Here is a 144,179-nt window from a genome sequence, read left to right on the forward strand (position 1 = left end):
TAGATTCAATCGTCTTTCTTGAATAAATTGTTTAAATCAGATTATTATAAACCTTTGGTTAATTTCCAGAGGTTAAAAAAAAAAAGCTTTTGAAAAATTTTGCCAATTCTCTCATTGCTTTATCAAAGAGCAGATTTTGGAGGTCCCTACTCCATGATTCCGAAAGTGACTCTCTATGATCACTATTTTATTATTAAAATGTGGACCCCAACAGGACTCCTGCCCAGACATCAGCTCCCACATCTCACATTTAATCCAGACTCTCTATTTAACATTACCCAGAAGAACAAAGAGATTAAAAATACACTTCAGAGAGTTCTTTTTTTCTTTTCCACTCTAAAAATGGATGTCATTTTGACAGACTGAACAAGCAAGTTTTTAGAATTACCAAGGCATTATGAGACAGATATTTCAGGTAGAACATTGCAGCCCACCCAAATCAGGAGTGCCTGCTTAAAAGCATTTAAAATTTTTTTGATATCTCCATTCTTTTTAAGAAGAGTAATACAGTCACATTAAAAAAATTTTTTTAATTAAAAAGTCGGGACGTCCCTGATGGTCCAGCAGTTAATACTCCATGCTCCCAAGGCAAGGGGCCTGGGTTCGATTCCTGGACAGGGAACTAGATCCTCCATGCTGTAACTAAGAGCCTGCATATCGTGACTAAATATTTCACATGCCACAATGAAGACGAGATGCAGCCAAATAAATAAATAAATAAATATTATTTTAAAAATATAAATAAATAAATAAATAAAAATTTACAGAGTCTTCAGGAGTGGAATTGCTGAATCACATGGTAGTTCTATTTTTAATTTTTTGAGGAACCTCCATAATGTTTTCCATAGTGGCTGCACCAATTTACATTCCCATCAACAGTGCAGTAGGGTTCCCTTTTCTCCACATCCTCACCAACACTTTTATTTCTTGACTTTTTGATAATAGCCACACTGACAGGTGTGAGATGATATCTCACTGTGGCTTTGCTTTGCATTGCCCTGATGATTAGTGATGTTGAGTATCTTTTCATGTGTCTGTTGGCCATCTGTATGTCTTTGGAAAATTGTCTATTTAGGTCCTTTGCCTAGTTTTTAATCAGATTATTTGTTTTCTTTATGTTGAGTTGTATGAGCTCTTCGTATATTTTGGATATTAACCCCTTATCGGACATACCTTTGACAAAAATTTTCTCCCATCTAGTAGGTTGCCTTTTCATTTTGTTGATGGTTTCCTTTGCTGTGCAAATGCTTTTTAGTTTGATGTAGTCTCATTTGTTTACATGTGCTTTTGTTGTCCTTGCCTGAGGGGACAGATCCAGCAATTCCAGTTCTGTGTATTTATCCAAAGAAAACAAAAACACTAATTCAAAATATATATATACACTCCAATGTTCATTGCAACTTTATAATAGACAAGATATGGAAGAAACCTAAGTGTCCACTCATAGATGAATTGATAAACTCAGACATAAAAAAGAATGAAATATTGTCATCTGTGGCAATATGTATGACTTAGAGGGTATTATGCTAAGTGAAATAAGTCATACAGAAAAAGACAAATATTTTATGCGGAATCTAAAAAACAAAGAAAGCAAACAAATATAAAACAAAAGCAGACTCAAAAATACAGAGAGCAAACTGGTGATTGCCAGAGGAGAGAAGACTGGGGAGACACACAAAATAGTGGAAGGAGGGTTAAGAGGTACAAACTTCTAGTTATAAAATAAATATCGTGGGGATGTAATGTACAACATAGAGAATATAGTCAATAATATTGTAATAACTTTGTATGGTAACAGATGGTAACTAGACGTATTGTGGTGATCATTTAGTAAGGTATAGAAATATTGAATCACTATGTCATATACCTGAAACTAATATAATACTCTAAGTCAATTATGCTTCAATAAATTTTTAAATAAAATAAGATCATGCATTTTAGTGTTTATCCTTCTCCAAAGTAACCATCTTTAAATATTTCAGTTGTAAGTTCTTCTTAGTGTTTATAAACTTGATTTTAAATGATATAATCCTAGTTCTTGATTTATCAACTTTAAATAATATTTATTAACTCTCTCTTATTAAAGATTAGAACATGATCTAATTGGCCCTTTTTCCCTATTCCAACACCTCAACTTTGTTACTTCTAATAATTTTTGGTTTTCTTTTGGTTAATTTTGTATATAAATGTATGTTTAATCATATAATATGATTAAACTTTATTTTTTCTTCTATCAACTTTACACCCATTCTCTTAACCCTTTACCATATAAAAATGGATAAATTGGGGCTTGTACATTAAATAAAACCTCTCCACCTTGTCCCTTCCCAAGCCACTCCTTTAACGATCACATTCTGAAAGTTCTATCATCACTTTTCTATAACATTTAGATTCTGTTAGATAAACTTAATTAAAACTTCTGTGCTTGATCTACAACTTGATTATAAACTTTGAAAATTAATAAATAGCATTTACAGCATTATGATTATATAAATATTATTCACTGCAGAACCAGGTAGAATAGTATGTTTTTAAACATACCTATGGCACTAAATCTTCACTATAATAACAAGAAAACAATCAAAGAGAAAGAACAGATGGAAAATCTTTCCTTAAGCTCCATCAAAAATTTCTCAAAATTGTGTCATATTTGAAACAAAAATTTATAGCATAGCTTTGTTTTTCCTGGCATTTTTTTTAAGTTTATTTATTTATTTTTTAAATTAGTTTCTGCTTTATAACAAAGTGAATCAGTCATACATATACATCTGTTCCCACATCCCTTCCCTCATGCATCTCCCTCCCTCCCACCCTCCCCATCCCACCCCTCCAGGCGGTCACAAAGCACCGAGCTGATCTCCCTGTGCTCTGCGGCTGCTTCCCACTATCTATCTACCTTACGTTTGGTAGTGTATACACGTCCATGCCTCTCTTTCGCCTTGTCACAGCCCACCCTTCCCCCTCCCCATATCCTCAAGTCCATTCTCAAGTAGGTCTGCGTCTTCATTCCCGTTTTGCCCCTAGGTTCTTCATGACATTTTTTTTTTTTAAATTCCGTATATATGTGTTAGCATACGGTATTTGTCTTTCTCTTTCTGACTAACTTCACTCTGTATGACAGACTCTAGGTCTATCCACCTCATTACAAATAGCTCAGTTTCGTTTCTTTTTATGGCTGAGTAATATTCCATTGTATATATGTGCCACATCTTCTTTATCCATTCATCCGATGATGGACACTTAGGTTGTTTCCAGCTCCGGGCTATTGTGAATAGAGCTGCAATGAACATTTTGGTACATGTCTCTTTTTGAATTATGGTTTTCTCAGGGTATATGCCCAGTAGTGGGATTGCTGGGTCATATGGTAGTTCTATTTGTAGTTTTTTAAGGAACCTCCATACCGTTCTCCATAGTGGCTGTACCAATTCACATTCCCACCAGCAGTGCAAGAGTGTTCCCTTTTCTCCACACCCTCTCCAGCATTTATTGTTTCTAGATTCCTTGATGATGGCCATTCTGACTGGTGTGAGATGATATCTCATTGTAGTTTTGATTTGCATTTCTCTAATGATTAATGATGTTGAGCATTCTTTCATGTGTTTGTTGGCAGTCTGTATATCTTCTTTGGAGAAATGCCTATTTAAGTCTTCTGCCCATTTTTGGATTGGGTTGTCTGTTTTTTTGCTATTGAGCTGCATGAGCTGTTTATAAATTTTGGAGATTAATCCTTTGTCAGTTGCTTCATTTGCAAATATTTTCTCCCATTCTGAGGGTTGTCTTTTGGTCTTCTTTATGGTTTCCTTTGCTGTGCAAAAGCTTTGAAGTTTCATTAGGTCCCATTTGTTTATCTTTGTTTTTATTTCCATTTCTCTAGGAGGTGGGTCCAAAAGGATCTTGCTGTGATTTATGTCATAGAGTGTTCTACCTATGTTTTCCTCTAAGAGTTTGATAGTTTCTGGCCTTACATTTAAGTCTTTAATCCATTTTGAGCTTATTTTTGTGTATGGTGCTAGGGAATGATCTAATCTCAAACTTTTACTTTCCTGGCATTTTTAAATAGGTGCTTTTTATTTTTATTGTCATTAGAAGAGATCTATGCCATTGTCAGACCAATACTAGGATCATCCACCTGTTCAATCACACTATTTGTTAGATTATCTAATTTGCACTGATTTATTTCTATACTTGCTTCCTAGCTTCGATACTAGGAAAGAAATTCTATATTAGTTCTTATATTTCCTAAATTTTTAGTCTTCTTGCCTTTGGTGGATTCCTTTGTGAGTTTTTGTTTTGCTAGTGTACAATGCTCAGAAATTGTTCTGATTTGCAGACAATGTACTTCCTGATTCTGTGTATATTTGGAAATGTCTTTATTTTGCCCTTCATTCTTTATTAACATTTGGCTTAGTATAGACTTATAGACTAAAATTTATTTTTCTTGCAACATATGAAGACTTATTCCATTGACCCTACCATCTGGATTCACTGATGAGGAGTCTGATGTTGATGTGATTCATGTTTCTTTATAAGCAACCATCCTTTTCTCCTCTACAGAAACTCTTAAAATCTTCCCCAAGGAAAGTGGAAAATTATTCAAAAGAAGCATATTCATTGTGTGGTGCTAACTTGTCAGTGAGCAATACTTACATACTCGTGTTAATGGCTGAGTGATTATGTAAAGAAAACTCATGATATTGAAAGGATAGGGAGAGGAAAGGGGGTGATCTAAGAGAGCTTGTTTATCATTGATCATAAGAGGAAGTCAAGTGATAGTCTATTTTATAAATCAAGAATTAACAATGTCTGGGCTTCCTTGGTGGTGCAATGGTTAAGAAGCCACCTGCCAATGCAGGGAGATGGGTTCGAGTCCTGGTCTGGGAAGATCCCACATGCCGCAGCGCAACTAAGCTCTTGCTCCACAACTACTGAGCCTGCACTCTAGAGCACTCTAGAGCCCGTGAGCCACAACTACTGAGCCCACGCGCCACAACTACTGAAGCCCATGTGCCTAGAGCCCGTGCTCTGCAACAAGAGAAGCCACTGCAATGAGAAGTCCGCACACCACAACAAAGAGTAGCCCCCGGCGCCAAGCCTGTGCGCAGCAATGAAGACCCAGTGCAGCCAAAAATAAAATAAATAAAAATTTTTAAAAAGCATTAACAATGTCTTCATATTATTTAGAAACAAAAAAGAATTTACCCAAAGGAAAAGATAATGTCATTGACAATTTTTACCTCTTCAAAATAGGATATAGATAAATACATAAACAGATAACGTCAAGAGGAGAAAAGTGCTATAAAGAAAAATAATTCAGAGTAAAAGGATACAGAATGGTAGTGAATTGGATATTAGCCAAGTTTAGCTAGTTTGGATTGTCAGAGAAGGTTCCTTTGAAAAAGTAGCATTTGAGGAAATGAGACATGAGAAGACCTGGGGAAGAGTGTTTTGGATAAAGTTAACAGCAAATGCAAAGGTCTTGAGGTGGGAGTGAGTTTGATTGTACAGTGAACAACAAGAAGGCCCATGCGATTGTAATGAAGATAAATGGAGAGAGAGCACTGGGAAATAAATTTGAAGAGGTGGCCAGGAGCCTGATCTTACAGGTTAAGGGAAGAATTTCTAAGTGTGATAGGAGCCATTAAACATTTTTGAGAAAGATTTGTCTTTTAAAAGTATCATTGCGGCAGCTATGTGGAGAAATAGGGACTAGGAGACAAATTAGGATACTACTGTTAATAGTTCGGTGAGAGATGAGGATGATTTAAACTAATATAGGATCTATGGACGGTTGAGAAATGGTTACATTTTAAAAATGTATTGAAAGGGCTTCCCTGGTGGCACAGTGATTGAGAATCTGCCTGCCAATGCAGGGGACACGGGTTCGAGCCCTGGTCTGGGAAGATCCCACATGCCGTGGAGCAACTGGGCCCGTGAGCCACAATTACTGAGCACGTCTGGAGCCTGTGCTCCACAACAAGAGAGGCCGCGATAGTGAGAGGCCCACGCACCGCGATGAAGAGTGGCCCCCACTTGCCACAACTAGAAACGCACAGAAACAAAGACCCAACACAGCCATAAATTAATTAAACAGCTCCTTGTATGGTCCAGCCCTGCCTCCCAGGCTCCCAGCTCCCAGGTCTGTGGGGGTGAGTGGGGAGATAACTGGCCAGACATCATGAAAAAAAAAATGTATTGAAAGTAGAACAACATTTGCTTGTGGGTTAGACGTACATGTGACAGAGATGAGTGAAATAAGATTTTTATCCTGAGAAAGTAGGTGAATGTAGTTTCTATTCATAACATAGGGAACACTGGGAGGGAAGCCATTTTGGAGTTAAAAATCACAAATTCTACTTCATCCATGCTAGGTTATATATCCATATTTGCTTTATATTTAACTGCAAGTATTGTGTAGGAAGTTAAATATACAAGCTGAGGTTCAAGAGATAAATAGGACTAAACCTGTAAATACAAGAGCATTAATAGATATATGCTCCTTGATGTTCTAGAATTGGATAAAATCACCAAGAAATGAGTGTACAGAGAGGAGAAAAGGTCCTTGACCTGAGTCCATAGAGTAGGGAAGATGAAGAAAAGCCAGAAAAGGAGAATGCTAAGATGCTTCTGAGTGTTAGGTTAGTAAACAGGACATCTTGTGATATTGTTAATTAAGAATGTAAGAATGCTCTTTGACATTGGTTTCAGCAATATTTTTGAAGGTATGTCTCCTCATGTAAGGGTTACAAAAGCAGTAATAAACAAATGGGACTACATCAAACTAAAAAGCTTTTGCACAGCAAAGGAAACTATCACTAAAATGAACAGGCAGTCTCCTGAGTGGGAGAAGATATTTGTAAATGGTATATCTGTTAAGCGGTTAATATTCAAAATACATAAAAAATGTTCACACAACTCAGCATCAAAAAAACAAACAATGCAACTACAAACTGGGCAGAATAAACAATTTTTTCATAGAAGACATGCCGATGGCCAACAGACACATGAAAAAATGCTCAACATCACTAATCATCGGGGAAAACACATCAAAACCACAATGAGATATCATCTCACACCTGTTAGAGTGGCTATTATCAGAAAGTCAAGAAATAACAAGTGCTGGCAAGGATGTGGAGAAAAGGGAACCCTACTGAACTGTGGATGGGAGTATAAATTGGTGCAGCCACTATGGAAAACAGTATGGAGGTTCCTCAAAAAATTAAAAATAGAACTACCATATGATCCAGCAATTCCACTCCTGGAGTTCAAAAAGTTATATGCACCCCTATGTTCAGAGCAGCATTATTTACAATAACCTAGATATGGAAGCAACCAAAGTGTGTCCATTGATGGATTAATAAATAAAGAAGAGGTGGTGTGTGTGTGTGTGTGTGTGTATACACGTGCATATATATATATTACATATTTTATACATATATAATGGAATATTACTCAGCCATTAAAAAAATAAAATCTTGTCATTTGTGCCAACATAGCTGGATCTAGAGGACATTATGCTAAGTGAAATAAGTCAGACAAAGACAAATACTGTATGATTTCACTTATATGTGGAATCTAAAAACAAAACAAATGAACAAACATAACAAAACAGAAACAGACTCATAGATAGACAACAAACAGGAGGTTGTCAGAGGGGAGGGGGTAAAGGAGATTAAAAGGTACAAAGTTCCAATTTCAAAATAAATTAGTCACAGGGATGAAATGTACAGCATGGGGAATATAGTCAATAATATTGTAATAACTGTGTATGGTGGCAGATGATAACTAGACTTGTCATGATGATCATTTTATAATGTACAGAAATATTGAATCACCATGTTGTATGCCTGGAACTAGCATAGTGGTGTAGGTCAATTATACTTCAAGTTAAAAATGAGGAAACTGAGAAAACAGAGTTGAATAACTTGTCCAAAGTCACACAGTTAAGAGTAGAACCAGGATATAAACACAGGCGGTTTGGTTCTTGAGTCTGTGCTGTGCTGTCTCAAGAGAGCCAGATTTTGGCCGCTCTGAGAAATATAATGCAAAAAAGAGAAATTTTATAGTGAGTAGAGCCATCTGTGTATGAAAAGACTTGCCTTTCTGAGGTGGTAGCTAGTCCCATATAACTGCAGGTGTTCAAGTACAAGTTGTACTACCACTTGGCCAAATTAATCAGTCTTAATATTCAAAGTGTTATCCATGGATCAGCAGCAGTGACACCACCTGGGAGCTTGATAGAACTTCAAGCTCCTCCTCAAAACACTGACTATCAAAGTTTAGGAGTCACTGTAGCACAGGGTCTTTGTGAACCAGAGTAATAATAAAAGGGTGAAGAACATGGCTGTATTGCCAGACAGGCCTCAGGATGAATCTCAGCTAGGCCAATTCCTAGCCATGTCATTTATTCACCTAAGCTTCAGTTTCTACATCCGAAATGGGCTGCTAATTGTATTCCCATGGGGTTGCTGTGAGGACTTAATGAGTTTATACATGTAGAGCACACATCACAATGCCTAATATCTTATAAGTACTCAATAATTGTAAACCACTAATAGGAATATGCATCAGATGTAAGGCTGGACCAGATAGATAACCTCTGAAGATCCCCTTCAAAGAAAAGATTAAAAAAATAAAGAATATAAGAGGAGGAGAGTGGAAGAAACCAACTGATGCATAAATATGTTGAGTTTAAGACACCTTGATTCCTCAGGTAAGAGTATTCAGTAAGAAGCTAGGAAGATGCTTCTGAAGCTCATGAGAGAAGGTGGGACTGAGAATATAAAATGAAGAGTCATATATAAATAACGGCTAAACTAAGGGCATGGATCAGATTTTTTTTTTTTTTTTTTTTTTTTTTTTTTTTGCAGTACGTGGGCCTCTCACTGTTGTGGCCTCTCCCGTTGCAGAGCACAGGCTCCGGATGTGCAGGCTCAGCAGCCATGGCTCACGGGCCCAGCCACTCCACGGCATGTGGGATCCTCCCGGACCGGGGCATGAACCCGTGTCCCCTACCTCGACAGGCAGACTCTCAACCACTGCACCACCAGGGAAGCCCATGGATCAGATATTTTTAAGACAACATGTGAAGGAAGGAATAAGACATTGGGTTCTCTTGATGTACTGTGGTCAGCTCAGGAGTCCGGAAAATCAATCAGAATTCTCATGTATTAACTGGGATTAAAATAATAATTACTTTTACACATACCTCAGAGAATGGTGAGAATATAATGAGATCACGTGTGTGACAGTGCTTTACAATTTGTACAAACGTGAGCTGTTCGATATTCTTCTCTTTGACTTAGAGTACAAAAGTTTTCATGGTAGAGAGTCAGGACATGATCCATGGACATATGGAGCTCCCAGAGGGTTTGTGTGGGGCCCAGGGAAACGTCCAGCTTAACCTGCTGGGCACAGCAATTTTATTGCTTCAACCCATCTGCTATGGAAAACGAGAAGCCAACAAAAAAGGGAGAAACAGGTGAGAGCGCCCGATAGAGCACTTTAAGAAATGAATGAGTGGTACAGATTGTCAAGTGAAGTCAGAGGTTAAAAAGATGGGAAGTCCATTGGTTATGACCAAGAGATCATTGATGCTATCTGCTGAGATATTAGAGTGCCTTGCCCAGCCTGGTACCTGTTGGCTGGCAAAACTGCACTGCTCTTCACGGTCAACACTAATAGAATTGTGCCAGATAGTCTTGCTCCATCCCAGCCATATCCTGAATTATTCACATCAACCCATCTCAACCTGATTTTCACTGCCAGAGTTCCTGGCTCTTGGGATCAATTCTGATTTAAGACCTCATATCATCCCCTCAGAACGAGTCATTGACATTGATGTTCTGTTCTGACTTCTGGCTGACTCTCTCAGGTATATTTTGAGTGCATCTTCTGACCCAATTCTTATTTATGCTCCTTATTAAGTATTGATCTCTAAATTCCTTTCTTGACTGTACTTGGCACTCTTTTATTTGGAATATGTTTCTTCTGTTTACTCCAGGTTATCATCTTGCCAGCCTAGATCCTCCCTTGAAATTCACCCCAACCACACTTTGTGGCCAGTGATCCATAGACCCATCTCATTAACAAGTGGAACCCTAAAGCTGCTAACGAAAATAGCCATTCACAAGCCATAACGTGTTGAGGTTAGCTGTAAAGGGAGAGTGTGATGGTTAATTTTATCTGTCCACTTGACTGAGCCTCAGGGTGCCCAGATATTTGGTCAAACATTTCTATGAGAGTGTCTTTGGATGAGATTAACACTTAAATCAATAGGCAGATGAAGCAGATTGCCTTCCCTAATGTGGTGGGCCTCATCCAATCAGCTAAAGCCCTGAGTAAAACAGAAAGGCTGATTCTCCCCTGAGTAAGAGAGAATTCCTCTTGCCTGGCTTCCTTTAAACTGGGACACTGGCTTTTTCCTGACTTCAGATTCGAACTGAAACAATGGGTCTTGAGTCTGCTGGCCTTTGGTCTAGAGCTATACCACCATTGGCTTGGTGTCTTGGGTCTCCAGCTTGACTCACCCTGCAGGTCTTGAGACTTGTCAGCCTCCATAATCTCATAAGGCAATTCCTTATAAGAAATCCCTTTGCATATATATGTATAGGGAGAGGGGTAGGGTAGTACGGGGGAGAGAGAATGTGTGTGTCTAGATATATATACATATTCTATTGGTTCTGTTTCTCTGGAGAGATACAGATGGGCTAAGTCCAATGAGCCTGGCAGAGTCTGTACTAAAGCACAATGTTTATGAGCTTGGGCCCTGGGGTTCAAATTCCAGCTGTACCATTTATTAGCTGTGCCCTTGGTCAGGTTATTTAACCTCTCTAATCCTTAGTTCCCTCCTCTGTTTTACTTAAATCCCAATATATTCCATTGCCAAGCATACGGCAGGTAAATGTTGAGTAAATGAATGAACTAATACAGATGAAGAAACCAAGGCCCAGAGCCATTCATTGATACATATTTCATTAGTAGCTAATGAAAAAAATCAACCCTTCATATTAAAGCAGAGTTACATTTCATTACTTAGAGGAAAAGTTAAAAGTCTCATCAAATTGAGAGATTTATTTAACCAAGACTTCACAATTTCTTTGTGGGTTGGTTATAATTACTGTCCCCATTTTACCTATGAGACGACTGAGGTACAGAGAGCTTAGAGAGCTAATAAGATTCTTGAAAGACTTACTAAAGGAATACTGTGATCCCTTTCAAATAGCCTTTTAGAAGTTTGCTTATTTCAACCACTATTTTCTCCTTCCCTCTGTCCCTGACATAGGGCTCCTCCTCCCTACTTGACCACCTGCATATCTTGGTATTGGAGAGGGTCCTGGGATGCATTCACTACAAAAGAGACCTTGTAATTTTGATGCATTAAGGAACAGGAGTTTGAAAGCACTCAGCATCTGGCTGCTGAGCCCCCTTTCCTTCCATCCTGCAATGCTGTTCTTAGTAAGGAACGAGGTGTTATTTAAAATTCTGGTGTGCAGTCTTATTTTTTCTCAACATGGCAAGCCAGAAACAGCAACCAATATCCCTAGTTCTGCTTTTACCTCTTACAGGATATGTCTCTGCCTCAGAGGCTTCAGGGGAAAAGTAGTTTAGATCTACAGCATTTAAGTTTTCCCCAGGTACTCTTAGGTCACTATTTATAAATGGGTTGGGAGATGGGGTAAGGGCTAGAAGAACATATAAAGAGAAAGTGGCAAGCAAACCATGTGGGAAAAAAACCCAAGGAATTAAAACAGTTGATCTGTCAAATTATGTATTCTTGTGCCCTCACAATGTTTCGAAATATCGTCACAGGGTGCCTGGCATGACCCAAAAGAGGACCTTGGAGAAGGGGGTTCTGAGCTGGGCTAGTTCTAAACTACTTGCAAACTGACTTTGGAAAGATCTTACAACATTTTATAAAAACTTTTATAATTATTCTTCATGAAGTTGTAATTATTGAGTCAACTATCTTAGATCTGGAGTTGCTGCAAACCAGAGTACTTTGGGGCATGGTGTACCAGAAAAAGCTTTCAGAGACTACATTAGCATAGTGTAAATATCCTTCCAGCAGAGCAGGTAATTTTCTCATTACTCATCAAATGAGTTCCTAAGCATTCGTTACTCTACACGTTGGATCTTTGTAGAAATAACTCACAAGAGCTGAATCATTTCAGAGTGAATTTTCCATCACCTTTCTTCTCTGTATGGCTTAGGCCTTTATAGAACCTGAATAACATAAATCTGCTGGTTCCCTACTGGCAAAGATGACTATGGATTTTTTTTTAAATCAAGCAATGAGAAAACACTAGGGGGAAAATATCTCGTTATCAGGGATTTCCCTGGTGGCGCAGTGGTTGGGAGTCCGCCTGCTGGTGCAGGGGACACAGGTTCGATCCCTGGTCTGGGAAGATCCCACATGACACGGAGCAACTGGGCCCGTGTGCCACAACTACTGAAGCCCGCATGCTCTAGGGCTCACATGCTGCAACTACTGAGCCAGCGTGCTGCAACTACTGAAGCCTGTACACCTAGATCCCATGGTCTGCAGTGGGAGAGTCCCACACACAGCAACCAAGAGTGGCCCCTGTTCTCTGCAACTAGAGAAAGCCTGCACACAGAAACGAAGACCCAACATAGCCAAAAGAAAAAAAAAAGAAAAAGGAAAAAAATCTCATTATCCTATTAAAATATATTTAAGGATGTCTGGTTTTCCTGAGTAGACTTACATTTATCCAATGTTTATGTTTTCTAAATTAGACTCTGCTACCTTTCCCAGAGCAAGATGAAGAACCTCTCAAACAGCATCTTTTTAACATAAGCACAGGAGAATGAGAAATGCTACAGCCACCACAGCATAATCCTGTAGAGCCTGTGGTATTTTCTGTAATGCTTTGAATCAGTCTGACTCTCTCCCCTACTATGTAGTTTTTAAAGATGTCAGTGTGGGGCATCAGCAGCTGAAAATTCAGAATACCAAGCCAGTCCTCCCCTGTGACTGCCACAGAGCTGTTGCCTACAGTTGAGCCTACATCACTGACGTAGTTACTTTTTTAGTTTTATTATTATTTTTAATCTGGAAAATCCCCCACCTCCTCTAATTCCTGCACAAAACTTTCTGCCTGAATGACTTTCAGACTGAGGGCCAAACACATATTTCGTTTCTCTCCACTTCAGGCTTCCCCCCCAAGACTTCTACATGCTGAAAAATGGTCACATTTTGGGGGAAAAAATCCTGACTATAAAGGATTTTGTAGTGACATCACCGCATTCACTGTCACTTCTCCCAGCCCATTCCAGCTTGCTCTATAATGAAAGTGAGAACCATAACTAAGTTTTATTGTCAAGTATCGGAGGACCAGGCAGATTTTCTTCTTCTTTACTGTATATGAATCTTAAATGTTTAATGAAGTAAACAAATTTCAGCAACATGCCATGTTTTAAGAATCCAGCTTTAATAAAAATCCAAACACTATTCATTAATTATTATTGAAAACATTAATATTTCAAAATACCCTTTGGGTCAAGGAATCTTTAAAGAAACAGTGACTTCTACTTATTTAAATTAAAGGCATTGTTTATTAAATTCTTACAGCTCTGCTCGCTATAAATGCCCCCATTAAAACTCTGTTTTCCTCCTTTCTTTCCTGGGATTCATTCTCCATTCCCTTCTCTCTCTCTCTCTCTCTCTCTCTCTCTCTCTCATCGCGTGCAGTTAAAAACCTAAGCTTGCTCTCAGCCCACAGAGCAGGGGTGTGTGTTGGGGTCGGGGAGGTGATGTTCGTTTCCCCCGCCCCAGGCAAGGATTTTCCATTGCCTAAAAGAAGCCATCAAGTTTTAACATTGAGAGGCACGACTCGAGAGGCATCCTTCCCGGAAAAGTACAAACAGCTCCTCAGCCGAGGTCCCCCACGTCCCACGCGCTCCCAGCCCGCCCTCCCCGCGGAGTGCCCCGCAACAGCCTCCCCAACACCTGTGAATCATCCGAGAGGCTGCTACCATTTGCATATGACCCCCCTTCCTTGGCGCCTAACGCACACAGCAAAGGAGGACAGGATTATTGCTTTATGATTATTCTTTTTAATCTCTCCTATGACCGGCACTAGTAGCTTCTCGCCCACGTCCTGTTTTGAGCATCAGAGGGCCCCCAAGCCAGCCTCGACTGGTACCCAGGGTGTGTGCACTGAATGAAGCACCAGAATTTTGTAGCGTCCCAGCAATCCTTGAAGCCGCAGACGCCCACATTATCCCACCCCCACCCCCACCCCCACCCCCGAAGTCTGGTCAGTCCTAGGAGGCGTGTACGCGCCTCTGTGAACTACTCCTAAGAAACCCAACATAAAAGCCCAGGCTCCGATTGCAGATTCAACCCAAACAGCGTCAGCTATTTCGCCCTCCGCAAACAACTCTCAACCCCAAGCTCTGAACTCCAGCAAACCCACGCTGGTTGGGTTAACTACCCTTCCCTCCCCTTTCCCCCAATTCCTTTGAAATCGCTCAGCGATAATTGCTCTGACGTACTTTAAAATAACGTGTACTAATCTCTCTCCCCAACTGACCGCATTAAGGCGAACGCCAAGCCTCGATGCTACTTTGATAAAATGAAGAAATCACTCATAAAAATAGCAACCCACGTAGCTTGGCCATATATGGAGCTGGTGAGAGTTGACAGGGATGCCCCTTTGGACTATCTTTTTTAGAAAAAGCAAATCGTAGCTGAAATCTCCCCCCACCCCCTTACCGTCTACTCCTCCTCTGCCTTCCCTTCCCCTTCTATGACTCAACCAAAGACGAACTCAGCAGAGGAAAATTTTTGTATATATAATCGCAAATATATTGCATATATATCACTACACACACACACACACACACACACACATATACACATACATACACACGTACACACAAAAAAACAGAATATCAGATGACCAGTCGCGAGATAAATGAGTTTGCCCGTGACCGGGTATTAAAATGGAGTCATAAGAATCGTCCCGTTCTGGTGTTTATAAAAGACTAAAATACAAAGGTTCGCAGTACAGCGAACTGGGAGCTGAGTCAAGCGCTCGGCCCCTCGCGGCTCCTCCCCTCCCACTGCCCGCCCCCATCCTCCCTCCGCCCTCCCCTCAACACACTTCCTCCCCGCCTCTCCAGGAGAGGGCTATTAAAAGCTGCTGACGTCAAAAGGGACGGCCATCTTTGATGAGGGCAGAGCTCACGTTGCATTGAAGACGAAACCTCGAGGAGGTCAGGCGCTGTCTTTCCTTCCCTCCCTGCTCGGCGGCTCCTCCACACTTGGAACCTGCACGGACCGGGCGAACACCACCCTCTGGAGAAGCCAAGGTAAGGAGCCCCCCTCCCCAGGTCGTGGTTCTGGCTCTAGATGGCTACATACCCAGAGGGGACCACAGCTGGGCAGACCAAGTGAGCTTGGGCAAATACAAGAATTTGTGCACCTAGGGTGCGGTATTCCGTGTGTGCGCGTCTGGCTAGACTCCCGCCCGGGGCTTTATAAAGTATTTTCGAGGTGAGCTGCTTGGGGAAGGGATGAATGGAAACAGTGCAGGTGGAGCGATGGGGAGGAAGCGCAAGAATACGTGCGGAATAATAACTTACTCTCTTGAAACAGTAGTGGGACCGTCTGTCTCTTCCATTTTGCGATGCAGTTTTAAGAGATGTTTAGGCTGCTGGGCGTTTGGTTTTGTTTTTTTGTTTTGTTTAGTTTTGTTTCTGTAGATCAAGACAAACAAACCCTGTGGTTCTGACCCGAGTATGACTTGTCGTTAGGGTGCTATTATCTAGGGAAGAATTAGGGAGAAGGCAGGGTGTGGGCGCTGGGGAGGCGAAAGAAGGGGGAGTTCCCGCCCCAGGCAAGCTGAGCTGCAGCCGCCACAGCAGCCTCCATGCCCCACGGACTTGATTTATGCCGCCTGCTCCACGTCAACTGCAGGCTGGCGGGAGGCGGGCGGGTAGTGCTGGGTGGGAGGGCTCTGCGGAAGGCTGGGGGTGGGGGGCGGGGGCTCGGGCTCGCCTCCGTACTGCGGCGGCCAGCGCTCAGCACCCTGGACAGCAATGCCAAGGGACTGCGCTGGCGCCCGCGACCTTTCAGCACCGCGGATAGCGGTCCGGCCGCGCCGGCGCACCTACCTGCTGCAGAGATGCCTGGCCGGGGCTAGATGTTCCAGGGCTGCAGGCCAAATTGCTTCTCTGAGACTTAGGTCTCACGGAGACCCCTAATAGAGCAGGTGTAGTAGGTTAAAAGAAAAAAAGAAAGAAAACAAAATCCTGCCTACAGGACTCCTTTGGAAGCAATTACCAGCTCCCATCCTTAGCTCCTGCATAGCCTAGAAAAAAAAAAAAGTCTACTTGTGGAAATTTTCTGTGTTGCCCTCTCCCCTCCCCGCCCCCCCCCTTTAGGTAAAAAACAAACACATTTTTAAAAATCTGCATTTATCCTCCAGTCAGAAATCAAGGGTTTTGTTTATTTATTTTTATTTATTTATTTATTTTAACACAGAACAGATCTGTCTACAGATCCAGGGTGGTCATGAATGAGGTATATATGAAGATGCCAACACAATCTCTTTATAGGAGCGATATACCTTTCTACATGTTTCTATTTGATAAAAAATGTAGGGGTAGTTGAACTAAGCAGAACCAACTTTAACAATGAATCCTTCTTCCTCTCTCCCATCCTTGTAATTAGGCATTGACACAAGCACATACCCATAAAAATACATCTCTAAGAAATATTACAGATCTTACAGGGTATAGATTTAACCTCTTTGGCCATAGTTTCACAGTGAGGGGAAATATTTCCTATGGACATTTGTTATCTCAGGATAGTTTCTGATTTTGACAACATTAAGACTGGCTTTCCTCAGGGGAATCTAACTGTGTCCTTCAGGGTGATGCAGATGAAAGGACCATGGTGTTAGACTGAAACTGGACTCTGACCTAAAGATCTACTGCAATTTCCATTACAGCATTGTGGGATTTTGCTGAGGCAGTGATAAGTACTTTAACCATTTTCTACTCTGACGTTTGGAGCCTCTGAGTGAACAAAAATTATCACAAGGATATTTCCAGCTGTTTGATATAGATAAAATCAATATAAAATGACCAGGAACAAAACTGTGCTATTTGAGTAGTTGTTAAATAAGAGTAATAGCATCATATGTAAGAATGTTTATATAGCACATTAAAGAAACGCTGTCATGATCCCCTGAAAAGCCTTAAAGTAAGATCTTGGATTGGGTTTAGTTAGTCATTAACTCCAATCATTTATATATTAGAGGTGCTCCAATGCCCTGTCCACATACAGAAGGTACTTTCATTCCCAGCTATTTATTTCCTAGTGTTTTTTTACGGATAACCATGTGGTTCCATATAAGTATATACAGATCTGTTGCTGAATATGGAGGTAAAATTATTATTCAAGAGTATGTAGCTGCATGGAAGAATTTTACAACTGTGCAATCGGCAGATGAAATAAATAACTGTGTTTCAGTGATAGGAGGAGGGGAGACAAGATGGGTAGGAGTCTTGAAAAATGCTTTGACTTCATGCTGCATGTCCAGACAGCTCTCTGCGTAGTTGCGACAAATGAAAAAGCCTAACACTGCCGGAATTATGTGCTTGGACATTAGTAATTACTGCTGGGTTTGTTTGCTAGTGGAAGACTGGGGTAGTGGGGGCAGAGGTAGAGGACTGCAGTGAAGCTGGCAAAGGGTACAAATCTGGGAGGAAGTGGTGATGTGCACAATTATGGAGCTAATAGCTTACTGAAAAGTTTTTTTAAAAATGTAATTGAAACATGAATTTAACATTTACATTATTGATAAGCTTCAGGAAAAAAATCAAGAGATTTCCTATTTTAAGTTTCAAATTTTAACAATCCAGGGCAATATGGTGAGCAGAGGCAGGAGCAGATGGACATAGAGATGTGCCAGGAAACACTCACACAGACCCTCCAATGGTACCTGCTTGTTTGCTCATTGACATTTTCTGCTTTACCACCTTGGCATTCAGAATATGAAACAATTTGTAATCTTATTAACCTCTCCATGGTAAATCTCCCAAGAATTCACAATTTTATTTTTACTTCGTTAAACATGCACGGCCACACATGCACAAACACAATACAAACTGCCTCTGAATTAGCTTATATAAAGACATTTCTAAACTCTAGGTGTTGAGTCCAGAGTGATGGTTATCAACCAGAAGATTGATGTGTCTGCCAGTAGCACCTCTTCTCATAGCAGCCAGCCTTCAGCAGAGCGTGTGGGTTTTGACGATTAGGAGAAATGAGAGATAATTTGAGAAAGAGGTTGACAAAGGAGACATGAAGGATAAAAATAGATAAATCTGCTTTTTATATGATGCACTATGAATAAACTATTTTTCTCACATCATGGAACTACTTTACAATTCTATAAAGACAAGGCAATTGGTGTTTTCAACCTCAGTGCTAAATATATTTCTGCAGTGTCATCCCTTGTCAGCAGGGACCAACCTGATTGGAAGATATTGCTCAATCAGTGAGCACTAGATACATAAATGAGCCTCACTGAGGATGTAAAACCTCATGCTTATATAGTCTTTGACCTCAATAAGTTTAACATCTAGTACTCTTTTTTTTTTTTTTTTTTTGCGGTACGCGGGCCTCTCACTGTTGTGGCCTCTCCCGTTGCGGAGCACAGGCTCAGCGGCCATGGCTCACGTGCCCAGCCGCTCTACGGCATGTGGGATCTTCCCGGACCGGGGCACGAACCCGTGTCCCCTGCATCGGCAGGCGGACTCTCAACCACTGCACCACCAGGGAAGCCCTAACATCTAGTACTCTTAATGAAAACAACAAACAATAAAAATTAATAATACCAGAAGGAAAGTGCAATAAAACAGTAGAAGAAGAATCATGAGGGAGTGTGTAATTCCTGCCAAGTCAATGCGACCAAAGATAAGGAATGCAAATTCTGAGGACAATAGTTCAGTGGACTAGAATGATCCGAGACAGGAAGCAGGACCTGAGCTGGTTTTGGAGGTTGGAGAGAGGTGAGGGGACTCTGCTAAGTAAAAGTTATAGCATAGGCAGAACTGCACGTTAGGCAAGCCCAAGGTATGGTCAGCAAACCGTAAAACTGCCCATCCATTTGGGTGAAGTGGGACGCTTATAAAGGGGAGTATGCTGCAACTGTGAGTTGGAGCCGTCTATGAAAGGCCTTGAATGCCACACTGAGGACTTAGTGCTTTATCCTCTAAAGTTAATTTCTGAGCAGAAGCTGATATAACAAAGTAACCATGTCTTTTTTAGTATCTTGGAATTGCTGTTGACTGAGTGGAATTAAATTTACATTCTTCCAGAAATAGAGGGGAGCAGACTGTTATCAGAAAGGATGATTAATTTAAAAACTAGTAACCAGTCTTCATTTAATCATCTATTAAGACCACCTTTCAGTATGTACATGGGCTTCTAAGTCCTACCCAGAAGTTAATTGTAAGTTTCAAATTTGCATTATTTTTTTTTTTTTTTAAGTTTATTTATTCATTTTTTTAATTAGTTTCTGCTTTATAACAAAGTGAATCAGTCATACATATACATCTGTTCCCACATCCCTTCCCTCATGCATCTCCCTCCCTCCCACCCTCCCCATCCCACCCCTCCAGGCGGTCACAAAGCACCGAGCTGATCTCCCTGTGCTCTGCGGCTGCTTCCCACTATCTATCTACCTTACGTTTGGTAGTGTATACACGTCCATGCCTCTCTTTCGCCTTGTCACAGCCCACCCTTCCCCCTCCCCATATCCTCAAGTCCATTCTCAAGTAGGTCTGCGTCTTCATTCCCGTTTTGCCCCTAGGTTCTTCATGACATTTTTTTTTTAAATTCCGTATATATGTGTTAGCATACGGTATTTGTCTTTCTCTTTCTGACTAACTTCACTCTGTATGACAGACTCTAGGTCTATCCACCTCATTACAAATAGCTCAGTTTCGTTTCTTTTTATGGCTGAGTAATATTCCATTGTATATATGTGCCACATCTTCTTTATCCATTCATCCGATGATGGACACTTAGGTTGTTTCCAGCTCCGGGCTATTGTGAATAGAGCTGCAATGAACATTTTGGTACATGTCTCTTTTGGAATTATGGTTTTCTCAGGGTATATGCCCAGTAGTGGGATTGCTGGGTCATATGGTAGTTCTATTTGTAGTTTTTTAAGGAACCTCCATACCGTTCTCCATAGTGGCTGTACCAATTCACATTCCCACCAGCAGTGCAAGAGTGTTCCCTTTTCTCCACACCCTCTCCAGCATTTATTGTTTCTAGATTTCTCTTTTTTTTTTTTTAATTAGTTTCTGCTTTATAACAAAGTGAATCAGTCATACATATACATCTGTTCCCACATCCCTTCCCTCATGCATCTCCCTCCCTCCCACCCTTCCCATCCCACCCCTCCAGGCGGTCACAAAGCACCGAGCTGATCTCCCTGTGCTCTGCGGCTGCTTCCCACTATCTATCTACCTTACGTTTGGTAGTGTATATATGTCCATGCCTCTCTTTCGCTTTGTCACAGCTTACCCTTCCCCCTCCCCATATCCTCAAGTCCATTCTCAAGTAGGTCTGTGTCTTTATTCTCGTTTTGCCCCTAGGTTCTTCATGACATTTTTTTTTTAAATTCCGTATATATGTGTTAGCATACGGTATTTGTCTTTCTCTTTCTGACTAACTTCACTCTGTATGACAGACTCTAGGTCTATCCACCTCATTACAAATAGCTCAGTTTCGTTTCTTTTTATGGCTGAGTAATATTCCATTGTATATATGTGCCACATCTTCTTTATCCATTCATCCGATGATGGACACTTAGGTTGTTTCCAGCTCCGGGCTATTGTGAATAGAGCTGCAATGAACATTTTGGTACATGTCTCTTTTGGAATTATGGTTTTCTCAGGGTATATGCCCAGTAGTGGGATTGCTGGGTAAACTACAAAAAAAAAAAACTTCAAATTTGCATTATTGACTAGAACAAATTATTCAAGATGAGTGCCTACCAAGAAGATTGAAAATCGGATCAGGCATCTGGGGATGAGAGGTGTCCTGCAGGTACACTTGAACAATAAACATGCAGAACACTCTCTTGGACCCGCTGAGTATTCTGCACTGTCAAACACACTGACTAGATAGATGAAAAAAGATGCCAGGTTTTCTGTTCATGTTTCAGGCAGCATGATACATAGAACCAGCTTCAAGTGGCTAAAACTGGAAAAAAAAAAAGGAAGGAAGGAAGGAAGAAAAAAGAAAGAGAGAGAAAAAGAAAGAAAGAAAGAAAGAAAGAAAGAAAGAAAGAAAGAAAGAAAGAAAGAAAGAAAGAGAAAGAAAGAAAGAAAAAGATACTATGGTAAAATTTTGAAAAACTGAGGTGAGGTGGGCAGTATATCATATTTCTTTCCCTACCATCCTAGCATCCTAGCTGACTTTTGCTGATTACCGTCACTCCAGGGTTTGCTTGAGGTCTGAACTATACCCATTTCATTTTTAATCTTGTGGTTACTACTCTCACAGCAGAGCTTCACAATTCCAAATCCTGACAGAACTGCTGAACTGAAAGAGTCAATGGCTTCATGTGGAGGACTAAATGGCAGTTGCAGACATAGATCTTGTTGCTATTTCAATTCTCACTCTGAAGTGTCAAGGGACTATTCTCATCTGTTCTTCACCAAAACAGTGGCAGGAGAGACATCCTTAGGATAACTTGTTGATTTCTAAGCTGACTCCCTGGGGCAAAATTGGAGGTAGTGACGTTTGATGCTTTAGGAGGTCAGACTGGTGGTTATTAAACCAAGTGCAGAAGGCCTTCCAAGTTATTAAGTAGGAAGGAGGAGATATGACAGAGCATTGAGGAAGCAGGACATGATGAGTAGAGAAAGAGGTTTTAAACAATTATTCTTTCAAGAGGAAGGAAGCTTCAGAGAAATTTCCAGAGAACCCTGTCTGCACTATGAACTCTTCAGAATTACTGTCATTGCTGTAATAATAGCTACTTGTTTCTACATAATTTTCTTCACAAGGATCTCAAAGCACTTCACCCAATATAAAAGTGCAAGCAGTTTCTGATTTCCAAGTGAATGATACAAACCATAGTCATATATGATATTAGATAACATTTCATATATGATATTTAGGTAACATTTAGTAAGCCATAAATCTGATTTAGAGCAGAGATACCCAAAGCAGTGAGTAATCAGAATAGGTCTGTGGGAGAGAAGAGAGAACCACTAATTCTAAAAGTTTTTACCTGTACTAGCTCACTGAATCCTCATAACAATCCTATAATCAGGGTGCTATTATTATTTCCATTTTACAGATGAGGAAACTGAGGCAAAGAAAGCCTAAATAACTTGACTTACATCACAGAACAGAGCCAGGATTTAAATGCAATCAGTCTGACTCCAGGGTCTAAGCTCTTAATTATATACTCTGCTACCTCTTGCATCATCCACATTTTTCATACTGGCTAAATAAGGCACAGAGAATGTATATGATTTTTTTCTTTTTTTTTGTGCAATCTCTTTTCCCTTTCAGTTGGACAGCTGAGCATGATGGCAAGGATGCTGATCAGGAGCCAGGAGACCTGGATCTAGCCCTGAAGCAATTGCTTGTCAGTTTCTTTAAATAAGTCATTCAACCACTATTGAACTCAGTTTCTTCATCTGTAGAATGACAGCAGAATTGAACTAATGTTTTCCAATATGCCATTCAGAAGTCAATGATATCGGTGGTGAAAACTCTAGGTAGTAAGTCTGAGGCCAGTGACCTGGTGGTCTCAGATGGCACTGCCTTAATACTGCTTCAGTAACTGACCTGACTCCCTCCCTCATTGTAAGATTAATTATATCCACAGCACCCTCTGCAATCTCTCTCTTTTTTTCCCTCAGTAATTTCTTTGACATCATCTTTCTGAAGTCTTTCTGGTCAGACTTAAGAAATCCTGACTTTTTCCTCAAAGCCCTGATCTGAGTCATCACTGCTATGGGGATCTCCCCTCCTTCTCAATCAGATTTATTACTGTCTGGAACAGACTATTTTCTACAACCTGCCTAAACTTTTTATAATTCTTTTTTCAACCTAATTAACTGTTACAAAAAATTTCTTTCTAGACCCCCTTTTGATCATGTCTTTATGTCTGACTTAAAGCAATTTATTAGATATTTCCTCATTCCTCTTTTTTCCTCTGCCTCTTAGAAAAGGGGAAACAGGAGCTTTTAAAGAGTCTGTGAGCTCTTAAGTACTTAAAAAGTAACATTTCCATATGACCTGAGTTACATGATTTAAGTAGCCAGCTCAAAAACTAATAAAATCTGGAGGATGGAGAGGTGGTGGTAAAATAACATTACAAAAAATCTTCAAGGACAAGGGACTAGGAGAGGAGGAAGCTTTAAAGCCTATGAGATATAAAGTTCAGAGGCTAGCAGTTGGCAGTACAATATTTATTAATTAAATACACAAGTTCCAGAAAAGCCATGTTCTCCTTGTTGCTATAAATTCATTCTTGCTGCAGATTTCAGCATCGTTCCATCACAGTAAAGCACTGACAAGAGGAGTTGCTAACTGATTTTCTTATTGCTGACTCACAGAGGTTAGCTTCAGTAGTGATGAACTGATGAGAACAAATCTGCATTCCCAAAAAGAGATGGGGAAAATCCTGCTTAAGGGTTAGTACTTCCTTTTAAATGCCTAACAACCATTCTGGAGAAACTCAAAGTGAACTAACAATGCTCACACCGGATTGGTACTGAATGACAGCTGTGCTAGGTTTATGAACTGCTTTCTGTGGTCATGGAAAAATAAATTTGATCCTCTTAGCTTGTAAAAGAAGCTGAATTATGATCCCTGTGAAGGGAAAATGAAAAGATCTTACTTATCTTTTATTCTATTTTGAGGTTTTTGTTGTTGATTTGATTTGGTTCCTATTACCCAAAGATGGCTAATTCTCATGTCTTAAATTGAGACTGTTTGCACTTTCTGCTGACCCACCTCATTTTATACTTGAAGATGGTCCATTTTATACTTGAAGAGCAATGTTATTTTCCTGCTAGAGTGGTAGGTCTGACAAAATGACCATCTGGTCCCGGCTTCCCCATCACTTCCTATATCCAAATGACCCTAGTTGTAGATTTTGAACTTAGGAGCTGACTTTTCATGCCTGCAGGCTTGAATGAGTGGTTTCTGTCCTTTACTGATGACAACATGTAAGAAAGTGGAAGCCTCTTAGGTGCCCCCCGAGGCTAGAGTCGCCCTGTACTCCTGCCTCATTCCTATTCTAGAGAAATCTCTCATTTCAGCTCATAGAGTCCTGCAAGTTGAACAGAATTCCCTTCCATGGAAAATCTCAGACCAAATTGCTAATCACCTTTATTCGTGTTTTGTACAATTTCATAGAATAGTGACTGACAAATTGCAAAACAGTATATTTCTTAAATTTCCCTGAAGTCAGTCTGACGTTGGACTGACAGCTAGTTACAGGTAAATCACACTGCAGCTTTTCCATTGATAAACAGAAAGTAGAAGGAAATAAATGCCAGTTAAGTCTGCTAGAAAGAACACTGGCAAAAGATTTCAATATGCAGTAGTCCTGTAGAGTGATTTTTTTTTAATTTTGATAGGAAAGTCCATTATAACTTCATTATAACACTAGAAATCAAGATAGTGTTCCTAATTTATGCCTGAGAAATTGCTGAATATATCTACTTTTTCCAGTTTCAAGATGACTATTTCTGTATTCCTCAAACATAAATCAGCTGTCATTAAGGCACTCTTCACTAATTAATTAATTCAACAAATATTTATTGAGCATCTGTCTTGTACCAGGAAAACATAGTACTGGTTACTGAAGATAGAGCAGTGAATAAAACATGAATGATTCTGCCCTCAGTGCATTTTGATGGGCATCCCTTCTTGAGGTATTATTTTAGAAGACATGTTTCACATAGAATCCCTTTTAGACTCTAAGACATTAACCCAACTTAGAAAAGAACTTGGCTGTCTATCCAAAATATGCAATTGACTAAAGGTTTCTACTGACTGATCAGTGTCCATGGAAAGGTTGCTGTCATAAACAGAATGTAAATTAAGAACCAGCCTCAGCCATCAAGGAACTTAGTGAATATCTACGATATGCCCCTGTATAAATTTGCCTCTATTTATGTGGCAGTATTGCTAAAATTTCCTTTCAGTACATGTTATATTCCAGTATCCCAGTCTCTCCCTATATAGACCATTCCCCACCACTCATGGGGAGAACAGGTCAAGCTTCAAGAAACATGGTACCTCCTAGTCTAGAAAACCTAGTCCCAACTATAACATTCGTGAAGCAATGCAAGAATAGAATGACAGAGAAACGGCAGCATCTTTTGGATGACAGTACCTCCCGAGCCAATCCACGTTCCTCCTCTGAAAACTCCTTATCATTAAACAAGTTTACAGATTCAGGATCAGATAGAAGAATGTATTAGTCTCCCAACTCCTGCTTTTCAAAATTTACCTCTTCTTACCAATGAGCAATGCTCCCATCTATCACATTGCTTTGTAATTTTGTACTTATGCATTTCTCTTCCTTAACAGAATATAAAAGTCTTTGAGAGCAAGGGCAATATCTTAACCATCTTTGAATCCTCAGTACCTATAACAGTTCCTGTCACACACCAGCTATACAGGAAAAGAATGAGTGAGTGGGGATACCAGCTACCCCTTTGCAGAGAAAAGAATTCTACCACTGTAAGTAATTCCTTCTTTGGTCAGATGTTATGATCAGAACAACTTGGGAATACAGATTCACCCTAAATGTTGGAATAAAATTATGTCCCAAGGAAGCACTTTTGTTCATCCCAACTAGCTGCCAAACTTTGGCAAATAATTTGTTTTTCTGACCTGCTGTTTTATCACCTATGCATCAGGGGCTAAAATGCTAATGAAGAATCTGAAGAGTCTCATGAAAAGCATTCCTAAAAGCAGGTTTATATAAAGAAATGAAGAACCATTGACTATGACCTATTTAGGTCAATTTCACACACAAAACAAAGCTGTTTAATGTATATAAAATAATGCAGTTAAAATTCTTTACTTTTCATTAATATGGAAAGAATATTTTTGATGCCCCTCTTCACACGTTCACTGAGACATATAGTCACCAGGAAGTAGATTGGTGGCTTCAGCCATCTCTTGTCATTGAGGCCACATATTTGCTGCTTCTCTGTTAGAATTGGTGGCATGGTGTATACAAGCTCTCCATGTTCATTTGGCTTCCTAGAAAATGTCCTCCAAACACATCAATTTCTAACCTATCCTTTCAAACATCCAGTGTCCTCTTGCCTAGGAGAGAAAAGTAAACTGAGGCATGATGTGGTAAATCAGTCCCATTTATCACTGAGGAAAAGCCATTACCAATGGAGCATTGAATGTTGCACTTTTCCCCCCAGTCTTTCTTATGAAACAACTTTAAAACCACTGGTCAGTTACTCTGTTCCCTACATTCTCCAGCTGAGAATGAAGGTACCACTTGTTGACCATAAGAAAAAAGTAACTAACTTATTGAATGCCCATAGTATGCTGAGCTAGACCCTTGGCATACATTATCTCATTTAATTTCCATGGCAACCTTAAAAGCATTTGGAATTCTTGTCTCTCTGACTGCAAAGCCCATGTTTTTCCCCACCACCTCATGAATTTTCCCATGAGTCGCACACAATCCGTTGAGATCCTCTAATAGAAAGTATGCTCCTGATATGTAGAACATGAGTCAGCAAAATCCAAAGAACTCAGTCCTGTGGACTAAAAAGTCAGGTGAGATGTGGTGGTATGAGCTACCTGGAGAAACTAAATATCCAGACAAACTCATGGAGCACTGGATTAAGAGTCAGAAGGCTGCATACTTGGCCCATCTCTGCCACTTCAGTTGTATCACCCTGACCAACTTACCTAACTTGAACTGAGCTTCAGTTTTCATATCTGTACAAAGAAAGCAATAGCTGCCATGCATACATCCTGTAGTTGTTATGTGACTCTGAGCTAATACTTGTGAAGTATTGTTACCTCCACTTGGGAGAGAAGAATGAACTGTTGTTATCATGTTCCATTGTCTGCTGTTTGCTGTGCCAGATTTCCAGTGTTCTTATTGCAGGCCATATGCTTCTTTTCCTCTTTAAAATGTGGATTTTGCTTAAAGAAGTAACAGGTCCTGCCATCACACTATTTTTTAGCTTGAGCAGCATGATGATAAAATGGGAAAATGTGTCAACAGTCTTGGATTTTTCTATTTGTGGGAGGGTTTTTAAAATGCCTTTGAATTGCAGCTCTGCTTTGGCTTTGTGACTTTCAGGATAACTTTTGGAAATGAAGAAGCTCAGGTTATGCTTTAATGAAACACTGGTCCCCTCTTGCTTAATGCATTGGGTGTTAAGGCCCTTAAGGAGTTAAAAAGAAATGATATGCAAAATAACTTGCCCTTCTTTAGCTTAAGAAAAATAATTTTGCTCTGAGCTATTTAGTGAACCCTTATTGAAGCTGCATCTGTTGGCTTCATTTTGTATTGAGTGTAATGGTTTTTGTCGGGGAGTGTTGGGTTCCTTAGTAAATATTGCATGTGTGTTTTTGTATGTGCACACAACATATAGGCAGAGAGGTGCAAACACAGACTCTTGCTTGCAGCCAGCTTTAGGTACAAGATTCCTACATGCATCACCTCATTGTCAAAACCTTTAGCTATATTCATATAAACCAATAAATATAAAATATTTATAACAGAGCAAGTTATGTGAACTGCAAAATGTATGATCCTAGGCTGCATTCACAGAATGATTCCCCTCCAAAGTTGGAAAATGCCCCCAAAACAATTCTCTATGCAGCACTGACCTCAAATTTTGGGAGAATTCCTGCAAATCTAGGCTTACAGGACAAGAGAGCTTGCTGGGAAAGATTTTTGAAATCCACACTGTCTTTTGAGCACCTACTATCTTCTACTTGTTATATTACTGTCCATTGTAGCTAGTAGTATTATATTTAATTTCTACACAACCTCCTAAATGGTGAACATAATTTTCCACACTTGACTCAGAGAGGATACTGTTTCGTCAAGGTCCTACCAAGGTGCTAATTGCTGCCTCTCTCCACCTCCATGAACCAACTGATATATATGTTAGTGATGAAAATATCAGGATTTTTGTCAAAGCTTGATTGGGAGAAAATGGTTAGAACCAGCAGCCAGAATCAGACTAGTTCTACTCCTAGTCCTTCTCCAAGTCTAGACATGGAGAGCCACCAAAGGAGGAAGAACTATGGAGATAAGTGTAGTCAGGCACAGCTAGAATACCTTAGGTCCTGCCCCTACTCCCCCACGCACCCCTCCCAAGGCACAGAACATGCCTCAGAAGATTTGCAGCTTGGAGGAGAAGAAAATGCAACCTTGCTATGAGTAAGAAAAAGAAAAAGCCAAGTGGAGGACTGAGGTATGCTTGCTCACTGCCCACTTCCCATCTCACAGAGCACTTAAGCTGGGGGTTAGAAGGGCAAATAAAGGAAGGGGTGGAAGGGATGGTGGAAACTATCTTCCTAATACTAATCTTCCCAGAGAGTGAAGGTTCCTCTTTTAAGGGACAAGGGAGGAATTAATGAGTCTGAGAGGCAGAGAATGGATCCTCCTTCCACACAGCGAATAAAAGACGGAACTTGAGTTTGAATTTAAGATCCCAAGTGCAATATTACCTTCCCTTCAGAATCAGTGGCTCCTTACTCTAGGACACTGGTTCTCAAACTGTGATCTTTGGACCAGCAACATCGGCATCACCCAAAAGTTTGTTAGAAATGCAATTCTCAGACCCCACGCCATCCTACTGTCTGAAACTCTAGGGATGGGGGAAGAGTTTTCTGTTTTCATCACCTCCAGGTGATTCTGATGCATGCTCAAGTTTGAGAACCAATATCCTAGAGATCTTTAGTAGCTCCTTCAAGTGTTCACATTGATCTTGAACTGGGTCTGATGAGGATGAGGCGTTTCCCCTCTTCTCTGCCTTACAAAGGCTGTGACTAGGTATTTGGAGAGAGAAGTGTGGTCCTGGGGCACTGGATAGAAGTCTCCACTCACTCTTCTGACCTAGTTATAAGGATGTTATTGTCCATCAGAATGAGTTTGAAGGATGAGGAAGACTAGTGTCCACAGAATGAAGACGGGGGTTGTGTGGGGGGGACATAGGGCTCCTTTGTTATCTTTTTTCCCCTGCAACAATGACTCAATCTCTGGCTCCCAGAATCTTGCTCCCAAAACTTAACAAAGTATAAAAATCTCACCAAATGACAGGAGAGTCCCTTCTTTCTTCAGTCCGAGCCTGCAACCTCTGAAGGACACCAGAGAGGAAATGGTGCCCACTGTGCAAAGGATAAAGCAGTTCCCGTTGCTTTTGCTTTGGGCTCCTCAGTAAACTGCCACAGGTGCAAGAAGGGGCCTGACCCTTTCCCACTCATCCTGCAATTTTTGTTTTCTGCTCTGGATCAGAGCACCAATTGCCCTTGGGAAAAATATCCTGATGGCTCACATCACCTTTCTTTTTTGCCCTCATCTTACCTAGAATTATAGATTTGGGTTGCTAGGGCAGAACATACAAATTAGCACTTTTTAGAAAATGACAAATGACTAGGCCCAGAGATAAATTACTTACCAAAGTCACAGTGTGAGCATTACAGCCAGGGCTCCTGACTCACAGTTCAGTGCTCTTTTACTGCATTGTGCTTTCTTGCCACTTCTGCCTCATCTTTTCCAAATTTTCTTTCCAGCACAGGCCCACACCCTGCTCAGGAAATCTCTCAGTCTGCTGTTCCCCTCAGAGGTCTCCAGCCTCAAATGGTAACCCAACATTTATAAAAGCATTTTAGGAACATTCCCATGATTCTGAGCTGCCAGGTAGAGCGGCCTGAAATGATTGGCTATATTGCTTATGTCTATTTGGGTTTTGCACATGACAGAAAAACCCAACTATAAGTGATTTAGGCAAAAATGAAGATGTTTGATTGCTCAAAGAATCTGAGTAAATGTTAAACAGTCAAACCATGGGAAGGGCAGAGAGGTTGCTGGAATTCAGGAACAACCCAGGGTTGAGTTGAGTTGAGTCAAGCACCACCAAGGCTCTTGTGTTGCCTCCTCCCTGTGCTTCTTTCTATACACTGACTTCATTTTCTCTTGTTAAAAAGTCATTTCCTCCCTCTATATATCAGAAACATGGACACCTAATTTGTACCCCTTGCACATCCACTATAGAAAAGGGACTGCCATTTTCTGTACCCCATGTTAAAAAATTTCAGGGAAAGGCTCTGATTGGTCCAGCTTGGGCCAGGTGCCAAGCTTACACCAATGAATTGAATGAATGCCAATCTCCACACCAATGGTGTGGAGCATCACGGAACAGTATGTGTTATGTGCTGGAGCCACAATTCAGTTTGGGGAAGAACCAAGTTCAAGGTTGACATAATAAGCCATATTATGTGTCCTATATACACAGACAATTTTTATCAGGTCATTTACCAAACACTTGTATTTGTTTAAAGATATTTTTTTGGTTTTTTTTTACAAGTTTTTCCCCAATATGATCTAATTTTTTAACTTCATGACAGCTCTGGAAAGGAAGATGATATTTTTTAAAGTAACCATTTTGTGGATATATAAACTGAGGCCTAAGAAATTTGATTGCCCTGGAAAACATCACCTACCTACTTAAGTTGATGGCAGAGCCAGCTCAAAGGATGAAGATTGAACAGATGTTCAGTTTTGCTCCTAATCCATGGATGACAAGCTAATGACCCCTAGGCTTAATACGATCCACAAATTTGTTTCATTTGGCCAATGCTGAGTTTGCAAACATCTTAAAATCTGAATGCCTTAAGGCAGAGTATTTCTTCTCCAATTTGCCACAGAGTCTAACACTACATGTCTTCATATACCTGCTTCAGTCCATACATCCTCCCAACACCTGTAGGCATTTGAGTTTGTTTCCACTGCTTACCAAAGTTGTGGCATTCTTGGTGGTTGTGTGATCCTGCCAGAATCAGATACAGCTAGAAGTTTCCTGGGTTATTTTGTCACAACTTTTCCTAGTCTTCTTAAGTTATGTCAGTATTTGGAGACAAGATTGGTTGCCTTAAATAGATCAACCAAGTTTCGGGTTTTTTTTCTTTTTTTAATCTGAATAGAGTTTTTTGTTCTTCCCACTGACCCTCCTGGCAGTCTGAGGAAGCCTTTGGATCCCTTTGCAGAGTGGTACTTTTTAATGTATAAAATAAAATACAAAGGATTTCATAGGAAACCAATTATATTAAAGTATAGTTATAAAAATATTTAAATTGTGGTTAGCAATATATAATCTTTTAAAAATTAAGCATTAAATAATAATATTTGGTCCAATAACTACCATAATTTCAAAGTGGTGCTGAGAATATGATATTCTGAGATATTTGCAACAGCTATAAAGTGATATGAAAACATCCTGAGATTTCTACTGGTGGCTCATCAGGGTTTGAGCTCTCTTCCCGCCCCCTCGGTGGTGGCGTGGTGGGGTGAAGTCGATGGAGTGGAGGGAGGGGTGTGTCTTCATGTCATTCAGGCACCAGTGACAGCTAGGAGACCCTGAAACAGTTGGTCTTTGTTAGGTAACAATTTACCCTAAAACTTAGCGGCTTGAAACAACTACCTCTTATGGCTTATGGGTCTGTGGGTGACCTAGGCGGTTCTTTATTCAGCTGGTCGATTGGCTGGAGTCTTGTTGGTCCACGACATTCTCACTTCCATGAGTGACAGTTGGTGCTGGCTCTTGGCTAGGGCAATAGGGGTGACTAGACCACATACCATTCAAAAACAGCACAAGAGGGCAAGCCACCAGGTGTAGGCACTTCTCAAGTCTGGTGAGGCCATATTTGCTATTGTCCCATTGGCCAAAGTAAGTCACATGGCCAAGTACAGAATCAGTGTGGGAGGGGCCACCCAAGATTATGGATACTGAGAGGGGAATTATTACAGCCATTTTTGTAAAAATATCTACCACAACCCCCCAATCTTGGGAGCGTAAGTCACAGAAAGCCCCTCCATCTGCCCGAGGCTGGCTCTAGGCTCTACCTGTCCATCCTGGGGCTGCATAACTTCCACTAAATTCCACAAAGCACGAAACCTGGGCAGGCGTTATTATAACCCTGCCACTGTCAGCCTTCCAATTCCTTCCTCAGCCAGATTTGGAGCCCTTGGGCTTAAGTTTTGGATATCCTTGGGTCAAGAGGGCACCTGGAACACCTTGCTGCATCTCTCCAAGGCAACTAAGCAATCACAGACCCAGATGTCTGGTAAATTCAGGAGAAAGTCAAAGGGTAAATTTTCTGCTCTGAACTTTGAGGATGAGTAAGGCTTTCTGGGCTCAAACTGGAAAAAAAAAATCAGTTTCCTACTGTTTTGTGATGATGTTTCTTTATCTGAAATTTCACTTGAGCTTGTCTTGGTAAAAGCAGTTGTATTTGAAGTTTTTTCTCTGTCCTTCCAGAAGTCCCTCCTGTTTAAGAAAACCCTGATTTCACCTATAATTGCAAGATCTCCCCATAATGGTAGAAACAATCCTCAGCCAACCCTTTATCCAATGAGTGCTTTGGAAATGGGAACCCAAGGGATGAGACAGTGGAAAAAACCCTGAAGCCTTTTCAGCTGCACTGCTGCGTCACGGAAACAAACCAGGCACCTGCATCGGGGCCTCGCAGCAGACCCACTAGAGCCTTCGTCTTAGCTCTTCCATAGATTAGCAGAGAATGCCCGGCTCACCCAGGTATCTAGTCAGGCACTCTCAAAGAGCATTCTGAGACCTGGCTGTTCATTTTCTCAAATCACTTCAGATATCAGATGGCAGACTCCTAGCATCACACCCTAGGCAGAAGAGCTGTCCACTTGTTCAATCCTCTACCGGCTTCAGGTTACTGAACCCCCAAAGCAAAAAAACAAAAGAAACTAAAAATGTAAAGGCTTCTAAATTCTTTAATCAGAATGCTCTCTTAAGTTGGGTCCTCCCAGAAGCAGACCCTGAGAGAAGGATGTAGTGCACATACTTTATTTGGGAGATGATCCTAGGAAGCGGTGATCAGTGAGCAGGGAAGCTAGATGGGATGGGAAAGAAGCAAACACAGGGGGCATCAGAGTGTAGGGTACCACCTGCTGGGGTTCAGTCCTGCTAGGACCTCTCTCAGAGGGAGTGCACAATATGCCTGAATTACCCCACCTGAAGGGCAAGGAATTTAGGGTATTTATGTACCAACTCCCATCCTTCAGTGGCTAAGGGCTCTTCCCAGGAGTGTAAACTTGCACCCAGCCCTGTAAGAGGCTAAGCCTACTCCTGAGACTGGAGAAATCCCTAAGGCACCGAGTCATAGATGCTTGTCATAGAGGCTCTCAGAATATGCAGGAGAGGTGAGTACCACGGTGATACAGGTGGAGCATCAAGAATGGCTGCTACAATTTTGCAGCTTGTCATCTCCAGACACCCCAAGCATCAAAAAAGCTGTCTCCAGCTTTGGCACATTGATATTTCAGCCCTTCATTTATTCAATATGTATTCACTGGGCTCCAACTGGGTACCATTTATTCAGCACCCGTCTGCTAGGCATTAAGCTAAGGTTTTTGCATACATCATCTCATTTGATTCCCATGACAACCTACAAGGTATTATTTGTTTCATTTTACAGCTGAGAAAACTGAGATTCAGTGAGTAATTTAAGGTAAGTAAAATTACCTTAGTCCCTCAGCTTGAAAATGACAGAGCTAAGATTCTCATCCAGGTCCATTTTCAAGTCTAAGCTCCATTCAATTCACTGTAACCCCAGCCCAGTTCTCAAGTTGGCTCTAGTGAGTTAACTCCTGTCCCTTCAGTGTTGCAAACCCTCTCTAAGGATAGTGGACTGTCCCTCACATCCTCCAGGCCCCCCTTACCCTGGGCCCTGTGACCACTTTTTCCAAGCTCACTACATCCTTGAATCTCCAGACCCTTAAACACCTTCAACTCACACCCACCCATGATCTGTGCTCCTCCAACCAGTGTCTGTCAGGGGTTTTGGCAGGTCCTGCTACTTCTGGTTTCCTACTAAAGGAATCGGAGAATCATCTCTTTGTGGCATCTTGTGATTTTAAGGCTGATTTCACCCATGAGCCCCAAGCAAACAGGATCAAATGGTTTGTTTTTAAGCATCAGACAAAAATGTAAGTCCCACTTTACCGTTGTTGGTATTTTAAAAATAAAATGGCGTGGGGTGAGGAACAAGGAGGGAATCATTAATTCCAGCCTGCCAGCAGGGGAGTGGGAAGGAGTCTGCAGCTCCTGCGGTCCCAGAGAGGATACCACAGCAGTCAACACAGAACTTCAGCCTCCAGATGGCAAAAAAATATAAAGGGGAGCATGTGGGGTGCAAAGTGATGCTGCACAGCTCCATTTTAGAGCCATTATATCGTACTTCATGGGAACCCTGCTATTACTTTGAAAAACATTATCGATAGAGCATCAGTGCCAGTATGAACTCTGCTGCTCTGAAGTCAGTATTGGTGAGTGGCAGAAACTCTACACCTCTCATGGGACAAAAACAAATTAAAGTTGGACTTGAAAGAACCAAAACAAGGGGTCTTTGATGGAAAATGCCCTGGTATAGATCAGTGAGTGTAAGTTTCATGCCATGGGTCCAAAGAGACCATTTACATGGTACAATCCAAAGTGCTTTAATGGAGAATGAAGGTTAGAGCGCCTTGGGTCATTCACACCTAGTTTTGAATCCCATCTTAGATCCCAGCTCTGGGGCCTTTTGAACCACTCAATGTGCCATGCCACCCCTGTGCCCCCAGGGGTGGGGTTACATTGTAGAATCATGGAATGTTGAGCTGTAAGAAATGTTGAGAAACCTTCAGCTCAACCCCCTCACTCACAGGTTAGGACACTGTTGTGACTTTGTTATAATGCTTGCTAAGTGGAGCCTCCACACTACACTGCAACACCCGTGAGCCTTCCTTAAGCAGAGGAGTGGAGGGAGACAAGAGGGGTTAGAAGCCCTCTGACTTGGGGGAGGCAGCACTGGGAACCCACAGGGGCCTCTCTGGAACCCAGGTGTATTCCTTATCTATTGCTGTGAAACAATATTACCTCAAACTTAGTGGCTTAAAATATCTCACACATTCCATGGGTCAAGGGTCTGGGCTCCATGTGGCCGGGCTCTCTGCTCAGGGTCTCACAGCTGCCGTCCAGGGGTCAGCTGGGCCACATCCTCATCTGGAGCCTGAGGTCCTCTTCCAAGCTCATTTAGGTTGTTGACAGATTCAGTTCTTGTGTTGTAGGGCCGATTCCTGGCTCGCTGGTTGTCAGGAGCCATTCTCAGGTCCTTTTGCCACACGGCCCCCTTGCAGACCCTCTCACAGCATTGCAGGTTACTTCTTTGAGGCCAGCAGGAGAATTTCTTCAGGGAGGGCCAGCTCCCTGGTTTAAGGGCTTCTGCCTAATTAGGTCAGGCCCACCCCAGAAAATCTCCCTTTTGATGATCTTAAAATCAACTGATTGGGGACCTTAATTACACCTGCAGAATCCCTTTACCCTTTTCCATTGAACATAAGCTAGTCACAGAGTGACACCCTGTCCTATTCACAAATGCCCACACTCAATGAGAGGAGATTACACACAGAGCTATGTGGGAATCTTGAGAACTGTCTTAGAGTTCTGACCGCCACCCCCCCACTGGGGTAAAGGCCAGTTCTGCTTCCTGCAGCCGTCTACAGGCTCCTACCCTAGAGGACACCTAGATCCACATCGCAGTCAGCGGCCTCCCAAATGACCCTTTCTCAGCAGCCAGCTCTCACTCTGAACTGGATAATTTGGTTGTTTGCAGACCTGCCTGCCAGCCTGAGTTGGGGCCCGCATACACTTTTCTGACCTTGATTGCCTCAATCCACAATCATTGTTCCAGAAGAGGCAAGGCCGGCAGAGCCCTGGAAGAGTAGGCAGGGGCCTCTAGAGAAGTCGACTTGAAGAGTTTGCCATTAGCAACCCTGGAGACTGATGCAAATGACTTCATTCGCTCTGTGGAGCCAGCAGTCACTGTGGGCACTGGGGGTCCTTGACATGAGCTACGGATACGCCTCTGTGAAGCAGCTGCTGGGGGTAATGGGGATGCCCTGTGGCCTGTCTGAGCTTCCATGGAGCTGAGCAAGAGACCTAGGGCAGTCCACCCTGCTCAAGAGAGGCCACTGTGGACTGTAGGGCCCTCAGCATGCTCAGTCCTGCCAAAGCTGGGCTGCCCTGAGCCAGAAAGAGCAGTGAGGACTTGGCCAGAAAGACAGGGATTGGGACAGACCTCGAGGGGGCATGCTGGCAGAGGGGGTGCCATCGTGGGGCAAGGGTGGTCTCTTTGTTCTATGATTTATAGGCAGCCAGGCAAAGCCTCCTGGGCCTCCGAGGTCATCAGTGGGTTCAGATCCTCGTGTTGTGGCATTGCAGTACAAAGCACCGTCGACTCTCCCTCCCTCCCTCCTGTCGCCACCATGTATTTACTGAGCATCTATTACATGCCTAGTGCTGCTCTAGGCACTGGGGAAACAGGGTGAACAAGTCAGGCAAGATCTCACGTGGAGATAACGTTTTAGTGGGAGGAGACAGACATCCAACAAACAAGCAGACAGACAAGAACCACATCAGATGGAACAGGGGCTACACAGGAGATTAAAATAGTGTGAGGTGGAAATGTGAGACGAGGTGAGGGCGGGCCTCTCTGAGGGAATGGCAGTCAAGCTCCGGAGAAGGAGACACCATCTTGGTGGGGGCTAGTATTTCAGGAAGGATGGTGTGTTTTCAACAGCAAGTGGCCAAAGCTGTTGGAGAAGATGGGGTGTGAAATGAGGCTGGGAGTTAGGAAGCACCAGATCAGCGAGGACCGCAAAGCCTGGTGAGGGGGTCTGGCTTTTGGTGGAGGAGCACTGGAAGCCTCTGGAGGGTTCTATGAAGGGGATTGACATGATGTGCCTTATCTTTTTCCAACATCACCCTGGATTGGGGTGAAACAAGATCGGAAACAGGGAGCCCAATAGGAGGTAGCTGTGGTTGGAGAAATTGAGACCCAGTGAGAGGACATGACTTACTAGGGGCTCCCAGCTAGACAGGGATGGCCAGCTGGTGAGCATCCTCAGAGTGGGAGGCCACTGGAGGACCCTATCTGTTGTCCCCTCAGTCACTGCCTGGAACAGGATGCGGGCTGATGTAAGTGATTCCCTGGTTGTAGTGGAATTTGAGTGCAAGTGATTCAGTGAGAAAGGATTTTCAGCTCAGCCTGTAATAACACGAGGGGAGCAGGATGGGGCAAGGGAAAGAGCCCGGCAAGGATGCCATCTCTGCTGTGGACTAGTCTCAGCCCAATCCTCAGCTCTGGAGTGTGAGTTGCATCACAGTTCATTCTGCCTTGAGGCAAGGAGGTAGCTCTGTATCAGTCAGTCACTGGGCAGCCTGGAAACTGCCAGTCATCTCAGGGGAGGTGGGCCCTGTCAGTCAAGAGCAGGGCTCAGGAGAAATCACAGGTGTAACCTGTGAGCCACAGCAAGCTCAGCATCTGGGAAACTGGTACACCTGCCAGTAAAGAGTAACTGGGATCTGGGCAGGGCACCTCCAGCATCCATTATGGTAGCCATTACGCTTCTGGGTGAGGGAGGGAGATTGCTAGTCTGTGAAGCGCCCTGCTGCCAGAAAACACTAAACCCAAATGTAAAGAAATTAAATGAGCTAGCCTGGGAGGTCTGTTACAGGAGAAACCTCTCATTGCCCACAGGTCCTCTTCAAAAAACCTTTAAATAGTCAGCTCCCACTAGGCACTTAACTGATATACGGCTGTTTCATTCACCCAGCTCCTCAGGAATAAATTCCTTGCATGCTAGAAGGTGTCAAAAACCAAACTCTGCCCACTGAATAAAACAAAGCAGAAGGATGGGTTTATTGCAAGGCTTTTGACCTGCATGCAAACTGGGAAACTCAAGACTCTGGGAGCAATGAGTTCTGAGTTGCTCACAGACTAAGGGATTTTTATGGGATCATAGGGAAGTTATTTGTCTTTTTCAGCTGATTGGTTACCCAGTGGTCTTCTTTCTCATTTGGATCAGGAGAGCTGAGTGAGGGGAACAAGGAAATCCAGAGCTGGCATGAACAGACCTGGAGTTTGAGGATTGGCTAGTGTCCTCTGCTGATTTCTGAGAAGAGCTGTAAATTCCTGTAAGGCTAGTTTATGTTTCCTTTATATGCCTGTATTGACCATCTACATTTTGTCCCTGACAATAGTGACTCCATTTAGTTTGGTTCTCCAAAGGTAGGTCTGAATACCCACTTAGCCAGCATAATAGGAGATGAGGATTAATCTAACCAGTACATTAGAGTGTCCCACCAAAGAGATAAGATTCTGTTTCTGAGGATAAATGTGAGAGTAAATTTGCAAGGAGTGCTGTTCCAGAAAGAACCACTGTACTGTGATCACAGAGAAGGAACCAGTAGCTCAGGGGTAGAGCCACCTTAAAGCAGCTGCCCCTTGTGACTTTACCTAAAGGAAACTGGCTTTACCACTCAACTCAGTAGCTCTTAAGAATGTAGATCAATGGTTTCCTAAACTTGTCTGCACATCAGAATCCCCATGGATCTTACAAAAATTCCAAAGCTCAGGCCATATCTTAGACCAATCAAATCACAATTTCTGAAGGCATTTTTAATTTAGGAATAAAAAATAAACTTTTTATTTAGGAATAATTTTAGATTTGCAGAAAAGTTGCAAAGATAGTACACCTCCCACCCAATCTCCTCCATTGTTAACACCTTACATTTTCACATTTGTACGTTTGAACACATGGTACATTAATTTTCCATTAATGTTCTCTTCCTGGTCCAGGATCTAGTCCAGGTACCACATTGCATTTAGTTGTTATTTCTCCCTGTCTCCTATGATCTGTGACAGTTTCTCCATCTTTCTTTGTTTTTTATGACCTTGACCGTCTCGAGGAGCAGTGCCCTGCACCCTGTAGAATGTCCCACAATCTGGGTTTGTGTGCTGTTGTTCTTACCATTAGACTCGAGTTATGGGTTTTTGGAAAGAATATGGCAGAAGTGAAGTGTCCTATTCATCACCTTATGTCAGGGGGGACAGCAAATCCATATTACATCACTGGTGATATTATACTACTTGCCAGAGGTAGTGCTTGCCAAGTCTTTCCCCTGTAGAGTTACTATTTTTCCCTTTCCATACTCTTATCTTTGGAAATGTGTCACTGAGTCTAGCCCACCCTCAAGGGGTATGTGTGTGTGTGTGTGTGTGTGTGTGTTTGTGGGTGGAGGTGGTACTCAAACCCCACCTATAGGCAAAAATCTGAGAGACACATTTCCATGGCCATCATAGTATCCCCATCTCTTTGCCTTAGTTCCCAGTCACTATCGTGCGAACTCCTCAAATGATCCAGAACTTGGAATGCTCCTCAAATCTCCTGGGATTGAATCAGCACTTCCTGGCTATGTTACCTTGGGCAGATTGTTTAGTCCCTTCTGAGCCTCCTTTTCCTCATCTGAGGAATGAGTATCAATAGAGTATCTATTTCTAAGACTTGCTGTAAAGATTACATTAGACAATGCCTATAAAGTTTTGACTACAGTGCCAGACACAGAGCAAATAGTCCATAAATGTTAGGTACCAACAGTAGTAATAACAGTAGGATAGTAACACCTTCCTTACTCCAGTCTTGTGCATCAGACATCTAGTGCCACAATAATTAACCTCAGTGACATAAAACAATAAGTTGGAACTTACATTTGAAAGGAACATATTAAACAACTCATTCCACTATGTTTATTTATTAAATGAACACTTATTTAGCACTTACTATATGCCAGGCACTGTTCTCATCATTTTCATAAATACTAACTCATTTAGTCTTCATAAAAAGCCTATGAGGTAGGAACTACTCTTAGCCCCATTTTACAGATAAGAAAACTGAGGCACAGTGAGGTTAAGCAGCTTGCCTAAAGGCACAGAGCCAGAAAGCGGCAGAAGCAGGATCTGAACTGAAGAAATCCCATTTTGGAGTCCATGCTTGCAACCGCTACACTACGCTAAATAGTACAAACAAAATTATAGAGTGTTGGGAGACTGTTTAAAATGGGGCATAGCCTGGTCAAGGGAGGGGAACCCCATCAGGGAAAGCATCTGTGAAATCTTGGGTAAATTTATACCAGGCAAGAAAAGGGTGTTGGGGGGTAGGTTAGAGGAAGGAGGTCAGGGATGTATGGAAAGATTTGGCTCCCCCCAAAGCCATCCGACATTAAGTATCCTTTACACAGGAAGTCTCCTTCCCTCTTGCTTTCTTACCTTCTCCCTTGCTTTCTCAATTCTTGAATGTGCCCTTGGGAAAACTCAGCAGGTCTTTTTTTTTTTTTTTTTTTTCAAAGTTTATTTATTTATTTTTTTAATTAGTTTCTGCTTTATAACAAAGTGAATCAGTCATACATATACATCTGTTCCCACATCCCTTCCCTCATGCATCTCCCTCCCTCCCACCCTCCCCATCCCACCCCTCCAGGCGGTCACAAAGCACCGAGCTGATCTCCCTGTGCTCTGCGGCTGCTTCCCACTATCTATCTACCTTACGTTTGGTAGTGTATACACGTCCATGCCTCTCTTTCGCCTTGTCACAGCCCACCCTTCCCCCTCCCCATATCCTCAAGTCCATTCTCAAGTAGGTCTGCGTCTTCATTCCCGTTTTGCCCCTAGGTTCTTCATGACATTTTTTTTTTTTAAATTCCGTATATATGTGTTAGCATACGGTATTTGTCTTTCTCTTTCTGACTAACTTCACTCTGTATGACAGACTCTAGGTCTATCCACCTCATTACAAATAGCTCAGTTTCGTTTCTTTTTATGGCTGAGTAATATTCCATTGTATATATGTGCCACATCTTCTTTATCCATTCATCCGATGATGGACACTTAGAAGACTTAAATAGGCATTTCTCCAAAGAAGATATACAGACTGCCAACAAACACATGAAAGAATGCTCAACATCATTAATCATTAGAGAAATGCAAATCAAAACTACAATGAGATATCATCTCACACCAGTCAGAATGGCCATCATCAAGAAATCTAGAAACAATAAATGCTGGAGAGGGTGTGGAGAAAAGGGAACACTCTTGCACTCAGTAGGTCTTTGATTTTAGGGAGAAAGGAGTGGGGAGGACGACGCTTTCAATAACTCAAATTGATGGTCAGTATAAAAGAATCTGGACCATTCAAAACAGATCCTTGTGCTTTGTCTTCCACACTTAAGAGAATCAATCTGTCCTTCATTTTTATGTCAGGAGTTTGGTAACGCAAAGGAAGTTTCTGGTTGTGAAGACTTAGATTAGCTATTAAATTATGTTTCAGGAGAATGAATATTAATTTAAATTTGGGAGTCAAAAATAAGTACTATTTTCTGGTCAGTGTGGGTTTCAAAGTATTGCCAGGTCCACGGCCTGGGTATGTCTCTAGATCCATATTCCTGCACCTGAACTCAGCTGCAAACTTCTTGGTGACAGGAATGCTATCTTATTCATCTTTCACACACTCACACTGACAATTCCAGCACAGCAGGTGCTTGATATGTGTTTTTAAATGAATTTATAATTAAACAGACTCATGATGAAGTGCTGTGGCTTGCTTTTTTACCACTGCAGCCATATTTGAAACCTCAAGAGCACATGTAAATTATAAGCTATGTCCTTTCCCTTGTCCTGTCTTGTCCCCATATAAAATCATCTTTCTGCTTCCAAAATTGGCAGGGAATAAAGTATGTTAATTCACATCACGACTGAAATTTTAAACACACCTTTACTGACATCTGAGACTTCAAAACTGTATGCCCTTCAGCCCAGGTAACTAGTGTCCTCGAGTTTGGCATTATTTAGTGGAGCTAATTGGAATTCATCTTACCTTGACTATGTTGACTCCACTTCTGTCTGAAGCCTGCTGGGAAAACTCAGAATTCCAGGGGTTTCACTGGGGCCATGTTGACTCCAAGCTGATTCTGAGTGGTTGTATTTCAAAGATAGAGTCTCACATTGAATTTTCCTGGTTGAGAGCAAAAGAAAGTATGGTGGGTGTGTGTGTTCCATGCACATTTGTATGTGTTTGTGGGGTGGGGACAGAAAGTAGAAGGAAAGAGATGAAAGGGGCTGACCAATTTATTGAGAGGGGAGCAAAGTGTACTTGCAAGGGTCTCCTTATCAGTGAAGCCCAAGAAATGTTGACGTTTGGCTAAAACATAGACAAGAAAGGAAAGAGGCAAGCCACCTTGACAATGGCAGATGTGTGTAGGGGGATGGTGCTTTTGCTATCCACCATGCCCAGAATCTCCACCACTACCCCAGCTGTCATCCACAGCACACACAGAACCCGAGTGAAAACAGTGTGCTTGCTGGGAAATCTCACTTTCCAGACAAGTCTCCTGAACTTCCTACCAAATCACCACCTTTTAAGCCATAAAGAATTTCATGGGCCCCTCGAAATCCATAAAGAATAGATGTGCTAAGAGTGGCCCTATAAAGGGAAAAGTAGGGATAAAAGGGGAGACTTAATCAGTACCCATCACTAATAGTCATTCTCTAGGAGCGCTTGCCAGCGTCCGGTACAACATCTCTGTTAGGACTCACATGGTCAGTCAGACACAGTATTTTTTGAACATCTACTATATCCTAGGCACCGTCCTATCATCTGGCTGAGATCTAACATAGGCATTAATGGTGGGTGCTCCAACCTCAGATTTGAGGGAAGCTATTTAACCTTCCTATTCCTCAGTTTCTTCATGTATAAGGTAGAGAAATGATAATGAGGTTGTTGTGGAGATTATCACACACAGAGAGGTCAGACACTACCTGGCATGCGGTGAGTCAACTATGTGTCAACTGTGGTGCTTCCAGGCACTTAAGATGGCCAAATTCATCTTATTAAAATCCCTATGTTGAGAATGGACTTGAGGATATGGGGAGGGGGAAGGGTAGGCTGTGACACAGCGAGAGAGAGGCATGGACATATATACTCTACCAAACGTAAGGAAGCAGCCGCATAGCACAGGGAGATCAGCTCGGTGCTTTGTGACCGCCTGGAGGGGTGGGATAGGGAGGGTGGGAGGGAGACGCAAGACGGAGGAGATATGGGGATATATGTAGGTGTATAGCTGATTCACTTTGTTATAAAGCAGAAACTAATAAAAAAAAAACAGAAAATGTGATATAAACACAAGAAAAAAAAATCCATATGACCCAAAAGCTAGAACAGAATAGGCAATTTCTCAACAGGTAAGCAAGGAGCTTTCTTACTCCCTAAAGGATGGGTGAAGCTGCAGAGGACACCCTGGTCCTGCCCAGAATGCTGCACCTGAGGTCTCATTCATGAATGGCCATCAGCAGAGCAGTAAAGAGACAGATTGCTGGTAACATCTGGGTCCAGCCCTACAGTGATTTGTTTTCAGGCTCCTGAAAGAAATGAGATGCCAACATTTTATTTTCCCAACTCCCTTCTTCCTGTCCTGGCCCATAACTTCAGTATTGCCTTTCAGACCAAGATAGATATTAAAGTGGAAATAAATTTCAGCTTCAATAGAGGAAAAGGCTAAGAATAGACTGGCTGGTTATTCCTGAGATGCCAAGTGAAAAATTTATATTAAGTCAGGCTTCTTTTTTTCCTCTTGGCCTATTTTCTTCTATTAAAGGACGTGAAGACAGCACCTTCCATTACGGATGTGTCTTCCGAGCATGCTTGATTTCTGCTCTACTTGCTGCCTGCTGCTTACTTATCCTGATAGTCCCACTGTCTGTAAAACTCTTAACATAAAAGAGTAAAAAGAAATTTGACTGCTGGATAATGAGGGAAGAATAGGATGATGGCATAATAGCAAACTCTTGACGTACACCGAGTGTATCAGTTAGCTTTTCCTGGGTAACAAGTAATCCCCCCCAACTTAGTGGCTTCAACAATATTCATTTATTTAGCTTATGATTCTAAGTCAGTAATTTGGACTGAGTTCAGCTGGGCAGTTTTTCTCATCTTGGTTAGGCTCAATCTGTGGTCAGTTGCTAGGTCAGCTGGGGGCTAGCTGATCTAGAGTGGCCTTAGCTGAGATGACTTATCTCTGTTCCAGATGGTCTGTCTTATGTTCCACCAGGTATAGAAATCACCTCAATCCAATCAATCATCTGGCGCCCAGGCCCATTGGTAATGAGGCCTAAGAGGTTTTTCTTCCTGATTGATTGCATAGGAATGATCAAACTCACACATGTATGTACAGAAGCCAATAAAGGATATGCTTGGCTCTAAGAATAAGGCATGAATGGAGGGAGACCCATGAGAACCCATATGATGATATTCCATAGCTAACCCAATAACTCATCCAACTCAGCTATTAACACTTTCCCTTCTTTAATGTACATCATTGTTATAGTGTTTCTTCTGGTTATAAAAACAATTCAGTAAGGCCAGACACTATAAAACTCTTAGAGGAAAACACAGACAGAACACTCTATGGCATAAATCACAGCAAGATCCTTTTTGACCCACCTCCTAGAGAAATGGAAATAAAAACAAAAATAAACAAATGGGACCTAATGAAACTTAAAAGCTTTTACACAGCAAAGGAACAAGATGAAAAGACAATCCTGAGAATGGGAGAAAATATTTGCAAATGAAGCAACTGACAAAGGATTAATCTCCAAAATTTACAAGGAGCACATGCAGCTCAATATCAAAAAAACAAACAACCCAATCCAAAAATGGACAGAAGATCTAAATAGACATTTCCTCAAAGAAGATATACAGACTGCCAACAAACACATGAAAGAATGCTCAACATCATTAACAATTAGAGAAATGTAAATCAAAACTAAAATGAGGTATCACCTCACACCAGTCAGAATGGCCATCCTCAAAAAATCTACACACAATAAATGCTGGAGAGGGTGTGGAGAAAAGGGAACCCTCTTTCACTGTTGGTGGGAATGTAAATTGATACATCCACTATGGAGAACAGTATGGAGGTTCTACCATACCACCCAGCAATCTCACTACTGGGCATATACCCTTAGAAAACCATAATTCAAAAAGAGTCATGTGCCACAATGTTCATTGCAGCTCTTTTTACAGTAGCCAGGACATGGAAGCAACCAAAGTGTCCATTGACAGATGAATGGATAAAGCAGATGTGGCACATATATACAATGGAGTATTACTCAGCCATAAAAAGAAATGAAATTGAGTTATTTGTAGTGAAGTGGATGGACCCAGGGTCTGTGTTACAGAGTGAAGTAAGTCAAAAAGAGAAAAACAAATACCATATGCTAACACATATATGGAATCTAAAAAAAAATGGTTCTGAAGAACCTAGGAGCAGGACAGGAATAAAGACACAGATGTAGAGAATGGACTTGAGGACATGGGGAGTGGGAAGGGTAAGTTGGGACAAAGTGAGAGAGTGGCATGGACATATATACACTACCAAATGTAAAATAGATAGCTAGTGGGAAGCAGCCACACAGCACAGGGAGATCAGCTCCGTGCTTTGTGACCACCTAGAGGAGTGAGATAGGGAGGGTGGGAGGGAGACGCAAGAGGGAGGAGATATGGGGATATATGTATATGTATAGCTGATTCACTTTGTTATAAAGCAGAAACGAACGCACCATTGTAAAGCAATTGTACTCCAATAAAGATGTTTTTAAAAATTCATATAAATTGTAGAAAAAGTGTGAAGGAAAGTATAAAAAAGTAAGTCAACAGTGACATCATGGTCCAGAAGCAATAATTATAAATAATTATTATACTATTATATGGTATAACATTGGCTTTGCTTCTATCTATACTTAAATATGCAGTAATACCATTTGTTGAGTCCTATGTGTCAGCCCTTTTGCTAACTGCTTTACCTGTGTTACTTCATTTAATCCTTACAACAATAATCCATTTTAAAATGAGGAAAATGAGGCACAGAGAGGCTAAACATCTTGCCTGAGATCACACAGCAAGTAGTAGAGCCAGCATTTGCAGCAGTGCAACCTCCTTAAACTAGTCTTGACCATGAGAATCTACTGTTGGTCTTCATATCCAGTGTTACTCGAACTTTAGTGTGCAGTGTGTATCAGAATCCCCTGGAGGACTTGTTAAAACACAGATTGCTGAGCCCCCGCTCCAGATATTATGATTCAGTTAGCCTGGGATGGGGCTTAAGAATTTGCATTTCTAGCAGACTCCAGGTGATGTTGATGCCACTGGTCCATGAACCACACTGGTCCACAAGCTCTGTTCACAGCAACATTGAGGTATGTACTGTTAATGCTGCTTCACAGATGAAAGGATGGAAGTTCAGAGAGGTTCCGTGAATGGACACACAGTTGGCCAGTTCTATGTTATACACCTTTTCCAGTTCACTCTCATTGAAAATAATAAGCAGGGGTAATTTTCACCTCATTTTATAGCCCATGCTTTTCTTCTGGTGACGTTATGGTGCTCAATGAGACAGTTCTGAACTCAGATGCAGGCTCTCTGATAACAGGCATTACAGTTAGATGTGGAGGTTGTAGTCATTCCTTCTTCATTCATTTATTCACTTATTCCTTTCCTTGGTGAGGGGCTCAGCTGGGAAGCCCTGGGATGGGTAGTGTTATGAGCCCTGTCCCAGCAGCCTCTAAGTACTGATACTTAAGTGACTGTCCTCATCAAAAAAGATATGAAAGGAAAACATTGCACAAAGATGTTGCCTTTTGAAGATACAGAAAGGAGCCTGCTCCAAAGTCTTCTATGCTATTTTTAAACAGCAAAGAGCCCAGTAATATTTCGCTGAGTTTCTTACAGGGAAAAAACAAAAACCTCCTCATGATTGCCAAGGCTTCATGATGTCCTGACTACATGGAGTACAGCTTTTGTAGCCATGTATGATCAGCTCATTGCTCTCTGGATGTCTGCCCTTGCTTCTCAAAGCGTGGTCCATAGACCAGCAGAACCACTGTGCAGCTTGATAGAAATGAAACTTTCAGAAGCCCCACCCCAAACCTACTGCACTAGAATCCCCAGGGTTGAAGTCCAGGAATCGGTGTTTTAACAAACTCTCCTAGTGATTTTGATGCAGCTACATTTTTAGAAGCCCTGGTCTACTGAGAACCCTGCAGAATGGATTGATTTGCTTCCCAAGGAGGACAGCTGATCCTCTGGAGAGTTTTAAGTCAGCACCTCTAGTGACCATCAGGATCACCTGGAGAGCTTGGCAAAGCATAAATTCTCGGGCTGCACCCTTAGAGGCTCCAATTCCGCTGGTTTAGGGTGGAGCTCATGAATCTATTCCCAGTGAGCCCCCTAGGGCTGCTGATTTGCTAGTGCTGGGCCCCATTCCAACTTGCACTCCTTTAGCCAACATCCTTCTAAAACAAACAAAAAAAAACTGACCTCAATTTTCAAGAACTTCAAGATTTCTGATTCCATAGTTACATTGTAAAAGGATATTTTCTTAATCAGGGAACTCATTTTCTTCAGGAAACCAATTAGTTTTAACTTATTTTTTAACCGTAGTTCACAAAAAACTGTTTTGAAATAGAGCTGGTTCTGGTGTCCAGGGAATTTCTGAAAGAGCTAGCTGAGTCTAAGTGAGAAGAAGGGTGTAAGCTATGTAAGGTATAGCTTCATGATTTCATGTTTGGGGGACTTTGATGGCTTTCCATCTGGTTCCATTAGAACCAGAGTCCCTGGTAAACAGCACTGGGGCTACATTTTCTGGGCTCATTAGCCAGGCCCCACAAAAGTGACACCCAATTGCCAAGAGTGGTCTCTGTGTCATTTGGAAAGGAAGCCTTAACATGTTCCCCTAATACTTCCCTCAACCTTCTATGATTCTGAGGTCAGATAGTGTGTGTGTGTTTGTGTGTATGTGTGTGTGATTTCTTAAATTGCTCATTGGACTGTCCAATAAATACTCAAATTAATTGAGGACATATTGCCTTCAGTGCTCAAAGGAAGATTGGTACCAAAAAACTGCAGGAAACAAGCAACATGTATGTGAGCGTCTACTCATGTTTGAGAGCACAGCATCAAGTCAAACAAAAACTGTTACAAAGAAGTGTGAGCTCCAGGACTTCCCTGGTGGTCCAGTGAGTGGTTAAGACTTCGCCTTCCAATGCAGGGGGTGCGGGTTCGATCCCGGGTCGGGGAGCTAGGATCCCACGTGCCTCGGGGCCAAAAAACCAAAAAACATAAAAAACAGAAGCAATATTGTAACAAATTCAATAAACGCCCCCCCCAAAAAAAATGGTCCACATAAAAAGAAAGTGTGAGCTCTGATCCTTGTCCTCAAAAACAGTCACTTGATATTTTTTGTGTGCTAGCCCCTGGGACTAAAAGGGTAGCTTTTGAGGACCCGTAACAGGATAGTGGGAGATGTAGGTAACATAAAGAGACCAATGTAGCATGAAGTGAGAAATACTAGGACAGGACACCTAAGAGCACACAGGAGTCCAGAGGGGGCCTTGGCCAAGCCACCAGCCTCCAGGAGATGCCACTTGTGCTAAATTCTGAAGGCTGGGTAGAAGCTGGCCAGATAAAGAAGGCAGAGCAGGGTTGAGAGGTGATATTATGGCAAATGAGATCACAGGGGTTTGGAGGATTACAGTAAAAGTAAGTAGGTAGGTAAGCATTTTCATCAGGTTTGCTCCTGAGGGAGCAATGATTAATAAGCATGAGATCTGATTCCTTGGAAAATGTTAAACCAACCTGCTGCTACCTCTGAAAAGGAACACATAAATCTATTTGAAGGGAGCCATGTTTGCACTTGTGATTAAAACAGGCCAACCTTTCCTGGGTGGCTTTTGTGTTTCCTTTTTGTTATTCATGAAATCGTTCATTACACATCACATCCCCTTGAGGTTCTAGTGAACTGTGGGCCCTGAAAAGCCCTTTCGCCTGTATTACCTGCCTCCTAGAAAGTGAATTTATGGAAATTTTAGATATTTGTGCAGCTACAGGAAAAGAAATCTCAAACCTCGGGAAATGGAAAGAAGAGGAACCTGGAGAGATTCAAGGCACAAATTCTCTGTACACTTGTGTTTGCCGGGCACTCCGCCAGCACACACCAAATAAGAATGAGTGAGGATCATAAGCTTGCTTTCTGCCTTGGCTGACATGACCATCTAGAACCATCTAGAGTTCTACCATCCTTAGGTGGATAAGAAAATATGTGCCCTGATTTGCTCTCTGGAAGAGCCTGGGGATATAGGAATACATTGACACATTCTGAGACACACATATGCTAACTCAGTAGTGGCAAAGTGCAATGTCCAAAGAGTTAAAACATGACTCTCCTATCAATGTAGAGTGAGTATATGTCAAAAGTTCCTTTATGTCATTAGTGAGAGAACCAGTAGGCTGGGAAAGCTCATTCACAGAGCATTTGAGGAACAAAGATTTATATAAACAGTCAGGAAAGGAATGTTAGAATAAAGTCATTCAGTTAAGTATGAAACTGATTAATGTCTTATAGGGCAATAAAACTATAACACTTGGGGTTATCTTTTCTATCAAAGAGGAATCATTTGCATCTCTATTGGACAAAAGTCATCTGCTCAATTTTCTATAAAGTACTATTTCACTTGGTAGTCTGGTCTCTAATTAAGAGGAAATAGTAAAAACTTCTGGGGGTGATGGGTATATTTATTACCTTGATCATGGTGCTGGTTTCACAGGCAATGTACATATGACATTAAAGTGGATCAGATTGTACACTTTAAATATATGTATTTATTGTATATCAATTATGCCTCAATACAGCTGTTAAAAGAGAAAGAGAAAAAATAGAAAGCCAAACAAAGGCACATTCCCCTAGAAAATTAGATACTCATTGCATGAGCCAATTAGACAATTCCCCAGTGTGATATAAAAGGATGTGATCATCCTTTTGCTTTATTTCCAAGTTTTGGATAATTTTTCTTGACAGTAATTGGAGCAACTGATTCTAGAATAAAAGGGATTTAAGTTTTGGTCACCTGCTACTTGTGTGACCTTGGCCAAAATATTTAAACCTCCCTAAGTCTCAGGCTCTCCGTCTGAAAAAATGAAGATAAAAATAGCCTCCTATGTCATAGACATATAACTAAGATTAAAGAAAATAATCCATGTGGAACGCTTAGCAAAACACCTGGTACATATTATATTGAGGACCTAGTGAATGTTCACTGTTCTTAATTATTGTTTCTAAGGAAGAAAAGAGCTGAGGAATCTGAATAAGACAATAAGGTGGATGGAAAGACTACAGACCAAGAATGAGGTGCTAAGGATACTAAGAACTGTGTGATCTTGACCACACCACTTCCCTTTACCTTATCTCTCTTTCCTCAGCTATAAACTATGAGAAGAGCAGATGAGAGCCAGAGCAGGATCTAACTTTTAAAGTGGAGTTGACTTACAGGGCCTTGAGCCAAATTGTGGTGGAATTCTGGCTTCTTCTCATCCAGCATCTACTCATAAGCTCTCAGAGCTGTCGGTCCACCATGCTGTAGCCCAGTGGTCACGGGCAAAGACTCTGGACTCAGACTCTCTGACTTCAAATCTCAACTCTGCCACTTACCAGCTAGGGAACACTGGGCCATTCACTCAACCACTCTGTGCCTTGGTTCCCTATCTGTAAAATGGAGATAATAAAGGCACCCACCTCACAGAGTTGCTGGGACTATTACCCTGGATCTAAACAGGGCTTGGCAGATACTAAGTGCTCAGTGATCATTCCCTTATTATTAGGGCCTTTGAATGAATGGCTGGGAAGCCAAGGGTCCTGGACATTTAGCAGAACTGATGAGTGTTGTTGAACTTCTCAGAGTGATAAGGACTGAATACATAATTTGTATATGCAGAAGAATTCCCCTTTGGGGTGTCATTCAATAATAACTCCAAAGGTGTATTTGTGTTACTAACACAGGTTGTCTGACAGCTGCACATACAGTCTAATGACACAAAAAGTTCTGTGATCTACATGTCATGCATCCCCTGGGACTGGAGAAAAGGTGTTGTCAGTGCAAAGGTCCCATCCAGGCAGGTTTCAGGGTAACCTGGCCAGGCTTTCCCCCTGCTGACTGGCAGGGTTCCCTAAGCAGGAAGTGCCTTGTGTTCCCACAGAGCCCACAGATGTCTTACCACCTGCTTTTGGCAAGATGACTTCTCTCTGGTTCTGGGGTACCGCTCCACTCAGAGCTGGAAGAAGATGTGTCCCCAGAGGCTCATATAGCAGGCACTGTGGGTCCACCATAAGATCTCTTTGGATCCCTTCCACCAGCCTTTTGCCCAGAGTCTGCAGGTTTTGCTGCTACAGACAGCCTACGACTCCACCCATGCAAAGGATTGCCTGTGTGTAACCCCTTAAGGACTGCCTCCCCTGAATAGAGTTTCAGAAATACCTGGGGGTTCTCTGTGCCCCTGGCCTACTCAGTGGCTTTCACCCATAACTGACTGATGTGGGAGTCCAAAAGCCCAGCTCCGTGGCCTTGACGTAGCACATACTCTAAGGTACGTCTTACACTCCAGGGCTCCCTGTGGGATGATCTTGTCTTGATTGCCTTCTTCCCTTTCCTCAGTCTACTTCCTCTATTCCCTCCCTGGTCTCTGCTGAGGCACTTCCCCCAGTAAACTAGGTTCTGGTACACAGATTCTTGGCGTAGGGCTGACTCCTAGGAGAAGACAGTCTAGGACCACCTCCTCTTCTTCTTACTCTTAACTCTAAAAGTGTCTCTCTGCCTAGAACTTGTGGAGCCCCAAAAGAGGAGGCTCCAACCTTGAAGTTCCCACAAAGCCAGGGCTTGCTTTGAGCAACTGGCCCCACCCTGAGCTACTTGTTTTGTAAGCACTCTGGGGGCAGGAGGAGAAGCAGGATAGGTAGGCTTGGGGCTCGCAGTGGGTGAAGAAAGCAGCATTCAGAATCCTCCAAGGAAGAACATTGTGTCCCCAAGGCAAGATGCCTTCCAGTCAGGCCTGTGTCACTGGACACTTTTTCTCATGCACTGGGCAGTCTCAGAGCCTCAGGAACTTCTCCCCAAACAGGTACAGCCTGCTCTGCGCCTCACTGACCTCAGGAAGGTTTGTTCAACTTCCTCCTTCAGCTCAGCCACAGCAGGGGGTCTGGGCTTCCAACTGCTTCTCCATTTTTTTTTTTTTGTGGTACGCGGGCCTCTCACTGTTGTGGCCTCTCCCGTTGTGGAGCACAGGCTCCGGATGCGCAGGCTCAGCGGCCATGGCTCACGGGCCCAGCCGCTCCGCGGCATGTGGGATCTTCCCGGACCGGGGCACGAACCCGTGTCCCCTGCATCGGCAGGCAGGCTCTCAACCACTGCGCCACCAGGGAAGCCCTCTGCTTCTTCATTTTAAGTAAGAAGATTACTGAGACTCAGTGGGACTCCTCGGCCCAGCCATCTGCCAGCTAAGGGTCCACCAACCTGCCAGGTTTCCAAAAGTTCAGTGGTCTCACATGGACTCTTTGGTGCTGGGAAGCACTTCTAAGTGATACTTGCTCCCCTGGCCACAAACAACACCTTTAATTCTTGTCCAACATCTTGCGTGTGCGTTTCAGAGGAGCAAATAACTCCTTGATCAAGACAGAGGCTGGGTGGGAGAGGGTGAATGAGTCAGGGTAAGCTATTCTCAGTTTCTGGAATGGTTACATACAATTAACACACATACAACTTCCTCTGCCTTCTCAGGGTTATGGAAATCCACCAAGGTCAGCTGTTCCTCTTTGCAACCCACAGTCACTACGGGTCTGTTCAACATCTGGAAATAAGAGATGCACAGTGAAGGTTTCTCAGACTCAGCAAAGCTAACGAAGAGTAATAAAGCTAGTGAAGCACAGCTCATTAAAAAACTGAGTAGGCGAGTCTACCTTTCCTGCGATTTAATAGAGGAATCTTGAGGAATAGAAGGGAGAGATGTGTGTTCTGCAGTCATCGAAAATGTTTCTGTTTTCTTGAGCATAATTAAAAATTCTGGCCTCCTTTTCTTTTGTGTGATGTGGCCTTGATAACTTCAGCCTTCATTTAATGACTGTAAATACGGCTATTAAGCATAGAACAACAAGGCTATAATTATTACAGAAGTAATATTAAATATATGCAAACAAAAATATATGAAAATAGATCCCACTAAATTCAGAATTGGTAATAAGTCAGTCTGGGATATAGTGTAGAAAAATCTTTCTTCATAGATAATGCAAGGGTATAACCAATATTACAGAGGGAGAATATTTAAAGTAGAACAGATGGATTTAGGCAGGCTTCTTATTGGTGAAGCTACAAGCTGCTTGCAGACAGATTAAAGCCATCTTAGGGAGGATGAGCTCTGTGTTGCTTTTCAACACCTAAGAGTTCTCTGAGTGAGAGTTAAAATCAGAACTAGACATCTCTAAGAAATAGTGATGGTTAAAATCGAGACAAGAATACACTCAAAATAGCTTGTTAGTAGTTTAAACTGGCATGTGTATCTATGAGTCTGTCAACCATTACAAAGCACAGTTAACTCACCTACATATTTTATTTTACGTAAATTAATGGAAAAAGAATGAATTATTCCACAAAGGATGTTGAAAAAAGGGGCTGGTTGGAAAAAATATGAAATTAGAGTTTTAACTGTTTCTGAATACACTCTAACATAAATTTAAGCCAGATTAAAAAGTTAAATTAGTGCTTCCCTGGTGGTGCAGTGGTTGAGAGTCCGCCTGCCGATGCAGGGGACACGGGTTCATGCCCCGGTCCAGGAAGATCCCACATGCTGCGGAACGGCTGTGCCCGTGAGCCATGGCCACTGAGCCTGCGCGTCCGGAGCCTGTGCTCTGCAACGGGAGAGGCCACGACAGTGGGAGGCCCGCGTACCAAGTTAAATTAAAAATAACCATTGAGAAAGACTAAAAGAAAATAAATTTTTGACTGTTATTAGAATATGTAAATATTTTGTAAATAAAAAATTGAAGAACTCATCTGTTTAAAAGTATACACTGATGAGACTTTATAGGAAGCAATTTGGGTAATATGTCTTGAAGGTCTTTAAAACAATTTTTTTTTGACCTGTAAATCCACTCCCAGAAATCCATTAGAAGAAAATAATCCAGGAAGTAGATAAAGTTTTTGTATAAATATGTCCATAGCAGTCTAACTTATAATGGCAAAATAATAATAATAATAATAATAATAGAGAAAAGAAAAAGAAAATAGCATTAAATGTTCAGAAATAAACCCAATAAATCATAACATTTATATGCTGAAGCACAGTATAGTCTTTTAAAATGGTATTTGAGAAACATTTAATGATTAATTAAAATTTTCAAAATACAATTAAATAAAAGAAAAAACTGGATAATATATATATATATCAGTATGACCCTAAATTAAAGATAAATTTATTTTAGACATACACAATATATATTGACTCTAAGTAGTTCACTGGTTCTCAGTCTTGCTGCAATTAGAATCACCCAAACAGCTTTAATGTATCCTGCTGCCTGGATCCATTCTCAGAGATTCTCACTGAATTACTCTGGGGTGTTGCCTGGGCACCTGGATTTTTTTAAAGCTCCCCAGGAGATTTTAATGTGCTCCCCCACCCACCCCAGATTTGAGAAATTTTTTTTTTTAATCCTCTTTACTAAGCACACTAGGAGAAAGCACTCAGCCTTCCAAAGCAAAAGAAACATCTGGTGGCTGCTACAAATTTCCTGGCATAGTGCCCAAGGCAAAACTCACATCTTTCTATTATTTTTATCATTAAGAAAAATTATCCAAAACTTGGAAATAAGGCAAAAGGGTGGATACAAGTCTAAGGGACCCACCCAAGGATTACTTGATTCTCTTTGTTTGACTTACTATTAACTTCTGATCAGGGTCCAGACCCTGTGAAGTTACCGGTTCATTAACTTGGAGATTTTTGTGTGCTAGAGATTTAAATGATTTCTGTCTAGTAGAAAAGTTACAGTTTTACTGCCCTGTAAGATATAAACCAGCTCTGTATCCAATTAGCAATCTCAATCCAGCATCGTTATATACGAATTATCTGTGAACCAGCTTTTTCATCTAATTGGTTCCCTCATTAATGAGTTAAATAAATTTTTGACACACGTTCACTCTATAATTTCATGAGAGTCATGTTTTTAACTTTTTGGAATTGTGTATTGAAACTGTCCATGATTAAACACAGATACAATGATAGAAGCGAACATTGGAAACACATTGAGTGGGGATTTATCCGGCCTGAACATCTTAGCACTTGGTCACAGGAAGCTTCCTTCCCTCTGATGGTCTCAGTACATGCAAAAAAAAAAAAAAAAAAAAAAATTCCCAGGCCCTCCGCCCACAAGATTTAGTCCAAAGTGCCTTTTAAATCTACTCCATATTAATGTTAGTGAATGCCAAATTGAGTAATTGAAGAAATCAAATTTATACACTGGTTACTTACCATAAGCAACTGGAGATTTGAGTAAATTCTCATTTTACAAATCACATCATTTGGAGCCTTTCTGCCTTTAGCTGAGATTCCTGATGCTTCGGCCAGACTTTTTAATCTTTTGTTCACCCTCTCTCTGTCAAACACTTAATGATCTGGAAAATGCTAGAATGTAAGCTAGGAGCTTTGCTATTTAAAGAAACCCTGCAGTGAATTCATTTCTAGAGCAAGTAATTTTCTGCGAGTTTCTTAGCTTAACTGCCCAGTAGCTTGGTCCGCGATGGGTGTGTTTTGGAGCGGGATTGTTTTTGAAGGTGCTGGCTGCTTCAAGGAGAGACAGAACAGAACTGTTATCTAAGGCCAAGAAAAAAACAAAAACAAAAAACACATTATCTCCATCAGCGGTGAAACTTATAAAGCCCAGGGCGAATGCCTGTGTTGTTTGATATGAGATTGTCAATGAATTCAAGAAATAATCATTAGGTTGGCATTTTTGGTTCTTACCTCCATAAAGCAGACTTTGCAAATGAATCAGCCCCTTCCTGGGAGCTTGTTCACTTGGGAAATATGTTCCTGGTTTCTACCCATAAAGGATCCTTTAATACAGAGAGGCCGATGGTGTTGCCACTCAGCGAATCCCAGTCGCCATGGCTGCAAAGACCCCACTCTTGCAAAGGGCCTGGCCTTGCAGCATCAACATCATAAATCCACCATGACATCCTTTATAGAGCTGGAGACCTCAGGTTTGGAAAGGAATTTACATATCGCTTGATCCAGTGTCCCCTCTCTTGACTGAATCCATCGACCATAGGCCACCAGCTTTTTCCTGAATATTTCCAAGAACAGGAACTCCCTTCATTCAAGGCGTCCAACTCAGACTTTGGACAGATGGCTCCAAGGTTCTTTACTGAGCCAAACTCTACTTTCCTGTAACTTCCCCCCAGCGCTGATGGTTTTGTTCCTTGGAGTCTGTTGCAAATTGTCTTCTCACAGTTTGGTAACTCTCAGTAATTATTTCATAGATAGCCACAGCTTCTACTAGTTGGAGTAGGTGATGCCTGTGGGTCTCTTCTCCCATGACTTTGAAACTAGATATTATGTTATAAGGAAAACAAGATTCAGGATGAAGTCTTCCCTTCATGCAAATATTTATTAGAAAGAAGACACAATCCTAGTTGGACAACCTGTTCTACCAGTACAATGTCCCAGCTTTCTGTTCTTTTTGACACTCCAGTTAAGAACCTTGCAGAAAAGGCTTAATTAGGGAAGCTGCAAAAATATTCTAGTAGGAGGATCCAGGTGACCTTATACTCAGACCACATCAGTGATTCCCAAAGAGCGTTCCATGAACCATCAGCAAGTTGTCACCTGAGAATTTCTTAGAAATATAAATTATCAGACCCTGTTCCGGAATCACATACTGCATCAGCAAGCTGAGTTTTAGTAAGCTCTCCAGATGAGAATCAGTGGGCAAGACAATTCCCTAACCATAACAGAATCAAGGACCAAACTGCAGCCTTAAGCCAATGATGTAGGTCTGGACTGAGTGAGTACACACACACACACACACACACACACACCTCATATTAAGTGGGATGTTAGTGCCTACATTTCTAGCCAATTACCCTATTTTGAACACTCAGTTCACCAATCAAAAAGCATCCCTAACATCCATTATGTTAATTAGCAAACCTCCCAGTAGATCACAGATAAAGGACACTGAAACACTTGTAGTAGCTGTTTCAGGAAGGTGGGCCTCTGGGTTCACAACAACAGTCATCATGTCTCTTCCTTGTGGTAACCATTAAGTCTTGCTCTGCTTTCTTTTCTCCCAGCTAAACATCCTCATACCTTCCTTTGTAATATGTCAAAGCTCTTGACCACCCTGTACTCCTCCCAACTTCAAGTTAACCACAAAATAATGAGTATGAATTATGGTAGATATCTCTTGTTCTGTGGGCTCCCTGATTCCAGGATAAAGGTACTTACACACACATACACACACTCACACACACCCCAAATATTCTACATCCATTTTCTGGTTTTGCTCAAACTCAGAACCCCTTTTTTCCAAGCTTCTCTTGCCTATCTCTGACCTCTCTACATGGTCAGACATGTGGAAATACAGACAAGAATGTGGGTGGGTGAGTAAATTCTCAAATATAACACACACACACCCTTGATGGCTCTCCAAGTGAGCTGAAGAGGATGATGAAAAACGTTTGTTCCTTAAGATTTTAATAGTCATGTGTCTATTTTAATGTCTATTAAAGAAAATATAAAACTTCTGATTTTAGAGACATTATTACTTAAAACAAGGCTAAGTTTGAAAGGTGAGTCCATTAAAATCAATTTTTAAAAAAGATCAAGTTAATAACCTGGTGTGCATTTTTGCTTAAATTGTGAAGGCACAGGAAGCCTATGGTTTTGGATAAACTATTCACAAGGATAATAGGTCTGTGATATGGAGGACCTGGCCTTGGGTGTCTTCACCATGAGTACCTTTCCTAGGAAAACAGAGATCATGGTAACCAGTATCATTTGCCTGTTAAGCTATTCATCATGTCTCCAGGAGGAAGGCAAAATAACAGAAAATGCCAAAACTCTATTAGTTTAGCAATGCAAACACTACTGATTCTTTGATAAACCGCATACAGCTCACATGCCTCCTTTCAATTGAGGAAAGAAAACATTCTATGCCACGACCAGTACCCACCAAAAAGACCTAAGCCAGAAGAAACTAGAGTTGGGGTTTTGTTAGTGGAGGGATGATATCATGGCAGATACAAAGAGTGGTTGCCTCAAATCAACAGTGGGAAAAGAGCACAGGGCATATTGGCCTTAGTCATGCTATTGTTTATACGTTCTGAAAACAGTCAATGTGCACAGACAAGACAGGTTCCTCCCTCCTGAGTTTTCTGATATTTCCTGTTTCAGTAAGTGATACCTTAAGATGAACCCTAGCGCTTTTTTTTTTAAATTTTTTTTATTAGTTTCTGCTTTATAACAAAGTGAATCAGTTATACATATACTTCTGTTCCCATATCCCTTCCCTCTTGTGTCTCCCTCCCTCCCGCCCTCCCTATCCCACCCCTCCAGGCGGTCACAAAGCACCGAGCTGATCTCCCTGTGCTATGCGGCTGCTTCCCACTAGCTATCTACCTTACGTTTGGTACTGTATATTATGTCCATGCCTCTCTCTCGCTTTGTCACAGCTTACCCTTCCCCCTCCCCATATCCTCAAGTCCATTCTCAAGTAGGTCTGTGCCTTTATTCCTGTTTTACCCCTAGGTTCTTCATGACATATTTTTTTTCTTAAATTCCATATACATGTGTTAGCATACAGTATTTGCCTTTCTCTTTCTGACTTACTTCACTCTGTATGACAGACTCTAGGTCTATGAACCCTAGCTCTTGAGTTAAAAGAAGTGAGTTCCAGGTGATGATGCAGCCACCAACAAACTACTCCACCCTTGAGTTTCCCTTCCCTCTGTGAGGATGATGCTCCAATAACCCTCAAATCTAACCACTCTGATATTTTGGATGTGGAGTGTTCAAATCCAATGAAGTCCAGCCAGGACTTCCCATATTGTTTGGCAGGGCTGGGAACACAGGGAATTTTTGTTCTCCCCCAACCTTTCCTAATGCAGTGATTTGTTAATTCTTTCAGTACCTGATTCGCAATCATCTGTACCTGATAAAGTATAGCTCACAAGCCAATGGAAGCTGTCTTAGGTTGGGTTCTTGAGAAGCCAACCCTTAGACAAGTATTTGTGTGCAAGTGTTTTATTAAGAAGGTGCTACCAGGAGAAACCAGAAAGGGAGAGGGAGGAAGAGGACAGCGAGGCAGAGAGGAAGCCAGGCAGTAGAGCAATGGCAGGCGAGGTCCTAGCTTTGGCATGACCTCGAGAGAACTTTTGGAGTGTCCACTGCATCTCATGGTGTGTCTCACCTTAAGGCAAAAAAAAAAAAAAAAAAAGCTGGGCTTCTGTACTCCTGGGCCAGCAGGTCACCAGCTATGGGTCTGCCCTGGAGAGACCCAGGGACTTGCAGCTCTCAGTGGATCAGGTGAAGCAGCATTAAGGCAGTTTTACAAAGAGGGTCACATGTATGAATCAGAGTAAAATATGCAGAAATTGGGGGATGACCACATGGAACCAAGTGAGGGAAATCCTGGGGATGCCAAGCAGAGCACCAACAGCATCTACAACTGAAAGCAAGTTAGCAGCAGCCAGAACATACAGCAGCTTCCTTCTGTTGATTGGTCATGGGGGCACAAAAAAAATTTGTTTCGTTGAGAAGGAGGGTTTTTCTGCCTGGTCTTGGATTCTATATGTTCTTGCACTCCTGAGTGGAATCATTTTATTTAGGGCACTTTGTTTTTCATGTGGCCAAGTGTTAGTCTTACATGGATATCATTCTTCCCTCAGGAACCTAGCCAGGTACCTTGGGATACAAACATTTTCATCAGTTCTCTCTTAAGGCAAGATGGAGGAGGAGAACTGAAAGCAAAGGCTTCCAGCTCAAGCTTCTACAGCCACCCTTTAGAGGCAGCCATTCCCCTCCAGCTGCAAGCCAAATGTGGCTGCACTAACCCATAGCACTCAGTAAATATTGGTTAAATGGATGAACACGTTACTCTGGCTGGCTTTGACTATGATCAGGGTAAATGAGATGAGGTTCAGTTCTGCCTTTCCCTCTCTTCTGGTCAGTGAGTCCTCTGTGCTTGGCTCCCAAGTAAACAATCAGGAACTGCTGCGTAATACAAACCTCAGTGCTAAATAACCATTTGGCCACATTTGTAAAACAGACAAAGGAAGCCCTGGCATTTCTGAAAAGGGGAAATTTAGGCATAATCAGTGTTGCTTGTGGCTGGCTTCCCTGTTGCAATAAAGAGATGCCAAAGCTGGCTGCATTGAAATGCCAGGCCACCCCTGACCCAGGTCAGTAAAAAGCAAAAACGAAGGCAAAGCTGTCTGTCAGCCATGCTGTCATTAATCCCAGAATAGCCCAGGGAAGGGGCTCATTGGGGAAGCTGGACTTACCTTACGAAAAGAAACCAGATCAGGACTGTATCTGTTTATATATCCAGATGTACAAATATAGAGTCCTATTTAAGAATGAGGTGGGGTGCAATGGTTTAGAAAATAAATAAGCCAAGTTTGAAAAGAATTGGGCTCTAATGGTGGTCAGTGCCATCCCTCAGAAACACTAAGGGAGACAGTGACAATTCTGTGAGCTGGTTGAAATATTTGTCACTTGAGATGGTTCTTAAGCAAAATTCTTTTATAGGGAATGCATTCATGGTGTTTAACCCAGCACATACTATGCCATCAAATATTGAGGAGAACATGGTGGGGAGAAAAGAAGGCTGCCGTCTCAGATCAAGATGGCCTCCTAAATGCTGGACAACCATGTACTTGTATTTCTAGATGGCCTTATCATAGGGCTGTCAGCCCACTGGATACTTGCAAAGCCCTTTGGCCTTACGTGATGCTGCACATGGATTCTCCCATTCTGGGCACATAAGAAGGACCTGTGGTTTTGTCAAAAATGCAAATTCCAGCCCCACCTTCATAGATCTCTTTTCATTGGTGGTGTGACTGGGAATCTGTATTTTAATAAGCAACTAAAAAGTTTTAGATACAAGGAGACCTCAGACCACACTACCAAGAAGCCCGAAGTCACTTGAGATTTATCTGTGAACCACATAATGGACATAAAGTGTATGTAAGATAGTAAATCAGTTCATTCATGAGTCACTTATTCTTTATATTTGAAAGATGCTCTTTTCATTCAACTAAGAAATTTATTAAAACCAGTAGTGAAAAGAGGACGTTGAATTTCATGCACAAGAATATTCAAAGTAGAGTCACAGGGAGCCAAGTCCAGTCCACACTGTGAAGAACTTACACAACCATGAACACAGCAGATTTAAGAAATGGCCATTTTTAACCATAAAGTGCCAACAGAACCTTGCTACCTCTTACCTGCTAAAATTATTCTTTGCTCAGGTCCTTAGTTTTAGCATTAAGACATGAACTTTAATTATCATCATTTTCAGAAGAAGAAGAAGAAGAATTTATCAGGACCATCCATAGAGTCTCCAGTATTCAAAATCCTCAATGTTTTCTCCCTTTTGAGCTCTAATGATCTTAAATAATAAGTCTTAGCCTTCACAGACTCTATTATTGGGGGAAGATGGAAAGTCTCCAGTGTGCTTTTTCTGATAAGCATCTTCCCTTTGCTTTCTGAATGAAATACTTAATCTCATGGAAATCAGCCAGTTTGTCCACCCTCCGAGTACAAGACTCTGTTGTGAGACATTTAGAACACATGACCCCATGGAGCTCTCAGCTTCATGGGAAGCAAATGCTGCTGGAAGTCTGCAGGTCGTGTAGAAGGGGCAGAGTGAAGTACCAGCATGCAGTGATGGGTGGAGGGACAGGCAGAGTCAGGCTCCTGAGGTGGGGCTCTCAGCCTCTTCCACTGCAGCTCTGTGATCTTGGTTGGTTATCAACTTCTACTTCATTCTCCTCGTTTAACATGGAGATAATGTGGTTTAGGGCAGCACTTCTCAAACTTCTGATGCTCAGTGATCTTGTGCAGTAGATGACCTGATTCAGTAGGTCTGGGGTGGAGCCTAAGATTCTGCATCTCTAACAAGTTCCCAAGTGAAGCTAATTCTGCTGGTCTGAGGACCACACTTGGAATAGCAAAGGTTTGGGGGATCCTATATAAACCCTCAAGTTTTATATAAAGTTCCTGGTTTGATTCCTATCACATAGCAAGTTGTCAATAAATGACTATTACTATGCCTAATACACACACACACACACACACACACACAGGAATATTACTCAGCCATAAAAAAGAATGAAATAATGCCATTTGCAGTAACATGAATGGACCTAGAGATTATTATACTAAGTGAAATGTCAGGCAGAGAAAGACAAATATCCTATGATATCACTTATATGTGGGATCTTAAAAAAATAATACAAATGAAATTATTTACAAAACAGAAATAGACTCACAGACATAGAAAACAAACTTATGGTTACCAAAGGGGAAGGGGGGTGAGGGATAAATTAGGAATTTGTGATTAACAGTTACATGCTACTATATATAAGGTAGATAAGCAACAAGGACCCACTGTGTAGTACAGGGAATTATATTCAATATCTTGTAATAACCTATAATGGAAAAGAATCTGAAAAAGAATATATGTATGTGTGTGTATATATATATATATATATATATATATATATATATATATATATATATATGTTCTGAATCACTTTGCTATACACTTGAAACATTGTAAATAAACTATACTTCAATTAAAAAAAAGATGTACCTGTCAGACCACTACATTATTTTCCGGTATATAAATGAAACTAAAAATAAAATCACTTCCAGTTTTTAATTAAAAGACAAAATATCCACACAACTTGCTTTGAGAATAAATATGCTTTGAAAATATGTTTTTGAAAATGACCCAAACTCATGATCTGAAATTTATCTGTGTGTCAGTAGAGAGTTACCTCTAAGCCTGTGTCCTGATCTACAAAGTAGGGATACTAACAGGTTGCATACCACATGTCATTTAAGGTTTACATTAGTTATTATGTGAAAACATTGAAAACAGTGCCCTACGAAGAGTAGCCCTCATTAAGTGTTAGTGTGATTGTGTTAATAATTTTTTTTTTTTTTTTTTTTTTTGCGGTATGCGGGCCTCCCACTGGTGTGGCCTCTCCCGTTGCGGAGCACAGGCTCCGGACGCGCAGGCTCAGCGGCCACGACCCACAGGCCCAGCCGCTCCGCGGCATGTGGGATCCTCCCGGACCGGGGCACGAACCCGTGTCCCCTGCATCGGCAGGCGGTGTGTTAATAATTAAGGAGACTTGTCAGACTTGGTTTATAAAGTCCCTGTGTTCTTCTTTGGGCTTTTTGAACATAGTGAGTCTTTAATAAACTTCTGTTGAATTTGAAAGCATATCTCCACCAGAAAGCAGGCAGGGTCTACAGGAAGAGAGGTATCTATCCTACAGAAGCCTTGTTCAAATGATTAGCGGTGTGGGGAGACATGAAGATGTAGGTTTCAGCTTTCTATGATAATTCAGCCAATGGGTATTGATGTATATAGGTTTGTTCTTTTAATTAAAGTGTGAAACAGGGAGAGAAATAGATGTTAGCTCAGGGCGTACTCTGCTTACACTTTTTCCATGACATTCCTGCCCTATGGCACTTGAACTAACAGCCGATGTTCCCAGCATAATAGTCATCCATGTCTCTGTCAACCTCATATATCAAAGGCGCACACTTAAATACGCACACTCACCTTCTGTTCCTGAGCCCTAACCCCATATGTGAGTCCAGACTCTACATGAGAAAGCAGTCTTAGGCTAATTCATGTAAATAAGTAAGCCCCTTGATGTGGGAGAAAGGGTTTTCTCTGGAGCCTGTCTGCTGTGTGTCCAATGTGGGTCTCAAATAGACTTGGATGCAGAATGAGAATGAGAGCTTTACAATTTACACCTGCCATCAAGGGATAACTGCAGACAACCCATTTTGTACCGCATACCTCGACAGCGACACATCCTCAGATGTCTCTGTCTCTGATGCAAACGGCCCGGTGCTGATGCTGAGTCTAGGAACCTTGGCCAGCTGGTCATGAAAATTAGGGATCTTTATGAGGGCTGTACGGTCATCCCAGATTAATCACATGGATTAAATCTGACTTGTAGTCCTAAAACTCTGTCCATCAAAGGCAAATTCACTTTTATATTGTACTCCATGCATCATTTCTTGTTTTAAAGTATGGTCCCGGAAACACAAACCCCATCACAGGAAACTCCAGGCAAAGGAAATTCTACAAACAACTACAGACAGAAAAACACACCACACCCTGTATCTGTCTATAGCAAATATACGGTGCCCTGTGGACAGGAAATGCTTTAAGAATTTCTGTTTAACTTTATGTAGCCCAGGGATCAGCAACTGTTCAGGACCAGAGGGTAAATATTTTCAGCTTTGAGGGCCACGTGGCCCTCAAAGAGCAACCGCTCAGCTCTCCCATTGTGACCTCAAAGGACCACGGATAATAAGGAAGTGAATGCGTGTGGGAGTGCTTCAATAAAGCTTTACTTATGGACCCTGACACTTGAATTTTATACACTTTTCACATGTACAAAATATTTTTTCTTCTTTTGAGTCTTTTTAACCATCTTCAAACGTAAAAGCCGTCTTTGCTCACAGCCAGTACAAAAACAGGCAATGATCTGGATTTGGCCATAATTCCCTGCAGCCCTTATTTATTTATTTTTTTTAGGGTTCACATTCTTTATTTGGAAATGGCATTAAATGATGGTGACAAATTCAGAATGTGTTCACCATGTTTTTTTTTTTTTGCTTTATAACAAATTTAATCAGTTATACATATACATATGTTCCCATATCCCCTCCCTTTTGCGTCTCCCTCCCACCCTCCCTATCCCACCCCTCCAGGCGGTCACAAAACACCGAGCTGATCTCCCTGTGCTATGCGGCTGCTTCCCACTAGCTATCTCCCTTACGTTTGGTAGTGTATATATGTCCATGCCGCTCTTTCACTTTGTCACAGCTTACCCTTCCCCCTCCCCATATCCTCAAGTCCATTCTCTAGTAGGTCTGTGTCTTTATTCCTGTCTTACCCCTATGTTCTTCATGACATTTTTTTTTCTTAAATTCCATATATATGTGTCAGCATACAGTATTTGTCTTTCTCTTTCTGACTTACTTCACTCTGTATGACAGACTCTAGGTCCATCCACCTCATTACAAATAGCTCAATTTCATTTATTTTTATGGCTGAGTAATATTCCATTGTATATATGTGCCACATCTTCTTTACCCATTCATCTGATGATGGACACTTAGGTTGTTTCCATATCTGGGCTATTGTAAATAGGGCTGCTATGAACATTTTGGTACATGTCTCTTTTTGAATTATGGTTTTCTCAGGGTATATGCCCAGTAGTGGGATTGCTGGGTCATATGGTAGTTCTATTTGTAGTTTTTTAAGGAACCTCCATACCGTTCTCCATAGTGGCTGTACCAATTCACATTCCCACCAGCAGTGCAAGAGTGTTCCTTTTTTTCCACACCCTCTCCAGCATTTATTGTTTCTAGATTTTTTGATGATGGCCATTCTGACTGGTGTGAGATGATATCTCATTGTAGTTTTGATTTGCATTTCTCTAATGAGCAAAGATGTTGAGCATCCTTTCATGTGTTTGTTGGCAGTCTGTATATCTTCTGTGGAGAAATGTCTATTTAGGTCTTCTGCCCATTTTTGGATGGGGTTGTTTGTTTTTTTGCTATTGAGCTGCATGAGCTGCTTATAAATTTTGGAGATTAATCCTTTGTCAGTTGCTTCATTTACAAATATTTTCTCCCATTCTGAGGGTTGTCTTTTGGTCTTGTTTATGGTTTCTTTTGCTGTGCAAAAGCTTTTAAGTTTCATTAGGTCCCATGTGTTTATTTTTGTCTTTATTTCCATTTCTCTAGGAGGTGGGTCCAAAAGGATCTTGCTGTGATTTAGAGTGTTCTACCTATGTTTTCCTCTAAGAGTTTGATAGTGTCTGGCCTTACATTTAGGTCTTTAATCCATTTTGAGCTTATTTTTGTGTATGGTGTTAGGGAGTGATATAATCTCATACTTTTACATGTCCCTATCCAGTTTTCCCAGCACCACTTATTGAAGAGACTGTCCTTTCTCCACTGTACATTCCTGCCTCCTTTATCAAAGATGAGGTGACCATATGTCCGTGGGTTTATCTCTGGACTTTCTATCCTGTTCCAGTGATCTATCTTTCTGTTTTTGTGCCAGTACCATACTGTCTTGATTACTGTAGCTTTGTAGTATAGTCTGAAGTCAGGGAGCCTGATTCCTCCAGCTCCATTTTTCGTTCTCAAGATTGCTTTGGCTATTCGGGGTCTTTTGTGTTTCCATACAAATTGTGAAATTTTTTGTTCTAGTTCTGTGAAAAATGCCAGTGGTAGTTTGATAGGGATTGCATTGAATCTGTAGATTGCTTTGGGTAGTAGAGTCATTTTCAAAATGTTGATTCTTCCAATCCAAGAACATGGTACATCTCTCCATCTATTTGTATCATCTTTAATTTCTTTCATCAGTGTCTTATAATTTTCTGCATACAGGTCTTTTGTCTCCTTAGGTAGGTTTATTCCTAGATATTTTATTCTTTTTGTTGCAATGGTAAATGGGAGTGTTTTCTTGATTTCACTTTCAGATTTTTCATCATTAGTATATAGGAATGCCAGAGATTTCTGTGCATTAATTTTGTATCCTGCAACTTTACCAAATTCATTGATTAGCTCTATTAGTTTTCTGGTAGCATCTTTAGGATTCTCTATGTATAGTATCATGTCATCCCTGCAGCCCTTATTGAGCCCACTGTTTCCCCCAACCTAATAACTACAGGACCTTGCCCTACCTCACCTGGTGACACTTCTTAACATTCCAGGGGAGCATTCTATAGATAGTGCTACTCAAATTATGGTCTGTGGACCAACAACATCAGCATCGCCTTGGGGCTCGTTGGAAACGCGGAATCTCAGACCCCATCTCAGACCAACTGACTCAGAATCTCTGAGAGTGAGACCTAGCAATTTGTTTCAACAAGATTTCTGGTGATTCTGAAGCCATTGAGGTTTTAGAAGCACTGCCATGGACCACACCTGGAAAACTACTGTCTTGGAAACATCGGATGCTACCTAGGGCTGTCAGAACAGTCCATTCATTCATTCAACAAGTCAATTCCCATGAATTGAACACCTACTAGGGGCCAGATACTTTGCTAAACACTGGTGATTTGAGCTAATTAATAGATACTGTTGGGCCCTTAATGGACTGGGAGATAGTCTTACATCAGAGCCCCAGGGAATAGATTTGAGTCGTTCTGCTTCTAATTTCCTCACTTAACAATCAGGCTTTGCTGGCTGGGGCCACACTACCAGCTCAGGCAACACACAGGATGGAGGTTATGTGCTAATATAAGTGAAGTGTTGCATGTCACCTAGATAATAAATGCCATTTCACTTTCAGCCACTGAAATTACTGTTAATCACCATCAGTATGCTTCTTCAAGTGCTGTCTCAGCATTCTAATATGCATGGGTTTGGAGCTTGTAGGGGCAGTTTATCTAACACCAGCAGTAAACATCCCAACAGAAGATTTCAAGGTGCATTCCATGCTTTTGCTCCCCCCATTCTTCTTAGGAGAGTGGACATTACTTTTTCAGCTTTGAAATGCCATGCATTTGAGGTTTGTCATATTCCTTGCTCTGCCCTTCCAATCACAGACATACCCCTACCCTTTAGAGCAGGACAAGGGGTGGGAGCTCCCCGGGGGAGCCGTGAAAGTGATGAAAACAAGGTGTCTACCCCATGACTTCACTGTCACTGCACCAACTGCCCATCAACCAGATCCTTATAGGTGAACATCAGCTTGAACATAGGGGGCCCTACAGCTGTTGTTCAGGTGATGAGAATAGCAAGTTTGAGAGGAGATTGCCAAGGAAGCACATGAGACCTGTGTGTGTGTGTACGTGTGTGTGTATGTGTGTGTGTGTGTGTGTGTGTGTGTAACAGAGAGAGAAAGGGCACATCCATCTGCAAACAGATGTAGAGAAGTGGGAAATAGCAACAGCACTACAGGTCTGAAAGCACAAAGACCTCTATCTTCTAACAAACTGGCCTATTAAAAAGAAAGGTCACTTTCTGGCTTAGACTGAAGGAAGAAGTTCTGCCAAGGAACCCAGCAGCAAAATACGAGGATGGAGAACAGGGTGAGAAGGTACTCTTGTTTGTCTCCACCTGGAAATCCTTTGAGAGGTGCTGCTTGGAGACTGGAGATTCAGGCACTCGGCTGGTTTCCCTGTTTTCAGGCTTCCATGGGTGATCAGCACTGCAGCAACATGCCTCTTGCCCAGCCATCAGTAAATGAAAGCTAATTAACAAACACCAGATTTGTTTCACTCTTAGCAAAGGGTACAGGCTTATCCTGAATGAGCAAGCTTTCTGAATATTAAGCTCCCACATCCTGACAAACAAGATTGATCAGAACTTTCTATAATATATGCCCCTCAACAAGCCAATGAGTCTGGTATTATTTACGCTGTTGAGAAAGCTGGGGCTCAGAGACAGCGATAAACTTGTCCAGAGTCACCCAGCAACTGAGTGCCAGAACCAGCAGTCCAACTAGGTCTTCCTGATATCAAAGCTATGACCCACAATCTACTCAGCATTTCTGGTCCACCATTTTATCCTGGAGGGCAGATCCCAGTCACTCAGAGGAATATAGGAATTTTGTTTCTTCTCATCTCAAGGTTTAGGAATGACTTGGTATAAATTCCTTCCAAATTCTGTTTCCTAGATCCCTAATTTCTAAAATGAAGACTTGTGTTTAAGTAAAATGCAAAGCATTTAAAACTTTACATCATATCATGAGTACATATTCTGGTGGCCAGAATGGAGGAGGTGGGTAGGGAAAGAAAGGGGCTGATTGGCTCTGGAGGAACCTAGTCTGGTTATCTGTAATTTGCACCAAACAGGATTTCAAGAGAGCAGCCAGAAAAATGCACAGGTCACATTTCAGGACCAAGGACCCATTCTTTAGAAAAATTCCTATGCACACCCACATAAGCCCTCTTGGCAACCTCTGATAACAACTGAAAGAGATGAAAGATTTTCTGTCTTTTGCTTTTAAATGCCCCTAAATACAATGGAATACTACTCAACAGCAAGAAGGAATGCACTATTAGTACATGCTACAACGTGAAGGAATCTCAAAATGATTATGCTAAGTGAAAGAAGCCAGAAAAAAATAATCCATAGTGTATCTTTCCATTTATATAAAATTCTAGGAAATGCAAACTAATTTATAGTGGCAGAAAGCAGATAAGCAGCTGTCTTGGCACGGGGCTACAGTGAGATGGGATGGGTGGGTGGGTAGGATTATAAAAGGCATGAGGAAAATTCTGGGGGTGATGGATATGTTTATTTTCTTAATTGTGGTCATGGTTTCCTGGGAGGATGCATCTGTCAAAACTTCTCATTGTATACTTCAAAGATATGGGATTTATTGTATGCCAATTATACCTCAATAAACCTGTTAAAAAATAAAATAGAAATAAATAAGTGGGAGGTTAAAGGTATTCTAACCTGGAACCACATCCTTCCCTACTGACATTTCAAACTTGAGTGGTGTGTGTCTTAAAAATTATTTCATAGGCAGACAGATATCCATCTCCACTGTAAAGTAGGCAAATAGGTATTCATGGTGGCTTTTGGAGAAAGAGCATAATTCTGTGGACTCCTGTCTGGGTATGGTTTCCAGCTCAGAAGATGAGTCACGGAGACAGAGTATGGACCGTTGAGACCTTCCCCCTAGCTGAGCACACCTGCCTGTACACATATAAGCTCTCACATGTTCAAATCTGCTTCTTTCCAGGTTCCGTGGCCAAACCCATCACTGACGCCCCAGCCCAGGCACCCCGCCAACCCCCACCCCTACCATGGCTGAAGACGCAGACATGCGCAATGAGCTGGAGGAGATGCAGCGAAGGGCTGACCAGCTGGCTGATGAGGTGAGGGATGGAGACCTGGGAAGGGAGCAAAAGATGGAGAGCTGCATAGTTTGTCTTATTCAGGTTGAGGTGGGAAAAGGGCTTCTTCTCATGTCTCAGAAAAAAAGAAAAAAAAACAGGAGGAGTATTACTTTGATTTCCTATATATCTAAGGGCTCTGCACACAGGAATGGGTTGGTTATAAAACTTGCATGCAGATCAGTGACTGAGCCCAAACTTCCAACTCCTAGAAATCTAGAGAAGTCAAGATCCTCTAAGAAAAGCACTGTCTTTGGGTGTCTTACAGCCAGTGTTGTGCCAGAGTTGGCTCAATTCTGAGAGCTGGTTGTTACAATGTCCAGAACTTTGCAAGGTGGTATTAAAATTGAATTATATAAACTGACAATTAAATAGATCATATTAAAATCAAAGGTAATAAATACTCAGATCTCATCACGTCCTAATGATTTTACTACTATCTATGCTTTCAAAGTTGTTGGCATGTATTGTATCTGTAGTGTGAGGATACCGTCTAGTGGTGTGTTACTGTGAACCTTCCCAAGTTCACCTTCAGTGACACCATGGTGTAGTTAGAAATCAGAGAGGGAAAAAGTATTTACACCACGAATCTGCAAACACTACAAATCAGGGCTTGAACTATTGTTTTGTTGATCCTCTAGACTTAAGAAAGTGGAAAAATATTAATAATGCAGATTAAACTTAAAAGTATGAACATCCGCAGCCATTACACTATAAGCAACACAAAAAAGAATTGAGAAAATCTTCCAGTATTTGAAAACAATGATTCTCTTCAGCAGAGAAGCCACTTGCATCATTGACAAATGAATAAAGTTCCAAAACATGTCTTCATTCTTTCAATTGCCTTTTATTCACTCAAGTAAATGAAAATATCAACCAGCGTTCATGACAGAGCTGCACTTGTTTTATGCGTGCTTAGCTGTGGACACAAGAGTTCAGCAAAAATCAACAAAAGCTTTCTGTGAAAATCAATTGGCTATACAGAATTTGCAATAAAGTGGTGCATATTTTATTATTATTTATAAATTTTATGGTAGTCATCCTTTATATCATTAAAATAATACACACACATAGACACACACACACATCTTTTTTCTGGAGAGCCCATTGTTAACATTTACCAGCATACCTCTGCTTACAGCCATTCTATTTCAAAAAGCAGCCTGCTGACAGTGCTTCCAGGAAAGTAAACATGCTTCATGTTCCTGCAAACTCTTGTCCAAAATAAGTTTGTCATTGAAAAGCACAGCTTTTGAGAAATCACACTGGTTGCTGAATTCTAGTAATTTAAATGTAACTTAGAAAAAAGTGACCCCACTGTGTCCTCACACTACAGATACAATACATGCCAAGAGCCAGCGCTGAATTCATTTTTTATTATCTAAGGATGAAGATAATTATTATAGCTGTCTCCTATAGACTAGTTATTTCAAACACGCTTGATTTTTTTTCCACCCTAGGGCAACAACTTAATTTGCAGTGATAAGAACTTCCAATTGTGTTTCTAGGAGCTTTATAAGAAAATCGATGTTAGATTCATCTCAATTCATGACAAATGATATTTGCCTTTAAATTTCAATATTCCTGGTCCAGGGAGGCCAAATTAGTCCTCTGAGTATTCGAGATAATTTTTCATGCCTCCTGCACATGCAAAATTACCTTTTCAAGCTTTGTCTTTGATATCAAAATCAACTTCGTCTGGTTTTGATTTTATGACAATCAGCTTTAATGTAATTGCTTTAGGGAATCTTATTATGTAGAAAGCCCGATAGGAAAGAGATTGAAATTGTGGTTCAGTTACAAACTTCAAAGAACATGTGATAACAACCCTTTATGTTTCCCAAGTGAAGAAAGTTTTTCTGATACTCCAAGAACTCTGGATCCTGCACTCATAATATTTATGTTTTTTATCTTAGTCGCTGGAAAGCACCCGTCGTATGCTACAACTGGTTGAAGAGGTAAGCAGTGACTATATTTTAAGATGAACTAATCCCTTTGGCTGACATATTCTTTGCCTAGACCCTTTGCCTTTCCCTAGACCACCGTCCCATTGATTCCAGTGCGAATGTAGCTACCAGAAAGCCACATAATGAGAGAGATGCTATATTTAAGTTTCCAGGTAGCCATCAAAGTATTCACTCTCCCTCCAGCCCAGCCTATCTTCCTAGTCTGGGAAGCAGAGGAGGGTGGTATTTCCAAGTAAATAAATGCTCCCAAGAAATCACAAAAACAAATCAGAGCGATTTTTTAATATATGAAAGAATTACCTACATAAAATCCTCATTTGTACTGATTTTGATGCCTCTAAATTACATGTAATCTTGGCCTACTGTTTTAAATTTAGCCACATATATCACTTTAAAAAAGATGTACCCATAGAGGCATAATTTTCAGAAATTATTACATATATAGTCAGGCACTAAAATTCATGAAATAATAGGAAAATCTTTTAATAAAGGGAAACATCAGGTCTAGTCATGTAAATATAGAAGCTCTTTTATATTCCTGACTCTGGATTTAACATCCATTTGCAAGGCACGGTTAATGAATCCGTGACTATTTTTAAATGGGTGAAATAGGGCAGACAGCAATAATGGAATCAAAAGGGCATTTGCAATAAACCTCATTTATTCCAATTTGGGAGAGCGGCAGTCAACCAGGAAGAATAAATGGATTAATTGAACTTGTCCATTGGGAGAGATGAAGTGGAAAAAGAGTGGGATGAGCTATATTTATCTTAACTGAATAAAACAAGTCTAATCGTTTTTATTCAGTGAGATGCTGTTTTATCTACGCTTTGAAAATGCTTATCAATGTATAAATTCATGTGTGGTTATCATCTTTAGAGATCTTGGGGGTTTTCTAGCAGAATGATCAAATGAGCCTACTTGCCTCATGCTACTGTAAATTGCTTTTGCAATGACATGAAAGGAGAAAAAGGTCAATTATATAAGGCTAAAAGCAAGGGCAGCCTCCTCGCACACTATGGAAGCCAACATTTTCCCGTACTTCTGCAGCTTCAGCTTCTCAGCTAAGAATGGAATATAGCTAAATGTGAATTGCCACAGGAGGGGGAGGAGAGGGCGGCAACCAAGAGCTCAGAGGACTCCTGGGAAGGGTAGGGGGTCCACTGAAGGAGATCTATTATCATGAAAAATGACAGTTTGAGCCTGCAGCATAGCACAAATTGGCCCCCACAGGAGGTGGGCCAGCAAGGGGCCCACAGGAAAGCAACCTTCCCTCCCTTAATGAAGAGAAATGTTTTCTTTGTGCTGTCCTGGGAACACCACTCACGCAGAAGTACTTGAGGACCAAAAAGGAGGCAGATATTCTAAATCTACTAGTGTCAGTGAGGCTTTCAGAATCCACATGTTGCCCCTCATCTTGTCATGAGAACAAGTAAAAGGAACAACTCTGAGTAACATCCACACATGAGCTCTCACCGTGACAGGAAAGAAGGGAGCCCAGAAGTCAGCTGACATCATTATCTTGATTCGTGTTTATGACCTTCAACCATGGCCTCCAAGCTCATATTTCATTTTCATTTGTGTGTGTGCTCATGTGAAGGGAATTTCTAAACTACAAAATCTATCACCAGTTTGCCCACCTGTGCAATGTTGAAACTGCCTAGAACACGTAAAGTGATGGAGGAATGCATCCAACACACTTTTCCCAACTTTTCCCTCCCCCATCAGAGTCTTTGGGCCACAGAGACTTCTTTTTCTGTGTCTTCTTAAATTGCAGGCAATGTTGGCCAGTCTTGGAAAAGGAGTGTCTGCTCTAATTTATTCTGGAAAAAAAAAATCTCAAAAGCTCTATTAATTGAAGTAGGATTCTCAAATATTACATTTTTGTTTTTCCTAAAGTGTTTCTCGATCAAGCATGAAGTTGCATCTTAGAACAGGGGGTGAAACAGATGGATGCTGTCTCCTACCTCTAATAAATGAGAGGAGGCTATTAGACTTTCCATCCTTAGGAAATTATGAGCAAGGCATTATTAGACTAGATTGATTGCTCTTACATCCTCCTGGGTTATCTTATATTGATGGTCAAACATCCCTTATGTCTAGGGCATTGGCCAGTCACATGATATTCTGCTTTCAATCAAGAAGGAAATTCTCTTTAAAGAGAATCAGCATTAAATATTCATCAAGGGCAGAAATCATTTGGAAAATCTGAGCATTGAAATACCAGGGTCTTGCCCATGATCCCAAAGTCCATCAGTGCCATATAATTTGAATTGAGCTGAATGCTTATTGAAATTCAGTCTCAAAGATAGGAAAGGTTACTCAACTTGTGAAGTTTCCCTGAGGCAAACAATCACACTTTCAGTGGAATATATAGGACTTTGTGCCATCCCTCATGGACTTTACGGTGTAACAGAGTGGAAGGCATGGAAGCTTGGTTTTTAATAGAAGCCATCATCAGTGTATCAAGGACAATGTAAAGTTACACAGAGATCAGTAGATAAAGTTCAGAAAAGCTGAATACCATACACACATAAAAAGATTAGAAATCACATAGCACTTGGTTCCCAGCCTGGGGCTGGGAACTGGCTCTTTTTTTTTTTTTTTTAATAAATTTATTTTTTTTATTTTTGGCTGTGTTGGGTCCTCGTTTCCGTGCGAGGGCTTTCTCTAGCTGCGGCGAGCGGGGGCCACTCTTCATCGCGGTGCGCGGGCCTCTCACTGTCGCGGCCTCTCCCGTTGCGGAGCACAGGCTCCAGACGCGCAGGCTCAGTAGTTGTGGCTCACGGGCCTAGTTGCTCCGCGGCATGTGGGATCTTCCCAGACCAGGGCTCGAACCCGTATCCCCTGCACTGGCAGGCAGACTCTCAACCACTGCGCCACCAGGGAAGCCCGGGAACTGGCTCTTTTGATGGATGCATTTCAGCAAATATTTATGGAATGCCTGACGCTGGAGGTGGAAGATCAATATTGATATCATGTAGAAAAACAGATATGAAAATAGCTCTCCAAATTCAAGGCCACACCTGCCTCAGGAGCATAGAGGAGGGGACAATGAATTCTAGAGGGAGAGTCAGAAATACTATTTGATTCCAGACAAAAAAGTTAACTCTGCTAATACTAACTACAGGAAGTGAGCTCTACACGTTAATGCGTTGGGCTATGGGACAAAGCCAGGAAAAGCCACACTGCCCTAGGGCAGGCTGATCCAAAAGCCCCATACAGAGCTTTCATGCACTGGTGGTTACTGAGAACTCCCCAACATTTATGGGTGTTTCAGCATCTTTTCTTTTCATTCCAACTTATGTTTCAAAACGTTGGCCACAAGAAGAAAATAAGCATTCTAAAGCTATGTCTTTGTTATGCCAGACTTTGTACTAAAGGTGGAAAATTCAGGCTGAGCAGTTGTTTTCAGGTAGACAGTTGTAGGCATCTTTTGGAACTCTCTCAGTTAAGAGAGTGTCTGGACTGGCCTACTTTTAGCTCAGGTGTATTGGACTTCGGGAAAAGCATTTCAGGATGACAAAAGACTTTAAAATGTTCTATAAACATGGTCTTAGATCATCAGCAAGAAAGAAAATAAGAATAGAGAAATTAAAAGTAAAAAGAAAGAAATGAAAAAAACATCAGGGACTTCCCTGGTGGTCCAGTGGTTAAGAATCTGCCTTCCAATGAAGAGGACGTGGGTTCAATCGCTGGTTGGGGAACTAAGATGCCTCATGCCACGGGGCAACTAAGCCCACGTGCTGCAGCTACCGTGCCTACGCACTCTGGAGCCCACACACCACAACTAGAGAGCCTGAGTGTGGCAACTAGAGAGAAGCCCATGTGCCACAATGAAGAGCCCAAGCCCACGTGCTGCAACACAGATCCCACGCACCACAACTAAGACCCAGTGCAGCAAAATAAGTAAATAAATAAATATTTTTTTAAAAAAATCACTGACATCTCCAACTCCCCCTGTTCACAGTTAGACAAGTTTCCCAGGGATTTTGAACAGGAACCAGGAATTGAGCTAAGACAAAAATAGAACCACCTCCTCTCCCTCCTAGCTATTAAAACATAATACTCATTAAGGAATCAGAGAAAGTAATATTCTGCCTCCCCCAAGATATCGTCCCAACCCTGTCCTTCTCTCTTGCCCTCCTAGTTCCTCCAAAGGACGACCCAGTTGTTTTGATAAAAGTTGTCAGCAAAAAGTGGAGCCAAATATAAGTTCTACTATATATTGAGAACCTACTATATGCCAGTGACTGTGCTCAGAGTGTATTATCTAATTTAATCCCTGCAGTCACTTTTTCTACTGCTTTGCTCTCCATTTTACCAAAGAGGAAAGTGAAGTCCACAGTGGTTAAGGAACTTGCTTGAGACACACAGCCACAAAAGACGGAGATGAAATTCAAACTCAGATCTACCTGATTCCAGAATGTGAATTCTTACAGCATTTCCCTTACACCAGCAACTCCCACAATATTTTAAAAATTTTTGAGAATTCCACAAAAAGCAAAAGGATCCAAGAAAACAAACTTAGCAGCTCATCCTAAACTGACAGATTCCACACAAATTAAATCCTTTATCTCAGTTTTTGAATCATGGCCTCCAGTGGTGTTGAACCTGTAGAAGCTTTTAGGTTCTGTATCTTATTTTGTCTTTATAAATCTTGGGAAGTGAGGGAGCTGTTTCTGTCCCCATCTGATAGCTGGGAAAGCTGAGACACAGAACAGATGACTCTAGAGCAATGGAACTGTAAAGATAAGTCTAGAATTCAGAATTACTGACTCCCAGATGCCAGCTCTGTTCACTTGACCAAACTGTTTATCATTCTGTGAAGCACAGTTTAGAAGCCAGGCATTTGTCTGGCCCTTACCTTAGTGCCTGGGGCAGAGTGGAAGCTCAATAACCATTTAGTGAATGAATGAATGAATGAACAAACTAATGAACAAGTGAGTGAATGAACCAACCTAGCAACTACCCAATCTTATCTAGCATCTCTATCCTTATCTTAAATATGGGAAAGCATCCTGAAAGTTCAAGTGACTCTTCCCCAATCTCAAGACTATTAACTGGCTGAGCTAAGAACATAAGCCAGCATTCCTGGCTCTCTGACCTGTGCTCACTGCTTCTGTTCTCCCAAATTGGGGCAAACTCTTGGTGGTTCTGTGAATCATTCCAGCACTGAAACATTTAGCACCAAATTGAAAAAAAGAGGAAATTATACTTGCAGAGGAAATTGTACTTTATTTTATTTATTATATAAAATAAATGGGTAGAGCAGAAAGGGTCAACAGATGAGAGCTGAACTGACTAAACTGAAGTCACTCACCTGTTTCCCACCCTCTATCCCAAATAGAACGGAACAGAGATCTCATGCATGGCCTTGAGTTGGGTCCTTAGAGAAGAAGATGCTCTCTGAGATGACTCCATCCTCACTGGAACTTGCATTGTCTCATCCACATGCCTGAATGAGCCATCTGCTTTTTACAATTTCCTCTCATAAACAATGGTTAAAATTTGCAGAAAAGGGGCATAGAAATTGTTAAAATACAGTCTCATGTAGACAAATGTCCATTTATAACACATTGAAGAAGAAGGTTTTGAAATGTCTTCTGGGGTCTAGAATCTTGCTGCTCAATGTATGACCCTGCACCAGCCAGCATCGCCAATCTTGTTCAAAATGAAAAATCTCAGGCTCTACCCCAGTCCTACTGAATCAGGATCTATATTTTAACAAGATGTTTTCTATGCAGGGGATTCATATGCACATTAAAGTTTGAGCAGTGGTCTAGAAACTTCTGGTGGTAGTCTGTAATGATGATATTTTAGTTTGCCCAGATATCCTGCTATAGGTGCATTTTGTGAAGGTATTTATTTTATTAACCCTGGTGTAAGGCTAACTATAGGCACCATTCTAACATGTGCCGCCTATTAATTCATTGAATTTGCATAAGAACTCAATGAGGTATGAACTATTATGATTGCTCTATTACAAATGAGCGAACTGAGGCACAGAGCAATTAGGACATTTGCCCGAGGTCCTGCAGCCAGGAAAGAAAATCACCAGGATTCCAAGGCAGAGTCTAGCTCCAGAATCTGTGCTGTCAATGACTCCTGAAGTTATCCTCAGCCTTCACTCTCCAAACTACATCCTGACATTGCAACTAAACCTTGTCAAAATGTGTTCAACCGCTAATTTGAAAAGATACATGCACCCCAGTGTTCATAGCAGCATTATTTACAATTGCTAAGGAATGGAAATGACCTAAGTGTCCATCAACAGATGAATGGATAAAGAAGCTGTAGTATATATATACAACGGAATACTATTCAGCCCATAAAAAAGAATGAAAATTCGCCATTTGCAGCAACATGGATGGACTTGGAGGGTATTATGTCAAATGAAATAAGTCAGACAGAGAAAGACAAATACTGTATGATATCTTATCTGTGGAATCTAAAACAACACAACAAACTAGTGACTAAAACAGAAAAGAAGCAGACTTACAGATATAGAGAACAAACCAGTTGTTACCAGTGGGGAGAGGGAAGGGGGAAGGGGCCATAGAGGTGTAGGGGTAAAAAAGGGGTTCTTATGTGATTACATGAAATCATGTATGTGAAAGTTTTGAAAACTATAAAGCACTATAGAATTTAAAGAATCTTTCATTCAATTTTTTTTAAAAAAGCAAAATAGGCTTTTCTGTCTGGGAGAGTTAACTGTACACGTTCTCTGAAATGGTGAGTTGATAAAAGCTCACAGAAATAATTTTCAGTGTTTTATTGTATTTTTTAAAAGCACTACTGGAATTAAATTGTTGAAATACTGTTAAAAAAACAAAACAAAACACTTTTGTTGACCTCCACTAACATCTCTCTCTCTTAGGTTAATGTAAGTCAGTCGAAAATAAATGGGGCCATGAGAGACGTATTTTAAAATTTATTCTAGGTACCACCATGAGTTTTCTTGAAAAAACAATTAATGCAAACTGTAAGCACTGCCATTTAACACCTATTAATAATCACCCTATAAAACGGAAGGTCTATACATAACTAGTTCCTGGAAATGATGATTATGAGCAATGCAAATATCTCTGCTCCTTTTTTCCCACCCACAAACTCCCACTCCCCTCCACCAAATAGTTCAGGGCTGTTTGGTTTATTTAGATCATAAGGGGTGAACAAAAAAACTGCAGTAAAACTTGTGGATGAATTATTTTCTCACACCATATTATTGTGCAGAATTTCAGATTTCATTAGAAAAAGCCCTTATTTCTCATCTTTCATTCCCTTTTCTAAATCTTGCAAAACTTCTCTCCATAAAGAAAGAAATGGAAGATTGAATTTCCTTTTGAGCTATGTTTCTCAACCTTTGTGAAGATGTCATCTTTTTTGATAAACCTAAAAATCTCATCACCACTCCCAAGATTCTTACACATCTTTTCAGTAGAGCACCCCTCCCCAATTCACCTATGGAAACTTTCTGATCTGTCGTGCCAGAGAAGATTTAGTCTTGAAGATTTTGAAAGATTTGCTTTCTGTGGTTGGTGTTACAAAAACTATAGGCATTTTTATTTTCCAGATATAAAATCATGCTATAATATTAAGTATGTGTATTTCAAGTCCATGCCAAGCCCCATCCCGAGCCCCACCCCATGGAGACTGAGCAACATCCCCCTCTTCTATCTGAGAATCACTGATGAAGCAAGTCCACAGGTGACCCACCTCTCTGAGTTCCTCCCCAGCCCCTAATACTCTTCGCCATATTTCCTCCCTCTTTTTCCTTTGGTCCTTCCTCATTTTCCATATCTAGGGCTAATTGTCCCCTTACTGATTTCTCTTTCTCTCTTTTCTCTCTCTAACTCTTTTTCCACTTTGCTACCATTATTGGAATGTAGAGTAAAGATGCTGGTATCAGGACTTTGGTTATGTTGGATGAACAAGGAGGTAAGTTCAGATTTCTTCAGTAAGAACAATTCCTCATCTGAATAAAGTCCATTAAAAAATGATTTGTGCATCTACAGGTGGTCATTGATGTGTGTTATGCATATATATGTGTGTAAGAGTTCTACAGTTTTTATCTTGCTTTTTTTCTCCTTTTTCTTTTGAAAAGATTGGTAAGTGTATGGAAATGTTGAGATCTTCACAGTTGAATAAATGGTACTATGCACCCTGTTATATGTGTTGGGGTAATAGAATTTTGAAGGCAGAAGTCATTTGTTTGAATTTTTAATGATAGGATTTTGGAGAGTTTGAGAATTCTCCTCCTCATCCCCAATCTTTCCCATAAATTTGATGTGATAATTCCTAAATAGAATGAGAGAATAGTATACCATATTGTCCATTTCTTTTGACCATCTTAATTCAGCATCTGGCAATATTGATTTCCAAGTCATTATGGGAATTCCTTGAATAACTGGAAGCTGTTTTTAACAGGAAATAAGCTGAGGGAAATCATTGGAAAATTGAACCACATAAAATATTTGAACTTTTTCTTTTAATTATTACGGAAATACTAGAAGCAGTGAACATCAGAGTGCCAACATTTTAGTATAGCATATTTAGTCTACAGTGGAACCTAGAAAGGTAATACCAAGATTTTTTTCTTTGATTTATACATACGGTCATACAGCAATGATTTATTTAATCCTAGCCACAAGTTAGTTATCTGATTCCATTCTGAATTCTTATCATAATAATCAGATTTAGCAGAATTTTTTCTCTTTATGTATATCTTACAAAGACATTAGAAAACTCTTAGCAATCACAAGAAATGTTTTGTCAAAGATAAAAATATAAAATTTTTTACAACATGGAACACCATAAACAAACTCCAAGAATAAACCTCAAACTGGGGATGGGGGGGGCAGGGTGGAAAACTACCTTACAGATAACAGACATAAGGCATTTCCCTAAAATACAGAGAGACCTTGCATTTTATCAAAGAAAAGGACAACAACATACAAGAAAAAATGGATGTAATATGTAAATCATCCGTTTACAAGTAGACAAATGAAACCATGCTTCACCCAACAACAGTAATGAGATGCCACTCTTTAGCAGATTGGCACAGCTTCTTTTAATTGATAATAATCAATGCTGTGAATATGTTGGGAAAACAGAAACCCTCAATCTACAGATGGGCACTGATGATCGGTACAAAGTTTCAGAGTAATTTGATAATACCTCCAAATTTTGATGCGCACCCATCTTTGACCAAGATATTCCACTCATAGAATTATATGCTGCAGATATTCATTGACAACTCCATGAAGAAAAATATACATGCCTTACCTGTAATGGTATAAAACTGGAAACTAAATGTCTGTCAGTGGGGAGACCGACCAAATCAGTTATGATATGGCCAGGAAAGAAATTCTGCATAAAATGTTCTGCAACCTTTACAATATATGAGATCAATTTTTACTGACTTCTGAGGAGTTACAGCAGGGACAGGGAGGGACTGAAGGAAGGTGTATTATTTGGGGTCCTCTGGGAAGCAACTGCTAAGAATCAATTAGAAGTGTGTGAGACTTCTTAAGGAAATGTCTGTGATGGGTGAAGGGGAGAGGAAGCAGGAGTAAGCAGGGAGAGCCTTTGGACTGTGATGCGGGCTTGACACTTGTGAGAGGAGAGGGGGGCAGTAGGAGGATTGGGTAGGAAAAGTCTCATACTGTAGTGCTGCTCTGAGAAAGTCTCAGCCAGACTGACAGGCAGCCCAGGAGCAAAGACAACCCAATGGAGCAGCCCTGTGACGGGCAGTGATGCCTCCGCTCTAGTAAATTGTGCTCAGCTGTTGGCTAGAAGCATCCCAGGGAGGGCATGGCTTCCATGTAAATGTGGTGGATCCCATAGGTGCAACAGCTGGAGGTGTCAGCTAACTACAGTGTCCCTCTTGAAGGGAGATATGAGGGGTACACCCTCATGGCTGCTATGTAAAGACTTTTGTTTCTATATTATTTATTTGTATTGAACTTTTCCAATAAATATACACCAACTAATTTTTTTAAATCAGAAGAAAATTTAAAAAAAACAATTGAACATCAATCCCAACACTTCTCCCCCCATTTTTAAAATATAAATTGTCAAAATTAATACAAAAATGATGGAGCCTAGTGGAGTTGTATTTTGAAGGAATTACAATAGCTGTGGCAGTCTTCAGAGCTCTCCAGATGAATTTGCTATAAATCATAAGACTTACTGGCTTGATGTGTATAACAATGTCCCAGACTTTGAAACTCAGGACACAGCAAATCATTGCTTTTTAAAAAAATGTATTTAATTAGGCAGCAGGTGCCCATAGAGAAGAGTGGTACCTCATTTCCAGAGCTAAATTGATACATATATACTCAGGTAATAAGGAGTTCTATCTTATTAACTCTTTTAGTTAATAATTTGCATGTGAAGGGAGTAGATAAGGAGCATTGCAATAGGAGAAAAAGTTTGAGAAAGGTTCAGGATAATACCATTTTCTCCCCTAATTATAAAGCATTGACATGAAAAATAATATATACAAATCTGAAGTCAAAAAGAAAGTGAATAAGATATTGAGTTTCAAATTTCATTGTACTTTGATGAAGAAAATCTACAGGCAAAATTTGCCAAAATCTCCCAAATAATACAAAAATATATTATTCTTAAACACAAATGATTCCCAGGAACATCTTTACATTATTCTCTGAGAAATGAAGTAAAATTGCAGATTGCCCCCACAAGATAGTTAATGTTCTCAGCTAAGACATTTCAAATGTGGCCACACAGGAGTAAATGCTAACTTCTTGGTTGAACATATTTCCTAGGATAACCTGGGTTTTACCAGATGCGTGGTGAATAATTGATACTGATGAGAAGCATGCAACTGTAAACCCTCAAAAGTGGGTAGCTTCTGCCTGGTCTTAAATGCTACATGTTCCATTTATACTGTAAGAAGAGATTAGAACTTTTGAAATGACTGATGAGTCAACAACTATCTTTACTGCCATTGTAAATGCATTTTGACACTGCATATGCTGTGTTTAGTTGTTTAGATCAGTAACTGCTTTAAAATTTCTCTCCAGTTATGCTCTACTAATTTTGTCTTTGCCTGAACACCAAAAGTGTTGACTGCAACTGCACAGAAGTCTCAAGAAACAGCCATCCGCCTAAAGAGCCAATCCAGGTTGTCCTGCTAAATGGTTGTGCTAGGAAATTCCTTATGGGATTCTTGTTTTACACCCACGTGTCAGGAGACACCAAGGAGCACTGAGCATGACAGATGGCCCTGAAATGTCCTACGTCCTTGGACTTTTCTTGTCTCCAAGAGAAATCCCCATGAAAAACCCCTAGCCCTAATGTGGGATGATTTAACCTTTCACTTCCATATCTCTTGTTCCCTTTGTTGGTCTTTGCTGGGTTATATGTTTGTTTCGATGCTGAAAATGCTGCTCTTGGGACAATCCCATGGGAACGACTACAAACTAAACAGTGAAATCTTTCACCACTGCCTGGCAGAGTAAAGGCAAAGTAAACCCTCATCCACAGAGCCTGCCAACTTTCTTAAAGGGTTCATGGCACTACAGGGTAACATTTGTGAAAACATCCCTCTTGCTAAAGTCCACTCACCAATATCTCTTATGAATGACTAAAGCTGCATTGCCCAATATGGCAGCCCCTAGTCACATGGCTATTTAAATTTATTTAAATGAATTTCCATATGTTCATCAATTCTAAGGAAAATGAAAATCATGTAGGCAGCATCTTGTAATTGGTTACACTCATGAAGGCTTGCACATTGGGTCAATCAATAGCATTGACCTCTTGCTATTCTTCTACTGTTTCTTTTTTTTACTAGATTGAGGATTCTAATGGTCCCATGCTGCTTTACTTATGTAATATTAGTACAAAAGATGTCTAAACTTAGATCCCTGAGCATCCTGCCATTGGTGGATCCATTACAAATAACCAATCATCCAAATATCATAGCAAAAGAAAGAACAATCTCTTGCCCCAACATATAGTGTGATGTACTGGAATACCTCCCCAATCCAAAATCTTATTCCCCTCCCAGTCTCCAAGAGTAAACAGAAAACAACCAGAAAGTAAGTTTAGGGAGGTAAGGAGCAGTCAACCCTAGACACTGCATTGCATCAGCCTCTCAGATGCTGCTGTCTACACCAGAATGGAATGAGGATATTGATTGCTTTTAAGCATTTCCTGAGAAAAACCTTCACAGAAATCATTTAAGTGCTGTGAAGTCCCAATACACCAAACATATCCACAAACGTAACTCAGTAACACTCTTAAAATTGGCATTATTGTGAGCACCTGCTATGTGCCATAGCACTGAACAAAACAGGCAAAAATCCCTGTTTTATAGCATTTACATTCAAAGAGGGAAGCAAAAAAAAAAGAAAAAAATTAATATTATTGTCAGAATATCTGTGACAAAATGGTTCCACAATATTTTTTAATTTCTTTTTTAATATTTTTATTTATTTTTTAAATTTTTGTTTATTTTTTTACTTTTGGCCATGCCATGCGGCATGCTGGATCTTAGTTCCCTGACCAGGAGTCGAACCTGTGTCCCCTGCAGTGGAAGTGGTGGAGTCTTAACCACTGGACCCCCAGGGAAGTCCCACAATATTTTTTTAATTAAGGATTTGACTTATAATTGTGTATAAAGAAACATTCAACCAATATTGGAGCAATAAAATAGTTTTCTGAATCAACTTTTCTGAAAGAACTCCAGAATTCCTCTTTGCTATGATCTTTGCTGAACAAACTGGCAAACCATGGCCAAACCCTGCTCTCAGAAATAGGGATTTGAACCTGTTTGTTTGTTTTTATCTTTTAATTTGAATTCTCTGGTTCAGAAATTCAACATTTGTGGGCCAGTTCACTTTTATTTATGTTATTTTCTAATCCCTGGAGACACAGTGAGTGGGGATCCTGAAATGTCAGAAAGTTATCTTAGCTGAAAATATTAACTCAAGAGAAATTCCTTAGGAAAGGCAAACACCTGAATGTGTGTCCCCATGCCATAACCTGTGCATATGTCAGCTGTGATAGTTGAGTCCAACAAGTTTTCCCTCTGAACCCAGATGCTTCAATCTCATCTCAACCCAGCTCTCCAGGAAGCCATTAGCAATTCCTCGATTGGAATTTGGTGTCCCTATTCTGTCTGTACTTAACATAGTTCTTGTTTTGAGGATATTGGGCTCCTTTCCCCCCAACCAATCCCCTCATTTGATAGTTAATTTGATCTACAGACTAATTTATTGCATTCCTTAAAGGAAACTGGAATGAAGTCTTCAGAAAAGTACAGAATTCTCTGGATCATAAAGAATTGTCATCCATTTGTTTTTTAGCCCCTTTAGAGATTTTTCTTAAGCTATTACTGTACCTATATTTATTCAGCAAAAGTTTGCCAGCACTACACCCTTATTTCCTCTGGCTAGCCTATGCTGGATAAACATTTTGTTTTCCCCTGTCATTTGAAAAGCAGAGCAGAGATAGCAGATTCCTAATAAGCTGAATTCTATTCCTCAGCCCCACAAAAGAGAACATAATAGGCTTTTGTTTTCCAAATGGATAGTCTCTCCAGTTTGGGCCACTAGTGAACCTAGCTTAGTTTTCTGGAATGACAATTTCTACTGGAATGACAATTTAATGTGAAATTGTTTTTAAGTGATTATGTATGCCCTTAGACTGGAAATGTATTTACCAGATTTATTCTAATCATGCCTTCCTTCCCAGAGGCGTAGGCATGCATGCATGAAAATATAGATGAAAGGAGGAATAGAAATGTAATTAGCTTTTGTAAATAGACAGCCAAGACATCCCATTGCTGTCTTAATGGTCTTAAAAGCTGTTTTAAAAATCCCTTCATGGAACTTATAGTTTACTCAATTTGATGACACAACTTTTGAAAAATTAATCAAGTTGTTGTATGTTACCCTGGTGACCTAGAAGTATGATTCATTTTTATGGGTATTGATCTATGTCTTAGGTATACTAAGGTCAGCTTTCCTGGCAGTGATGACTTGGTACTGTTTAATGTTCCAATCCATCACCTTCCTCCAGAGACCCAGGCATTCATTTTTCCCATGCTCTGCCTGGGGTTGGGGTCTAGCATTTCCCATTGTGGAAAATGGGAAATCAGGGGCAGAGAAGTGAAATGCCTTCCAAAGCTTTCATTACAAGGAAGTCATAGGATAAAAGGAATTTAAATGTTCCACTACCTATAACATTGCTGTGCTGATGTCGCTTTTCTTAGAGCTTGTGTTAATTGAGTATTCAAAACCAAGAGCTGTCCATGGCCTGCCTTTGACTAGAGAGCCACTGCTAGGGGGAAATAATATATGGTATCCATTGATAGTTATCACTGTAGTGTTATTTTTCCCAAAGAAGAAGGTGGATTATTTTCTACCCTTAGCTGGTTGAGGATGCTTAAAAACCAAAAGACTGAGACATGTTAAAGTTGAAGCAGACACTTTCTCTAGTAGCATTACATCTGAATGCCTAAAACATAAACTAACATGCTGTTTTCTTTCTCTTGGGTTTCACTGGTGTCTGAGTAAGTGAATATGCTGTGCTGTTTTCCTGGACCCTCAGAATCTAACAGGCCTACCTACCCCATCCCATCATGTCTGCACTATAAACGATTTGAGCATCATTTTTGTTCATTTCCTTCCACCCCTGGCTGCATAGGGGAGCAACAGCCGACTCCAGCAATGCATCCTCTCAAACAATGCATTATAATAGCTCTCCTTCTTTTTCAAATTCCGTTTCACATAGACATTTCTCATGTTCTGTTGGAAACCCCCAAAAAATTCATTCCACACTGTCATCCCTTTGTCCTAACCAGAACAACTCGATCGTGTCGAAGAAGGCATGAACCATATCAACCAAGACATGAAGGAGGCTGAGAAAAATTTAAAAGATTTAGGGAAATGCTGTGGCCTTTTCATATGTCCTTGTAACAAGTAGGTACTGGGTACCAGCTCTAATCTGTGGCGTCCAGTTTTCTTTCTTTCTTTTTTTTTTTCTTTTTTAATGTCAAAGTGAATGTCTGAAGTTTTGTCTTTTTTTTCTTTGTCCTTTTTCATCTGCTTCATTCTGTGGGGATAAAATACTTGTGTTTAATCAGAACAACTGGAACGCATTGAGGAAGGGATGGACCAAATCAATAAGGACATGAAAGAAGCAGAAAAGAATTTGACGGATCTAGGAAAATTCTGCGGGCTTTGTGTGTGTCCCTGTAACAAGTAGGTGCTGCCTGCCTGCCTGAAGCTTTGGTTTCCCAAGGCCCATCTCCAAGCCTTGACAAGCTCATTCCTGCTGGGTGCAAAGGCAGGATGAGTATGTGGCATGCAGAACAGATCAATACCGTCTCCAATGCATTCATCTCATAGCATAGATGATATTAGTGGGAGTTACTGTTGATGCATTAAAAATCAGGCATACTACAGTGAAAACTTCACTGTCAGCAACTTTTATTGATGAACGTTTCAACATTTTCCAGAAAGTGTACCTCGAAACAGAGACTAATCTCAAGAAAGAGGTGCTTTAGAGAACATAAAGTCCCATAAAAGAGGGATTTTATGTTCTCTAAATCCCAAAAGCCAAAATTGCAGATCTAGAAAAGACTGTGGGTAAGTTGGGAAGATAAGAAACACGTATCAGGGTTTGATTTTTCAGAAAAAAAAATAACAGTTAATTTGGCCCAAACAAGCATTTCATAAGTTAGAGAGTATGACAGCGATTCACCCTTTCAACTGCCCACCAGTTGCCAAATCGTGTCAGTGGTTAGATCGTAGATGCCTCAGCTGCACCCAACGCAGAGGCAATGAGTCCTTCCACAAGAAGTGCTCAAGGCTTGGCCAAATTGGACCCATCCCTCTCCAATTCTTCCTCTTGGAGGACCTCCCTGTACACTGGCCGAAATGTTGAAATGTGTAGATTTTGCATGCACAACATCACAAAACATTCAACTATTAAGGTTCTGCAATGCTTTTTTGGAATGTAGCAGAAATGTGACATGTGGTTATAAAGGTTTGCAACAGAAGGAACCTGAAAATAAGGGTTCTGGAAGGTAGTCTCCTTTGACTAGCAGTGAAAAAAAAATGCATGAGCGGATCGTTCAACATGCATTTGGAAAATTAAACCCGTTACCTGATCCTGTTCATCCCTCCCACTTCCCTTTGAACAGAAGCCTTTTTCCTAAAAGCTCTCCTGATCCTAGCTTTTAGCATAGAAATTGATGTCATTTCTAGCTGATTATATGACCATTCACATCCTTTAAACTTTGAGGCTGATTTAAAATATCCCACTTCCTGTTTAGGAGGGGGAGGGGCTCAATTTACAAATACATTTAAACTTTTCTTTTTTCTTTTTTTTTTTTAAGAATGATCTACAGTAAAGCCTGATTAACTGGAATCTAGCTAACTGGAACCCTTGAGTATATTTATACTTCTGCTCCTTTCCACTTTTAGCAAGAAGAGACAAATGAACAAGGAGAGAACAAATCCCATCAAGGATTTTAAAGTGTTTCTCTTTAAGGTCAATCTAGGCAGTCTGCATTCTTTCACTCAGTCTCCATTCTGTATAACTTCTACATCCAATAGGACCAAACAGTAAGAGCTGAGCTGCAGAGGAAAGGCCATCAGACACATCAAGAGAAACCATAACCAAGGAATGATTTGATCATGTTCACTGCCCTAAGACTCTGAGGCAGGAAAGTAGCTCAAGAATCTAACAGATATTCAACCATCACCCTTGAAATAAAATGTACCTCCATGGCCCACTGCTAATTAAGAAAGTCCAATAATTCACCAAAATGACATGGCTAAGCATTCCAGTTAGTCAAGATTTAACTGTATATCCTTTTCAGTGGCCACTTGCCCCCAGGTGAGATGTCTACCTGCTTTGTGATGAATTTCACAGGTACATTTTCCCCATCCATCAACTGTGTGTGGAGAAAAGGTGGAGGCAGGCCCCCTTCCCTCCCTGAGATGGATTCTAATGTTCAGATGAAATGACGAACCCCTATGAATTCCACATACCAGTTGGCAGTAATTCCTTATTGCACAAGAGACCCTAACTGAGCTTCAAAGCTTGACTGAAGTGTTCCGTATTGTGTGTAAATAATGCTTTAAAAACCATGTGTCACAACGCAGTGGCTGGTGGTGCCCTGGACTCTCTGAGGGCTTCGCCCTGTCTCGGCATGTTTCGAAGGACTATGGTAGATGTCCGGCAGTTATGTGAGTCTATGTGCAGCCTTGTGGGTGCAGTGATTCGCCTTCGTTCAGAAACGCAAACTTTCCCACCCCCTTGACTCTGCCAAAGATGGTATACCAGACATTTTACATAGCAGAAAGCATCACAAGGTCCATATAACTTCTGTTAATGTGTGGAGGGAGGAGCTGGGGATTGGAAAAAAAAAAAAAAAACAGACTCTAAGCTCCATTAAATTAGTTTTTGGATCCTATCCCACTATGTGGGCCCCTGGCTCTTTAGAGCAGTGAAATTCTGACTGCTCTAAGGCTGTGGTATTATACACTAGATTGTGGGAGTTGCTGAAATTCCATTTGTACAATTTTCCAATTTGTCTCCAAGGTTTCTTTGTCCCTAATCTTCAAGTATTAGTATTAGAGCCAGTTTTAATAAATGGCTATGGTCCTCCACTAAAAGAAAAAAAAAGGTTAAATTCTGGTGTCTTATAATAGAAAATGTAAAAATGGGGCCAAAGGAAGTTCTGTTCTTGGACTAAAAAGCATGTGGTTTCTACTATGCAAAGAACCTAAAAACATCTTTGATTGCTCAATTACAACACACCCACCAAAATATGCTGCACATGTTTCTATTGGGCACAACAGGTATGCCTGGATTTTAAGTTTTTCTCCAAGGCAGCTCAGTGAAATATGGCCTACGGAGACCACACCAGTTCCAGACCACTCTCCCCCACCACATCCCAGGACAGTTTGAAGTAGGAGTCTGTAACCACTCCCATCCTGCCCCTCAGCCCAACAAAGAAGCTAATGAACTGCGTTTCAAATCCTCATGAAGGCTATTACTGTCCTGCTGGTGCCTTTTTTGAGAATGGTCAACTTCTGAAGTAGTTTGGCTTAAATGAGAATGCTTCACTTTCTACTCATGCCTGTAGCTGGTGCATGAAGAAGATGTAGACGGATTTCCCTTTCTGGTGCTAGATGGCTTGTTCTCTCTTCTGTTTTCCTGCATTCATTTCACTACGCTTCTTTTACTTTTTGTCTCTGTGGACAAAGGTTTGTACATCGATTCTGGATGTATGGTAACTGTTTGGAAGTACCGATATATTATCTAATTCAAATCACTCTAGAGGCAACTCACAGACCATCACGGTTGGCCAACCACCAATCCTTTATGTTCTCCATGCAGAGTGGGAATGCTTGTTTCCACACAGGCATTGGGGGAAAACAATTAAGCAGGGAATCTTTGCATGATGGTGTGTAAAAACTTGGTCCAGTATGTTTTTCTTGATGACAGTGTGTTCCTGTGGTGTGATGTACGCACTCTACTTGGCAGTCTTGTTTTGTGTCTGTCTGCCAGTATGTTTTTTTCTGTGTGTTTTGTGTCTCAAAATATAACCGTGTCATTGAAATAGAACTGAATGTCCTCTAACTACCTTAATCCTTGTCTTAAATCCAACTAAACTACAAAACCAAACCAAAACAACAACAACCCATGGGCAAAGGTTGCCATCTTGACAACTGCAATTGACTTGATTGGAAGTGAAATCCTGAGTAGCTGAGGCATGGTGGTGGCCAACTCTATGGGTCCAGATTATGATATATCGGTATTCTCTAATGCCTCGAATTAAAACTCATTTGCTTGGTTCAGTTCTTAGCTTGAAGAGGTAACCGTTGTTGTGAGCTTGATGCTCTGCCCCCTTTGCTTGTCACTCACCCTCTCTTTTGCATAGGCTTAAATCAAGCGACGCTTACAAAAAAGCCTGGGGCAATAATCAGGATGGAGTTGTGGCCAGCCAGCCTGCTCGTGTGGTGGACGAACGGGAGCAGATGGCCATCAGTGGTGGCTTCATCCGCAGGTGAGCCTTGTGCAGCCGGTGCTGTGTAAGTTATCTACTTTTGAGTGACAAACCACCCCAACCTGAGTGGTTCTTAAAATAACTAGGGAGTTCCTTGGTGGTCCAGTGGTTAGGACTCCTTGCTTTCAATCCCTGGTCGGGGAACTAAGATCCCGCAGGCTGCGTGTTGAGGCCAAAAAAAAAAATAAAAATAAATCATTTTTCTACTTCTGAACCTCTACGTTGGCTGAGTAGGTCTTCCAAGACCCTCTCCTGGGCTCACTCATTACATGCACCTCGGTGAGGGATGATCCAAGATGGCCCTCCTTGCTTGTCTGGTGGTTGGCTGGGGCTGTGGGTAAGGGGCAACCATTCTTTTCTATGTGGCCTCTCCAGCAGGAGAGCCGAGGTTTCTTGCATGGTGGTGGCAGCAACCCAAGGGGCAGGCTCTGATGAGCAAGCACTTATCAAGCCTTTGCCCACATTACACTGGACAAAGCAAGTCACATGACCACATCCAGCATCAGTGTGGCAGTAAACAGGTGTCTCATTCCGTGAGTTTAATTGGACAGAACTTATGAAAGAGATTATTTACAGAGGTGTGGGCAGGGTCAATAATAAGGAATGGCAAAGCACTTATGAACTAGGAATAGCAGGAAGAATCCTGAAGGGACAGGAGAGAGCTGTCACCAGAACCCAACTGTAGTTATGGCTATGGGCAGGGGCTGTGGGTTGAGATGCAGCCACTGTCAAACCCAACAGGAAACTAGAAAGGGAAATAAATGCCCCAAATCCTCAGTCTCTTGTTCTCCAGTCTCTCACTGGCCATTGGACAAAGCCTACTGGAAGGCAGAGTAAGAGAACCTGGGTGATAAAGTTGTAGAGAGGTCAGCCTCTCTGGGCAGAGAGCAAAGAAGGCCAGAGAACAGACCTGGGGGTACAAATAGAGAATAATGAGCAGACCTGAGTTCTTATTAATCATTTCTTTTGAGATCTGGAAGCAAAAGCTAACTTAAATATCTATTAAAAAATCTCAAGTCACACAGATCTGCCAACTCAGAACTAAGCTCTCAAGAGATCAGAAAATGATAAGAAGAACAAATATCCCTGTTGTTAAAAAGAAAAGGAAAAAACTATAACTTTTTACAGGTTACTACACTAGGACTCAGCAGTGACTAGGGCTGCTGTTTGTACAGCCATCTGTACCCAGGCCTTTGTAGCTGAGACTGCCAACCAATAACCCAGATTCAAATGAGTCACTGCCATTTGTGTATAAAGGTCTAGATATCTACCTAGAAATAACAGATGACAATTCTATTCATGTTTCTATTTGCTCCAAGGGAAACCAGACCAGGGGTCCTCAGTCCTGGCTGGACATTAGAATAACCTGAGCAATTTTTTAAAAATATCAGTGCCTGGACTTAATCCACACCAATTGAATCAGAATTTCTAGAAATGAGATCCAGGTATCAGTAGTTCTTAAAGCTCCTCAGGTGATTCTAATGTGCAAATAGGGCTGGGAAGCCTGGAACCAGAAGTATGCCTTAGCTGCTGAAGATCATTTAAATAAGCTTCTTTTCTACAGAAGAAATCTAGGAAGTTCCCCTTTAATTTTATCTGGCCTGGACTGCTTTAAAAACCTTAGAGGGGCAGTCTGCATTGGGATTTACCATGGAGGATGGATTTTAACCTCTCTGAACATATTTTAGCCCATCACCATCTGTTGTAGAAAGATATTAGTTAGCCAGACATTCTGGAATAAGTACCTACCATTTATAGTAAAGTGTTTGTGCCTTCTTAACTTTCAAGCTGAGCTATGAAAAAAATGGGAAGGCACTTTGAGAGCCAACTCCTTCCTCCCCATTCAAACAGAAACAATAAACTTTTATCACAGTTTTCTTCCTTGAAATCACCCATTCACAATGCCACCAAAAACCCCATAGCATTGAAATCTGAGCAAGTAAAACTCATCTTGAACAAGTAACTCCCTTTGGAATTCTTGAGAGCAAACAGGATTAAGGGGAAGACTGTAATTCTCATTACTCTTCCCATTGATGTTGGTCCCAAATGGGGAAGAAGATGAGTGGAGAAATTCTCTCACTTAGTACAGTAGCTTTTATTTCATTCTAAATTTGAGTCTTGGAGATTTTGACTGACATTTCAGAAAGAAAAATACAGTTTCTAACTAGTTCCATTCTCTGACCTGGAATCCTCCCAACTAATCCTCCCAGCTGATTTTACCCTTAAAAAATGAAAATTGGCATAAACATATGAAGGGAGGAAATGATGTGTTGGTGAAAGCAAGAGAAGAAGATAAATTAATCTATTTAATATGCCTTCTTTAAAAATAGAAATGTGAGTGTTCAATAATGCACTTTAAAACATCATTTTCCAATGTACAAAAGCTAACGTGTTCTTGTATAGAATATAAATTTTAAAAGGATAGGATTGCTACCTAGAGGTCTACAGGTTTTCCCTAAACTTTGGGTCCTTGGTATTTGAGTTTTTTCCTATCTTCTAAAAACTGCTCTTTGATGCCCAGGGTAACAAATGATGCCCGAGAAAATGAAATGGATGAAAACCTGGAGCAGGTGAGCGGCATCATTGGAAACCTCCGTCACATGGCCCTGGATATGGGCAATGAGATCGATACACAGAACCGCCAGATCGACAGGATCATGGAGAAGGTGAGCATGTGGCATTCAGCAAGTTTCCATTGCTTATCACTTCCTCTGAAATAACCACCGAGGAAGTGCAAAGGGCATAACAAGACCCTCAATCCATGACTTTGGATTCAGACATCGGTAGATAGACATTTTCCCCTTAATTTTCTAAGACAAAAATCCAGCAACAGGTAAGTAAATAACAGGGTAGAATTTAATCTAGCAGATATTCCTCAGAGGCACCTTTACTTCAGGCATTGTGCTAGGAATCAAAGGACATATGAAGATGAGAAAGACATCATCCCAACCGCCAAGAAACTCACAGCCTACAGAAGGCAGTGAGCTTCAGAAGAAAATATAATTTGCCAAGAAAGCCACACATCAACTGCTAAATCAGGTTAGATGAGGAAAGATTTCAAGGGTCAGGGGATGGGAAAATCTCCAAAAAAAACGGTTGAAATTGAATTGAGTCTTAAAGGATGGTTAGGAGCTTGTCAAGTGGAGATGATGTAGGAACAGAATCAGGAAATTGGCAAAAGAATAGTTATTTTAAGTTAGCCAGATGATGAATATGAGCTTTGATTTTATAAGTGCCAGAGCTTTAATGACAGTTCAAAAAGTCCCAGATTCCATTTCCAGTTCAACAGTGCACATGTCCAGATCTCAAAGTAGGGAACATAATCTGATAAAGCTGCGTTCACATAAGGACACCAGGTGTCATGCTAAGACTGAGCCCCCTAGTGTCAACAAGAGGCATAAGGAAGAGTGGAGACAGTAGAATGGAAAAGGGTCGGTTTGGGCTTGAGATTAGGAGGAAACAAACACTGGAAAGCTCATATAAAGATCTGGGGCACCCAAACCTGGTATTCTACACTATGCAAATCTGATTCAGTCGCTATGTCTTTGTATTCCACCCCCTCCCCAATCAGTAGACTCCTAAATATTGCTTATAATCTCTTAAAGGTGTCCAAATGCCAACAGGGAGAAGTAGACACATTATGGGTTTAATGGTAATTGTGCATCTATAATCGATTCTACTTGGCTAATCTTATATTGTGTGAGTTTATTCCTTGGAAGATATTGAAGTTTTGAGCCTGAAACCCTGAGTTTCTTTTCAACAACTCATTCCACTTTGGTAGGGGGAAGAAGGATTGTTTTTGAGGTCTCTTGAATCATAAGGCTAAATACTCAGTTTCTTAGTACCTAAGCATTCTCCACTGACTTGAGAAAGCAATGAGTAGACATAAAGGGAATGCTTTGCCCTATTGTGTTCTGTGCACTTTATATTAAAAACATTTGATTGCATTACACTTTGGTTAATCAATATTAAGCTACACAGATGTCAATGTGAGTTGACAAAATACTTGCGCTCTGCCTACTTTACAAGTCATGACATGCTTATTATTGTTAAGAGCCTTTGATACGCTAAAGCTTTTAAAGCTTTTAAGGCAAATCAATAGATTTTCAGAACAATATTGAGAGTTTCATAAAGCACTGGAGCCAACAGAAATAGACCTAACCTTTACAGCCCAGAAAAATGAACTAAGAAATAATTGCTGAACTACCTTCCAACAGGAAAATGATTTTTAAAAAATGAAGAGTAGTCATTTTCTATCAAAGGACCCAATTGACTCAGATGTAGGGAGATAATATATCTCTAACTCACTTAGAGTCTTAGAAGGAGAAGTTCTACTAAAAAAGAGGGGTCAAATCTTTATTGATAGAGCTGGGCTTTAAGCAAGCTGTTTTCCTGGAAAGGCAAGTGACATCTTAATTCTGCCACTTTGTATTTCTAGTTCTCTTCTTTAGGAGAATATCTTTCATTATGGGCCAAGTTTGCTACAAGAGCAAAGACATGTGCAGCTATAAGGTTGAATCAAAAGTCAGACAAGTGGATAGGAAATAGTCATTAGAGTTTATATCATCCTTGAATGCTGAATTGCTTAAGAAGTAAGGTAGGGGTCTAGTTGCCATTGAGTAACTAGCCTTTTTTCCCCTCAAAATAACAATGTGGATATGAGTGAGATAAAGCCCATTTCAACTCAGCATTGCTCCAAATGATACATGTTACATGTGCTACACAATTATTAGTAGACTTCTACCTTCTTGTGCAAGTTCTTACTTCTGATAAGAGGAAATGGTGTGCAAAGATCTCCTGCATATCTAAGATTAAATCACACTGTAGAACAAAAGATAATCTTCTGATGTTTCTCCCATATTCTCTCGTGACCCCAACAGCAGTCTTCACCCAACTTCATCAGTCATGATCCTTTCTCATCACTTCAGTTAGCAGTGAAGTTTTGGGAGTCCAAAACAACCCATTTTTCAATACATCCTTATGGACTGTCAAGAAATTACTTCGTCTATTTAAAAACCTTGTTTTCTGATTTAGGATATTTATATATAGACAATCTTCTAAGGTTAAAAAGCTATGATTCTCTTAGAAAACTATTAAAATGTGGCAAGTTTATATCAGATCTTTATGGGAACTGTTGCTAAGGAAACAACTTAGTGATGTTCAAACTTGGACTTAAAGTTGTCAGTGGAAGATGCTATGCACACATTGAAATACAGTGAAGTTGAAGCTTTAGCTTTGCTCACATTCTCTCATCAACAAGGAAGCACAGAATTTGAAAACTAAGATCTTGAGTACCACAAGGTTTTCCTGCTCACCAGCTTCATGACCTGGTTTCTCACCTGAAAGATAATAAGAGAACAGTGCAAATCTGGGGTCGGGGTCAGAACAGGCTGCCATGTGGGGTAGTGAGTATCCACTTCTGGAAGTCTGAGCTGTGGCCTAAAATCTACCTGTCATGGTCTGAAGTTGAGATTTCCAGAGTGTTCAGAAGGGTGAACTAAACAGCTCCTTCTACCTCTCTTACTGGCTTTTTTGGTAGGCATCCTGGGTTTCTCACAAGGGCAAATCATGTACCATATCTTGAGTATATTAGCAAGTTTAGGATTCTCTACATAGAAATATAAAAGTTGGAATGGGATATGTTGCATAAATAAAGTCCTAAAAAGCATATAAATAGAATAAACACAGACACATTCTCCAAATACCAGGAAGACATCTAAAATAAGATTATCTCAGGAGTATTTTCTAAAAGCACTACTGTTATATAATATAATAAAGATATGGCACTTTTGTATTGTATGGGCTGGAATTTTGATATGCTTCAGAAATAATTCAGGTGGACATCACAGATGGTTGTTAAAGATAGGTCTGTTCCAGCTCCTCCCAGATCCTTTGAGGATATCCAAAGAGTAACCTCATGCTCTACTTCAAAATATCCTCTTGTACCATCATGTGAAGACTCACCAGTGCATTCTTAATGTAAGAAATCCTAGAATGTTTGCCTCCATAAATGCTATCCATTTTAAAATGGATGATTTTTCTCATTTGAACAGTTTTCAAAGTTAAGTCTGGAAAAATAGAATAATCCAATCTTCAGGAGCATTTCACACTGGTCTGAGCCTCTAATTTTCCTTTGTACCAAAGTGTCATTATTTCTGTAGCTGAAGAGGGAATACTTAAGGGCCAAGTAAAATTGGAGATAATACCCATTTCCCAAATTAGGAACCTAAGGTCAAAAATATGAATCTATAGATCAAGGCAATCAAGGAAAATTAGCGTTCTATCTTATCTGTTTTGAAGTCAACTCTTAATTATCCAAACAGCTGGTAGGGAGCCATTGCCAGATAATTCAGAGTTATGAATAATCTAGAATTATTTTTTATTTTAACTTGGCAAATTTCTATTTGAATATTGATAAGTCTAGTGGCCTGGGAATTCACAATTAAACTGAATAAAGAAGACACAACTTGGTGGAGATTGGAAAGCACCAAGGACAGTCATAGATGCAAAATCAGTAACCGTTGAGTAAATACTGGTTGATATAAAAACAGTTCAGTTTCCCTACACTGCCTCTCAGCTTCCTTCCCCTCTTCCCAGGCTGGAGAGGGACAGATAACATTACCAATCATAATAGAGCAAAACAACAGCTTAAAAAGAACTTTTGTCTTCCCTTCTACTTGCTGACTCATACGTTTCTCAGTGGTGTCAGGAATAGTTTATTTTCTGGAGTTTAAAGGTATATCCAGGTAGCAGACCTGGGTTTCATTATGAATGCAGAGCAAAAGGTAACTCAAGCAGCGAAGTGGTCAGTTAAGGGACAAAATGATAGTAAATGTTCCCCTGCTAAAACAAGCCAGTTATAAGAGTAAGTCTTCAGAAATGGGACTAAACAATTATTAACATCCTTAAAAGCAAACCACGTTTTCACCCAATAACAATAATTACAAGATAAGATATGTTGAACCCTTAATTTTTGCAAAACGTTATTCTAAGCATATTATGTGTATAAACTCATTTCATCCTCATAGCAAACTTAAATAGTAAAACGACTAACATAGTGACTACCAGTGTGGACGCTGACTCCAGGGTGCTGGCCTTCTGACTCTGGTTTCCTCATTTATTAGTTCTGTGACATTAGACAAATTGCCTAAATCCCCTCTGCTTAGTTTCCTCACTTGGAAAAAGGAGTTAATAACAGGATATACCTCATAGTTGATGTCAGTCTTGATGTTGTCAAAGTTGAATGAGTGGAACTGTGCTCATGAGCAGTGTTCTTTATTATCCCCAGCTTATAAATGAGAAAGGTGAAGCCCTGAAATGTTAAGTAATTTTCCCAAAGTGACACTGCTAATAACTGTACAAATGGCAGGAATTCAACTCAATCCAACGGATGTGAATGCCTGCCATAGAAGTCACTGGGTGTCATTCCAGAAGAGAAAGATAAATGATATAACTCTGCTCTCCATAGTAGGGAAAAGAGTCATGAGAACTAAGATCAAGCTTCTGTGATCACGTCCAAGTCCAGCCATAAGCAATGGTTCTGGGAACACAAAAGAAGGCATGGTTCATTCTGATCAGGGAAGTCTCAAGATGCCTTCACCCAACAGAAGGAATTTGAAGTAGACCCAGAAGGATGAATGGAATGTGAATGGGTAAACTGAGTTCTGTTTTCTTTCCCCTTTCTCCAGGCTGATTCCAACAAAACCAGAATTGATGAGGCCAACCAACGTGCAACAAAGATGCTGGGGAGTGGTTAAATGTGCCCACTTGTGTCCTCTTCCAAATGCTGTCGGGCAAGATGGCACCTTCATGCTTTTCTCATGGTATTACCTAGTAGGTCTGCACACATGCACACATCAATCCGCCCCCATTGTGAATGTTGTCTTGTGTCATCCATCAGCCCACAATACTATGTGTCTTTTGTTCTTTCTGGGTCTCTTTCGTTCCAAAGGCTGTATATAGTGGTCATTTGGTGGCTCTAACTCCCTACGTAAGATGTCTTGGGTTTCATTTTTTCCTTTTCTCTCCTCAGTGGCGTTTGCTGAATGACAACAATTTAGGAATGCTCAATGTGCTGTTGATTCTTTCAATACACAGTATTGTTTTTGTAAAACTGTGACATTCCACAGAGCTACTGCCACTGTCATTTCTTTGGGTGTCAGGCTCTGAAACTCTCAAAATTTGCTGTCTTTGGTTCCTCACGGCTGTCATCTGTCTTTATGATTTCATGATTAGACAATGTGGAATTACATAACAGGCATTGCACTCAAAGTGATGTGATTTATGCATTTATGCATGAGAACTAAATAGATTTTTAGATTCCTACTTAAACAAAATATTTCCATGACAGTAGCATACTGATGAGAAAACACACACATAAAACAACAGCAACAACAGCAAAACAACAACAAAGCATGCTCAGTATTGAGACACTGTCAAGATTAAGTTATACCAGCAAAACTGCAATAGTGTCACTTTCTTTCTGTCAATATTTAGACTTATTAATCATAATCATCCTTTTTTTAAAAAAAATTTTTTTAAAAGATGGGTTAAACACGCTCACCATTTAACCATTTCCAGCAAAATATATGTTTGGCTGAAACTATGTCAAATGGATGTAATATAGGGTTTGTTTGCTGCTTTTGAAGGCTCTGTTTTGGAGGAAGCAACCTTGCTGTGAAACAGTGTGGAGATGTAAATTTTATAAGGCTGACTCTTATTAATCACCATTTCCCCTGTGGTTTGTTATCAGTACAATTCTCTGTTGCTTAATCTAGAGCTATGCACACCAAATTGCTGAGATGTTTAGTAGCTGATAAAGAAACCTTTAAAAAATAATATAAATGAATGAAATATAGATAAACTGTGAGATAAATATCATTACAGCATGTAATATTAAATTCCCCCTTGTCTCCTCTGTCAGTTTGTGATGTGATTGACATTTTGTAGCTAGTTTAAAATTATTAAAAATTATAGACTCCAGATGTCTGTTTTAATTTCTTCACGGACCCCCATCTGAGTTTGCACTCACATGAGAGGAAGAAATCTGGCTACTATCCCATTGCTCCTAAGAAGCCACTTCTGTGTGCTGAGGACACTGCATGGAAAAAGCAAAGGTGTCCCTTCTAGACACGATCCAATGACAGCTGAAACTTGTCTTGACTTTTATAATCTGTTTCAGAAATGCTTGTGTGTAGATTCAGTGTTGTCTGTGGGGGAAATGTAGTTCAGCCAGAAGACATAGAAAAAAAATTCCATGGGAAAAATATCTGTGGTACTCAGACTTGGCCATACATTGATTGAGGTATATCAGGTGTCAATCAACTCTCATTTTCCTTCTTCTCTCCAGTATCCCCACCAAACTTAGCCCTCCCCAACCACCACCACTGCTGCCCCCACTTTATTTAGCAGCTTTATTGACGTGTCATAAAATTCACCCATTTAAAGTGTATAATCCAATAGTTTTTAGTATATTCACAGAGTTGTGCAATCTAATTTTAGACTATTTTTATCATCCCCCCAAAAAAGCCCATACCTATTAGTAATCACTCCCATTCTACTTCCCTCAGCCATAGACAACCACTCATTTAAGTTCTGTCTATAGACTTGCCTATTCTGAACATTTCCTATAAATAGAATTATACAATATGATGGTGATCCTTTGCGACTGGTTTCTTTTATTTAGCATCATGTTTTCAACGTTCATCCATGTTGTAGCATCTAACAGAGCTTCATTCCTTTTTATGGCCAAATAATATCCATTGTATGGAAAACACATTTTGTTTATCCATTCATCCACTGATGGCCATTTGCATTGCTTTCACTTTTGGGCTATGAAGAGTTATGCTGCTATGAACGTTCGTGCTCAAGTTTTTGTGCAGACATAAGTTTTCATTGCTCTTGATATTACCACCTTCACCACCATCATTTCCTCTGCCACCAACACTTCTCCCACCATCACCTCCACAATCACCTATACCCTCCTACCTCCTCCATGACCACTGCTTCGACTACCACCACCTTGACCTTTCCACTGCCTCTGCCACCTCTCTAACCATCTTAACTAGCACCTCCATCTTTATCACTGCTACCTTCCCAGACACGACCATCTCCTTCATCACCACTGCCACCACCACAGTTGCCTCCACCTCCATCTCCTCCACCACCTTCACTAACACCACCATTATCTCTTTCACCTCTGCCACCTCCTCTCTCTCTCTCTCTCCTACCCCATAATGGCAATGCAGACAAATGTATCCTGATTGCTCTGGTTGGCTGCCAGATCATTTCACCAGTAACTCTGGAGGTTTGGTGAGACCAGCTAAGAAGTTAAAACAGTGATGACAAACTCATCATTCTCAGGAAATGTTTGCCATTCTTTACCCTGTTCCCAAACCTCAGAACAGGTTCTAGAGATACCCAGGTGCTCAAGAAGTTATTCTAAGGACCAACTCTAGCAACACATTTATTCCTTAAAATTAAGGTAGTAGAGAGGATGCTCAAAGATGGAGAAGATGAATAAATATACCGTGTATGTCAAATCTGCTAAGGGGCCGATGTATGGGCCGAGTTAGAAAATTATTTTCCAAACTCCATCTGTTCTCAGTGAGGTGAGTGAGTGTGGTTCCACATTGTTTGAGTAATTAAAATCCCACACTGGATACATGAAAAGTAAGACATGGGTATCCTGCTTTAGGGTCCATCACATAATTCATTCTGAAGCATATTTCCTTTGATAATTGAGCTTGTCTAGCCTCAGCTTTAATGCAGTCAGCTTCATTTGGCTAAAGGAAGACATATTCCCCAGGGATGAATCAGATCTGTGGAATGCACCAACTCAGGAAGTACAGTAGAAATATAATTACTGGAGCAAGGTGGAACACCACGAAGCCTAAGTCTTCTATCCCTCTCATCCGTGAGCCTTCGACAGAACTCCAGAAGGTGAGAGGTGGTCCTGTGTCCTAGTGACAGAGTCCTTTCCTTTTGTCTGCCTCTCCATTTCTATTTCCGGTTTTCCTTTTTCCACATCCTCCCCCAGCATCTGCTTTGACCACCTTGCCCCAATCTTTGTGTCACTGATTTGTCAGCACATTGATAAAGGCACTGGAAATTGAGAGAAAGGGAAGAAAAATCATACTTGTGGTCAGCTAGTACATTCCAAGTGCTGTGTGAAGTGCCTCATTTATGTTGACTCATTAAACACTCTTAAAAACTCTGCAAACTTTACATTATTAGCCCCATTTTGCAGAAGAAATTAATAGATTATTTGAACCAGGTTTCTCTTGTTCAAGCTAATAAGTGACGGAGGCATGATTCAAGCCAGATGTGTGTGTCTCCAAAGCTGTAGAGAGGCCTGGAAGATAAATCCAGGATTGTGCTTCTCTCAATTCAGCCAGTCAGGAAACTCTGAGAGACATTTGGCTTCACAAAGAACAGTAAAGACAAATGTGTTGGGCTTCTTAGTAGAAGGTCTTGGTAAACCCACCTTTCATTCATTCATTCATGAAATGATTATTGAGCCTCTATTCCAGGTCCTGTTCTGAGTATTAGGAGTGGGAGGGGCAGGGACAATTCCCTCGATTCATTGAACTTACACTCAAGCTGGGGGTTTTATCTATCCAGATAAACCAACAACTAAAATATGAAGTGTATCAGATGGTAACTTCCCCAGAAAAATATAAAGCAGTGAGGGGGGTAAAGAGTGTAGGAGGTGGGAGAGAAGGTGTTATTTTAAAATAGAGTGATCCAGGTAGAAAAAGTGAAGTTCAGTGTTGGGACTAACTAAAATGATATGTCCAGAGTGAACCCATTTGGGAAGCAGAGGTTGGGAGTGATAGAGGAAACGTACAAACTACCTGTATCTTTTCATTTCGTAGTACTGGCGTACCTCCTCTACCACTCAATCAATACTGGTTTTAAGTATTTCCTACATGTCCAGAAGAAACTTGTGAAATCCTTGGGCCTATGAGCAAGAAGGCAAGTTCAAAGGATGCAACAAACAGTGTGCAAAGGATGAGTATTAAGTCAAATGTTATTCGAAGAGTAAAAAGTGTTGACTTCATGATTCCAAGATTTGGGAATTCTTGCTCTAAGTGGTCATCATCCAATCATCAACTTATTAATTTACCTTCAAGTACATTAGTCATATACCTCAGGCTCTCCAACTAGGTTTTGGAGACTCAAATACATCTCCTAGAGTATAGGAGAAACAAGGAAATTAAGAAAAACTAAACCATGAATAAGTCATTTAACTCTAGTACTCTCAGTTATTTCCAAAACGAGTTGCCAAAACATCCCAGGTATCTGGCTGTTCTAGAGCCTCACTCCCAGGCAGGGCGCCACCAGCTAATGTTCCCACCCACCACATAGTCCTTAGCTCCTCCTTTTTTAGTGCTATACAGTAGTCTCTTATTTGTTATCTATTTTATATATGGTAGTGTGTATATGTCAGTCCCAATCTCTCAATTTATCCCTCCGCCGCTTTCCCTGTTGGTAACCATAAGTTTGTTTTCTACATCTGTGACTCTATTTCTGTTTTGTAAATAAGTTGATTTATACCATTTTTTTAGATTCCACATATAAGCTATATCATATGATATTTGTCTTTCTCTGTCTGACTTGCTTCACTCAGTGTGACAATCTCTAGATCCATTTATGTTGCAGCAAATGCAGTATTATTTAGTTCTTTTTTATGGCTGAGTAATATTCCATTGTACATGTGTACCACATCTTCTTTATCCATTCATCTGTCGATGGACATTTAAGTTGCTTCCATTTCCTGACTATTGTAAATAGTGCTGCAATGAACATTGGGGTGCATATATCTTTTTGAATTATGGTTTTCTCTGGATATACGCCCAGGAGTAGAATTGTTGGATCATATGGTAGCTCTACTTTTATTTTTTTAAGGAACCTCCATAGTGGCTGTACCAGTTTACATTCTCACCAACAGTGTAGGAGGGTTCTTTTTTCTCCACACCCTCTCCAGAAGTGCTGAAGTTTTAAAGCCCCTGGAAGCGGTCCTCAACCAAGGATGGGTGGGGCTGGGTGAGTGGTTTCCCCAGCTTCTTCGGCCCCAGGTTGGGATGGCTCTGAGGCATGTGTTCCCAATATATTGTCTCCCAGAGCTCATCAGTAGAACCAATCTCAACTTCCTCACATGACATCTTGCCTGGTAATTGTCACTTTCTTTATTGGCTGTCTTCTCTTCTCTGCCTCTTTGCCACCTTCCTATTTGTATTTCCTGAAATCCCTTCTCAAATAAACTATCTGTCCCCAAATCTTTGCCTCAGGGTCCCCTTCTGGGGAAGCCCTACCTAAGACAACACGTTTTTATGAGATTCATGCCATCTTCTGATCATCTCCTCCAAAACACTGCCATAGAGAAATGCACTGCCTACCACCCACTTGCCAGCATTCTTTACTTGCCACTGTTCTTTGGATCCATCCTTCTTCAATAAAATGCCCCTTAATTCCTACTGCATGTGTCTAGAAACTGGCGTTCCTCAGTGGTGAGCAAGGAGCTGCATGCAAAGCAGTACCAATTATTGTCTGAACTCATGGCTCTGCATTTGTGAAATCCGGCTTCTGCCCCTAATGTAGCACCCACCTTCCCCAAACAAGGGTTGGAGGGATGAAAACTTATAGTAAAAGACAATGTGCTCCCTCTCACAAAGTTATAAACTGAAGGGTAGCTTGGATGTGCTATGGAAAGAGAATTCAATCAGGAGTCTTAACACTAGCCTGGGCCTTAGTCTGGATATATGTCTAAGCAAAATAGATATAATGATGCTTGCCCTACTTATTTCACAGGATGGTTGACACTATCAAGTGGGATCATGTTCATTAAAATGCCTTGTAAATTTTATGTGCCACAAGATGACAAATAAAGTGAAAGAGAACATAGCACCACCAGGATTGAACACAGGCCTCCCTTTTTGCCACTTTTGGTTAGAGAATTCACTCATTGCATATGTGCACACACAGTGTGCTCTCTGGACTTCACCTTAAGTTTAAATAAATTAATTTTCATATCAAAGATGCTTCAAACTTTGTTAAACCTACTAACAAACTCTTCAGTTATTTCCATGTTCCGAATTGTAGCAGTTGTAGCAAAATTGTAGCAAAAAAATGCTAAATTTTTCACCATTAAAGTTCTATCAGTCTCTTTGACCTTTACCCAAAGGTAATAAAAGTCAAGAGTGTTAGCACTGTTTTTGCCATTGTTCACATCCAAAATAAAAGCCATCCCAGGGACTTCCCTGGCAGTCCAGTGGTTAAGATTCCATGCTGCCAATGCAGGGGACACCAGTTTGATCCCTGGCTGGGGAGCTAAGATCCCACAGTCAACGTGGCACAGCCAAAAAATTTAAATTTTTTAAAAACAGACAAAATAAAAGGCATCCCCTAGATGTTATTGTGAGACCCAAGTGAGTTGTACACTCTACAGTTCTGTCTTAATATTACCTATTGTTATCACTGTTGCCAATACTATCAGTGATAATAAGGGAAACTAGGCAAAGGATCCAAAGACTATGGCAGAGGCTGTGAACCTCTGTAACAGTTAGCTATTGCTACATAACAAGCTGCTCCCAAACATGGGGACTTAATAAATATTGATTTGGCTCACAATTCTGCATTTTAGCATTCGGGGCTGGGCTTGGCTGGCAGTTCTGGTCTAGGCTGGGCTCCTCACATAACTACAGTCAACTGCAGGTCAGCTGGGCAAGTTGGTCAGCTGTCTGCTGAGGAACCTCCCCTTTTCTCCCTGTGGTCTCTCATTCTCCAACAAGTCAACCAAGATTTGCTCTCAGGGCAAAATCAGAAAAAGTCCAAGAAAAAGAGTGGAAGTAGGCAAAACCTCTTGAGGTCTAGGCTCATTGCTTCTACTACATTCTATTGGTCAAAGCAAGTGACAAGATCAGTTCAGATTCAAGAGATAGGGAAATACACTTCTAATTGGGAAAGGCATAAAGTCGTATTACAAAGGACAGGGATGCAGAGAGAGGTGAACTATATGGCTATCTTGGCCATCAATCCACCACGCCCACCGAGAGGCCTATGGAATTCTCCTTCTGTCCTCTGTGTCCTTATCGTCTCAAAGAAACAAAAGATCAGGGTAGATCCTCTGTGTGCCTTAGAGTAAGCACACCCGAATATTCTTCCCCTTTAGTCATATTCAAAAGAAAAACTGTAGGGCTCAGCAGGCAGAAGCCCAAGCGAGGATTTGAGAACCCAAGCAGAGTGATTGTAGCACTGGGCACTGCTGACAGGATGTGGCAGCCAGTCGATAAGACTGACCTTAATCCCAAAATAACGAAACTAATCCCTCCTATTCAAAGCAATGGGGTTTCAGCACCATCATTAACCCCTAAACACCAGAACTGGAAAGAAAACATTTTAAAATGTTCAAAATAGAACTGGATCCTCAAACAGCACCTGACAAATATCCTTATTCTAGAAACTTCTGTGGTTTTTTCCCTGCCATCTTTTATTTGTTGCTATTTTGTGGGAATTTACACGGAAATTTCTCAGGAGGAGGGCAAGAGCTTTCTTTAATTTTCCTTTCCTCCCAATCTTTTCTGCACAAAAATATACCATTCTCTTTGCTAAAAGGATAAAAAAGACTGATTACTCAGGGATGAAAAAGAAATTATGTGTGTCAGAGACAGCTTAAGTACACACAAGATGTATCCTGGTTGTCTGAGGAATGAGGGTGTGGGAGGTGACTACTGTCTTCCCAGGCACTGTCTTAACTTCTTTAAAGGAACCGAGACAACCACCAGTTTAGAAAGATGAGAAAATGCTAACGGTGTGTGTTTTTAAACTTTCAGAGGCTGTGGGGGGATAGAAAACCCTAGAGAGCTAAACCCATACCCTCATTTGTTATTAAAGGCAAAACCCCCAACTAGGACAAAGGGATTCTCTAAGGGGCTAGAGTTTTTATATGTCTGCACTGAAAATCCACTTTACCTTCCATACCTATGGATTTGACCATGACCATGGCCTACTGGAATTCCTGGCTTCCGAAATTTCATTTCTGTACCTTAAATATGAAGAGCCCACTCAGCTCTGAGAAAAATGAACAATTAATTCTTCAGTCAAGATATCCTGACCAACTAGCTCAACATAATCTTATTCCAGAGCAGTGACTTGAAGCCAAGAAGAAACAAGGGAGTGCCTTGGAAATGCTGTCCCCAACCTCCAGGGACTGAATTAGGAGGCATTCCAGGTTGGTTCCTCAGAAAACAAAGCTGAGATAGATGCATAAGTCTAACTAGTTTATCTGGGAGTGTGATTTCACAGAGCAGGAAAGAGGGATAAGAGAGTGAAATAGCAAAGGAGGGGGAGCCATATGGAATTAGCCAAGCTACAGGCATCTGGGTGTTGATTCTCATGGGGCAGCTGAGAAGCCCTGTGAAATGCACATCAGGACCATCTTCCTGGGGCAAGCTGTGGAGATTTACCCATCAGCTTCCATCTGCCTTTAGGTAAGGATACCCACAGGGCAGGGCATCAACTCCCTTATACTTCTGGGTGAGGCACCTGAATGTCAAGGGGCTCTTTTCAAGGATGTCCTGCCCTAGAAGATCAAAGACCTCCAGGCCGAAGTGAGAGGTGGGGCTGAGGTGGGTACTGTCAGAGTTCATCCTTGTGTGAGGCTGGTTGAAATCTGCATGAAACTGGTCACTACTGCTGTGGCTGGGATAAGAGACAGGGACAAGAGAGTTGGAAGGTCTGTTTAAGAAGCATCTGATGTGCAATTCATACAGTTGTGCGGTTTGCATACTGCTCAACTCTAGAGGGTGCCATTCACAGCATAATAGCAGCTCCGTATTTTCCCTGCTTTATATATAAGGTCTCAAATGAGATTTTGTTTGAAAGAGATTCCACTGCTAAAAAAGAAAATGTAAAAACAACATAAGATGAAACCTTTAAAAGCTTCTGTTTTAGAATATTTTGGAGGACGAACAGAAGGGACAAACTGAAGAATAGATGGAAAAAAATAAAAGTTCTGTACATTAGTGATGGATCAAAGGTTTTGGATGTTAACAGAAAAGTAACAGGGAAGGCTTGTTTTTTGTTTTTGTTTTTTGAGTCCTGGAAACCCAAAGGCAAAAGGCCAGAAAGTTTAGCATTAGGAGGGAGATAAGGAAGAGGAACACCAAAGAAGATAGTATTGAGCGATTCTGGCAAAATGACAACACAGAAGAGATTGAGGGAATGGGGGTGGGGGAGCAGAGAATGACATAACTAGTTAAAAGGAAATAAGAAAGAAATATAAAAGAGAACTTTTAGATAAAAATACTACCCGAAGGATTGGAGGATAAGGGCTGGTTATGGACTCAGTTCCTTGTTACTATTTCTCTTTCATCTTCCGGAAATAACCCCACCTGCAGTCCTTGGTCCTTCTCTCTACCTTTATTCTCACAGCGATCAAGGTGACCTTGATTATAAGCTTCTACACTGCAAAGCTTCTCTCATCCTCAGTCTCATCCAATATTGCTCCAAAGTTCAGAGAAAAAAATTCATCTCTGACTAAAAATTTTACACTTCCATTCTCTTGTGTTCTTACATATCTGTACATGTCCTTCAAACTCATCTAAACTTCTAGCTGTTTCTCCTACATTTTTTCAGAGTCCAACCTCCTCATGTCACCAAGAGACCTGGTCAACAGCTTCCTCCACTCTTGTGCCAACATCTGTAACTTCCTGCCCTTCAACCATGGACTATAAACCCCAGACTCTGGATAAATGCAGCCCTCTGCCTGATCCCACTTGTATGACGTCCTTTGGAACACAGGGTAAAATCACGCAAATACCTGGATTGGTGTCAATAAAAACACATGGTCCCGCTGGAACTCTAATGCCCAGCAGGTGACAGCGTAAATTGGTACAACCACTTTAGAAAACTATTTGGCGGTACATTTGGCCCTCCATATCTGGGATCCTGCATTTGCAGATTCAACCGACCACAAATCTATCAGTAAGGGACTTGACCATCCGCAGATTCTGGTATCCGAAGGGGTTCTTGGAACCCATCCCCCAGGGAAACAAAGGGATCATGGTATCTACAAAAGCTAAATATATGCATACACTATGATTCAGCAATTCCATTCCTAGGTATCTACCCATCAGATATGTACTTTCATTCATCAAAGACATGTACTAGAATGTTCATAGCAGAAAGTATTCATTATAGCCTCAAAGTGGGATTTGCTCAAATGCCCATCAATAATAGAATGGAGAAATCTATTATGGTTGTTTACACATAGAATTCTTCCAGCAATGGGAATGCGCAAACTACAACTACATGCTAAAGCAAGGTGCATAGACCTTACTAATTCAATGCAGAATGAGAGAAGTCAAATATAAAGAACACTTTGTTTGATTCCACATATATAAGGTTCAAAAACAGAATAAATCAATCCATAGGGTTAGAAGTTAAGATAGTTATTACCCTTAGAGTGAAGGGTTAGTAACTTAACCAGGACACAGAGAAGTTTCTGGGGCATTAATAATGTCCTGTTTCTTGACATCAATGCTGCTTACATGGGTGTATTCCGTTTGCAAAAATTCACTGAGCTGTAGAATATGATATGTGTGCACCTTTTTGGATGTATGCTATATACCTCAACAAGAAGTTTCACAAGAGTTATAAAAACAACAAAATAGAGTCCCCAGCTTCATCTGGCTCTCCCTTCAGCTGTAAGGGTCTTTCAAATATAAAGGAACCCCTTCTGAACCACCGTTTTCGTTTCCTCTCTCCTAGCATGATTTTACCTTGTATTTCACGAGAAAAACTGAAGTTGTCAGTTTCGAAGTTGTCAGAAGGAGCATAGCTATGAGCCCTGTGGAAGCTCCCTCCTGTCTGTCTTTATATTCTTTCATTAGCTCACTGCTTTTGCACTCTCATAATTCTGCTGCAGGGGACCAACCATGTCCAACTCATCCATCTCAACCTTTCAGCTTCTGCTCTCATCACTTCTTCATTCCCTAGATCTTTCTTAGTCTGCTTCCCAAAACAGGGAATCCAATTAGCTCCTCCCTTATTTTCACAAAAAGCAACATCATAGGTTGCTGACTCTTTGACAGTTGCTTTGGATAGGCTGAGCTCCATCACATGCTCACTTTTGCTCCAATTAGCTACTGATGGAGAGTTAGGTCATGTGACACAAAACATGGCCACCTAAGCAGCAGGAGCTTTAGGGAAAGGGGGTGTAGTGAGTGAGTACCTATTGATATCTATATATTCACCTTAAATCTTTAGTCTAAAAGATTTCTTTTTTAATTTACATTCCCCCAAAACAGAGCCTGAGTTAGGGATTTGGATTCAGACAGTTTATTTGGGAGGTAATCCCAGTGTGCAGGAGTGAGGGATCTGGTAAGGAAGAAAAACCAATACAAGCATGTGTTGTCAAGATCACTGCTCTGGGCAACGGAGCTCAGTTCCATGGGAACCTCTGAAAACTTTACAGAATGCCTCTTAGAATTGTCCAGTATAACAGGAAAGGCAAGAGCATTCTTTTTTCTTTTCTTTTTTTCCAGCTTTATTGAGATATAATTAACATGCAAAATTTTTTGTAAGTTTAAAGTGTACAAGGTGATATTTGATATGTGTTTATATTACAAAATGATTACCACAATAAGGTTAATTAACACATCCATTACCTCACATAATTATAATTTTTTTGTTTAAGAACATTTTAGATTTACTTTCTTAGCAACTTTCAAATATATAATACAGTATTATTAACTATAGTCACCATGCTGGATATTAAATCCCCAGAATATATTCATTTTATAACTGTGAAGTTTGTGCCCTTTGACCAATTTCTCCCCATAACCCCTACCCACAGCTCCTGGCAACCACCATTCTATTCCCTGTTTCTATGAGTTCAGCTTTTCTTCAGATTTCACATATAAATGAAGTCACATAGTATTTGTCTTCCTCTGTTGGACTTATCTCACTTAGCAGAATATCTTCAAGGTTTATTCGTGTTGTCACAAATGGCAGGATTTCCTCCTTCTTATGGCTGAATAATATTCCATTGTATGTAAATACTATCAATACATTTACTTTATCCATTCATCTGCTGATGGACACTTAGGGTTGTTTTCATATCTTGACTACTGTGAATAATGCAAGACAGAATCATTTATTCATTAGCTCACATCCACATGGGTGGAGGATTGTTGATTCCCCCACAGAGGTGTTAACTCCCCCATACTTCCAAGCTTTCATGTACAGGGCTGAGCAAGCTCTCACTGGTGCTCATGGCCTTGGAGAAGCCCTGGACAGAAGGGAAAACTCAAAGTTTTCAAGACACTGCCTGCTTGAAATGAGTCAAAGACTGCACAGGACTATCTACCCCTCCATGACTGAAATCAGAGCTGAGGTCTAGAGACCATGGATGGATCTTCCACCAAGGAATAGTTAACAGCCATTGTTTTCTCAATTTTCTTATTACTCTCTCACCCTTCATGACCTTTGATTCAACCCTTGGTAAGGTCACCATGAAGTTCATCATAGTTTCTGGGCACAAAACAAAGAGAAAACTTTCCAATCCTCCATGCCCCAGCCTCTCTGGGATATTTGATACTGTTGACCTCCAACTTCAAAACTCCTTCCTTGTTTTATAAGAAACCTCTTGCCTCTGAATCTTCTCTTTCTCAGTCTCCTTTGGTTTCTCTTCCTCTGCCTATCTTTGAGGTGTTCGTGTTTCCCTGAAGTACTGAATTTGCTTTGCTTCTCACTCTGTATAAACCCAACCTTGCCTATATTAGCTTCAGCTACAGCCTCCATGCAGATGATGCCTAAAACTAGAACTCCAGGCTTCTTTTCTGATGCCCCAAATCACATTTCTGCCTGCCTACTAAACACCTCCTCCCAGCTCACCCACAGCCACTTCAAATTCATCATGACCCATACTGAATTGCTTACCGCCCCCGCTTCCAAACTTTTCTGCCTCAGGACTGAAGCCAGACACCACGCCCTCATTAAATCAGTTGCCAAGCCGTGTCTGCACCACCTCCTAGTATCTTCCTCCTCTGCCTCTTCTTTCCTATGGCCACATGTGGAAGAACACAGATTCAAGACTAGCCTCCCCAAGAATTGCCTGGGTCCACACCACTCCCAGAGCGAGCTTAAAAAGCCATCAATCTATTCATGTTATGCATCTTCAGTCCTTCAGTGGTTTGGTTACCATTAAGATAAAGAACAAACTCTTTAGCAGGACATATGAAGCTATTCATGATCCAGTGGCTGCCAATAATTAGCAACAATTTATTATTGTTGCTCCTTAGCTTACTAAGAGGCTTGCAATTACCGGGAAAGGATGTGCTTCCTCAACCTCCACCTCAGTCTCCCAACCCACTCTAGCAAACACCTGCTTATCCTTAGAACTTCATTCAGGCATCAGCTGAAGTCTTCCACTGCCTTGACCACTCAGGTAGATTTAAGCACTACCTTCTCACTCTTCTCAGAGCACCCTATTAAATCTTCAAGTATAACATGCATCACATTGCATTGCAAAGTTTGCCTTTATGTTTGTCGTTTTCATGACCCTGTAAACTTGTATCCATTACTATTGTTGTGTAACAAACAATCACACAAACTCAGTGACATACAACAATAAATATTAATGTCTCACATTTCTTCCAGGTTCAGCAGATCTGAGCTGGGTGTTTCTGCTGGTTTCTGCTGGGCTCACTCATGCATCTGTGGGTCTGATAGGGTTCTATCTGGGCTGAGCTTGGCTGGGCAGCTTAGCTGGGATAGCATTGCTCCATCTGTATCTCATCCTTGAAGCCAGGGATTTTGTTTCATTCATCATGGCCCTTGGTATTGAATTGCTGAATGGAAGACCACAATGAGATAACTAGTTAATATTGAATATATTAAACAGAAAGTACTAAATTGAAGCCAATGGCATCCCCTACTCTTCCCAAGTTCTTCCAGTTATCCATACCTAAAAGAACAGAATACCCTCTCACCCATTCTCATAAGTATTATTTTTTCACTATTCCAATGATTATTAGGTAAGACTTCCATGTCTCTTGCAACCTCTCAGCAGAACATTCAAATACCAGGTGGTATTTTATCTACAGGGTAACAAGGATTTGTTTGCCTTCTCTGGAGCTATTTGAAGGAAAGCCACTCTGGTGGTTTAAAATATATATGTAAATTCTTTGATGCTCCCTCCAATAGGTGAAAGCTAATTCTCTTCCCATTAAGTGGACACTTGCTCTGGAAGCAGAAGCCAGCTGCCATGTCATAAGGGCACTCAAGCAACCTTATACATAGAGAGGTCTACATGACAAGGAACTGAGGCCTCCAGCCAATGGGCATCTGAAAAAGCCTGCTTGGAAGCAGATACTCCAGCTCCTTCTGAAGACTGCAGTAGTCCTGTTACCTACTGCAAGTTCATGTGCCTGATGCACCGTGAGGCCAAACAACAAAACATTGGAGTTTGGAGAAGAGAAATGTTTATTGCAGGAGAAATGGGTGGCTCATGCCCCTCAAAACACCGAACTCTCCAAAGGATTTCAGGGAAGCATTTTTAAAGGCCAGGTGAGGGACGGGCATCACAGGGTATGTGATCTGCTCATGCACAGTTCTCTGATTGTTGATGGTGTGGTAACAGAGCAGTTAACATTGTTAATCCTTAGGCACCAGAAGGTCTGGGGGTTATGTGCTCGTGATCATCAAGTAGTTAATTTCTTCCATTTGGTGGTGGTTTTTAACATCTGAAAAACTCAAGAAATATGCATGAGATACTATTACCTGGGTACTTCAGAGAGGAGCTACAGCAGAAGATATGAGGGTAGGGTCTGTCCCAGGAAGGCCCATAGGGTCCTGCTCTGTTGCAGTCCCAACCAACATTTTGACTGCAACTGCATGAGAGACCCTGAACCAGAATATATCCTGATTTTCAGAAACTTTGTGAGGTAATAAACCCTTGTTGTTTTAAGCTGCTAAATTTGGGATAGTTTGTTATGCAGCAACAGATAACAAATTCAGCCACCTTGTGAATAAATTATTGAACCTTCTCCCAAAGAGAATGTAATGTAACATTACAATGGCTTCTAAACAGCATAAAGGAGAGAAAATACAACAATGAAACCCTCTCCTTGGAAGCCCTTTACCTAATGTTTAAGAAAGAAAAAAAAAAGGACAAAATAACTATCTACCTTCCTTGGAGGCTAATAGAAAACAATCAAGTTTTAGGAGAAACTGTTAAGTCTGACTGCAAATGCTGTCCAGGAAGTCTGAGTATGACAGCGAATTTGTAGAAGAATTGAAAAAACTCTAACATTATTCCTTTGGCTGAAGCCCAGTTCCTAATTTTCAAGTTCCACATTTAGCTGCTACCTCCTCAGAACAACTAGATTGCTAGAACACTAACGTGACCCCCAGTTTATTGAACTATCACTTGCTTTGTTCTCCCCAGCTTGGCCCTGAGACAGAAAACACTGCAGGCCAACTCCTGTTCTAGCCCAAAGGTGATAATGAGGGAAATCGTGAGACTCCTAAAAATAATGGGAAAAGGGAGCAGCGTTTGTGCCTGTGAGTCACAGTTGTTTGGGAGGCAGGAGAGGTAAGTGGACCGAGGAGGATTATATAAAAAGAGCAAAGCAGAAAATAAACACAGGCTCTGCAGACACAAAGCTGAGGGGAACACCCCAGGCCAGAGGCCTCAGAGAGCATCCGAGCAGGCTGAGCTGGAGGTCTTGACAGGCAGGTGCTCAGGTGAGAACCTGCGTGTGGCTGACTCCACCAGGGGAGCTGTCACCCACCCACGTACAACAGGCTCTGGCCAATGATGTGAGGCCTTGCAGATCCCCGAATCTCCCCTTCGGCCACTGAACAGCAGCATCTACCCTCTCTTCATGCCAAGAAACATACACTCACCAAGATGCCACTTTGACTCAGCATTGTACCAAACCCAGGGAATACAAAAATTAATGAAGCCTCTGGGGATTCAGAACTTAACAGGGAGATTGACCTAGGAATGGTCATACAAAAGAATAGGACAAGAACAATAAGAGGGGATTGTTCAAGGAACTGTGGGAGATAGAGGAAATGTGTCTACTCAGAATGGGCCTGGAGGAGAGGTCTAAGAGCCTACCTGGAGAGGTGGCATGTGAGCTGCCGAGATAGGAATCATTCTGATGGATTATGTGTTATGGGAGAGAGTGGCGGTGGGGGGCAGGTCATTCCATAAATAAGTAATATTACAGTTGTAATAGTTTTCTCAGGCTGCTCTAAAAAGTTACCACAACTGGGTGGCTTAAAACAACCGAATTTTATTCTCTCACTGTACTGGAGGTTACAAGTCTGAAATCAAGGTGTTGACAGAGCCATACTCCCTATGGAGGCTCTAGGGGACAGTATGTTCCAGCTTTTGGTGGCTGCTGGCATTCCTTGGCTTAGGGCCATATCAATCTTTGCCTCTGTCTTCACGGTGTCAAATTTCCCTCTGCCTCTGCCTTACAAAGTCACTTGTAATTTCATTTAAGGCATTAAATGAAATTATATTATATTAAATTCATATAATCTAGATAATCTTTCCATGTCAGGATCCTTAACAATCATATCTGCAAAGACACTTTTCCTTATAAACTAAGACTAACAATTTCCAAGGATTAGTACTTAACATCTTTGAGTAACCATTATTCCCTGTAGTACAACAACCTAATATCTGGACATGCAAAGACCCTGGTAAGTGGATATTTCTGCATTCCTTGAGCTTAAGAATGAATGAGAGACGAGGAAGGCAGACATCTGAGCATGAAGGGTCTTACAGACCAGAACAGGGAAGTTAGACTTGACTCTGAGGGCGATAGGGTATCCTTAAAGATTTTGCATGAGAGTGGTCAGACTTTCTTTACTGGGGGTTCTCCAGACAGCAGTGTGGAGTAGGGTAGGAGAGTGCTAGACTAAAGGCAGGCCATTAAATCCCACACTGGCTAAATTACAGATGTTTGGCCCTGGAGAGAGAGAGGTCCAGGGTTCTCCCTGTAGCCACCAGGTCAGGTTTCATTATCAATTAACATCACTGTGGGCTTTGAAACAGAGAAGTTAAGGCCCTGAAAGGATCTCACAAATACCCAGTGCCTGGAATATGTGGGCAATACATGCCTGTGAAATAAGACAAGAAAAGCATGTATTTACAAAGACTGTGGAAATTGGGGAAAGTCTAGTGGCCAGTGAGCCTCAACAGAGGGGCCCCTGGGCCTGCAGTGTCCTACTGAAAGTGTTGATGGGAGGTGCCCCACCCAGGAGATGATGCCACACCACCCCAGGGCAATCCACCGCCAATGCCTGACTGACATTGGGGTATTAAGGGTGGACCCCTGACTCAAAGTGGGACATCTCTTGGTGCCTTTCATGCTCCAGAGCTCCTCAGAGTGTCAGGCTGAGGCTATAGATGAGACGACATCTTTATTCCACTCCTGCCTGGCTTTGTCCTGCTCCCCTCACCCTGTCACAGTTTCCTCCTAAGTGCCCTCCCTAAATAAATCACTGGACAAGAATCCTCGTCTCAGGCTCTACCTAAGACAGCTTCCCTTTGTGGCGATGTGGATCTTAGGACAGTCTTAGCTAAGAGACAAGTCAGCAAGCAGAAGTTCAAAACAGCTGTCAATGACTTCTGGGAGAATGCTAATTCTGCACTCACTAAAATGAGGGAAGAGGGCTTCCCTGGTGGCGCAGTGGTTGGGAGTCCGCCTGCCGATGCAGGGGACGCGGGTTCGTGCCCCGGTCTGGGAGGATCCCACGTGCCGCGGAGCGGCTGGGCCCGTGAGCCATGGCTGCTGGGCCTGCGCGTCTGGAGCCTGTGCTCTGCAGGGGGAGAGGCCACAACAGTGAGAGGCCCGCCTACCGCAAAAAAAAAAAAAAAAAAAAAAAAAAAAAAAAAATGAGGGAAGAAAGTTTTGAAATTGATATTCAGTAAGTAGATGCCAAAAATTGGATGTCTGCACAAAGTAGAGTGTCTGTTCTTTTTTCCAGAACTGGTTTCTAACTAAAGACTATTCCTTTGGCACTTATCTCACTCTTCCTTGCACTGAAAATATATGTTTTTGCAACACGTTTTGATTTCACCAACTAAATTCTTAAGTCTTTGTGGTGAGGCCCCACATGGTAGGGTTTTCTTCCCCATAATGCCTGTCACCATAGTTGACACTCAGTAGGGGCTTAATAAAGACTCAAAGTTCACATTCACCTGAGTTTGTGTGGGCTTTAGAGTTCACAGAGCACTTCACATACCCAAAGTGTGGTCCATGGACTGGTAGCATCAGCATTACCTGAAAACTTGTTAGAAATGCAGAATTTCAGCCCACAGCCCTGATCTGCTGAGTGAGAATCTCTGGGGTGAGGCCCAGCAATATGTGTTTTAACATGACCTCCTTGTGATTTTATGGGTACTAACATTTGGAAACCACTGGCATATATCTCTCATTCAACTTGTTGGGATGGATTGATTGGAGAGAGGACTGTCAACAGAAAGCCACAAAGAAGTGCAACAGCAACAGGAACTGACCCCACCCCCAACAAACTTGCCTCCAACTGTGTTCATGCCCTGGGAGTGCTAGGCCAAGGCCCGCACTTCCCCATTCCACTACTGGGATCCAGACCCCACGTCTAACACGGGCTGCTTCAGCAAATGATTTCCCTCAGCCTCTGTTTGTTCATCACTGAAATGGGAACAATCTTAGTACTAGCTCACACTGGCTAAATAAATTGTGGTACATCCATGGTACAAAGGAATACTATGCAACCTGAGGAATGAGGTAGACTTATATCTGCTGCTATAAAAAGATGTTCAACTTATATTTTTATGTAATTCAAGATTCTGAAGAGTAAATTGTGTGTGTGTGTGTGTCAGGTTAAAAACAAAGGACTCATTACGTAGATACGTACATTATACCCAAATGTATACATTGCATATGTGTGTTCCACATAGGCATTACATATGTGTGTGAAGTTAAAGATAAAATACTCATTAACATATACACACAAATAATTATTACATGTATATTGTATGTGTGTGTATGAGAGAGAGTCCTCCAGTTTTAACCTCTCATACACACATACACAGAGCACTGGTTATAGGTGAGATGCTGGAAATATCAGTGAAAATAAGAAAATCAAATTCTTATCTATGAGAAATGTACATTCTAAGAAGAAGACAGCCAACAAATAATCAAATACATAAATAGAATAATTATAGATTATGATTAATGTTATGAAAGAAACCATATAAATGGTCTGATTGTGACTTAGGAGGGGCTTGTTTGATAAAGGACAGTGAGGATCTGCAGGAGGAGGTATGTTTAAGCAGAAACTGATGGAGGGCATGGTGATTCGAATTGTTGGGGAAAGGGCATTCCAGAGGGAGCATTACGGGCAAAGACTCTAAAACGGGAAGGGGCTTGGCTCATTTGAGGGTGAAAAATCAGAGATCAGTAGAATAGGAGTCTAGTAAGAGGATGAAAGAGCGTTTTATAAGTTCAGATGAGGAAGCACAGTATGCAAACCTTGAGAGTTGTGTTAACATATTGGATTTTGTTCTAAGAGCAAGGAGAATCCATCAAAGGGTTTACCCAGGGGACTAACACACTCTGATTTGTGTTTTTAAAAGATCCCTTGGCTGCTGAGTGGGAACAGCCTCGTGGGGAAGGATGAGGGAAAGCAGGGCCCTATCTAAGAGGCCATTACAAAATCCAGGTAAAATATGGTACAGATGCTTTAAACTAGGGCAGCGACTGTGGAGGTGGAGAAAAGTGGGCAAACTCGAGAATTACGTTGGAGGTAAAACCAGACTTGGACAATGGATTGAAAGATAAAGGATTGGTACTAGAGTCCACTGGCCCTTGGTTGATCTAGACCGTCTTTATCTGGGACAAATGGGACAACTTAACTTTACTCTATACATCTCTCATTCTCCAGCAAGATAGCCTGGGCACGCATTCATGGAGACAGCAGAGACACAAACCACAATGGAAAGGAAGAAGCTCTTTCTCAAGCCTCCGCTTGAGTCACAACTGCTAATATCCCATTGGCTAAGGCAGGTCACATGGATAAATCAGAATCAAAGGGCAGGGAAGCAAGCTCAGCCTCTAGAGGGAAGGAGCTATAAAGCCACAGGGCCAAGGGCAGAGACACAGGAAGGGCTGAAGAATAGGAAGGCAGAGATTTTCAAAGGACTGGCAGCTCTACATTAACAGCTGGGAACAGGAGACAACAGTGGTTAACATAGTCCTGAAATGTTGAAAATGATAAGTGCTTATCACTTAGGAAGTAAAGAATTAAAGTGAATAAGTAAATGCTAGACTGTGAAATGCCTTAGGACCCAAGAGTATGCTAAAATTCGGGATTCTCTGCTTTCTGACCAGTTTTATTTTATCACAGTGAAGCAGAAATTGAGGGACAGCATGAGATAGCCTGGTAAATAATTTCATTCTCCTTGTTTCTTCTCAGTTATTATTTACCTGGTGCCTTCCCTGAGTGGGATTTTCTTGGGCCCCCCCATCCCCCAAAAGACTGTAGTAATTTCTCTAGAGGAAGCAGAATTTCCACCACTATCCCCGGGCAAACCATTCCAACAGTCAGGTGGGATGATGGTGGTGGTGGTGGTGTATTGTCACTGGGGTTTTTTTTGGATGTTTTTTTTTTTTTTTACTTAGGACATAAATTGTGGGCCCTTAATGACATCAGTTGTAATTTTAACCTTATTGGGACAAGAAAGGATAAGTACCTCCCTAATTTCTAGAAACGGAAATAGGACATTTAAGTAAACAAGAGCTTTTAACAGAAGGTCTGCCAATGTTGACTGCTTCTCTCCATCACTGTAGATCTGTGGTCTGTCTCTGGGAAAGGGCAGAAAGCCTTGGGGCACCTTGCTCAAGAACAGTAGATAAAAGTCACGGTCTGACTATCCCATCTGCTTCCTTGAAGAAGGAAATATTATAAAATAGTAATGTCAAAGCCCCAGGCAATGCAATCTCCCAAGCGGTCTCTGAGTTAACCAACATGTTAACCAACATAAGAGGATACTCTTACATGCAAACTTGCAGTCATGATGGGGTTGGGGCAGACAGCTGAATGCACTGACTATGTTCGCAAGCAGTGCAAATGAAAAGGTACCATCTGTTCAGTTGCTGAAAAATGATGATGCATAGCTGTGACTTTTTTAATGTTCCATCTGGGTATAACTGAATTGCCTCTTTAAAATAAAAAATATCCTTATTTAATATATATCCTTTCTTGTAATGGTCTCCATCCATCCTTCATTTTTTCTGTAGGACTTATTTCATGAGAAGTATGACATGAAATATTAAAAGTTAAGGACGGAGGTCTTTGGGGGATGGCTGTGGAATTTTTGTTTCTTTGGCTGACTTGTCCTTTATTTTCTTGTCATTTCAAAAACACTTTCCATATGCAAAATTTTCTCTCACCCGCCTGCAAAAAAATGCCCTTAACTGAATAACTGGATAGACCAGCAGAAGGAGACTATCAGTCTGTTATCTACACACAGGAGGAAAACAGGACATGAATTTGCCAAAATACCCAGTTACATACATTTCCAAACCAAGAAAAGCTGCAATTAATTTCCTTTCCTAAAAATCATGTTGGTTCGGGGCTTCCCTGGTGGCGCAGTGGTTGAGAGTCCGCCTGCCGATGCAGGGGATACGGGTTCGTGCCCCGGGCTGGGAAGATCCCATATGCCGCGGAGCGGCTGGGCCTGTGAGCCATGGCCGCTGAGCCTGCAGGTCCGGAGCCTGTGCTCCGCAACGGGAGAGGCCACAACAGTGAGAGGCCCGTGTACCGCAAAAAAAAAAAAAAAAAAAAAAAAAATCATGTTGGTTCTAAAGAACATTCTGAGAATAATAATAAGGGCAATTAGAAGTGCAACTTGAATTCACAGTGACTGACTCCTGAAACATTAAAAACATAAGAGGGAACAAAAGTATATGGAGGGGGTCTCTAACACACCTCTCTCCAAGTACAATTATAGATTTGAAATCTGTTGTTACTTTACCATGGCAACCTTCACACTTAATTTCCCAAATACTGAACTTCTGTCATCCTATTCTTTTCAGGGTGCCCTTCAACTACTGCTTCCCCTGAACCCATGTCATGTCATTGCCTTTAATACCTAACAATCCTCCAAGCATGTGCTATGAGCACACTTGCCCAGACCAAGAAAAAAGTAAAGACCAGGAAGAATTTGGCTATGCTCTCAGCAAAAGCACTTAGATGTGTTCTTTCTAGATGATGGACACCAACAATTGAATGTAACTCCAAACAATGCCAACTTCGAAAGCAGAAACTTGGCTTCTTGTTCTATTCGATTCCATTTAAATAAAGTTACTATCTACCATGTGCTGGGAACCTCAGGAAATATTAGATTAGAATAAACCATATTGTCTGATTTCAAGAAGTTTACAATGTAGAGAGAGAATGAGATACAGATTAGGAGAAAGCAGTTCTCAATGTGTGATCCCCAGACCAGCAGCAGTAGCATCACCTGAGACTTTGTTAGAAATGCAGATTCTCAGACTCCACCCCAGACCCTCTGAATCAGGATCTCTGGGAGTCAGGCCCAGAAATCTATTTCCACAGTTCTTCCAGGTGATTATGATGCTCTCTAAATTTTGAGAATCACTGCTATAAAGCAATAGAGCACAAGCACCAAAGAGAGATACAAAGTGCTTTGAGTAAAGGGAAAATCACATTTATTTTGGAAGGAGGACTTCCAGGATTTACTGTGTTTCCATAAAGTTTTGAAAGTTAGCTAAGATATTGAAATGTAGGGAGTGTAATAGGAAGAGTACATTCTGCATGAGTGAAGTGTGAACCAAAGGACAGAATTAAGATAGCAGAGGAAAATCAAAGAGTCTAGATTGATGAGCATGGAAGGAGATGGAGAAGAGGGCCAGAAGATAGGTTGAGGTCTCAAACACCAGTCTGAGGAGTGTGTTGTCTAACACAGTGGGCAATGACAAGCCATTCAGGTTTTTCATTGGAGGAGTAACAAGATTAGAGCAGTGCTTTTGGAAGATTCATCACAGGGTTTCCACAGGATAACTTGGAGTAGGAAGATAATGCAAGAAGTGGGGAGGGCTTCCCTGGTGGCGCAGTGGTTGGGAGTCTGCCTGCCAATGCAGGGGACACGGGTTCGAGCCCTGGTCTGGGAAGATCCCACATGCCGTGGAGCAACTGGGCCCGTGCGCCACAACTGCTGAGCCTGCGCGTCTGGAGCTTGTGCTCCGCAACAAGAGAGGCCACGATAGTGAGAGGCCCGCACACCACGATGAAGAGTGGCCCCCGCTCGCCGCAACTGGAGAAAGCCCACGCACAGAAACGAAGACCCAACACAGCCATGAATAAATGAATGAATGAATGAATGAATAAATAATTAAACAAAAAGAAGTGGGGAAACAACTGAGTTGATGATTGCAATAGTTTGGGTAAGTGATAAAAAAAGCTTCAACTTTTTAGGGTGTTTGCAGGGGAAATAGAAAAATGAGGAAATTAATTGGAGAAAATTTGAAGGACTAGATAAATAAGATTAGCAATTAATTCTACATTAGGAGGAAAAGAATGAAGAGAATCAAAACCTTGATTTACAACTAAAGATTAGTAGTCTCATAAACCAAAGAATAAAGTAATCAGGAGGAGGTGTTGGATTTGAAAGGGATTTGTTTTGAATGTACTTGACGTTCTGTGGTATGGTCATTATGAAGTTGCTAGTGTAGGCATTGAGTTTATAATAATAATATCTACAAAGTTTTGACTGCATAGGGCTCTGCCTCGCTAAGCACAAGAACCAGGCATATGACCTATATTATATCGTATCAACCTTACACTGACTTTATGAGAAGGCATTATTACACCCATTTTTAATACCTAAATTAGATTCTGTGGCATATAACAGAAAATCCAAATTAACAATGACTTAAACACATAGAGTTTATTCTAGCACATAGAAGAAATCAGGAGATATGCAAGGCTAAACAAATATGGTGCCTCCAACAAAGTCATCAGGGGGCCAAGTTTCTTCTAATGTGCTCTTCATCATCCTCTACTAGGGAATTCCATCCTCAAGGGCATTTCATCATTCAAGATTGCTGCTTAAGCTCCAGCCATCAGGGAGGTGATGACTAAAAATATGAGAATGGATGCTTATCGAATATAAAGAATAGGAGTTTGGAAGAAAGAGCCTTTGGAGAATGACCACAAGGGAGGGCTGGGGGGATGCGCAGGAAGAGAGAAGCACCATGTCAGCAAAAGGCAAGAAAACACAAGGCTTCACTATGAAAGGAGAGGTAGGTAAGCAGTATCCAATGGTGCAGTCCATCAGGACAGAAAATCGCTTATTGGATTGGAGAAGGTGAAGTCCTGATGGCCTTCCAAAGAACAGTATCATTCAAGTGTTCTATGGCAGCCGATCTTAGAATTAAGGATATATTAGGTGGTGAAATAATGGAGCAATAATTTCTCTTCTGTGAAGTTTGGTGATTCAGGGAAAGAGCAAAATCATGATAGTGACTGAGTTGAACAGTGTTGAGGTAATGTTTTCATAGATTAGAAGACCTGAACATAATTTCCCTTTATGATGTCAGGTCTCTGGGAGACTAGATTTAAATTGCTTGAATGTGTGAGTTGAGACAACAGAGTACTTCTTCCATGATCAGCAGCTCCAATCCGATTCCTTGCAGGGAAAGTGAAGCAAGTGTTGGCTGATATTATATCATAATAAAGGGCTGATATTACATTTTGTAAAAGCTGTCTGATAATCTTAATTAACTCATTTTTGTTTTTCCCTCCAAAAGCTAGATGGAAACTCATCTAGCTCTGGCTTGGGTTCTTGAAGAAAAATTAAATTGCAAAAGTGAGGATGTTTCATTAGCCTTCTGCACTCCCCCAAGGTCAGCGAAGCCTCTCTGGGTGCTGTTGCAAGGCTGCAGAATCTGGAATGGCAAGGCTGTGGCTCCATTTCAGCAAAACTAAATATCATATTACAACACATTGTTTTTGCAGCTGACTGAGGCTTCAGTGTAGGGGATATTTCATTCTGCAATTGCAAATAAAGAGAGAAGTTGCTAGCAGGGCAATGTATAGTGTTTGCATCATTCCTTTATGAAGCCATTTTCTCCCCGCAAGGAGTGCATTCCCAGAAGACATTTTTTCCCCCAACAAATGTCTGGTGTTTCTGCAGTGCTCAGCGTGCATGACTTGCTTTGAAGGCTGTTAAAAATTAAGACAGATAGTTGGACCAGTTCTCCTGGTACATTTCATTCCTTCCTCCCTAACTTTATCCCCCCCTCCCATATCCCGCCTCCCCCAAACCCTTCTATTACAAAACTATGAAAGAATGGCAGAGACTAAAACCACAACATACTTTGCAATTCTAATCTTCTAACCTAAAGCTAGTGAGCCATAAAACCCTAGAAGCTAAAAGCTGCCTGAGGAGAATCCAAATCTTCTGGCTTTAAAATAGCTACATATATTTTACCATTTTAGCTTTTTTTTTTTTTTTCTTTTTGCGGTATGCGGGCCTCTCACTCTTGTGGCCTCTCCCGTTGCAGAGCACAGGCTCCGGATGCGCAGGCCCAGCGGCCATGGCTCACGGGCCCAGCCGCTCCGCGGCATATGGGATCCTCCCAGACCGGGGCACGAACCCGTATCCCCTGCATTGGCAGGCGGACTCTCAACCACTGCGCCACCAGGGAGGCCCTATTTTAGCTATTTTGAGGTAGATTTTCTCACACATGCATGCTTGTTGAAATTAAATGTGTTTTTATCCTTTTGTCCTTCTGGAGAGAGAGCAGACGTGAGAGGGACACTTGTTTTCTATCTCTTACAGAATAAATTTGAATGCTCAGGGTAGGCATTAAGTTATCTGACTGTGCAATTTCTATCTAAATTGATTAGGTCTGGTACTGCTTTGGAAACTGGGTGCATGTAGAAAATGAAGTTGTCTTATTTGAGCCTGCCTTTTAGTATATTGGTGTTATCACAGGTTTGTTGTAGTTTGTATCTCCCAGAAACAAACCCTAAGAAGAGGTTTTGAGGAAAAGTAGTTTATTTGGGAGGTGATTACAAGAAAAACTGGTAGGGGAATGGGAAAGTGAACAGGGAAGAGTAGATATTCAATAAAGGTTATCTTAATGAGAAGTCGCCACTGTGGGCAACTGGTGCTTGATCCTTCTGGGGACCTCTGGGATGCTCTGTGGAACATGCACAGAGATGTCACACCTGAGCAATGGGAAAGCTTGGGCATTCATCAACCAACTCCCATGTGTCGTTGGTGGACAATCCTGGTCAGAGATGTCAATTCTTTCCAACTTCAACTATAGATGTACTGTAATCTCAATCAAAATCCCAGCAACTATTTTGTAGATATAAACAAACTGATTCTAACATGTATATCAAAAAGGAAAAGACCTAGAATAACTAGCACAATACTGAAAAAGAATAACAGAGTTGGAGGACTTAAACTGCTCGATTTCAAGACTTACTATATAGCTACCATAATCAAAACAGCATGGTATCAGTAAAAAAAAAAATAGACACATAGATCAAAGAAATAGAATTAAGAGCCCAGAAATAGACCCACAAAATATAGCCAAATATCTAGCACACAAAGTCAAACTGATCTTTAACAAAGGCTCAAAGGCAATTCAATGGAGAAAGAACAGTATTTTCAATAAGTGATATTGGAAACTAGATATAGACTTAACACTTTACAAAAATTAACTCAAAGTGAATCATAGACCTAAAGGTAAGGTGAAAAACTATAAAACATCTAGAAGAAAATGGGGAAAATCTCTATGGGTTGAGAAACTGAGTGTTTAGACGCAATACCAAAAGCACAATATATGAAAGGAAAAACTGATATGTTGGATCTTATTAAAATTTAAAATTTCTGTTCTATAAAAGACACTTAAGAAACTGAAAGACAGAATGGAAGAAAATAATTGCAAAATACATATCTGATAAAGAACTTATATCCGAAATACACAAAAAATTCTTAAAGCTCAATAATAAGAAAAAATCAAATTAAAACCAATAAAGATTGTCAAATTAGATAAAAACAGCAGGTAGAATATGATTTTGTAAATAACAATCATAATAAATACATTAAAAATTTTTTTCACAATAGCCAAGTCCTTTTTCAAAAGTGAGTTGTGAACTGTAAACATTTCCCTTCCTAGCTCTTGTTTTTTTAAGCTTGAGTAAAAGGGATTATACATATTTTTTGATGATGGCCATTCTGACTGGTGTGAGGTGATACCTCACTGAAGTTTTGATTTGCATTTCTCTAATGATTAGTGATGTTGAGCATCCTTTCATGTGTTTGTTGGCAATCTGTATATCTTCTTTGGAGAAATGTCTATATAGGTGGAGAGGGTGTGGAGAAAAGGGAACACTCTTGCACTGTTGGTGGGAATGTAAATTGATACAGCCACTATGGAGAACAGTACGGAGGTTCCTTAAAAAACTAAAAATAGAACTACCATATGACCCAGCAATCCCACTACTGGGCATATACCCTGAGAAAACCATAATTCAAAAAGATTCATGTACCACAATGTTCATTATTTACAAAAGCCAGGACATGGAAACAACCTAAGTGTCCATAGACAGATGAATGGATAAAGAAGATGTGGCACATATATACAATGGAATATTACTCAGCCATAAAAGGAAATGAAATTGAGTTATTTGTAGTGAGGTGGATGGACTTTGAGTCTGTCATACAGAGTGAAGTAAGTCAGAAAGAGAAAAACAAATACCGTATGCTAACGCATATATGTGGAATCTAAAAAAAAAAAGTTTCTGAAGAACCTAGGGGCAAGACAGGAATAAAGACGCAGATGTAGAGAATGGACTTGAGGGCACGGGGAGGCAGAAGGGTAAGCTGGGACGAAGTGAGAGAGGCATGGACATATATACACTACCAAATGTAGAATAGATAGCTAGTGGGAAACAGCCACATAGCACCGGGAGATCAGCTCGGTGTTTTGTGACCACCTAGAGGGGTGGGATAGGGAGGGTGGGAGGGAGATGCAAGAGGGAGGGGATATGGGGATATATGTATACGTAAAGTTGATTCACTTTGTTATACAGCAGAAACTAACACACCATTGTAAAACAATTATACTCCAATAAAGATGTTAAAAAAAAAGGATTATACAATGGGAGAAGGAATTGCAGGAGAAAGAGTGACAGTCAGAGGCAGATAAAGGAAAATCCTTAAAGTAGAGCGGGGTGCACAGTGAGCTGGAGGACCCAGACCCCACGTTTCTCAGTACCCTTAGGTGGTAGCAAGACCTCAGAAGGAAGCTAAAACTAGCACTGAGCTTCCCATTGGAGCAAGGCTCTCTGTGCTCCTCTGGGCCCTGAAGCAGTACAGTTCCTGTTCTCCTGAACTGCTGAACCATAGACAATAATGAAGGCTGCCATGCTAGATTGAAGATCAGAGGCCTCCCTCTACTCTCCCAGTAGTACACAAATCTCCCAATTTTCTCTTTGACCTCAAGGAAGATCAGGAGCCTCAATACTTACCGGGATCTCCTGACAACCTTGTAGGATGAAGGTCAGAGATACACTTAATTTTATTTGAAGAAAATAAAGATACAACTGAGTTTATGTGTATGAAGTTATATGTGCTTGACACATATGAATGGGAAAACAACTGTAAGGGTACATATCAAAATGGTTATAGATGGTAAACTCTGGGTAAGGATTACAAATGATTCTTATTTTCTTTTTATTTAGCTGTGCTCTTTGATTTCCATACAATGAGAATGTGTTACATATGGTAAAATGGGGAAGGACTAGCTGAGTGGTGTGGTGTATAGGGCCTAGGTTTTAGACCCCACAGACCTGGGTTTGAATGACCAACTCTCCTACTTACTACCTGGGAGAATCTGAGAAAGTTATTTTCATTTCTAAGCTTCATGTCCTCATCTATAAATGCCAGTGATGTCAACCTTGTGGAGTTATCATAGAGATTAAAATTAATCTACATAGAGTGCAGAATAATTTCCCACGTAATTACACACATAAATATTCATGATAATTGTACACTTTAGACTACTGAACTTTATACTATGTAAATTATATCTCAATACAGTTGTTAAAACACACAAAAAAATACCTATAATACTTTTGCATGAATATTTAGACCAGCTATGGAAATAGCTAACCTAGATACCTTGAAGGATATTTATAAGGTTGGCATATGTCCATCATTTATATCTTTAAATTAAAGACAAAAAAAAGCATTGTTTTCTTGTTCTATAACGCCAACTCTGAAACTCTGAGAAGGTCTGTATTCTAACAACTCTTTCTTCTAAGAATGACTTAAAGAAATCAATTGGATGCGCTGGCTGTGTTCCTTAGACTGTTCAGAGGTCACTTAGTCCCTGAACACCTGACATTCTTCTACTGAAATGGAAAGAACAGTCTTTGTTGAGGGATGAATTATGGCCCTCCAATATTCATATGCTGAAATCTTAACCTTCTGTACCTCAAAATGTGACTATGTTTTTAAATGGGGTCTTTAAAGAGGGAATTAAGTTAAAATGAGGTCATTAGTGTAGGCCCTAATCCCATGTGACTGGTGTCCTTAAATGAAGAGGAGATTGGAATACAGATACACATGGAGGGAAGACCATGCAAAGTCACAGGGAGAAGATAGCTAGCCAAGGAGAGAGGCCTCCAAAGAAACCAACCCTGGCAACACCTTGATCTTGGACTTCCAGCCTCCGGAATTGTGAGAGAATAAATCTTTGTTGTTTATGCCATCCATTCTGGGGTACTCTGTTATGGCAGCACTAGAAAACTAATACCGTCCTTTTGCCTGCCCGAATTTTGAGAGTGTCAGGAGGAACCCAGTTAACATTCAGAAAAAGCTTAGGAATCCTTTTTTTATAAATGTTATCATTTTTATAAAAATCATTATCTTGTGTGGTGTACCTACTTAAAATTACGATGTGGCAGCTATTATATTCCAAGGTATATAGCTAAGAGATTTAATCTTTAAGTTGAAAATAAAGTGTGGCATGAAGGAACATATCAAATTACAAGTTTTTGTGGTATCCCTCTTCATTCACTTCAAAGGATATAGTATTTGCTTGGTTCATTTACCAGGACATTGTACTGAGAGGCATAGTAGAAGACATAGTAGAGAAGGCATAGTGGAGAGAACTTGAAGAAGATGAGAAGATGAAATTACTTTTTAGAAAAACAAAAAAAGAAACGATACGGAGATAAGCTAGCACAACTAAAGGCCTTTGGAACATAGGTGAGAGAGAAGAGGTTCAGGAACAGCCATTAGGAGTGGGATTTGGGGGTGGGGGGGGAGGTGTATAAGAAGGGTTGTTAGGAAGGCTTGCTGGATTGAATGCAGTGTGGTGTCTCCTAATTCTTCCATGAAAAATTGTCATAAGGCTTTCATATTATTTTCCAAAGCTTTTGATTCAGGGTTAAAAGATTCATGGTGCTTTTCCTGACATTCCAAAATGCTGGAAGGTTGTGAAATCAAAACAGTGTAACTTAAAGGACAGCTCATCCCTGTAGTGTTTCTCTTAAAATTTTCCACAATGTGAAATACAAAGTAATGTGCTATAAAGACAGTGATTAAGCAAAAGGTATTTTAAAGTTTACTTTCCTTCCATTTGATTTCTCCAGCTTTCAAGTATCTGCTGCTCCATCCATTTGTTGTCCTATTTTGATTGTTTTTGGCAAACAGATGCAGGAGAACACTGTCACCTTTTTTGTTGTATATAACCTTAGAGATACAAACATAATGTTAGTCAGGTTTTCTTTTGTAGGGAAAAATTATGAAGGACTGAAATACAGCTAAAAAATTCCTGATGTTTTCAATGGAAAACTAGGCATTGTCTAGCATACCCCTCCAAGTTATCTGATTCTATGGGGTCTTTACACCCTTCATTGTATTAATGTTTTCTACAAATCTGTAAGTTTTAGAGAACTGAAAGAGATACAAATGATTCTTGTCCACAAATATGCAAATGAATTTGGAGGAGGTTCAATTAATTTTCCTCCTCTCTGTGGAAGAAGCTATTTTGGCACAAGTTAAGCAAATCCAAATTCATTGCATCATTTCTGATAGCCTGCATATGTGTATTCTTTTTGGAGTCTCCTTTGAACTGGTGGTAACGTCTTACTGGTTCCCTCATTAATTAATTAATTAAATAAAATCTTTGACGTGTCCATTTTAAATATGTATGTGGGTTTATTTTTTCTAAAAAATTATCCTTTAATACTTTCATGAGTTGACTGTCTTTAAGCTTCTAGGATCCCAGCTGAACCTTTTACCTGAGGTTCAACTGGACATAATAAAGTGAACTACTCTTTTGGAGTGAGGAATAGCAGGGGATGGCTGGGGAACAGCATAGCTGAACTGACCTCTCTATACCTCAGTCAAGAGTTTCAACTGTGTCCATCTCCAATGAACCCAGGAGAACTGAGTTATGATCTGCATGACATTTTTATCTCAGACATTCAGTTTGACTTTCAAGTCAAATCAAAGACTAGGAAAAAAAAACATGAATCCAAAATGAAACAGACTATTTTTCAGCTTGGCACTACACCATCTAGTGTAATGTGAAAAAAATTTCATTTCATTTTGCCACTGCCTGCTGATTGGCATGAACTCAGCTGTCCTTCAAAGCTTCAGCCTCTCCTGGAAGCAGGTACAGTCATTGCTGTGAGCCAAAGGGGGAACTGTAGGTGGAATTTTCAAATTCCCCTGAGGGTCGCTTTTTGGGAAAAATTATTAAATGAATGGTTTTAGCATACACTTGAAAGTTACTTTAATTCTGTTTCACTTTCAATGTATGGAAGTAAAGGTAACATTAGAGAAGTGTGCTGATTACTTCCAGTGGGTAAAATACCTGCAATCTTGAGATAAATGTTGCCAGAAAATAGAAACTGATGTGAGAGGTTTATCCTGTGCACATTATCAAATTATAATAGAACTTAAAACACATGCCTACGCTTTTGTAGGAGAGAAGAAATATCTTCTCCTTTTAGGCTCTCCACTGGGGATCCTGTAATGAAAGACAGATTAACAGGAGAAAAACAAACAGAAGTTTATCAACATGTATATCTCACGTATACATGGGAGAAACTCACAGATGAGTAACTCAAAGAGGTGGCTAGAACTTGGGCCTAAATGCCATCTTCACTTAAAACAAAAGAAGAAAGGTGTGAGGTGGGGGTGTGGGGAGGTAAGTTATGGGAAAGTGACCAGGAAAAATATGTAAAGAAGCATAAGGTTTGTTATGCAGATTTAAGACTGTTCCTTCTCTATTGATGAGTTTCTTGTGATTTAGAGTCATCCTTCTTTTCCTGGTACAGAGAGGAAGACACCTTCACAAATGGAAATTTCCTCTACAAATGGAAATTTCCCTTACAAAAAGACAACTTATACGCTGTTTTCAGAACTTCTCCTGTGTCTGCTGTTTCTCAAAATAGTCAATTTTAAATATTGACATTTATGCTAAAGAGGTATATTTTGGGGTCGCACATTCTGGTCTCCTACACTTTCTACTATCGCCAAACTTGAAGCCACATCCCAGCATTTAGATTAAATGGTTGCTCCATCCAAGGCACCCGTGGCTTCTGTATCACATTCAGATAGTTTTTACTTATCTTTAGCTCTTAGTTCCATTATTTTAGAATCGCCAGTTGGTTTTGAAGTTGAGAACATTTTTTTCTTCCTCTCCCAGGTCATAAAATTGAAGGACAAGAACATGGTGTCTAATCTAGGTAAATATCTTAACAGAATGATTTCCAAAGTATAATTTTCAAAGTGTTTCATAGATTACAATTCTTATATAAAACCATAATGAGCAGAAATCTAAGTTTTATTAAACTCAGTAATGAGGGAGACAGCAAGATGACAAAGTTGGTTCAGAAAAAAATAAAGGGAGGACTTCCCTGGTGGCACAGTGGTTAAGAATCTGCCTGCCAATGCAGGGGACAGGTGTTCAATCTCTGGTCTGGGAAGATCCCACATGCCGTGGAGCAACTAAGCCTGTGCACCACAACTACTGAGCATGCATGCCACAACTACTGAGCCTGCGTGCCACAACTACTGAAGCCTACGCATCTAGAGCCCGTGCTCTGCAACAAGAGAAGCCACCGCAATGAGAAACCTGCACACGGCAACAGAGTAGCCCCAGCTTGCCGCAACTAGAGAAAGCCCACACACAGCAACGAAGACCCAACACAGACAAAAATAAATAAATTTATAAATTTATAATAAATAAATAAATAAATAAATAAATAAATAAATAAATAAATAAGGATCATACCATTTCTGGCTTTATAAAAAAAATACAGAGAACTAATGATTATATAATCAATGAAGAAAAGGAAGAATGCTGTGATAAATCACAAAGTTAGATGCAAAATTGGTCATTGTCCTACCAGAAATAAGACCAGAGTTTGGGACTAACTTTTCTACGTAAGAAAAATAATTCATGTTATTATCAGGCAAAAATAATTTTCATTGCACAAAAATTACTTGCCTAATATTGGGCAAAATCATTTATATCTTACCAGTTTCCAATAAAGGAACATCCAACTTTACAAAGTTGTGAGTTGTCTGGGCCTTAATCAACAGTAAATGGCAAATCAAACAAACTGGTATATCTTGTGACTTTAGGGCAGGGGTCAGCAGACTATAGTTGGGCTTAGCTGACCACTTGTTTTTTGTAAATAAAGTTTTGTTGGAACACTGCCACAGCCATTTGTTACATATTATACATGGCTGCTTTTGTTGCAGAGTTGAATAGAGACCAGGTGGTGAACACAGTCTAAAATATTTACTATCTGGCCCTTTACAGAAAACAAACAAAACTTGCCAACTTTGACCTAGGAACAGGACATTGTCTAAAAATAAAAACAAAGGTGACACAATCTTTTTTTTTTCTTCCAAGTTTTGGAGGATATTTTTTCTTTGCAACAATATTAATAAAAAAACATGAACATGAAATCAGAAACATCGCTTCAGGGGAAAGTCACATCAGAAGTGATTTAAATCCACGAATATACAATTGAAAATTATACATTTTGCAATAATTATACACTATTCATTTGTACAATGGATTCAGCTTAACAGCACCATAGATTCTCAGAATCTCCTTCAGAATCTATTGCACATGTTGAAAACAGAGAAATACCAAATTCTTTATTTCTAAGAGAAAGCTCATGACCCATTTAAATCCTTAGCATTCCAAATTACTCACTTCCCCTTGATTAGAAAAATCAACCCAGTAGAGGTGGGGTGGGGCGGGGCCGCCAGGTTCGGGCACCCTGGGGGCCGGCGTGTGGGCTGCCAGGAAGGGGGCGGAGCTGCCGGCTAGTCGAAAGGGAGAGGCAGTAGCCGGTGTGGACGTGTTTCTCAAAATACCATCATCTCATGGAAGGCAAAGAGTCCAGCACCGTGTTCCTGTTGAAGCGCATCGTCGAGGGCATCCTCAAGCAGCTGCCAGACGAGCAGCGGCTGTACAAGGACCACCAGTTTCTGGACGATGGCAAGATATTGGGTGAGTGTGGCTTCACCAGCCAGACCCAGCCGCGGGTGGGGCTAGCCTTACAGGCAGGTGAAGCATTTGAGACCCTGCCCATCAAGCCCTTCTCCAGCCCACCGGAGCTGCCGGAAGTGATGAAGCCGCAGGACCCAGGAAACATCGCTAATGAACAAGCTGAGCAGTGAGAGCTCCCCCTCAGGGCCTCCCACCACTCCCCCCACTCCGCAGAAGAGATTGGGTGCCAAAAACAAAGAAAAAAGAAAGAAAAGAAAAATCAACCCAGATTTTGGTATTCAGCTCATCCATATTCTGGTATTTTCCTTCAGGAATTTGCTATGTATAGCAGGCATCAGGGGATCACACTTTCAAGAAGAAGTAGACTTCCCTGGTGGCACCAGTGGTTAAGAATCAGCCTACCAAGGCAGGGGACATGAGTTCTAATCCCTGGTCTGGGAAGATCCCACGTGCTTCGGAGCAACTAAGCCCATGCGCCACAACTACTGAAGCCCTTGTGCTTAGAGCCCGTGCTCCGCAACGACAAGCCCAAACACTGCAACAAAGAGTAGCCCCCACTCGACGCAGCTAGAGAAACCCCGTGAGCAGCAACGAAGACCCAATGCAGCCAAAAATAAATAATATTTTTTTAAATAGAGGAAAAAGTAGCCTGTAGCTTTTCCTTGATAACCTTATATACAAAAGTAGATAAATAAACTTACACAACCGATTATTGTTTGGAAATGACATGGGAGCAAGGCTTTTAAGATACCCATCTAGACTAATCCAGTCCATATTGTCACTTTAGAGGTCATACTGCCTACTGTCACTAGACCACAACCAGTGTGAATTACAGACCTTTCGGAGATTCTGTAGACTCCCTTTTCCCATATGCAAACAGGTGCAGGCAAAAAACCCAATTCAAAGAAGTAAATATTGATAAAGTTTTTATCTAGGTTATACGCAGGGCTGAGTTTCAGCCAGCACTTACAGTCCGTTAAAATATTATAATATTTAAGTGCCAATTGGTAGTTAGCCATGGCTGTGAGCCCCTTAGGTAATCCTCAAGTTATCCCAGTCATCCCAGCCTCTCTCCCTTGAAGCCCCAGAATCACCCAACTACCAGAAAGTTAACTCTGGTAGAGTAGAGAACCAAACTTCAGTTAAGAGGCCATGGTGATTGTTAAGTGTCCTCACTATGTTGTGTGCTAAATATTTTTCATTTTACCCCCTACATTACATTTCCCACTTTACCAAATTGTTCACAGTCCCTTTTCAATTAAGTTCCTCTAGGCATCCACTAGCACGTCACACAATCAATGCAAATCTCTTTAAAAACAGCAGGGACAAATTACAAAGAAAAACAGGAGGACCAAGCCTAAAATGGAAGCCAATCTTAATACTACATCCCAGCCTCTCTGAATGCGGAAAGATTGTGCAAACTATTCTAAGGGAGGGCTCTAGGCACAATCGAGACAAGACTGAGTATTGAAGAACTGCACAGCGTAGTCTAGTGGAAGTGACTACGATATTTATTCACCCATTGGCAGTGGGGGCTCTGGTTGGGAAAACCTGTAGGGCAAGAACAAAGAAAATAGAAAAACAAGACAAGGGAGTTTTGGAAGAAAAAAAAAAAAACTCTGATTTTATACTTGTGCTCAATCCAACTTGTGTGCTCAGAAAAACTCATCCATTTTGATTTTAGCTTTCCTCAATTATTGATGCTATACTTCTATACACCGAAAATCAGGTGCTGCTCCTGTCCCACCTGCATCCCCCTACTCCTCTTAGTAGTTCAGTGCACTCTGGCTCAACTTTCAACAGCCAGCCTCTGCCTTTCTTTCCCTCAGGGTTTTCACTCTCTTCCAGAGCCCCCTCTGCCAGTCAGTGTATAAATGTCCCAGTTCCTTTGATACTCAGGTAGGTCAAGTTCCTTTGACCCTGATGTATCCTACACTAGCTTACAGAATTTCCCCAGCAGAATCAAGCTCCAGTCATCCATAACGGTAGCTGGCTCAGTGAGACACATGTCACTGGTTCCTTTTTCCTCCCCTGTCTCACTTAGAAAATCCCCAACCTGTGTTCACTTCACCTCCTAAATAATCTTGAAACCTTCTCAATTTACACTCAAATTAGTTCCCAAATTACTCTCAAATCCTTGTCTCAGGACCTGTTTTTTAGGAGAACCCAAAATAAAACATAAGTGCTCAAGAATATTCATTCATTCATCGAACATTTTTGAGTATTTCTTTTTTTTAATAAAATAATTTACAATTTAATAATCATGTCAGGTATAAAAAGCAGTATTGGGAAAACATAACTGATGATTATTTTCATAATTATATGCTTTTTATTCTTAAATTCATGTCTGTTCAATTAAGTGGCAACAAACTAAAATATGAAATACTAACACTCTTTAAGCCTACTACAAGATTTTTACAAAAGTTGTCACATGAAACATTTGTAAAGAAAATAGGGAATAAAGAATCTTTATTCTTGCTTAAGAAGCTACTCATAATTGAATACATAAACTGAAATAAATGTTTACTGAGATATTTTTGTATATTCTTGACTATTGAAACTTCAAGAATATCTATATAATACCTGCAAAAATTTCAAAGTGCTTAAAAAGGTTTTCACTACAGTGATAAAGGCACTCTTTAATTTAGAATATCTATAGTTGACCATTGAGACATAATCTTTAATTTATCATGTTTGATAATGTCAGAAAATGAACAGTTTAAACTATGCAACATAAAAACTTTAGTTGAATGAGATACTAGCATGAGTTCCAACATAGTCTTTGAAATGATCCAAGTCTGTGAAGTTTTACAAAAGGTCAACCTCAAAACATTTTACTCACATGTCTTAAAACCACAGATATTTAGTATCATTCACTATGATATAAATATAATATTAAACACTTTAATTCTTTGATGTTGTAAGAATGTTTTATCAGGAAAAAAAAAAAGAAAGAAAACTGTTCATCATACCCTGTCAAAGGTGCCCGATTTTGTAACCCAACTTTTTTTTGGAAGTTTATATAAACAACATATACACAGGAATTACAGCTAAATGGCACTAGGTAATTTTGACCTTATACTTTTTTTTAATCTGTCTTTTCCAAGTTATCCACAATAAGCATATATAAGTTATAATACTAATCATTAGATATTAATTTCTTAAAAATAGGCCTTCTCTTTGCTTCAGTTTCAGTGATGCAGGAAATTCTGAGGTTGTTTCAGCAGGAAGACCATTAAGAAGAAAGCAAGTATGGAAGCAAAATTTTGTGATTATCTACATAAAATAACTATGCCAGGTAAGTAACTAATGCCAATCTGTGTTTTCTAGAACCCCAAACCTTCTCAAGTTATGATACAAATATGTGTTTATTTTGATTAGTTGTATATCTAACTTTAATAGTAGATACTGTTTAAAAGAAAATATTTAGAAATGTATAGATCTACATACAAATATTGGCTCTATAGCTTACTATTTGTGTGGTATTTGCAAAGTTAATTAATTTTTCTAAGCCTTAGTTTTTTGCTCTATGGAGACATAATAGATACCTTTAAATGTTGTAATAAGGATTAAATGAGGAATTTTTAAACATGTGATAGAAATGGAAGTAAAGATATAGTAAAGTAGATAAAGCCTGGGACACAGTACCATTCAGTAAATTTTAGATGTAATTATGAAGCTGCTGTTTGTGTCCTTTTTTGGGTGATAATTTAGAGGGCTTCCAAAATGTTTTAAACCCCATAAATATTTATGTAAATAGTTCTAGAGTAATGTTAAGTCTATTCCTGTAGATATAAAAATGTTACCCTGAAAAACTAGCAAAATACAAACCCAGCATTCTCCTGCACTTAGATTTCTTTCATTTTTCTCCTTAAAAATACATTTGGGGGAATTTCTTGGTGGCCCAGTGGTTAGGAATCCACACTTTCACTGCTCAGGGCACGGGTTCAATTCCTGGTCGGGGAACTAAGATGTCGTAAGCTGTGTGTCACGGCAAAAAAAAAAAAAAGCATTTGGATGCAAGCTAATGCTGTGCTTATGGTACAGTCGAGTTGTATGTTCCTCTACTACTATGCATTTCATATTTTACATTTTAAAATGAGAACAATTAATAATGCAAAGCTGTTTGGGATTTTGAAGAAACTGGTTTATTAAAGGATTTTCAAGTATTTCTACCTTTTGGAATTTACTGAAGTTTTTTTGTGTCTTAATTTTTTTTTAATGTGGTCAATTTTCATGAGTATTTAACGGGCTGTTGAAAAAAATACATGTGCTCTATTTTCAGGATATGGTTTGATACATACCAAATACATAAATAACTATGTTATTTAGACCACCCATATCCTTTCATATTTTTTGTCCACTCAAACTATGATAAACTATCAGTTGATTTGAAGTCTTCTACAACAACATGCTTCTATTTCTCTTTTTATCATCTATAATTTTTGCTCTATGATTGTTGTTGCTATGTTATTTGATACATATATATTTATAAATGATGTATTTTTTGCATTCTTCAAAACTACAAAGTACTGCATTTGGGGCTGAGTCACACTTTTCTGATGTTATGATCATAAGTCCCCATTTTTTTATTGATAAAATGTGCCCTTTTTTGGTAGATTTTGCCCATCCTTCTATTTTAAGCATCCTGAATCACTTTGTTTGGTGTGTCCCTTATATATGACATATTGATAGAATTTGCATTTGTTTTATTATCCAGTCTAATCTAAAATTCTTATTTTAATATGTAGGTTAAACCCATTTATATTTACTGAGATGGCATATGTTTGCTCTTGGTTCTGTCATTCTGTTTCATATTTTCTGTTTTTATATATTTTAAAGACTTTCTGGTGATTACCCTTATTAATGCATTTAGCCAGTGCATAATAGTCCTCTGCTATGAGAAATAATAAAAATAGTGTTTTCTCTTTCTTCTGCATCCCTTTCTCTCCTCTACCACTCAACTTAAATCAATAATATTATGTTTCTTACTCTTATTTGTACTATTAAAAATGTGTATGTCTATTGCTTGATTAGTCAACTTTTAATGATGTCATTTAAATCAGAGTTGCTATAGATGAGACATTCAGCACATCTATTCTAACTACTAGCTTCACTCCAATTTTTGTACTTTGTAACATATCTATATTCACTGACCATAGTCACTTCACATTAGCCCATCACGTTCAGCAAGTGTATTTTTTTTCTTAACATCTTTATTGGAGTATAATTGCTTCACACTGGTGTGTTAGTTTCTGCTTTATAACAAAGTGAATCAGTTATACATATACATATGTTCCCATATCTCTTCCCTTTTGCATCTCCCTCCCTCCCACCCTCCCTATCCCACCCCTCTAGGTGGTAACAAAGCACCGAGCTGGTCTCACTGTGCTATGTGGCTGCTTCCCACTAGCTATCAATTTTACATTTGGTAGTATATATAAGTCCATGTCACTCTCTCACTTTGCCCCAGCTTACCCTTCCCCCTCCCTGTGTCCTCAAGTCCTTTCTCTATGTCTGCGTCTTTATTCCTGTCCTGCCCCTAGGTTCTTCAGAACCTTTCTTTTGTTTTTTTTTTAGGTTCCATATGTTAGCATACAGTATTTGTTTTTCTCTTTCTGACTTACTTCACTCTGTATGACAGACTCTAGGTCCATCCACCTCACTACAAATAACTCAATTTCGTTTCTTTTTATGGCTGAGTAATATTGCATTGTATATATGTGCCACATCTTCTTTATCCATTCATCTGTCGATGGACACTTAGGTTGCTTCCATGTCCTGGCTACTGTACATAGAGCTGCTGCAATGAACATTTTGGTACATGACTCTTTGTGAATTATGGTTTTCTCAGGGTATATGCCCAGTAGTGGGATCAGCAAGTGTATTCCTAAAAGTGCTTTCTGAGATCTGTTTTTCTCTGCGTCTTTAGTTTACTAATCTCTTGCTTTTTTCCTTCCCTTTCTTCTTTCAGCTGTTGCTCCTCTCTGCTGCTTTATTTATTTCACAGTCTGTGGATCATATTTGTCTCCTACTTTCACAGAAGATGGAATCTATGGGGGAGTGGGGGTGCTTTTTTTACTCTCCTTGAAAATATTATATAGTTTCAGGAATTGAAGAAGAAATAGGCTTACTTATAAAGATTTGCTCATACTGGAAGTCCCTGGGTTGGTGTTTTTTTGTTGTTGCTGTTGTTTTGTTTTCTGAACATGTGACCCTTACCCATCCAAGTTTAGGATTAAGCCTTGAAGAAACACAAAAGGAATGACTCTAATCATAGGAATTGTAGGTGTTTTAACAAAACAATGAAGGAATCATTGGTGAGGTAACCTTTTAGAGCACCTCTCAAGGTGCAGAAGTAGATGGCTCACTATCCTGCCTATATAATTATCTGGGCCAACTGAACCATTCCTCATTTGGTAATAACCATTTTCCTTTCAGTTCAGTTTTACAAGTCTAATTTCACAGAATTACAGATCATTAGCAATAAGAGTGATGCTAAAGTTTATGTTCCCAAAGAAATTTCAGCTGTCGATATTTTTTTCTTGGAAAATAAATGTATTTTGCTTATTCTTAATTACTCAAAGGCTTTTAGAAATTTGAACATAATGATAACTCTCAAGGCAAAGATGACAGGAACATTTCCATTTGGATTACTTTGGGAAGGTTAATAAGACTGGAAAGAATTGTTTGTCTATAAAGTTAAGGAACTGAGAAGAAGACAACCTATTGGTTAGGTCACAGTTACTCACTGCTTAATTCTTCCACCTTCCTGAAATATTTGCCCAACTCCTATGAAATTTTAACACATGTCTGATGGCAATTCACTTGTAAGAAAATTCAATCCACTGTCTACTACAGGCCAGAGAGTCTGACTTTCAGCATAGTTTTAGTGATTACCTTTGCCAAATGCTGTGGAATACTCCAAAAGGAAAGGCTTTGCATGTCTTGATATTCCACTGAGCATCATGAGAACCTGAGGCATAAGGAAGAGAGTAGTCTGGTGCAGTAGAACAAACATAAGCTTTTGGAGCCAGCAGCCCACATACTCAGATCTCAGCACCACCACTTACTGCCCATCTATAAAACTAAAAAATCTATACCTACCTAACCAACTGGTATGAAGACTGCCTAAGGTCATGTACATAAAGCACACAGGACCTAGTAGGTAACCGATAAAAGTCAGTGGCCTTTCCTCGTGCTTCCTTCCTCTAATTATTCCTTTTTTTGCCTTGAACTTAAAGTAGGGAACTTTTTTTGCTGGGAGCAGATAATTCTTTGCCTAGTGGAGTATATGTGGTCCTCCTCTAGTGATCTGCAATGGAATGGAATTTTTGCTCATGTATATTATTTGGCCCACTAGTGACCTACCCAATTACAGCATTTCTCACATTGATTTACAGTTGCTTTTTGCACATATCTTTTCCCGCTGGATTTCAAAATATTCAAAAGCTACATTTTCTTCAAATCTAAATATATACCTTATTAGTTATCTATTGCTGCACAAAAATATTGCTCCAAAATTTAGCAGCCTAAAACAGCAAACACTTATTTTCTCAGTGTTTCTCCAGAAGTAGCTTAGCTGGGTGATTCTGGCTCGGGTTCTCCCATAAGATTGCAGTCAAACTGTTTGCTAGGGCTACAGTCATCACTTTTTATATTTTTAGCTTTGTTCAGTATCATGTTAAACAGATTCTCTTTCTTTCTTTTTCTTTTTGAGTTTAGATTCTGTATGAGACAGAAATTCCAGCATCAATTTACTTTTTAAAAAAACCCTCAAATTACCCCTAAAGACAGTCTGTATCCTCTTCAAAGAATTTAATACAGTTAAAGGCCTGGATAAAGCTGGTGACAATTGTTAGCTTGGCATCAGGAGACAGGCTGTATGAAAAATGATGTACTTTTAAACACAAGAATTATATTCAACTCAGCTACACACACACACACACACACACACACACACACATACACACACACGGAATTCAGGGGCTTAGGAAGCTGAGGGAAAAGATTCCCATCTCACACTGACTGTGGGTCTACCCTCGATCAATGAAATGGCAAGTGCTAATTGGAAAGGCTGTGTGTGTTTGCCAAGTTGAATTCATAGAAGTTAAATACATTTATGTTCAATACTGAATGTTGAAATGTAAAGAAGTTTTCTGATTCATCTGTAAGCACTGAATTATTAGTTTTCTAGGATTTGATATCTTATTTTATGTGTTTTCTTTCCAGTATTTTAGAGCTTTGCTCTGCTTCCTCTTCAATTGTTCTAGTATTAAAGTACGTGGAAACCAAAGTGCTTTCCCCAGAATATGAGGAACTACTGGTATGTTTTATTCCAATCATATAGATAATAATTTAGCCCAAAATTATATGCTTGCTTGTTTTACATTTATTTTGATTGAAATCATTAACTTAAATTTAAATTAATTTTTAAATTAATTTAATTAAATTTATATAGTATGAAAGGCAATAGTATATCACAATCACAAGTATAAAATCCAAATAGACACACAAAGGCTTTTGAACTAAGCCTATCCCTTGGTATTGGTTTGTTATGCTCATTGCTCTAGTAGTTGGCTGGTCCTCCTTGGCAGATAATCAATGGCACCTGTCAAAAGTTTAAGAAACATTATATTTTTAAAAGCATTGTAGAAAAACAAATTTGAGAAAAATTTTCTTGCTTTTTTTCCCCCCAAACTGGAATACTGTTTCTTTATAGAAGAAACCCTTGTCCTTGTTCACAGGAGGTCAACATTCCACTGCTGCTGAGTGGACAAACCCAGTCTATCCCATCAGCTGAATAGAAATCTAGAGGTCATAAAATCCTGAATGTCTTCCTTTTATTATCATTGTTAAAAAATAATATCTCGGGCTTCCCTGGTGGCGCAGTGGTTGAGAGTCCGCCTGCCGATGCAGGGGACACGGGTTTGTGCTCCGGTCTGGGAAGATTCCACATGCCTCGGAGCAGCTAGGCCTGTGAGCCATGGCCGCTGAGCCTGTGTGTCCGGAGCCTGCACGTCCGGAGCCTGTGCTCCGCAACGGGAGAGGCCACAACAGTGAAAGGCCCACGTACCGCAAAATAATAATAATAATAATAATATCTCCTATCTGAAAATCTAGAGCTTGCATTCTCCGTGGAAAGCAAGTCCTTCCCAAGTTGTTGTGTAATCTCTATTCGTTGAGTGATGTCTTTACCACTAGCTGTGTTTAATAATTGGTTCTGATATGTAGGTATGGACACAAACACATCTTAGTTAAGGGTAAAGGAGTTTTAAATAAATTAGCTCCTCTGATCAGAAAGAATATTGCTAAAATGTAAGTGCCATGACTGCAGTGGTCTCCATCTATTTTGCTTACTGAAGCTTTCCTAGAAAAATGCCTGGTGCATAGTACATGCTCAACAAATATTTGTTGAATGATTTTATGGTTGAAACCATCTTTTAGGTTCCATTAACTTTTGTCACATGTTTTATTTTATTTTAATCCCTCTATATTAGTTTCCTAGGGCTGCCATACCAAATTACCACAAACTTAGTGGCTTGAAACAAAAGAAGTGTGTTCTCTCACAGCTCTGGAGGCCGGAAGTCTGAAATCAAGCTGTTGACAGGGTCACACTCCCTCCAGAGGATCTAGAGGTGAATCCCTTTCTTGCCTCTTTCAGTTTCTGGTAGCTCCAAGTCTTCCTTGGTTTGTGGCTGCATAACTCCAATCTCTTCCTCCAAATTCACATGGCCTTCCCCTCTGCTGCTTCTTCTCCTTCCTCTAGGGACGTTTGTCATCGGATTTAGGGTCTACCCTATTAATCCAGGATGATCTCATCTTGTGATCCTTCATTTAATTACTACAAAGACCCCTTTTCCAAATAAGGTCACATTTACAGGTGCCCAGGGGTGAGAATGTGGACATATGTTTTCGGTGGGCCAACTCAACCCACTACAACCTCTGGTCATCAATTTTTAAATTCTGTTCATTCTGTACACATTTTGTTAAGTGTCTAATATGTGTCAGACACCAAATGAAGTGAGGATGCAAACATCAGTATGATATAGCCACTGGCCTTCTTCAGCCAGATAATAACTTTTCAAAGATTTTTATTCTAAATCCCTCAGATTTAGAATAAAATAAAATTGAAATTTATTTAAAATAGAACACAATTTAAACTCACATAAAATAATGTCTTATCTACTCTGAAATCCTTTCATGTTAATTTTTCCATGAGTTCTAATGAGCACGCTTCATTGCTATTAATTTTTCAATTGCCATACCATTCATCATGTCAGATGTTATTAGTTGAGGGTAATCCCTTTCAAAAAATTCCATGATGTGAGACACTTTTAATTAGTTTCAACATACTT

General features: G+C 40.6%; 2 protein-coding genes across 4 annotated transcripts; both read left to right on the forward strand.

Moving 5' to 3' along the window:
* The first annotated feature begins 15,208 nt into the window (after positions 1-15,208).
* On the forward strand, positions 15,209-99,281 carry SNAP25 (synaptosome associated protein 25). 3 transcript variants are annotated; one of them, XM_081256230.1, is made up of 8 exons: positions 15,209-15,333; positions 70,039-70,174; positions 72,109-72,150; positions 80,052-80,100; positions 86,999-87,116; positions 91,094-91,219; positions 93,741-93,885; positions 98,908-99,281. In XM_081256230.1, exons 2-8 carry the CDS (start codon positions 70,103-70,105, stop codon positions 98,974-98,976), a joined length of 621 nt encoding a protein of 206 aa, XP_081112356.1. In that variant the 5' UTR covers positions 15,209-15,333; positions 70,039-70,102; the 3' UTR covers positions 98,977-99,281. The 3 variants fall into 3 exon arrangements, with proteins under 3 accessions (XP_081112356.1, XP_081112357.1, XP_081112358.1); XM_081256232.1 differs by lacking the exons at positions 15,209-15,333; positions 86,999-87,116 and adding an exon at positions 87,281-87,398 and having other exon boundaries at positions 70,043-70,174; XM_081256231.1 differs by lacking the exons at positions 80,052-80,100; positions 86,999-87,116.
* A 34,413-nt stretch (positions 99,282-133,694) lies between these two features.
* On the forward strand, positions 133,695-133,991 carry LOC308628364 (elongin-B-like; the record flags this gene model as incomplete). The annotated part of the gene is made up of 1 exon (XM_081255185.1): positions 133,695-133,991. One exon carries the CDS (start codon positions 133,695-133,697, stop codon positions 133,989-133,991), a length of 297 nt encoding a protein of 98 aa, XP_081111311.1.
* Between the last annotated feature and the right edge of the window lie 10,188 nt (positions 133,992-144,179).

Source organism: Mesoplodon bidens (assembly GCF_964165515.1).
Source record: "Mesoplodon bidens genome assembly, chromosome: 15".
Taxonomy (NCBI): Eukaryota; Metazoa; Chordata; class Mammalia; order Artiodactyla; family Ziphiidae; genus Mesoplodon; species Mesoplodon bidens.

Bases quoted from the DNA above. Each gene is read 5' to 3' on its own strand.
- SNAP25 (XM_081256230.1), top strand. From the start codon at position 70,103: ATGGCTGAAGACGCAGACATGCGCAATGAGCTGGAGGAGATGCAGCGA. The intron at 80,101-86,998 runs GTAAGTTCAGAT...TGTCCTAACCAG, and splicing joins TATGTTGGATGAACAAGGAG to AACAACTCGATCGTGTCGAA. The intron at 87,117-91,093 runs GTAGGTACTGGG...TCTTTTGCATAG, and splicing joins TTCATATGTCCTTGTAACAA to GCTTAAATCAAGCGACGCTT.